The sequence below is a fragment of the Lampris incognitus genome, chromosome 6 (assembly GCF_029633865.1).
Source record: "Lampris incognitus isolate fLamInc1 chromosome 6, fLamInc1.hap2, whole genome shotgun sequence".
In the NCBI taxonomy this organism is placed as follows: Eukaryota; Metazoa; Chordata; class Actinopteri; order Lampriformes; family Lampridae; genus Lampris; species Lampris incognitus.
Genome location: NC_079216.1, coordinates 15,442,343 through 15,586,521, shown reverse-complemented (window position 1 = coordinate 15,586,521; position 144,179 = coordinate 15,442,343). Strand labels below are relative to the sequence as shown.

The following is a 144,179-nucleotide window of genomic DNA, read 5'->3' as shown; positions in this document are numbered from 1 at the left end:
AAGTGTGTTTTGCTCATCCAAAGCCACCCCCGATCCCGACCACACACAGGTCTCTGAATGGCCATAACGCACACACACCACTTGTTCCATGTGCATATGGCAAAAGAGCTCTCCTTTCCCACACTTTTTAATCCAAATATAGGCTAATTAATAATACTGGTGTGTGTGTGTGTGTGTGTGTGTGTGTGTGTGTGTGTGTGTGTGTGTGTGTGTGTGTGTGTGTGAGTGTGGCTTATGCGATGATATTAATAAGCCAGGCTTATGCGATGATATTAATGTTCGTCTTTGTGCCTGTAACATTAGGCTCTGATGATGTATAAGGCTTGTATGATTAAACTGTGGTGGGTTCAGGCAAGTATAGTTGTAATGGCCTATTTTGGCTAACGTTTGCGTTTCACAACCTATTAAGTATGGTTGGTCTTAGATGGGCTATGTAGGAAAAAACCCACTGTGGGAACCCCTGAGAAACAGGGAAAAGGTGAAAGAAGAACAGGTCTTGGACGGGCTAGGCCCACCTGATTTCCTCTGTGCCCACCCACTCTGTGATTTGTGCCTACACCACAGCTCTCCACAAACACTATTGTACGATTGTTAAATTAGCTTAGCCAGCTAGCTCTTTGCGATTGTTGCCTCGGTTTAAGCGGGTCATGGGCAGACGGTATCAGTTTTTTGTCGAGGTTTTGGGCAAGACTAAACAACGAGCACCTTGGTTGATCAAGGAGTACTAATTAGTTACCAGTTAAAAGCCCACTTCAATGATTTTGTTCGGTTGGCGAATTGGTTTTGTGTAGTCAGCCAGTAAATCTGTTGTGAATTTTTTTTTTTTGGTACAGATTTGCCACTTGGCAAACAGGCTTGTGCTCTCTCTCCTGAACTCACCCATTTTCTTAACCATGCGCTTCAGCCCAGCGGGCCAGCTTGACTTTCAGCCCTGATCTTATAAGTAATGTAATGATGGTCTGATTAAGCTATGTTTAATTGGTTTAAACGAAGAAAAGGTGTCCTTGAAATTAAAACCCATTTCAGTGAGCTTCTTCTGACGCATCCTATGCTGCCGGCTTCTCTTTGTTGCAGTCGACAGCTTTTGTTAAAGCAACATATGGAAATTAGCAAAATATCATCTTTTTTTCTTTTTTTAAAAATTATTTTTGTTTCTTGTTTTTCATCCATACACACAGCATTCCACATTTGAAACTGGAAAACTGCTGACTCCAGCAAATGGCTAAAGTGTGGCTTTAGGGCAGAGGTTTATTTAAATAAGTAGTGCCAAAGTGAACACAGTCGTAAATCTTTTCCAGGTTTGACTCAAGTCATTGAAAAGTTCATCTTTCTTGTGTGATTCCAAACCTGCATTAAGTAGAACACATCTTTGGGTTTGAGGAGCAAATGATTTTCTGATGGATGTAAATCAATCCTACAGTAGCTTGGATTAAAGACGAAAATAGTGTTTTGCAGCAAAATACATAAAATATCAGAATTGCCAGTCATTTGATGAATCTTACTTGTCTGATAAACAGCAGCTATGTAAAGTTCTGGATATCCTCTAAAGTGGGATAGATTTTCTCTACAATTTCTATAAACCATTTAACACTTTCTTCCGCAGCTAAATTCTGTCTTTAACGCCTATCCAATTACTGCCGTCTTTCTACAGGAATACAGATCTCATTCTTTATACTACTCTTGAATTGCAGAGAATTACCCTGCTACCTTTTATAGAGGGCAAATTTGGAAAGTCTTCACATGAAATGTGGACGCAAGCTAGAGTAAGTAGAAATATTAACGATAAATCCACAATGTTACTTAGAGCCATGCCAAATATCTCCCATTGTCTTTTTAGATGATTGAAGTAATATTTGTGAATGCATGTCATAAGCAACAAGATAATAGGGTGGCATGGTGGTCCAGTGGTTAGCACTGTTGCCTCAAAGCAAGAAGGTCCTGGGTTCGAACCCCAAGCCGCCCCCAGTTCCTTTCTGTGTGGAGTTTGCATGTTCTCCCCGTGTCGGCGTGGGTTTCCTCCCACCACCAAAAAAACATGCATGCTAAGGTTAATACTCCTGTTAGTGCCCCTAAGCAAGGCAGTGGAAAGAAGAACTGGAGTTGGTCCCCGGGTGCTGCAGCTGCCCACTGCTCCTATACAATAGGATGGGTTAAATGCAAAGAACACATTCATTGTAAGAATACGATGACAAAATAAAGTGGCTCTCATCTCATAAGCTGTTGGTTCATATTGCATCAATGCAGAACCAGTCTACATCTCTGTTGATCACATCAGTTTTATGAATAATCACATCAACGATGCATTGAAAAGGTCATATCCCCCAATCCATCCATCCATCCATTATCCAAGCCGCTTATCCCAATCGGGGTTGTAGGGATGCTGGAGCCTATTCCAGCAGTCATTGGGCAGCAGGCAGGGAAACACTGGACAGGCTGCCAGGCCATCACAGGGCCGACACACACACACACACACACACACACCTACGGACAATTTAGTACTGCCGATTCACCTGACCTACAAGTCTTTGGACTGAGGAAACTGGAACACCCGGAGGAAACCCACGCAGCTACGGGGAGAACATGCAAACTCCACACAGAGGATGACCTGGGATGACCCCAAGGTTGCACTACCCTGGGGATCGAACCCAGGACCTTCTTGTGAAGCGACCACGCTAACCACTGTGCCACCCCATCCCCCAATCCATATATATATAATCAACATGTATATTTTGTTGCTGTTATGTTGTACTTAAAACTAACCACAAACAACATACACAAATACCACATATACTTTTTAAAGCACATACTATACAGTCTTCTAAGACCCAGTTGAGTTTACTGTAGTTGTACCAAATGGCCCATGAAAAAGTACAGATAATAAAAATACAATGGACTCAATGGCAAGGAATAAGAAATGGAAATAATGCATGACTAGTCTCTCCACCACTTCAGTGGGAGGAATGACTCAACAAAACCCCACCACGCCACAACAGTGTCCATAAATCTTTATAACGCTTGCATACTGGCTGGACTAAAATGTGTGCAGTGCCGTCAGTGATGGGGCAGTGGATTTTAATGCTATCTGAATCACAAGCATATGGTTAGTCTATGAGCTTGTCTGTCTTTTGCTCTGTCCATTTAGAATATCCCCGGTCAAATATCTGCTGCTCTCAAAGAGAATCCAGTCTCTTTTCAGACCTGTACTGTCACAAGCCTTCACTGTAAACTCATGTCGAGATCGGACAGCATTACATTATTTCCCCTGCTGTACTAGAATATGGATTTGTTTGGCACATCTCGAGCCATCTGACTCCAGCTCTGAAGAGGCTGGGTTTTACTCTTCGGCTGATGGTTGGGGTTTTTCCCCAATCTAATTCATACCACTGTATAGGGTATATAATCAAAGCTGACTTGCTGCCTTCGTGTGAATGCTTGAAAATGTTTAGTGGGTAGAGGGCGTGTCTGGATGGCGTGGCGGTCTATTCCGTTGCCTACCAACACGTGGATCACCGGTTCGAATCCCCGTATTACCTCCGACTTGGTCGGGCGTCCCTACAGACACAATTGGCTGTGTCTGCAGGTGGAAAGCTGGATGTGGGTATGTGTCCTGGTTGCTACACTAGCGCCTCTTCTGGTCGATCAGGGGTGCCTGTTCGGGGGGAGGGGGAATAGCGTGAGCCTCCCGTGCACTACATCCCCCCCAGTGAAACTCCTCACTGTCAGGTGAAAAGAAGCGGTTGACATCTCCACATGTATTGGAGGAGGTATGTGGTAGTCTGCAGTCCTCCCCGGATCAGCAGAGGGAGTGGAGCAGCGACCGGGACGGCTCAGAAGAATGGGGTAATTGGTCAAGTACAATTGGTAGAAAAAGGGGGAAAAAATCCACAAAAAAAAGAAAATGTTTAGTGGGTAGAGACAAAGTTCTCTATCCCTTTTAAAGTGTCATTTTAATTAGCCCAAAATGTCTACGTAAAGGTTTGAGGAACTTATGATTGAGATGCAAGAGTATTGATTTATATTTACCTTCTACACAACATAAGCACGAAATTTGAAAATGAAAACACTTTCCACGTACAACATGTATATAAAGTAGTCTTGTCTGCTGTCCCTGTATTCTGTAAGCGATATCCTGTTTTCCTTGTGTCGTGGGTACCGAAGACCATGGTAAACTGTCCATGCACCAATGTCACCGTTTCCTGCACAGTTCAAAGTTACTTGTTTAATGAAATGATGCTTATAGCCGAGAACCCTAGCAGTGAGTTCTGGGTACAGTACATTCACATGCTCATCGTCGTATTCTAGCCCTCACCGGAGAGGAGAGGTATTTCAGACTGGATTTGTAGTCTTCTTGTTGTTGTATCATATTGTGGAAACCTGCAGTGTCCGTTCATGGTCACCCTGTAGTCAGGGGATGTGCGGTAGCTGATGCAGTCTGTTCTCCTTCATCTGAGAACGCACAACAGGGGGGGGGGGGCAAAGGGACATACTGCCTCTCTGGGACTAGATACTTCCTGTATCTGTGACATGATACTTCTCCAACAACTGAGTTGCAGATTCATATGATCATTAAACTGACTCCAAATGTTTATCCTTTCCTATCTATAACTCTATTAATTTTACTCCAAATGTTGTGAATAGTCATTCCTAGTATTGGAAGTATCAAAGCCAAGTGACAAATCACCCCTCAGCTGAGCATCTTGGTCATCCTTACCATGAAACCTCATATCTGTGGGCAGATTTGCTAAAGTGGGCGATCTCTTCCCATCTACTGTCCCAGCATGCTCTTTTGAACAGCCCTTTGTCTTGGCGGACAGCATGTAGCACAGTGGTTTGAAAACAAAACCTTTCAATTGTTTTGACACTACTACATGCACCATGCAGTAGCGGTGGAATAGTTCTTACTTTCTAATGTTTGATGGTCCTGATGGTAAGGCTGCAATACATCTGAAGAAAGAAAAACAACATAGGTCAGGTCAGGGTAATTTGAGAGACAGTCCACTACCATGGTAACCTCAATTGAGGGAGCAACATCCTCTGGCCTACATCAGTGAGGTTCTCTGAGTTTATTAAGTATTTCACATGTTCAGTTTAGATAGGTTTAGGCTCTATAGTGACTTTATTTATCTTCAAGACATCACTGTCATTCGAATATTGACAAGCACAAACACTCTCTTCTTGTTCTTTTTTTTTACTTCCTTTTATCTTTGGTTATTTGAGGCCTCTGGTTATTACGCTAAATAACAATAAACTCTTTTATTGAATATGTTAAGATTAGATTCAGCTTCTTCATCAGCATTGTAATGACATACCTTTTCAGCTCATCTAAAAGTAGATCAATACCAGAGTTGGCAAAGAAATTCACTCTTAATGTTTCTGCTTGCCAGTACAGCAGCTCTGATCTCGTCTCAGAGGTGATCCAGGCTGTTGATCGCCTCATTTCCATGAAGGCCGAATCATACTATTGACAACCTTGCTTTCATTTTTATTTTTTATTTTAGCTGTATCTACATTTAGAGCGGAGTTCACTTTGACCAGTCATTTGTATCTCACCGTCCATATTCCTTCATGTTAATCTGGGCGAGATTAAACTAGATTAATCCATAAACACTGAGGTTTCTTAGCTTGCAGGTGGTCAGCAGTTGAGGCCCAGAATCATGTTTCTTTAAGGTTTTAGAGAAAACAGTCGCTGCAAAAATGGTACATCACAAAGTCAAGGGACCAACGATTCCATTGGATGATGGAGCCACTGAGATCCACCCTGTTATTAGACCTCTCTAATATTAGAGGTTCCTCTGGCACTGAAACAAATGAGAATTAAAAGCTTAACACAACCTCTGAATGGACTGAAGTGCTGACAATTACAGTTGAATGTGCATGTGTCTCTGTTTTGGTCTGGTAATCTGGTGCATTGTCTTACATTTCATGTCTGCATAGTCATGGTATTAGCCTCTGCCTTAACGCTGTGCCTGCAATCTGGAAATCAAATCACCTTCCCAAAAATATAATGGTTTTACAAATAGCATATTGCCAGTTTTATGGCTTGGTGGCCCAATAACAGAAAGGCTAACCAGCCATCATTTTGATTGCTAACTGACAATGGCAAATACTGAGTTTAGCCTTGACTGTTCTGAGAATCTCCATGCAAAACTCATAGCTTTGATTTTAAGCTTTGGCAGAAAGCAGACATCAATGACCTATTTTCTATTCCAACTTTTTTTCTTTTATTGATGCACAAGTGGGTTGCATGTTTCTATATAATGATTGTCCCACATACAATACAGACTCCAGAGTAGTAAATCTCCTTGACTCAAAAAGGTTTCTACAAATCAACGCTGGATTCTGTCCAGCATATGTTTGGGCCAGACTGCTAAGGGCCTGGCAGCAGTCACTGTCCTTCAAATTGTTGGCCTCGGGCCAACCTTAATATCTTGATGGATTTGGATCTCACACTTTAAAGCAACATGGAAGAACTTGTCATAAAACTTGCAGCTCACTCCACTCATGCCGCCCCTTGGATGTTCTTTTACAGGTCAAAGGACTCTTTACCACAGAAGTGATGTCTTAGAGACTGTGGTCCTTGTCAACCCTTCTGAGGACACGGTTGCATCAGAGGTAGGTTTGCGCTAGGTGTTCACTGCTGGTTGATGAATTGCATAATTCCCTCTCTGTGAAAGTATTGTGAATTGATGCATGAAATTTTGCATATTTTCAATTTGAATATTCTGTATTTCTTTGGAATAGCAGTTGCTTTATCTTGACAGTCTTGTAAAAACTGAAGCATGGTTTCTTTTGCATGGGTTGTTCATTTTTTAATTCTATCTTGGCAATGTGTTCTTTCCTCTGGCTCCACTCACACACACACACACATGGCAGTTTACTCTGTTGCTCTCTTTCATATGATTTCTCTCTCCCATTCTCTTTTTTGCTCTCTCCCTCACTCTGTCTCTCTCTCTCTGTCTCTCGCTCTCTCTCTGCTGTATCACTTTCTTTCTATGTGTGTCTGTCCTAGATCCAGTCTCTAGTGACAGACTCAGCAGGACACAAGCTCCTGGTCTTGAGTGGCCAGAACTCAGATCACGGTGACCTTCTTCTTCAAACTGGGGTTTTCACCTACCAGAATTTTTCTCGTATCTTCGCTGATCCTGGGGTGAGGGAAATGTATAAAAAATGCTTTGTAATATTTCAATGTTGTTTAAGGTAAGAGAAGGTGAGGCACAACACAATTTTTATACATTGAGGATCTCTTTTTTTTAATGGTGCTGTAAACAAAAAGAGCCCAGTTAGGTAAGTCAAAAATGTTTAACATACTTTTGCTAGCTTGCACAAAACTGAATTGCCCTGATCAACAGAAAGATCTGAGAAGGGATCATGCAGGTTTCAACTTCTCCACTCCCAGTCAGTCTTGGCCTCTGTGAATTTGTTTAATATTTCAAGTGATTAACATGCTTGTTATTCAAAAATGCACCCTTTTTTGTGGTACTATCAATGAATATAACCCTGAAAACATATCCCAATATAGTCCCTTACTTTTAAAATGTTGCTGTTTGACTATTAAAATGTACTTTATATACAGAAATACACTGCTTACATTCTGCTGACCATGAACTGTCTGGTTTTCTGTCCTTCTACAGGTGAGTGCTTTACTGGGCACAGCAGCCCCCAAGCAGCAGGCAACACTTACTGTGTCCTGCCGCGGGGAGGTGGGCTGGAGCTCCTTCGGGCAACAGGAGCACTTGCGGGACTTCCTGGAATACAGACTAAACCCTGAACCTGTGTTCCCCAAGATGGAGGGTGTCACTGAGTTCACAGAGTACATATCTGAGACAGTTGATGTCCCATCACCATTTGACCTCCTGGAACCACCCACTTCTGGAGGTTTCCTGAAACTGTCCAAGCCTTGCTGCTACATCTTCCCTGGTGGGAGGGGAGACTCTGCTCTCTTTGCAGTGAATGGCTTCAATATCTTGGTGGATGGAGGTTCTGAGCGAAGATCCTGCTTCTGGAAGCTGGTCCGTCACTTGGATCGCATTGACTCAGTTCTGCTCACACACATTGGCGCTGACAATCTCCCAGGCATCAACGGTCTTCTTCAGAGGAAGATAGCAGAACAGGAGGAGGAGCATTCCCAAGGCTCCACCACCTACAGTGACTGGATGAAAAACCTTATATCGCCAGAGCTGGGAGTAGTGTTCTTCAATGTGCCAGAGAAGCTGCGCATGCCTGAATCTAATCTCAAAGTCAAGCGCAGTATTGAAGAGGCCTCACTCACCCTGCAGTACCTTAACAAACTTGGAATTAAGCCAGAGCCTCTCTTTCGAGTTGTTAGCAACACTATTGAGCCCATCACCCTGTTTCACAAGATGGGAGTGGGCAGGTTAGACATGTATGTTCTGAATCCCGTAAAGGACAGTAAAGAGATGCAGTTTTTAATGCAGAAGTGGGCTGGTAACAGCAAGGCCAAAACTGGTATCATTCTTCCTAATGGAAAAGAGGGTGAAATATCTGTGCCATACCTGACATCAGTTACAGCCTTGGTTGTTTGGCTCCCGGCCAATCCTACAGAAAAGATCGTTAGAGTGTTGTTCCCTGGGAATGCACCACAAAACAAGATCTTGGAGGGTCTGGAAAAATTAAAGCACCTTGACTTTTTGCGCTATCCTGTAGCCACACAAAAGGACATTGCTTCAGGACCTTCTCCTTCTGTCATAAAACAGACAAAGCTAAAGCAAAGAACAGATAGCAAAGAAAGCCTTAAAGCATCACCCAAGACCACTGCAAAGGCCCAAAAGAAAGAAATCGATGGACAAGATGATGTGTCAGCTGCCACAGAAGCAAAGAGTGACTCTGTAAAGGAAAATAAGGAGGAGATAAAAGAGGAGAAAAAAACTACCAAAACTCTGAAATCCAAGACTGAGTTGCCAGAGAAGAAGAAGCTCTTGAAAGAAAAATCCTTAAAAAAACATTCCAAGGAGAGGCCATCAAAAATGGATGAGAAAAAAGACAAGGAAAAGAAAGACATCAGAAAAGTAAAGAAAGATGAAGCAATCAAAAAAGATGAAAAGAAAGATGGCAAGTCCAAAGAGGACAAAAGAAAAGATGCCTCCAGACCTGAGCTACGGAAGATCACAAAACCTGACCTAAAACCCCTGACACCAGAGGTGAGGAAGACACTACATAAAGCTAAAGCGTCAAGTAAAGCCAAGACTGGCAAAGTTAAAGTAGCCAAAGTGGAGCCATCTGAACCAAAATCCAAAGGGCCCACAGCTGAAACCATTGAGCCTGAACCACTACAGAATGGAGCTGTTGAAAGTATGTCTGCTCCTTCAACTCCAGAAGACCTAACAAAAGAATTTGAGGAACTGAAACAATCAGAAGTTGTAGCAGTATCCTTTGAGCCACCTGAAACTGATGATGTTGCATTGGACCAAACAACACAAATAACTACCCAAGAGGAGGCGGAATCACAAGAAACTATGTCAGAAATGCCATCTCGTGCAAAGTCTCCTGAGAAGGAAATGCTGGCCTCAGATGTCAAAGCTCAAGCTAAAGCTGTAGAGAAAGACATAACACAAGAGCAAGAGAAAGAATTAGAAACAGAGGAGGCTGAAAAATTTGAGGACGAGGGAGCTGCCATTGAGGATGAAGAAGAGGAAGAGGGGGAAGAAGAAGCCCAGACAGGTGAAAGGAAAATGTCAGAAGAAGAGGAGGATATGGGGATTGGTGAGGAGGAAGATGAAGCTAAATGGAAGGAGACAAAAGATAGTGTCCCAGACAGGAAACATGAGGTTGAGGAAATGGAGAAATCAGACAAACTCACACCTAGTTTGGAAAAAAAAGAGGAGGTTAAAATGGCTCCACCTGAGGAAGAAGAGGAGGCTGGTGAAAAAGCAGAGCTGGAGGAGGTAGAGGATTTAGATGTAATAGCAGATGAAGAGATCAAATTCAAACCTCAAGATGCTGAAGTACCACTAATGACCCAGGTCACAGACAGCAAAGTACCCGAGCTGGCACATACAACAAAAGATGAGGAAGATGAGGAAGGATACCTGTCTCAAGTGGGAGGGGCCACTGCTCCCATAACCTCAGTGGCACAAGGTGCTGCTGCAGCGGAACCTGTGTCCTACATCCAAGATGAGACCATTCCTGGCTACTCAGAGACAGAGCAGACCATCTCTGATGAAGAGATTCATGAGGAGGCAGAGGATAGGATACCGCACCTTCAGTATGATGTTGGTGCCTATGACATCTCTGTTCCAGATCAGACAGGTTCATTTGTAAACATTCACGGCATGAAGGAGATGCAAGTGGCAGCCATGTCTGATAAAGGTTTAATGCCAGGGGTACAAGAGCAAGTATCTGTGTTCACCAACATAGTGGCTGCTCCTTTAGCAGAAGAAGAGCATGTGTCTTCTGCGACATCCATTACAGAGTATGACAAGTTGTCCTCCTTCCCTACCTCAATTGCTGAAGACCAGTCAGCGGCATCTGTTACAGCACCCCAGACCGATGAAGCAGGCAAAAGTTCCTTGGTTATGGATACAGTAAACAGTGTTCACCTCTCAACCCCAACTGATGCCATACAGGGCAAGGAGTTCCCATACTCTGCTGAGACCATCTCACCAACCTCCCCTTTGGAGGATGACAAGTACTTTAAGTCTCCATCTGACTCCCAGTTAGGTGATGCTGAACTTGAGCCAGAGGTTCAGATCCCAGTAGCTCATGTTGAGGAGGAGGAAGAAGAGGAAGATGAGGACCAAACTCCTAACATTGACATGTCAATTGAAAAACTTCAAGAGGGCTATGCTTCACTCCAAAAGGCCCATGACCAGGAGAAAGATATTGAAAAGCTCTCTGGCTCAGTGTCACCAGTTTCAAAAACAATTCTGGATACCAAACCAATCCATCCAACAGCTGAAGAGGAGTGTATTCATACAGTTGCTCCAAAAGATATATCATCTGCAGTGCTCACTAAACCTTTTGGATCAGATTCAATCACTTCAGAGAGTGAAGAGCGTTGCTTCAGTCCAGATGATAGTACTGTTAAAATGGCCTCACCTACACAGTCTGGACCCCCTAGTGCAGCTCATTCCCCACTTCGCCAGTCACCAGTGGAAGAAAAGTTGAAGGGCTTTCCTGAACCAAAGCCTCAAAAGCAAGCGCAGGTCCCTGCTCTAGTGACAAAAGCTGAAGATGAAAAGAAAGATGCACCAGAAATAGAAGAGCAAACAAAACAAGTGGGCATTGATATACAAAAGGCAGAAGTGATCAGTAAGGATGAGTCAGAAGCATTAACACATTTGGACAAATCAGTGGAGAAAGACTTTAAAGAAGTTCCAACCACAAAAGAGCCAGAAAAAGACACAAAATCCATGTCAACAGATAAAGGCAAACAAGAAGACACAGTACCTCTTACAGATGCTTCTGTAACTCTTGAAGTTGAAGCAGCAATGCTGGGGAAGTACATTGACAAGTACATTGCTGCTGAGAAGGTAGAATGTGATGATGTCCATCAAGAGAAAGGACCAAAAGTGCCTGCACCATGTAAATTCCCTGAGAGGGAGAGCCGATTCCTAGATGACGATGATGACAAAGTTGGTGATGATGATCGTGGTCATGAATCTACAGTAAAAGTTGTCAAGGAGGAAAAGGAGGAAGAAACCAAGAAGGATGAGACTTGTCATGTCAAACAAAATAAGGATGACCAGAAGGAGAAAGATTCCACACAAGATATCAAATCCCTCAAAGATGAAGTAAAGGAAATGAAAGAGGTTAGCATGGCCATTGCTGAGCCCATTAAAATGGAAGAGAAGAAGGAGCCAGAAGAAGACAGTACTTTAGATGTTAGACCTATAAGGGATGAGCAGATCAAAAAAGACCATACTACAGATATCAAGCCGATCAAAGATACGATAGAAGAAAAAGAAACAATAAAGGATGACATGGTCATTACTGAACCCCTAAAAGAGGAGGAAAAGAAAAATGAGATGGAAAAAGACAGTACTTTTGACATTATAAATAAGACAGACGAGCAAAAGGAGATTGAAAAGGACCACTTCACTGATATGAAGCCCAACAAAGATGAGATAAAGGAGAAAGAGATGAAGAAGGATGATATGGCTGTTGCTGAGCCCTTTAAAGAAGAGGAGAAAGAGAAAGTGACTGAAAAGGATGAAACCTCTGAAATTGAACCTAGAAAAGTTAAACAGGAAAAACAAATGGAGATGGACATTTCTGACACCAAACCTATCAAGGATGAGCAGAAGGAGAGGGAAAAAGGCACAACAATGGATGTCACTCCTGCTGTCAAAGCCACCAAAGAAGAGGAAAAGACACATAAAGATGTTAGCGCTGACATCAAACACACCATAGAAGAAGAAAAGGAACAAGAGACCAGTAAAGACACTACATCTAGTATCAAACCTGTCAAGGTGGAGGAAATGGCTATAGACACAACAATGGATGTCACTCCTGCTGCCAAAGCCACAAAAGAAGAGGAAAAGACACATAAAGATGTTAGCGCCGACATCAAACACACCATAGAAGACGAAAAAGAACAAGAGACCAGTAAAGACACTACTTCTAGTATCAAACCTGCCAAGATGGAGGAAATGGCTATTGACACAACAATGGATGTCACTCCTGCTGCCAAAGCCACCAAAGAAGAGGAAAAGACACATAAAGATGTTAGTGCCGACATCAAACACACCATAGAAGAAGAAAAGGAACAAGAGACCAGTAAAGACACTACTTCTAGTGTCAAACCTGCCAAGGTGGAGGAAATGGCTATAGACACAACAATGGATGTCACTTCTGCTGCCAAAGCCACTAAAGAAGAGGAAAAGACACATAAAGATGTTAGCGCCGACATCAAACACACTATAGAAGAAGAAAAGGAACAAGAGACCAGTAAAGACACTACTTCTAGTGTCAAACCTGCCAAGGTGGAGGAAATGGCTATAGACACAACAATGGATGTCACTACTGCTGCCAAAGCCACCAAAGAAGAGGAAAAGACACATAAAGATGTTAGCGCCGACATCAAACACACCATAGAAGAAGAAAAGGAACAAGAGACCAGTAAAGACACTACTTCTAGTGTCAAACCTGCCAAGGTGGAGGAAATGGCTATAGACACAACAATGGATGTCACTCCTGCTGCCAAAGCCACTAAAGAAGAGGAAAAGACACATAAAGATGTTAGCGCCGACATCAAACACACTATAGAAGAAGAAAAGGAACAAGAGACCAGTAAAGACACTACTTCTAGTGTCAAACCTGCCAAGGTGGAGGAAATGGCTATAGACACAACAATGGATGTCACTCCTGCTGCCAAAGCCACTAAAGAAGAGGAAAAGACACATAAAGATGTTAGCGCCGACATCAAACACACTATAGAAGAAGAAAAGGAACAAGAGACCAGTAAAGACACTACTTCTAGTGTCAAACCTGCCAAGGTGGAGGAAATGGCTATAGACACAACAATGGATGTCACTCCTGCTGCCAAAGCCACCAAAGAAGAGGAAAAGACACATAAAGATGTTAGCGCTGACATCAAACACACCATAGAAGAAGAAAAGGAACAAGAGACCAGTAAAGACACTACTTCTAGTGTCAAACCTGCCAAGGTGGAGGAAATGGCTATAGACACAACAATGGATGTCACTTCTGCTGCCAAAGCCACCAAAGAAGAGGAAAAGACACATAAAGATGTTAGCGCCGACATCAAACACACTATAGAAGAAGAAAAGGAACAAGAGACCAGTAAAGACACTACTTCTAGTGTCAAACCTGCCAAGGTGGAGGAAATGGCTATAGACACAACAATGGATGTCACTCCTGCTGCCAAAGCCACTAAAGAAGAGGAAAAGACACATAAAGATGTTAGCGCCGACATCAAACACACCATAGAAGAAGAAAAGGAACAAGAGACCAGTAAAGACACTACTTCTAGTGTCAAACCTGCCAAGGTGGAGGAAATGGCTATAGACACAACAATGGATGTCACTCCTGCTGCCAAAGCCACCAAAGAAGAGGAAAAGACACATAAAGATGTTAGCGCCGACATCAAACACACCATAGAAGAAGAAAAGGAACAAGAGACCAGTAAAGACACTACTTCTAGTGTCAAACCTGCCAAGGTGGAGGAAATGGCTATAGACACAACGATGGATGTCACTCCTGCTGCCAAAGCCACCAAAGAAGAGGAAAAGACACATAAAGACGTTAGCGCCGACATCAAACACACCATAGAAGAAGAAAAGGAACAAGAGACCAGTAAAGACACTACTTCTAGTGTCAAACCTGCCAAGGTGGAGGAAATGGCTATAGACACAACAATGGATGTCACTCCTGCTGCCAAAGCCACCAAAGAAGAGGAAAAGACACATAAAGATGTTAGCACCGACATCAAACACACCATAGAAGAAGAAAAGGAACAAGAGACCAGTAAAGACACTACTTCTAGTGTCAAACCTGCCAAGGTGGAGGAAATGGCTGTAGACACAACAATGGATGTCACTCCTGCTGCCAAAGCCACCAAAGAAGAGGAAAAGACACATAAAGATGTTAGCGCCGACATCAAACACACCATAGAAGAAGAAAAGGAACAAGAGACCAGTAAAGACACTACTTCTAGTGTCAAACCTGCCAAGGTGGAGGAAATGGCTATAGACACAACAATCGATGTCACTCCTGCTGCCAAAGCCACTAAAGAAGAGGAAAAGACACATAAAGATGTTAGCGCTGACATCAAACACACCATAGAAGAAGAAAAGGAACAAGAGACCAGTAAAGACACTACTTCTAGTGTCAAACCTGCCAAGGTGGAGGAAATGGCTATAGACATAACAATGGATGTCACTCCTGCTGCCAAAGCCACTAAAGAAGAGGAAAAGACACATAAAGATGTTAGCGCCGACATCAAACACACCATAGAAGGAGAAAAGGAACAAGAGACCAGTAAAGACACTACTTCTAGTGTCAAACCTGCCGAGGTGGAGGAAATGGCTGTAGTGATTTGTAAAGATGATATTCCTACTGCAAAACCAACCATAGCAGAAAAGGAGGAAGGGATGAGTAAGGATGATAGTTCTACTGCTGGATTTACTAGTGTGGAGGAACAGCTAAAAATGATGAACACTGTTGAGATTTCTGCTTTGAGGCCAACTGAGAAAGAACAAGAAAAAGAGAAATTTATGGATGATACTTGTGCCATTAAACCAATAATAGAAGAATCGAAAGAGCAAGAAACAAGTAGGGATACTACCTCTGTTATCACAGAGGAAGAGATTACAATGACTTATAAACAGGATATTTCGGCTGTCACTCCATCTATGAAAGAAGAAATGATCAGTAAAGATGATAGTGTTGAAGCCAAGCCCACCACTCTTGAACAAAAGGATAAAGGAATTGGTATAGCTGATATTTATGCTGTCAAATCTTCCCTAGAAGAGGGAATGGAGAAAGGGAGCTATGAGGACACTTTGACTGTCAAATCAACCCAAGAAGGGGAAGTGACATGTCAAGAAGACGTTGCTGAGGACAAACCTATTATGGCAGACATTAAAGATACGACAATTAAGGATGCAATTTGTCATGAGAAACCCATCAAAGACGAGCCAGCACTTTCTGATCTAAAACCAATCATAAATGAGGAAAAGACAGATACCGGTGAATACATCACCTCTGATAAGGAACCCCTCAAGAAGGAGGAGGATGAGGTAGAGACAGGAAAAGATGCTACCTCTGTTGTTAAACCCACAAAGGAGGAAGAGGAAAGGGGAAAAGATATGTATATTGACATTTCTGGTATCAAATCTGTCAAGGAAAAGAACGAGATAGAGACAGTGAAAGATGACACTCATGTAATCAAAACTATGGAGGATGAACTGGAAAAGGGCAATATTTCTGATGTGAAACCTGTTCAAGTGCAAGACGAACTGGAAAAGGGTGACACTGCTGACTACAAACCAGCCATCGATGATGACAAAGATATGCTGGCAGAAAAGGATGAGCAGAAGAAGGAGAAAGAGAGAGAAGAGAAACCTGCTGATGTTGATAAAACCCAGGAAGTGAAAGAGAAAGAACATAAAGTTGAAATTTTCAAGGATGAAATGATAGATAAAGTCAAAGAGGGTAGTTATGAACCAGAACCCTTGAAAAAGGACGATAAGGGCATGTCAAGGGTCATCTTAACAGAGGGGGCAGAGAAGGACATGCACATTCCAGCAGACAGCACCAAAGATCAGCAAAAAATGACCGATGAAGATTACGTTCTCAAGTTTGAACCCATTGAAGATGAGAAAAAAGAAAAAGATATTCTCATTCCTGAAGCCTTAAAAGAAGACAAGACTGAAAAGGATACTATTTGTAAGGTTGATACCACTAAGACAGGTGAAGAGATTTCTGAATATAAGCTTATGGAAGTAGCAAGAGAGAAAAAAGCTTTTGATTCTGCACTGACAAAGGAGGAGCAAAGCTTTAAAGAAAAATTTGAAACTAAATTAAGGGAAGACCAGGAAAAACATGAAGGTGACATCTCTGCGGCTACCCACCACATCCAGGAAGGCAAAAATGAACAGGATAAAAATTCAGTGGACATTGGTAGTCAAGAAGAGAAGATGGAGAAAGAAAAAGATGACACCCATGTGGCTGAACTGACCAAGGAACAAAAGATGGAAAAGGAACAAGAAAAAGACACTTATGAGACTGAGGATATCAAAGGTGAAACAGCAACAGAAAAAATGTTGAGAGACAAGGGTGATATTGCTGATACAAGAGATGAGGCAACTAAGAAAGAACAGTATGACCTATATGATGTTGACCACACAAGAGAGGAAAAATGGGAGAAAGAGGAGTTGCAAGAGAAAGACCTGGACAAGGCCATCAAACAGACTGCACAAATAGTAGTAGGAGAACCAATGATGCAATCTAAATCAGAATCCAAGACCACATTTCTGGTACAGTCCTCAGATGAGGACAGGGAAGAGGAGGAGGAGGAAGACATTTGCATGGGAGGTGCAGGCTCAAGACCTTTATCAGTGGAACTGAGAAAATCTGACCATGACATTACATCTGCAGGTCTTCTTTCATCTCAAACTTCACAGAAAGAGCCTGGTGACCAAACAAAAGAAGATACACCTGAAAAGATTGCAATAATGATTCCTACACTCACAATGCAGGAGCCTTCTATCGATGAAGACGTCAAAGATTTGGGAGAAGAACACAGACTATCGCCTGAAACAGAAGACGACTTTATAAAAACTAAGACCACACCCACATCACTTGCCATGACAGACCCATCCGTTTCTACTACCACAATAAAAGAAGGACAAACCATGAGCCCTATAATTTCTAAAGAACAACCTGTTACTGATTTCCCTATCTCTAAAGATGCACCAGTCTCAGACTCCAGCCCTGTAGAAAAAAGGCATATGTTATCAACATTATCAAGCACTGACAGCCAACCCAGGAGTTCAACACTATCAAGCACTGAAAGCCAATCGAGTATGGAGGAAACTCCTCTGTCAGAGAAACAGAAACCAGCTCTGATGAGTTCAGCACTTGTTCCTGATGAAAAGACTCAAAAGGACTCTGAAAAAGAGCATGGGAAACCAGGCAAGGAGGCAGAGAGAGAAATGGAGGGAGAGCGAGAGGTGGCTTCACCAGGACTATCACAGCACTGCCCATATTTTACATTGGATAAAGATTCAGAAGACATCCGAGGGGTAACTGAAGAGGCTGATGCTGCAAAAACAGCTACTGCCACAGTAAAAGCAGCAGATGTTGATGAAATTAATCCAGAGAAGGTGGTGGCTTGTGGAAGCCTACAAGAAGAGAAGCAAACCCTTGGTCCATCCAAATATGATCCATATGAAAAGCCTGTCCTGAAAGAGCAAGATTCAGGCTCCAGAGGAGAAAGTGAAGTTTCCCTAGGTTTTGATCATGTACCTGACATTGGTATTGATGACAATAGGAGGGCAAGTCAGACTGAGTCAAGTGGAGCCATGTTTCTCTTGGAGGATCAATACAAAGAAGAGCCCCTCTCCTTCAGCAGGGTGGACTACAGTCCAGTGTCTCTCACAGAGAGTGAAAGAAGCAGCCACCATAGCCAAAGTACCTCCCCCGAATATGAAGACAGAGAGAAAGGCCAAGAGGAAGAGAGTGAAAGAGAGGAAAGACTAGATACACCTTTTTTGGAAAAGGGCTTTTCATCCACAGACATCAAAGACAACAAAATGACCCAAGCTGCTGACTCCTGTTCTTTTTCTTTTAGTCTCAAAGAGGACAAACCTGAGAAATCAGAGAAAGAGATGACCTTGTCAGCCCCCCAAACAGTTGCAGAACGGGAAGATACAAATAAGATATCTGCCAGTGTAGATATCGGTGTATCAGATCAATCACTGAGACAAGAAACATCCTCCCCCTCATGGAGGCCATCAAACCTTAGCACCCAAACCTCAGATACCGCCATGCCTTTTGAAGAGTTTCACGAGAAAAAGACCACAGAGAAAGAGAAGGAAAAAACTTCTACTGAGTCATCAAAAGACAAGATTGAAACATCTGATGCTGAAAGAGAAAGTTCACCTTCTGGTCGGTACTCACCAGCAGAGAAAGACATTTTACCTCAACAAGTTTCAGTCTGTGAGAGGGAGGAAACAGTAACTGAATCAGTTGCTGCTCCTTTGGCCACATTTTCAGGCCATCAAATAGATGACAATGTTCTTACATCTGACAACAGTCAAATTGGCGCCTGTAAGTCAATGCTAGACTTGCCAGAGGGAAGGGCCACCTCAGATAACATGATAGATAAAAGGTTACTTGTGGAAGGGGAGGACTTCAATGATGAAGATGATGAAGATGAAGAGGAGGAGGAAGAAGAGGAGGTCAGTGATGTTGACATGGAGAAAGGTGCCAGAGAGCCATCTGAGAAGGAAATATGCAGGCATAGCACAGACGATGCCCCCACCTCCGAATTAGAAGAGGACTCAAACAAAAGATCTCAGTCATCTGAAAAGAGTTCACGTAAAGATGAAAAACTCTTTGGTGCTACAGCTGATTTTGTGTCCACTTCTAAAGTTACAGATAAGCATGAAAGGGATGAAAAATCCCCATCCCCTGAGGCAAGGCCTCTTACAAGGGAAAAAGAATCCCTTGAAACAAAATCTACTGATACATTCACCTCCACGCTGCCTGAGACCAAGAGTGAATATGTTGAAAAAATGACCACAACACCAGAACCAAGTTCTAAAAAAGTGGATGAAATCTGTAAAAGCAAATCAGATGATGCCACTGCCTCCAAATCCTTTGAAATAATGAAAGAGGAAATTGACAAAATACCTGCGCCTGAAGCAAGTCCTCCCAAAATGGAAGAAATCTGTTTAACTTCTTCTACTGGTGCCACTACCCCCAAGGAAGAGGAAGGTATGGATGAGAAGCACAAGCCTGAACCAGCTCTCCTAAAGAAGGTCTCTGTGTCTGAGGATGTCGCCTTCTCTCAAGTGGTAGACTCACAGAGAGAATACATGGTTTCTTCCTTACCAGAGTCAAGCTTTACAGCAAAAGAAGAACCATCTAGACCAGTCCCTGCAAGCGGCTCAATAAGCAGCCCTGTGCCTCTAGATGAAACAGAAACATTTTCCAAGCCTACAGTCAGTGCCTCCCCTCCCCAAACAGGCAGCTATGCTGATATCGGAAGTAGCCTCTCAGGAGGATATCTGTCAGGATCATATGCCCATTCCTTCAGTGAGGACAGTAAAATTGGAAAGGTGGTGGAAAGGGCAGATACCCTTCTGTTCTCAGAGGTTCCCCCTATCTCTAAGTCAAGCGATGATAAGCAATCCAGTCAAGGAGAAGAGGTGGAGGTTAGAGTGCAGGCACGGAGTTCAGTTGAGCAGCAGACCGCTGATGTAAAAACACAAGAGGAAGGGGCCTTGTTCACCTGTACATCCACCACCATGTCATTTTCTCCGTCATCATATTCCTCTTTATCACAAGACTACTCTTCATCTGCCTCAACCTCTGTTCCTGCTAACCAAGATTTGGGAGAGAGGGTAGAGACCTTAACAATACCAGGTTCTGCTCTTGGGCAGGAATGTGCCGGAGCTATGGTCAAAGAGGAACAGTCCCCTGTCACAGATTCTACAAGTTCAAGTTTTGGAGGACTTCAGAGGGATGAGTACATGGAAGTGACAGAGCAACGTTTGACACCTACCTCTGTTCATTCAAAAGTATCTTTACCAAGTCAGTTTGATGAAGCCAAATCACCATCTCCAGTCTTGTCCACTGCTCCCAAAGAGATAGTGGAACAAAAGGGTTCTACAAGCCCAGAAATGGACAAAAAACAGAGCTCTCATACATTTTACACACTAGAAACAAACATAACATCGGTCACAACTCCAACTCTAAAGAGTGCCCAACCAGAAATGGTGGCAGAGAGTTTAACCACATCAGGGGCTTTGTTTGACGTCTCACCACTTCAGAGGGCTGACTCCCAAGGGTCAGCCACACACAAGGAGGAGTCTGTCACATTAGAAATGGAGGACAGTACCCTGCCTTGTCGTATTGAATGTCAAAAAACTACTTCAAATGGGCAAAAAGAGGCAACCTTATCCAAAACTGAGTCATATGTTGTAGAAAACATCATTCACACAACTGAGACAACGAAAGTCACCGTAGTATCCACTAGTACAATATCCCAACCTGTTGTGATGACTCGCACAACACAAAGCACTGCCTCTGATAGCCCTCTTTGTGTTAGCCTTCAAGCAGCTCAAAGTGGAGCTACTGAAACTTCATGTGCCATAACTGATCACTCCAAAGCTGAGCAGGATCAAGACACAAAGGAGGAAAAGGTAGCGTTTAAAGAGGAGAAGAAAGCTGCAGAGATCGAACCCCGAGAGAAGGACACCAAGGTCTGTGAATCTAAAGAAAAAGAAGCTAGAGAGAGAGAGGAAAAGAGAGAGGTTGTTGAAGAGGCCATTGATTTCAAGGGGAAAATAGAGGAAAAGTCATTAGAGAAGACGAGCAAAGACACCACAGTAGCGGAGAAGAAAGATACAACTGACCCCACAGAGTGTGATGAAGAGGTTGATAAATTGGAATGGGCAGAAACTGCTCAGGAGAAAATATTGGAGATACCACAAGAGCGAATGGAGGTAAGAAGGAAAAGTAGCATATCTGACTGGGAACTGCTTCAGAGGCCTGAGGACTGCCCCAGTGCCCCTCCTCCGGGTTATGGTGATGATGATGATGAGGAAGAGGAGGAAGCCATGGAAGCAATGGAATGGATGTCCACTGTCCACAGCAGTGCTTTGTCCTCAGCAGAAGCATCCCGTCATACAGAGGCATCCGGGAAAGCAGATATACAGTCTGATCGTCCCTCTGACTTGTACACAGGAGCTACCTCCTCCTCCTTCTCTCCACCAGGCTACTCCTCCTGTGAATATAAACACCGCAAAGGAGAACTGTCTCCATCTTTCATCAACCCTAGTCCCCATCAGCTCTCCAGCGATGAGGGTGAAGAGGATGGGCAAAGTGACAAATCCAGGGAGGGGGATGAGGATGAACGTGAACAACACTCTCTAAAGCGGAGGTCTCACAAGCAGCGGCACCACCATGTGCAGAGTCACCATGAAGACAGTGGACAGAGTCCACATCAGATGCCAGGCGCCATGTGTGCAACACTAGCTGGAGAAGAGACACCTCCAACATCAGTGAGTGAGTCGCTGCCTTCGCAATCTGATTCCGATGTACCTCCAGAAACTGAGGAGTGTCCATCCATTACAGCTGAAGGAAACTTGGACTCGGATGAAGATGCTGAACATCTACCAGTAGACAAACTATCAGCTTCTGGGGCTGGCGGGGGCCACCGACCCCTGTCACCTAGGTCAAATCAGAAGGCTTCTGACCCTCTTCCAGCCCCAATGAAGGACCCTCTCCCCCACCCACCACACCCAGATGTGTGCATGGTAGACCCAGAGTCTCTTCTCAATGACTACAGCAGCACAGAAAAGCTTCTCACGAAGGAGCTTAAGTCCACTAAAGTCCTCAGAAAGGGTAAGCCAAAATCAGCCTCTCCCGCTCAGAAGGGGGAGGTCAGGAAGAGGTCCTCCACCCCAGTGAAGACTACTTCCAAAGGCTCTGCCTCACCCCGCTCGGCCTCACTGAGAAGGAAGGAAACAGACAAAAGCTCCAGGCTGTCCAAGATGTCTGAGAGCCAAGGGTCTAGGAGTGAGATCCAAACTCCTGGGAAAGGCCTGGTCAATGGTGTCAAAAGTAGTTCAGGTGCGTTTACAACTTCACAACCTCTCAAAGATTACAGTGAATTTGCACTACAGCAAGTTGTGAAACTATAAAACAATGCTCACTTTAAAAACAATATAATAAATTAGTGTCCAATTAATGCTAGGCCTTTGTCAAAGTCCACTTACACCAGATTAAAAGTGAATATATCTTTATAATTTCAGTAATCTAAGTAAACACTAAAACAGACATGTCCTCATTCTGCTTCAGGTAACAATTCCCAGAAGACTAGTTCAGCCGTCCCTCCTGGGCCACCCATCTATGTGGATCTAGCCTATGTGCCCAACCACTGCAGTGCCAAGAATGTGGACCAGGAATTCTTCAAGAGAGTGCGAGCTGCGTACTACGTAGTGAGTGGGAATGACCCAGCCAGTGGAGAGCCCAGCCGTGGGGTTCTGGATGCCTTGTTGGAGGGCAAAGCCCAATGGGGTACCAATCTACAGGTAATAACCTCTTTTCATCTGTCTTTCTTTGACCTTATTTCTAATTTTTCACAAATGTGTCCAACACTCACAGTCTCCTAATTTAAGTGAACTCAGTACAAGTTTATAAAACACAGAGAAGAGGAGACATGTGATACACATTCATATATCCATCATCTTAACAAGACATTGGCCATATCATTTTGTTTTGCTTGGAATTTCAAATGTCACCTATTTGTTTGGACGTTTGGAATTTCAAATTTCACCTATTCAAGTGTCAAATTGGTTAATCATGTTATGAATTAATGACTTTGTTGGTAATCGACATTTAAAGAAACTGGTGGCATTGCTGGTTATTTAGCTTTATGTATCTGTGATGCATTTGAATTTTGGTGCAGTGCCACTTACAAGTTCTTTGCTCATGTCTGTTTCAAAGCAGTTGCCATGACCAGTCGTTCAACATCGACTTTTATGAGATCTGCCAATGTTTTCAACAAGGAACACCACTGAAATGTTTTAGGAGTCAGCCATTATGAATGATTCCACTGACTTAATTTAAATCATTTTTTCTTTTTCTTACTCTCGCTCTCGCTCACCCTCCGCCAGGTGACACTGATTCCCACCCATGACACAGAGGTGACCAGGGATTGGTACCAGCAGACCCACGAGAAGCAGCAGGATCTCAACATCATGGTTTTAGCCTCCAGCAGCACTGTGGTCATGCAGGACGAGTCCTTCCCTGCCTGCAAGATTGAGTTCTGAGCTTCACGATTACTTGCTTGCCCTCCCTAATCCTTCCCCCTTCTCCCTGTCCCTGTCATATGTCCCACACTGGAGGTAGAGTAAGGGCATACACCACTCTCTGCTGCTTCAAAGCCTTTATACTCTCTCATGACACTGGTCCATTGCATTTGCTGCAGTCTTGGGTACACTAGATTCTGTTCACTGAAATCAAAGTCCTGTCCACCTGTGCTCTCTGTGACAACAGTATTATCAAGAAAATTAGACCAAGATATTTTGTTTGTTTACTTGCCGATGAATGCAGTTGCTCAAGCTGTTATGACAGCTTAAGATATTATAGCTCGGACACAATCATAGAAATCAAATATTATCCTAAATTCTAACCGATGTCTATCTTATACTGGTACTGGAAACTGGCAAAAAATGTAATCAGTTTAATATTTTTACATATGCTGCTTGGTAGCAGACATTTTCAGTATTGATTTCACACTTAATAGCATACTTTGTCTCAAATGAAAGACAAGCAAACAATTTTCCTAATTAAACGGAGTGTAAAGTTGCAATTCGTAGTGCTAGTTGGGATTATTGTATGACAATTCACCCTATTGGCTGACTGGTTGCATTCAAACCACCTTTTATCTTAACTTGGACATTAAAAGACTTCTAATGAGGAAAGTAGCAAATTCCTAATGTCAGTAGCCAAATAAGTGCCAAAATACAGTTAGCATAAACCCTTTCTTGTGATGAGCAACTTGTTGATCTCTAGGTTGTATGCGCAGTATTTTATGATTAGTATTTTTGTATGTTTCAAGGCTTTGTTTTACTTAAAACATGATCTCATTGTGCAAAATGCTACCAGTCCGCATACTAATTACTACAGTATGACGTGGATTAACTCGATTACTGCAGATACCAATGTTACATTGAAAACAGTTTATTCCTTGTTGTTTGTTGTGAAGTAATCGGAGGTGCCTGAAGTTGCCAGTCTTCAAGACCTAGCATTTCTGAAAACTTTTTTTTTCCGACTCTCTCGGCTTTGCTGGTGCATGATGCTTGCATTTTAGCTTGGACTCTTTCCCACCGTGGTTAAAGAGTTGCATAGGGTAACTAGCTTGTTCATCCAGCCAGCCAGTCTCCAAGTGGTTAATGCACTGTAGGGTAGATAGGTTACAACACTGTTTGGCTGTGTTTATGCTAAAATAAACGTTTATGTGGTAGGTGCCAGGCAAAGGGATGATGTTTCTATACCAACCATAACTCTGTTGGATGTAATGGTCCTTCAGTTATCATTGTGATGATCTTTATTGGTTACATGTACTGAAGTTTAAAAAATCATTTCTAAAGTAGAGGTCATCCCATATAATTGCTATTTTGTGATGACACAGAAAATACTAAGGTGAATACTGTCTGTTTAGTAATGATTTTTAGAGGAATGTTTATATAGGGGGAATAATTTTTCTGACATTATATTGTGTTCACAATGGAAACAACCTGCTGACAAATGTAGCAATGGAAGCTTGTGTGCCACTTGTTATCCAGATTGTATTTATAGTTAGGATTACATTATCTACTAGAGCGATGTTGTAGAAGGCTGCTGTCATGGCCCTCAAGGTTGAAACCAGAAAAAAAAAAAACAGAGTAAACCATAGAAACTGAAAACACCGCTTAAAAACAGAGAAACAATTACTTCATATGTTATCATGTGTCATTTTGTACCCCTTTCCAATGAACTCGTGAAATACGAAATGACGGTTTTATTAACATTGCGAAGAAGTGTGTCGTTATCAACCAATATGCGTTACGTACTGTATTCAAAAATGTCTTTTAGAAAAAGTCTCAAACCAATATGAATGTTAAAGAGCAAGATGTTTGCACCAAACATGAATGCACTTTTCTGAGGTGAGAAAGGAGACGTTTAGGAGTCGGACCTTTGTCTCAAGTGAGAGGAGCACCAAGAACTAGTACTACCATTTAATCTAGAGTCCTGCCAGGAAGCTAGGAAGCTCAAAAGCACGCTACATGTAATAACAATTTTTCCTCTAAAACGAACTCGCCTTTTGAGGGCTTCATAACAGCTGTAGGAATTGGACCATACATAATCCTACACTTGAACCCAAAAATATGAAGTGAATGGACATGAATGTGATGATGACAAATGCACAGGAAACACTTATTTAATTGTTGTTAGGGTAGTTTGTGTGTGGGAGTATTCTATACACTAAAGAAATGGTTTTATATGATTTGTTTCCTAATGCTGCGCTGGTCAGTGAGGAGCTCTCTGTGGGTTCAGTACAGCAGGTTTGTACCACGATTTAATGAGGTCCATTCTCAGAGTAGTTGCCATGTTTACGTTAAACTTACAGTAGGCAGGCATGCTGATTTTTTTTGGAATAACTTTTTTTTAAAATTTATTTCTTAGTTTGATGAATTATACCTTTACAATTTCTGTTGAGTAAAATATCATAATTTTTCTATTAAGCTTCATTTTTATCTTCTCAAAGCTTTTTGCACTAGAGCTAACACAGTTTTGGTTTTTTGTTTATATTTTTCTGTAAGTAATGTCCTTTGCATTTCTGTTAACACAGTTCCGTCAGGGTATGTTTATGGAGGAGTTTGATTTGAGGCCCGACCTGGCCATCTAGCTGTCATTTACCAACATCTCAATAGTTACCTAGACAGTTACGGCCAGAGCGGATGCAGCTCTTTCTTGTTCCAGATGTTTTTCATTGATCTCATTTGGAAATTCATGCAGACTCGACACGGAAATGAAAACGTACAGAATGGCTACAACCTATAGCTAGCTATGCTAGCTATGCTAGCCTAGGACCAGTGGCATTTTATTTGTGTAGAATTTATGCAGAGACCAAACTGATCCTTCAGGGCCTTTAGTGTCTTTTCTCTGCCTGGCCCACCTTACTTTTCAAATCAAAGATAGACTATTTTCATGGTTCCTTTTTTTTTTTTATTTTAAGTACTATTATGTTTGTCCATTATCCACGGCTACAGCATTATGCACCGTGTAAGTCTCAATGCTCATTTGTGGCATTTTAGAGTAAACCTTTTTTTTTGGGGGGGGGGGGGTAATCTGGAAGCCAGAAGCAGATTATACAGTATACTGAACAGCTGGATACACACAAATAACACAGCACAAAGTACACACTTTGTATGAGGGCGCTGAGAAGACAAAGAAAATTCAAAATGTCAGCCTTGGAAATAACTAGATCACACATAGGTTTGCAAATTGTTCAACTCCCCTCTTCTTCCTTTTTCCCCATGCTGGATGGGTTGTGTATTGTACAGATCTAAACAAGCAGCATTAAGCTTTTTAAATGTATGAAATGGGTTTTCTGGACAGCCTGATACGTTGTGTTGTTTTGAATGACGTTTTAAGTAGGCGGATTCCAAATATTTGGCCTTGGGATCCAAGGACTCCCAAGGCCATGGCTGATAGCTGTGAAACTTTCACACCGAACTGTATGACTGTACAGGAGCAAAATGCACTATGCTGGAGATCTATTTTTCTGAATGTAGAGTTGGTACCACGAATGCTGCTTTATCAAAACAATAAATAAATGAATACATTCACACCTCAACACAGCCAGAAATAAATTGGAAGAAGCGAAAAGGGTGGGCAGATGTGCTGTTGTCAGACTGGACACTGCTGCATATGTTGGTAATCATATTTGCAGTGTCGGTCATTTTCAACTGCAGCTGTTCAGAAAAAGAGAAAAGTTAAGATTTGTGACGTGCTGTAAAAGCAAGCAAGATCCTATAACAAACACACTGACAGTAACACAGAAGAAGTACTAACTGCAGCTGCAACTTTTTCTTTTCCTGAATATGACTTGAAACACATGCAGACTCAAACAAATTGAAAAAAAAATCAAACAAATGCTACACGTACATTTATGTACTGTACACAATTTGTAAATATATCTTAAAAGAATAAATCTGAAAGATGATCCTACTTGTGATATGTTTTCATTTTAGACAGTTTTATTGACAGAATGATCAAAACTCCTGAGCCTTGAACCAAGAAAACTACAAAAAATGCTGACTAGATACAGAATGAAAAAAGTGCATCTTTTGTTCAGTTTCATTATCATAAGTGCATTAAAAAATCAACTACAGTGTCATCTGTCCATTTAATCTTTCTGCATGTGATTTATTTAGTTATAATAATGAATGTAATCGTTTAATATGGTAACAATGATTAAAAACAAGCTATTTTAAAGAGTTATATTTGAAGAAAAAAAGCTAATTGTCTTAACTGGTACTGAAATTACCTAATGTAATACTGGGCTGTGCTTTTATTGTTTGCCCTGTTAACTAACTGTTGAAAAGATGCTGTACTACTTGTAGTTCTGTTCGATAATTATTTTGGCATTGTATTAATCTTAGTTATGTTATTCTTCCTCGGTGCAATACTCTGTATCTGTCTCTCTCTCTCTGTCTCTCGCTCTCTCTCTCCCTCTCTCTCTCTCTCTCTTTAAACCTAACTAAAATAGATCTACTGCAAATCCATTGTAAAAGGGAAACAGCCTGGTGATCATCAATTAAAGTACATTGAAATCTAAGTGTGTTTTGTGGCTGTTGTTTCTTCTTACCTTCCTTCACAAATGAGTATTTTTAAAAAGAAAGGTTTCTGGCATTTGAAATGCATCACAGTTATCTGCTTTATCAGTGTTACTGAGTTCTGTCATGACAAACAAAATTGTAGTCGTTAGCACTCATATCCTTCTGAAGGACGCACAGGGCAGCTAGAAATCTCAGAAAGGTTTGAAATGTAAATTGAAGTAAAAGTTGAAAACAAATGTGTCATTTTACTTGTAATCTTTGTATCTTATACTACTCAAAATTGAGTCTAAATGAAAAACAGGGGGTCTCATTTGCCAGTCGTTCAAAAGGTACAAATGTCTTTTTCACCCATATAATTTTTTAGCCCTGAAGTTTGTCTTACAGACTGATGTAGAAACTGGGTAACCCTTGAATTTAGACACCAGTTGGCTAACACTGATGTCTTTGCAAGTCTGGTGACTGCTGGTTGCAAGAGGTAAGAATTAGATGTTAGGGGGAAGGAATTAGAAATGACCATCAGGCTTTGCTGCTGACTGCCAGACAAATTTGAGAGAAAATAAATTCCATGGGTGTGTAAGAACAAATATGTACGCGTAATGTATTTCAGTAGCAAAGTCGAGAAATATTGTGAGGTGTTGTAATTTAATGGACCACTTTATTGGGTAAGTAAGTAGTAAGTAAAGTTTATTTTATAGCACTTTTCACAGACAGCCACAAAGTGCTTCACAATGACAGAAAAGGGAATAAATAAATAAACAAACAAATAAATAAATAACGAAAGAAGGAAATAAAGAAAGACGGTGCAGTGGTTAGTGTGGTTGCCTCACAGCAAGAAGGTCCTGGGTTCGAGCGCCGGAGTAATCCAACCTCGGGGGGTCGTCCCAGTACCATTTTCATAAAGATTTATTTGTTGGTTTTGAAAGTAAACCTCTTAATATCAACCAATACACTGGACCTGATATAACTATCACAACCCACTCTCAGGAGACTCAACCTGGCTGAGCAACTGCTTCTTCCTAAAACCAAACCCTGTATATTGCTTTAGGTAACGTGATATGGTTGTATATTATAGATATGTAAACCAGAGCAGACATTTTCCTGAAGACAGAAACAAAATAGATAAAAAAATTACCACTTGACACATCATGGTAGCAGATCCATAAACTCAAACGCAGGAGCTGCCCAGTGCCACTATTTAGTTGTTGAGGATCTACTACTACTACTACTACTACTACTACTACTACTACTTTCAGCTGCTCCTGTTAGGGGTCGCCACAGCGGATCATCCATTTCCATCTCTTCCTGTCCTCGGCATCTTCCTCTGTCACACCAGCCACCTGAATGTCCTCCCTCACCACATCCATGAACCTCCTCTTTGGCCTTCCTCTTTTCCTCTTCCCTGGCAGCTCCATATTCCGCATCCATCTCCCAATATATCCAGCATCTCTCCTCCATACATGTCCAAGCCATCTAAATCTTGCCTCTCTTGTTATGTCTCCAAACCGTCCAACCCGAGCTGTCCCTTTAATATACTCGTTCCTAATCCTGTCCTTCTTCATCACTCCCAATGAAAATCTGCCACCTCCAGCTCCGCCTCCTGTCTTTTCAGCAGTGCCACTGTCTCCAAACCATATAGTTGTTGAGGATATTATGGCAAATTTTACCAGACAGTCTGTGAATTTTGACTGGTGTTCATCCCATCACAAATCCCCTTCTCCAAACCTCAGGGTACTGCCGTGTCCCTGACTTAGCAGCGCCGACAACTTTGGCTCAAACCACAGATGTATGGACAGACATGTTTTTACAATGACGTGTCATTTACAGTGTTCATCTAAATGAGATGTTAGCTGTTTTCCTGAAACAAATTTTCCTTGTCATTTATTAAACAGAAGCTTTCCTGTGTTGCTGTCATCATCACAGCGATTAAAGGGAGATCACACCTTGTTAGCATATTACCCTAGTTTCAGCTAGTATGAGGCTAGTAGACAAATAATCACTTGCTCAGTATCAATCTATCCAAATAATTAATAATTGATTCAGTTCAGGGTCATGGGGGGCTGGAGTTGATCCCATCATCAGTCCATCACAGGGCCCACACACAGTCACTCACACACACCATACAAAGCTATAGCCAGATATTGTGTCTCCTATTCACTTCACTGGTTTCCTTCCAGTCTTTGGACTGTGGGAGGAAACCAGTGCAGACACATAGAACATGCAAATGCCACACAGATGGACTGGAACTAAACCCAGGACCTTCTTGTTGTGAGGTGACAATGCTGAACACTAAGCCACCGTGCCGGCTATTGCTCAGGATATTAACTGTTATAAACATTCAATCTTGAGATCTGAAATATCCAGGTTAGGAAATTAATTTGTTATGATACATGTCAGACCAGGCCTAGTTTGAGCATTGGTGGTGAATCTTTGCACTTAATTGAACCTGCAGCCAATGCCAGATGGGTGAATTTTAATGCATCATGAAGAGTTATACTCATGGATTATTCATGTAGATATTTACCCAGCCAACCTGTATGTGTAGGACACATCCATAGATGTTACAGTTAAAGTGTAGGAAAAATATTCTTACAATAAATTCAGCCATCATACACTGTATGTTACCATTTTTTTCCCAATTTAGTGCGCTAGATAAAATCAGCCTTTTTGCTGAAAAAAAATTAGGTCAAAATAATTTAATTTAATGGCAATAAAATTAAAATGGACTTATTTTTCTTGTTAGCTAATTTCCCCAGTGATATTACACACCTATAACTTACACCAAAATAAATTTTTAAAAAAACTAAAAAAAAAGCTTTTTAAAGTAGCATATTGTGGGGTTTCTGTAAGGTCCTTCGGTAATGAACTGCAACCCCCTACCTCCAACACACTCACGCACACACACACACACACACACACACGTGCCGATACAGCCAACACAGCCATATACAAAATGCACTATCACACACTATATGCACTACTGGATTAACACCAACAAGCCAGCTGATCTTCAACAACCACAACACACACCACTGTGCACTATAGCAGCTATTGCAGCACCACCATGAGCTCTTCCTTTATTTCACTCAGCAACCAGATTGCGTGCGCGCGCACACACACACACACACACACGCACAAACACACACACCACATGGCACAAAAACAACGAACAACTAGAAGATTGCACACGGCACAGTGCAGAGCTCCACCAGGTGTATTTCCCCTTCTCCAGTGCTCGGACTTGGCGACAAATCACCCTTTCTTTGCCTAATGGGAGAAGGGGCCCTTATTAAAAGACTTCAGATGTGTTTAACAGCTGTGGATTTCATCATCTAAAATAAACGTAGGCGAATGACTTTCGTTCATTCCAAAGCAATAAAACAATGGTAAGAAAACATAGCCATGTCGGCCATGGAAAACGTTTTATTGCAGCTACCGAGACGACTTCCAGCTGTGACTGTGATTAATCCTACTCTCGAAATTGTATTTTGATAGCAGTCTTAACACCGCAGTCTATGGCACTTCCAGTTCCAGTTCCCCTCATGATGTCTGTTAAACAAACATGGCGGTGAGGTGAGCCAGGTGAATTATTTTTGGTTCACCCGGTGTCCCTCCGGTTGTCCCGTGCTCAGGTCAGCAGCGAATTATTTGCGACATACGATCGACGTCTCGTTTACTTTCAACGCCCGTTCTCAAATACACAACGGACACTGTCGCTGCCCGTGCTCGTGGGTGCAGCGACCGAGAGCAGCGTTAGTCGAGCGAGCTGGAGAGCGACAGAAGAGAGGGCGCGGCGAAACCGACAACAAACGTTTCCCGAAGGCTTTTAGTCACTGCAACCACGAGAGGTATTCGGAAAGTAGTGGACAAATGTAAGAAGGTGCTAAATGTAACGAGGTGTTTAGTTGGAAGTGAATGGGGGGGGGGCAGATAGAACTGCTTTGAAGGCCATATAAAGTGGTTTAATTCGGCCAGTATTAGATTATGGTTGTGTGGTATATGAGTCAGCAGCAAACACTTCTCTAAAAAATGAGATAAGATACAGTATCAGGCTTTGAGATGATGCACAGGTGCATTTAAAACAACCCCAACAGCAGCATTACAGGTGGAAATGGGAGACATGCCGTTAGAAATGAGACGGATACAGCTATCCTTGAACTACTGGGTTAAATAACAGGGCCATAGTCAAGATCGTCCAATGCTAGACACTTTAATCCCTTGTTGGGGAATGGAGAGGAGGGAAACAAAAACCTTTGGATGGACAATGACACAGAAAGCAACAGAACTTGAAGTAGATCAGTTAAACATTAGTCCAACAGTGCCTTTGCCAGCAATACCACCTTGGATACTTCCAGATGCCACAGTGGATTTCGCATTATTAGAAAAGGGGAATAAAGATAAGGAGTTTAATTATGATTCACATACCATACAGGCTTATATTGATAACTACCACAGTTATATGGAGGCATCAAAGAACTCAGTAAATAAAGTAGGGGTAGCATTTATTGTTCCAGAATTTCATATTAAAGTAAGGAAAAAGATCAATGAGGAAATATCAGTAAATGCTTGCAATATTGTTAGCAGTGCAGTGGATAGAGGAAACAAGACCACTGAGAGCAATTATTTGTTCAGACTCAAGTTCATCGCTAGCCAGCTTACAATAGTCATTCAGACCAGACATTTTAATAGAGATACAACATTATATATAATTCAAATGATGTTCTCACAGTATCATTTTTATGGGTAACGGCACACATTGGCATTAACGGTCTGTGAATGTTCTCATTCATCCAGGTCATGGTTATCCAAAGGAATTGAATCAAGTGCAACTGGACTTGGTATATATCCGTGAAGACGTTTCGCCTCTCACCCAAGAGGCTTCCTCAGTTCGTGCCTTTCTGACTAGACCAGTCTAGTCTGACTGGCTGGGGATGAAACTCAGATATTTATCCTCTTTGGAGTCGTTATCAGAGCTATTGATGTCCATGGCTCTTTGTGTTCCGATGTTTAGCAACGCCCGTCGCAGAGGTATTGATGTGCATGGCTCTTTGTGATCCGATGTTAATCAGCGACGGTCGTTGGGGGTGTTAGTTTCGACTTCGTTAGTGCTCCATTCAGTGGTCATGAGTCGTTGGAGCCATAAGTGACCGACTGTTGTTCTTGGAGGCTAAGCTTCTTGAGTCTCTTGGGTAGAGATGAAAGGACGGCATTGTAAGTGGGAGATAGGTGGTGTCGCAGACCTCCTCCTCTGTTGAGGGATGGTTTTTCCAGTTTCACATAGATGGCTTCCTTCACCCCTCTTTCAAACCATCTATCTTCCCTGTCCAAAATGTGTGCATTGCTGTCCTCGAAGGAGTGTGTCTTCTCCTTTAGGTGTAGATAGACTGCTGAGTCTTGTCCTGAGGAGTTTGGCCTTCTGTGTTGGGCCATCCGTTTGTGTAGTGGTTGTTTGGTTTCAACTATGTATAGGTCAGTGCAATCCTCATTGCATTGTACAGCATACACCAGATTGCTTTTTTGGGTGTGTGGTACACAGTCTTTGGGAGGAACCAGTCTTTGTCGGAGTGTGTTGCTGGGTGTGAAGTATACTGGGATGCAGTGTTGGTTAAGAATTCTCCTGAGTTTCTTGGAGACCCCAGAAATATACGGGATGACTATGTTATTCCTTCTGTTCCTTTTCTCCTCATCGCTCACCCGGTTGGTCTTTTTGGAACGTGTTGCAGTTTTCACAAAGGTCCAACTGGGGTAGCCGCAGGTTTTTAAAGCCCCCTTCATGTGTTTGTGTTCTTCACAAAACACATCATATTTCCTTGTTTTGCAGCCGAGCTGGGTCTAGATCCAGCCCTGCCCCCTGGATCTCGTGTTCTGCAGTGAGGACCATTTCGATTAACTGGACAGATACACACACGCGGCCAACCGCATACTACCAGCGGAGCTAGCAAACAAGTTTCCACAGTTAATGCAGTGTTCACCAGTCACTCGCGCAATTTCAACAAATTCAATAAAGTATAGCACAATAAGTCTGACCAATGTAGGTCAGACTTCCGGCTCCGGTTGCCACTGGCGGTTTGTTTTGAGGCTCTGCGTATTCTTAAAATTTTAACCATTTTTAACGACTCCATGAGATCTTGGATCATTTTAACTGATTTTATGGTTTGTGTATTTTATGATTTTTTTTTTACCCGACCATCGGTTACATCAATTGACAACCATGTAGATGGCGGACGCTGTACGCCATTGCTGGTCTCAGATTCGGTTTCGCACAGAACCTGAGATTTATGAGACTAAAGATGACAGAATTATTGTGGATGATGAGCTACTCAGTTTCCTGGCTGTAAAGATGAGGACATGACCCAGGATGAGATCGTGTTGTTGGCTGAGAACAATTTTGACTCCGAGTGGATAGAGACCTCAAGGAAGGTGCTGTTTAACCTTTGCCGTCCTACGCAGCGGCTCATTTCCCACAAAGGGCCTAAGAAAGATGCCAGTAACATAAAATCTTGCCTTAATGTACTGAATGAGTGTGGAGAGAAGAGTTCCAGATTTGTCTCTCATTACTTGGATACTCTGCCGCCGGTGACATTCTCCAGCATGGATGTCTCGAGCCTGCTTGGGAGAATGGAGCAGCTGTACGTGGAGGTCAGCTCTATGAAGCATGCAATGCAGATACATGCTACTGTGAGCAAAGATCTTCGGTTTATCACTGAGAAGATCGATCGCCGAGTGTGTGCACTGGAGCGCTCCGTTTACCTGACTGGGGGGCAATGGTCCAGATACGTCGGTGGCAGTGGTTGGGGCCACAGTCATGAGCACGATAGATGGAGCTGCCGGCCTGGTCGGCACGGCACCTGGGGCTGCACCGGTGGAAGCCCCGGGCCTGGGAGCAGAGGAGGGAGCTTCAGCAGTGGTCTCCACTCTGGAAGCGGAGAAGGCTGAGGTAGCAGAGGGTCCTGGTGGATCAACGTCTCTGCCAGGCACCTCAATGTGGAGTCAAGTCGTGAAACGTCGCCCTGTGAAAGTTGCTATTCACTAAAGCTCTACTGTTAACCCAGGGCAGAAAAAGAAATCCGTTAATGTTATTGGTACTGGAGCTGGGAGTATTATCAAGGTGATAAAGACGAAGCTGGTGAGTGTTTTTGCCACCAAGTTCACACCAGACCTAGACGCTGACACTCTGTCTGGGTATATTAAAGATAAACTTGGCCGTGATGTTATCTGTCAAAAGACTGGCTCTGTACACAGTCGATTCGGCTCATTTAAAATATCTGCTGAATGCAATGAGGTTGGAGAAATGTACAATCCAGAGCCTCTGGCCTGAAGGGGCACTTGTCCAGCGCTATTATGAGCCGCGCAAGGGTGGAGTTATCGGGTCAAACGCTGCTTTTGTTGCGGGGGGTGAAAAGCAGTGCTGCCGAAATGAGGTTTTGCCACCGTTTGATGAGAATAGGTTGGATAGAAAAACGAACAAAGGAAAGTGTGCTACAGCAACTTGGAACAAATATAATCCTTCTTGTCGACCATTCAGAGACGAAAACTGAAATATTTCAGCCATGCTATGTGTTATAAGATCTGCAGTATTATGAAAAATGGATAGATAGATAGATAGATAGATAGATAGATAGATAGATAGATAGATAGATAGATAGATAGATAGATAGATAGATAGATAGATAGATAGATAGATAGATAGATAGATAGATGGATGGATGGAGGGATGGACAGACAAACAGACAGACATAGAAAAAAAATTACTTTAAAGAAAGAAAGACAGGCAGACTGACAATCGTAGTCATAATCATATAACTATGATTAGCTAGTCTTAACGCTACCTTTCGAAATGACTTCAGGTTGAGCATTCCTGCATTTTCACAAGTCGTCTCTACATCCATGAGTCGTCTACGGTGCAAACGGAAGTGAACCTGCTTCGCGGAAAGGCGGAAGTTAATTGACTTCATTGTGAAAAGGGCCTATCATGCTTTGTTTGCTCACAACCCGCCAAAGTTCAAAGTTGGCGAGACACCGGGGGGGGGGGGCTAGCACCGACATATAAAGAGTAGACGCCGCATCGACCGCTACTGCCTATTCACTCAGTGTAATGTGTTTGGCAGGTGTAATATATTCTCTATATTATCTGGATGTATCTTATACTGCTAATATATCCATAACAGTGATTTGAGCCGGAGACCAATTCCCAACGTCTGGTCCTCTTTATTGTAACTCTCCGACTGGCGCAACATCCAGGGTATATGAGAGCCTAGCTTAACCACCACTAGGTAGCTCTGTTAGTCTACTAATGATTATCATTCAGCTAAGCATTTAGTATCAGTATACTACACTCCTCCCACTTAAACTACGAAGTTCCCCTAATAACATTTTATCACTCTAAAACATGCTGATATGGCAAATTACTTTCAACATCTTTTACTTGGTCATTACTGGTTACACAACCCACTTCGACCCACATTTGCCCATTTACATATCAGTCTCAGGAACTATTTTTCACATTTTTTTCTGAACAGGAGTTGAACAATTTAGTCTCTCAGGAACTCTTTTATTCAGGAACTCGGCTGATCTTACAGAGACAGTCGTTTTGGAGGTGCCCTCTCTCTCTGAGGATACCGGCACTCAACCACCTCAGGGGAAGTGGATGCTCAGTGAGGAGGCGACACGGCCTTGCCCACCGAACCTCGTAAGGGTGTTGCAAGCTTCTCCGGAGCCTGCATCCTTGGAAAGGGTGTATCTTCAGGTGAGTACGGGCTAGCACCTACGGCTCCAGGTGTGCCTTTCCCCCCCAAATCCGCAACTGCAGGGTAGGTGTTGCTGATGCCCATCTGGTCATCCTGAAACTGAAATGCCTCAGGAGGACTGGAGGGTCGGTCGAACAGCAGATGGTCAATGTGGACTGAAAGTCGGTTCCCTCCATTCCACACCAGGTAGGTGACTGGGCCGAGTCTCTTTTCCACTGTCCCTTTCGTCCACCTCTCCTTCCCTCCACGGAAGTTTCGGATCAGTACTGAGTCCCCCTCTGACAGATGTCTCAGCTTCGAGGCGGGTTGGTCATGATAGTCCTTCTGCTTTTGTTGTTTGGCCCCCACCACTCGAGCGAGGTCTGGCTTCAGCAGGCTGAACCTGGTCCTAGGCTGACGTTTGAGGAACAGTTCTGCTGGTGTGCAACCTGTAACGCTGTACGGTGTGGTCCTGTATGACAACAGGAAGTTGGCGAGCCTGTGTTTCACTGTAATAGTGACGTTTTGTTTCTTCTCATCGAGCAGCTGTTTCAGAAGTGAAGCTTTCACCGTCTGGACTGCTCTCTCTGCGGCACCATTAGAAGCAGGATGGTAAGCTGGCACCAAGGTCTGCTTAATGCCGTTGCTTTTCAGGAATGTTTTGTACTCCAGCAAGGTGAATTGTGGACCGTTGTCCGAGACGATTTCCTCAGGAAGACCGTAGGACGAAAAGATGCTCCACAGCACTTCGATCGTTTTGGCGGCGGTAGTTGTTGCCATGAGGATCACCTCAAGCCATTTTGAATGACTGTCTACTAACACTAGGAAGTGTTGCTGATCCTTCTCTGCAAAGTCAATATGTAGCCTCTTCCACACTCACGTAGGCCACTGCCAGCAGTGTAGTGGTGCTACTGCTGGTAGTTTCCTCACACTCTGACAAGAATCACATTGCTGCACTGCACGTTTGATATCACTGTCCAACTGTGGCCACCGGATAGATAGCGCTACAAATAGCCCCTCGCCAAACTTTTCATCCTGCACCCTCCGGGGTGCCCTTGGTGTAGGTCGTACAGTAGTCGTTCTCTGTGTGCTGGTGGGATGATAATTCGAATTCCCCACAGAATGCATCCTTGTTCCACAGACAGTTCATTCCTTCGGTTGAAGTACGGTGTTATGTCTGCACACATCGACAGTGCTGCATTTGATTTGGTGCTGTTCTATTGTGCTGGGATCGATTGGTGATGCCTGCGGGCTCTGGGTTGTTTGATCGGGTCTGCCTGTGATGCTGTGTCAGTCTAAATAAAGAATGCAACGTAGCGGTTGTGTCGAGTGACAGCGCTGTGTCCTGACGTGATTTCTAAATACAATATTGGCGACGAGGATGGCTGATATCTCTCTCCCACCACCTGCCCCCTTCCTGGCATTACCTGGCGAGCCTCCGGTACTATGGACTCGCTGGCTACATAGTTTTGAAAATTACATCATCGCCTCAGGGCTCGACGACGTGAGCCAGGCTAGGAAGACGGCTTTGTTGCTACACTGCTTGGGAGCAGAGGGTCATCGTGTGCTCGGGACTCTGGGGAACGTCACAAACTTTGACGAAGCTGTGGGACTTATGAGCACCCATTTCGCTGCTCCACAGAGTGCCCTCCTTCGGCGATTTATATTCCGTCAGCGACACCAACTGCCTGGTGAGTCTGTGCAGCAGTATGTAGCTAATTTGCGAGGGCTAGCTAGCTCATGCAAGTTTGGCGCGCTTCAGGACGAGATGGTTCGCGACCAGCTAATCGAACACACCAACAACGCAAAGGTGCGTGAGACTCTCCTGCTGGAAAAAGATGATCTGCTGCTGTCCAGAGCAATTACCATCGCACTACAGGTTGAGGGAGCAGCTGAGTGTGCTGCTATGCTAAATACACAGCAAGTGGCCACCTCCAGTCACGCTGCCAACGACTCCTCCCTCTACTCACGGCTGCCCCTCGGGACGCAACCCAGGCAGAGCGAGGCGGGCGCCGACTCCACTGGGGACGTCTTGCAACTGCAACGACGGCGTTCTCGGCCCCGCCCTCAACAGTCCTATGGTAACTGTGGATCTCAGTCTCATGTTTCAAGGGCTCAGAACTGCCCTGCCCGTGGCCAGACATGCCGTAGCTGCGGTAAGCAAAATCACTTTGCCAACGTCTGTCGATCTTCCCCGGCTGGGTCAGAGGGCCACACCCCCCAGTCTTCAACCGCCGTCATTCACAAGGTGAGCTCTGGGCCAGTGTCATTCAAATCATGCACAGTCAACATTAATGATGTGTGCATCCCCCTGCTGTTGGACACCGGTGCAGGTGTGTCTCTCCTGAATGTTGATACCTACAGTCAATTTTTCGGTTCACTGCCACTGTCCGCACCCTCAGCTGTCCTCTGTGGGTATGGTGACTCCAAAATCGATCTGGTTGGCTCTCTCCAAGTGACTGTCCGCTATGGAACCAAGCTGGTGCCCAATGCAGTTTTTCATGTGGCACGCCGTGGGGCCAACCTGATGGGCCTGGACCTGTTCTCCGCTCTGGGGTTCTCCCTCTTAGACACAAGGGGGGCAGCAATCCTGACTGTTGCCACACCTTGGCAGCAGAAGTGGCCATCGCTGTTTATGGGGCTGGGCTGCCTCTCCGCCTTCGCCCATCAACCTCTCCTCAACCCTGCTGTGAAATCTGTCATCCAACCACTGTGCCGCATCCCGTTGGCTCTCCGTGATGGGGTCTCCGCCGAGCTGCAACAACTGCTGGAAGCTGGCATCATTGAACTGGTGGACGCGTCACCTTGGGTCTCAAACCTCGTGGTGGCTAAGAAGAAGTCGGGGGGCCTGCGTGTCTGCGTCGATCTACGTGCAGTAAATAAGGCAGTGGTCCCTGATAAGTATCCACTGCCCACCTCAGAAGAACTCACTGCTCAGTTCTATGGCTCTGAGGTGTTCTCCAAGCTCGACCTCAGACAGGGGTACTTACAGGTGCCCCTCCACCCCAGCAGCCGAAACCTCACAGCCTTTGTGACACATGCAGGAGTGTTTCGCTACACCAGGATGCCTTTCGGTCTCAGCTCTGCCCTAGCTGCTTCCAGAAAATCATGGTCTCCGTGCTGGCTGGCATACTGGGTGTGGCCATTTATCTGGACGATATAGTGGTACACGGGCCCACCAGTGAAATCCATGACAAGCGCCTCAACATGGTCTTCGCAGCCCTGTCCAAGCACAAGCTAACTCTCAATGCTGAGAAATGTGTCCTCTCTGTGCCAGCCATCGAGTTCGTGGGGTTCCGGCTGTCAGCGAGCGGTGTAACTCCACTACAATCCAACGTGGACGCCATTCAGGCCATCCCTGAGCCCAGCTCGGCCGCCCAGGTCACCTCCTTCCTGGGTATGACAAGTTACTACCTGAGGTTTCTTCCCCAGTACTCTGCGACCACAGCCCCCCTGCGCCAGCTGCTGCGTAAGGACGAGCCATGGGTGTGGTCAAAGGCATGCAGTGACGCTGTGCGTGATCTCAAGACTCAACTGACTTCACCACCAGTGTTGGCTCACTTCGACATCTCCAGCTCCACCTTTGTGACCTGTGACGCATCAGCCACAGCAATAGGGGCTGTGCTGTCTCAAACCCAGACCGGTGTGGAGAAGCCCATCGCCTTCGCCTCCCATGCCCTCAACCTGACCGAGCAGCGGTACTCCGTGGGTGAGCGTGAGGCGTTAGCCTGTATCTGGGCTTGTGAAAGGTGGCACCTCTACCTCTATGGCCGCTCCTTCACCCTCAGGACAGATCACCAGGCCCTGACAGTGCTGCTGTCCACATCTGGGACAGGCCACAAACCCCTGAGGTTGCACCGCTGGTCTGACCGCTTCCGCCAGTACAACTTCAGCCTGCAGTTCACCCCAGGCAGAGACAATGTTGTCGCCGACCTGCTCTCTCGCTCTGTCTCCACCCCAGCTCCACAGGCGGACACTGACTGTGTGGAAAAGGACATTGTCCAAATGCTACACACACCCCTTCAGGCCACTGTCTCTCTGCAGAAGCTGAGGGCAGCCTCCGAACAGGACCCTGTCCTCTCCCAACTCCGCATCTACATCCAGAATGGCTGGCCTCACAAGGTCCCAGAGGAGCTGGCTGCGTTCGCCCGAGTCAGACAGGAGCTCTCCTGCTGGAACGACACCTGCGTGGCACGTGGGTTTTGCACAGTGGTCCCAGCTGCTCTCCGTGCACGTGTTTTGAATATGGCGCATGAAGGCCACCTGGGCATTGTGAAACTGAAACAGCGCTGCCGAGACCTGGTGTGGTGGCCGGGGATAGACAGAGATATTGAGGCTCTGGTGAAGGACTGTTCTGCCTGCCTTGTGAGTGGCAAGACTGGCCACCAGGCTCCCCCACCCCTGCAACCTCTCGCCTGGCCCTCTCAGCCCTGGGAACACCTGCAGTTGGACATTTGTGGTGAGATCCATGGAGTTCCCCACCACCAACGCTTCATGGTGGTCGCCTATGATCTACACTCAAAACGGCCTGAACTCACCACTTCCGGCACTGTGACCTCACAGATCATCATCGACTTCCTGGACTCTCTTTTCTCTCGCTGGGGCCTCCCAAAGACCACCACCACTGACAACGGCCCTCAGCTGGTCTCTGCTGAGTTCACTGCTTATCTCGAAAGCAAGGGCATCCGTCATATACGCACTGCGTACTACCACCCACAGGCCAATGGCGGCGTTGAACATTTTCACCAGTCACTGAAGAACGGCCTCAGAGCACACATGGCCCAAGGGTGCTCTTTCACGCAGGCCATCCGTCACACTCTGCTGCACTATCGGGCCACACAGCACTTGACCACAGGCGTCTCCCCAGCCTCTCTCATGCTAGGCCGGGAACTGTGCATGCCCCTTGACAGGCTCCGCCCCTCCACACCCCAGGCACCTCCCTCTGGGGTCAGAGCCTCAGTCACTCGTCAGCAGACGCAGATGAAGCAACGGTTTGACCAGTCAAAACGAACCAGGGTGCCAGACATCAATGTGTCAGACTGGGTCAGGGTCCGCAGGCCCCACAGGGACAATAAAATGGCTTCATACTGGTCCTCTCCTCTCCAAGTCACCCGTCAGCTGGGCCCAGCCACTTACCTCCTCAGCGATGGCACTCGGTGGCACTCCAGTCTTCTACGGAAGGTGTCAGCTCCGCCACACACAGCTGGTGACACAACCTTAGCCATTCCCTCAGCATGGCGAGACGCCCCGGGGCTTCATGCAGCTCCTACACGGGCCCTAGACATTCCTGGGCCTCAGCTTCCCCTGCCTTCTCCCTCCCCACCTCGGCCTGCCCAGCCTCAGGCCGCCCCGCGACCTGTTCGCGCACGTTTACGCCCTGGCCACTTAGAGGACTTTGTGTCAACCTTTCATGTTTGAAATCCTGCCGGGGGGGGGGGAGAAATGTTATGTCTGCACACATCGACAGTGCTGCATTTGATTTGGTGCTGTTCTATTGTGCTGGGATCGATTGGTGATGCCTGCGGGCTCTGGGTTGTTTGATCGGGTCTGCCTGTGATGCTGTGTCAGTCTAAATAAAGAATGCAACGTAGCGGTTGTGTCGAGTGACAGCGTTGTGTCCTGACGTGATTTCTAAATACAATATACGGTTTCAGTGTGTCATCATTGATGTAACTCGGCCATCCAGACCGGGTCAGTTCCAGTACCTTGCATAGGACTGGGTCCTTGAGAGTGCTCTGTGCAATCTCTGTAGCCTGCACGGGTAGCTCATCTACTAATGAGAAATAAAAGATGTTGTTCTCCTCCGCTGTGATGTCCTTTTCTTTCCCCGGCAGTCTAGATAACGCATCCGCATTTGCATTGTCCGCTGACGTTCTGTACTCTATACTGTAGTCATAAGCCATAAGCTTCAGTGCCCATCTCTGCATATGCAAAGCGGCTAGTGTAGGGATTTCTGACTTGGGTACTAAGATGGCAAGGAGGGGTTTGTGGTCAGTTATTAAACTGAATTTGTGGCCATAGAGATATTTATGAAATTTGGTCACGCCAAATATTATGGCCAACGCCTCCTTCTCTATCTGACTTTTTTTACTCTCTGCCTCTGTCAACGTACATGACGCAAAGGCGATTGGTTTCTCATCCCCATTTTCCATTATGTGCGACATTACCGCACCTATCCCATAAGGGGATGCATCACAAGCTAATCTCAGTGGTTTCTGCGTGTCGTAGTGTACTACTACTGAGCTTTTCACTAACTGTTCTTTGGCAGCCTTGAATGCTGCTGCACACTCTGGTGTCCATTTCCATTCGACTTCCTTCTTCAGGAGTTGGTGTAGTGGCTGCAATACGGTCGACAGATCTTTCATGAAACGGCCATAATAGTTTAACAGTCCTAGGAATGACCGTAGCTCTGTGACGTTTGTGGGCTGGGGTGCATTTACGATGGCGGCAACCTTTGTCTCAGTGGGGTGAAGTCCCTCTTTATCTATCAGATGCCCCAGGTACTCTACTTTCTCCTGCATGAAGTCACATTTTGCTCTTTTCACTCTTACCCCGTAACTCTCCTATCAGCTCAAAACCTCATCTAGGTTCCTCAGGTGCTCCTCTCTTGCTCTGCCTGTGACTAGTATGTCATCGAGGAAGCAGGTCACATGCTCTAAGTCTTGTAGTATCTGGTCCATCACATTCTGGAACATAGAAGGTGCACTCGACACTCCATATGAAAGTCTGTGATTAACATACAGTCCTTTGTGGGTATTTATTGTTAAATACTTCTCTGAGTCCTTCTCTCACTCAAGCTGTTGGTAGGCATGTGAGAGATCTAATTTGCTAAAGAGAGTGCCTCCGGCCAGTGTGGCAAAGAGATCCTCGGCGTTCGGTAGTGGATAGGTCTCCTCTTCCACACTCTGATTAACCGTGACTTTATAGTCTCCACAGATACGAATTGACTTGTCTGATTTGGGTACAACTACTATCGGGGCAGCCCACTGACTATGGTCTATCTTTGAGATAATACCAGCTTTTTCCAGCCTATCTAGCTCTTTTTCAACTGCGTCTTTTAGTGCGTATGGCACTGGTCTTGCCTTTCTGAAGACAGGTTTTGTATCTGGCTTCACTTTGATATTTGCCTTAAATTCACGAATAGTGCCAGGCTCCTCAGCAAATACTGCTTTGTGTCTCTGTAACACTGCCTCTACATGTTATCACTGCCCCCTGCTGGTGTAACTGAGAATATGCTTGCCCAGTCTAGTTTAAAATTGGCCAGCCAGTTACGGCCAAGGAGGGCTGGTCTGTCACCTTTCACAATCACAAGAGGTAAATCTCCACTCTGGTTGTCATATTTCGCATTGACAGTCACTTGGCCCATCAAGGGAATGTTCTCACCGGAAAAGGTTGACAGACGCACTTTACTTTCTTTCAGTGGCAAGTGTGAGAGAACTTCTTTGTACACTATCTCAGATACCAGGGTTACGGCAGCTCCTGTGTCAAGCTGCATGTCTACAGGGTTCCCTTCTAACTTAATATTGACCTTAATGTCCTTTTTTCCATTACCAACTGTATTCGTGGGGTACACTGTATTCATCGCATACGCACCAAACAGTTCATCCTCACTTCCATCTACTCTCTCACTTGGACTGTGGTCTTCAGCCACATACTGTGTATGTCCCTGTCTATTTTTAGTTTTATACATTCTTGCTATGTGCCCTACCTTGGAACACTTGTGGCATGTCTCGGCTTTATACCTACATACTTGAGCTGCATGGTTGTTACCTCCACATCGGTAACAGGGTTGGTGCGTTTCTGTTCTCTGTGGTCTAGAGTTATCACTGGTAGGTTGCTTGCTTTTCCACTCGCTGGTGGACGACTTGCTTCTCCACGCACCCTTGCTTGTTCTCCTCTTGTCTATCTTATTCACAGTTGCAGCTCCGCTTGGTTTGCTGGCAAACTCCAGCGTATTCTTTGACGCCATTTCCATAGATAAGGCCAGCTCACATGCTTTTGCAAAAGTCAAATTGTGTTCTGCGAGCAACTTTCTCTGAATAGCCTCCACCTTTAAACCACTAACAAATCGGTCTCTCAGTGCTTCATTTAAATGCTGACCGAATTCACAATGTGTGGACAGGTGCTTTAAAGCAACCACATAATCCGACACTGACTCATTTTCTAGTTGGTTTCTTTTCTGAAATCTAAAACGTTCAGCTATGATTAGTGGCTTGGGTTTATAATGGGATGCTAGTTTCCCGCTCAGAACTGCATACGTGAGGCTACTCGGTTTTTCTGGTATGCAGAGGTTCTTTAGTAGGCCATAGGCTTCTGCGCCTATCACAGACAGGAAAACATTTGCCTTTTTACCGTCCTCCACTTCATTAACGATCATCCATTGTTCCAATCTTTCAAGGTACGACTCAAAGTCCTCTTTACCTTTCTTGTATTCAGCAATACTGCAGATGAAATGCGCCATGCTTGTGCTTGGCTTGGCTAGCTAGTCTTTTCTTGCTAGCTGGTTGTAAGCTAGCTTGTAGCGTCACGTTGCTTCGTCCGCTTTCATTAACTACTGGGATTACCTTCTCACATTAAAGGTATCCCATCCTCATCGCCACTGTAATATATTCTCTATATTATCTGGATGTATCTTATACTGCTAATATATCCATAACAGTGATTTGAGCCAGAGACCAATTCCCAACGTCTGGTCCTCTTTATTGTAACTCTCCGACTGGCGCAGCCGTCAACATCCGGGGTATATGAGAGCCTATCTTAACCACCACTAGGTAGCTCTGTTGGTCTACTAATGATTATCATTCGGCTAAGCATTTAGTGTCAGTATACTACAGCAGGCGCAATGAACTGTCAGTACAGTTAGTCAATCATAACTCGCTGAATACCAAACTGATTTCCACGCCTTTTTTGTTGCTGAAAACGTCATACATGTAGCTATGATACAGGACACATGGTTTGACGTATTTTAATATTCATAGTTGGTTTAACAGTAATAGAATATTCTGATATATGATATGTGTGATGTATGATAGGTAGCTACCGTATTGTTCTGAATATAAGACGGGGTTTTTACCCTGGAAATACGTATGAAAAAGTGGGGGTCGTCTTACATTCGAGGTCTAGACTTTTGAATGTCAATATACATTCTCACTCAGTCAGATTTGTTTCAAGACCGTTCTAAAATTAGACCACTTCGATGGTTAATGCAGTTATTGAAATGTTGAAATGGTTATTTTTTCGCTATGAGATGGATAGTCTCAATAGACTACAGTTTATTTTCATTTGTATGCTATTTAAATACCATAAGTCATTCATTTACAAATGTATTTACATGTTTTCATTTAAATGTGACAATCTCATCTAAAGTATATTGAAAACATAATTTTATTTAAAAGCTGTTAAACAGACTACCTTGTTTTATTCAAAGTGTTTTTATTATCATTATTTTCAAATATAATGTTTTTCTTTATAAAACCAATATTTGCTCTTCCATAAGTATTTTTCCAAAAATGAGTCTTGAAAAAGGGGGGGTCGTCTTATAATCTGGGTCGTCTTATATTCGGAACAATACGGTATTTAGCAAAACGCTCACTATATATATATATATATATATACACTACCGTTCAAAAGTTTGGGATCACATTGAAATGTCCATATTTTTGAAGGAAAAGCACTGTACTGTTCAATGAAGATAACTTTAAACTAGTCTTAACTTTAAAGAAATACACTCTATACATTGCTAATGTGGTAAATGACTATTCTAGCTGCAAATGTCTGGTTTTTGGTGCAATATCTACATAGGTGTATAGAGGCCCATTTCAAGCAACTATCACTCCAGTGTTCTAATGGTACAATGTGTTTGCTCATTGGCTCAGAAGGCTAATTGATGATTAGAAAACCCTTGTGCAATCATGTTCACACATCTGAAAACAGTTTAGCTTGTTACAGAAGCTACAAAACTGACCTTCCTTTGAGCAGATTGAGTTTCTGGAGCATCACATTTGTGGGGTCAATTAAACGCTCAAAATGGCCAGAAAAAGAGAACTTTCATCTGAAACTCGACAGTCTATTCTTGTTCTTAGAAATGAAGGCTATTCCATGCGAGAAATTGCTAAGAAATTGAAGATTTCCTACACCGGTGTGTACTACTCCCTTCAGAGGACAGCACAAACAGGCTCTAACCAGAGTAGAAAAAGAAGTGGGAGGCCGCGTTGCACAACTGAGCAAGGAGATAAGTACATTAGAGTCTCTAGTTTGAGAAACAGACGCCTCACAGGTCCCCAACTGGCATCTTCATTAAATAGTACCCGCAAAACACCAGTGTCAACATCTACAGTGAAGAGGCGGCTGCGGGATTCTGGGCTTCAGGGCAGAGTGGCAAAGAAAAAGCCATATCTGAGACTGACCAATAAAAGAAAAAGATTAAGATGGGCAAAAGAACACAGACATTGGACAGAGGAAGACTGGAAAAAAGTGTTGTGGACGGATGAATCCAAGTTTGAGGTGTTCGGATCACAAAGAAGAACGTTTGTGAGACGCAGAACAAATGAAAAGATGCTGGAAGAATGCCTGACGCCATCTGTTAAGCATGGTGGAGGTAATGTGATGGTCTGGGGTTGCTTTGGTGCTGGTAAGGTGGGAGATTTGTACAGGGTAAAAGGGATTCTGAATAAGGAAGGCTATCACTCCAATTTGCAACGCCATGCCATACCCAGTGGACAGCACTTGATTGGAGCCAAGTTCATCCTACAACAGGACAATGACCCTAAACACACCTCCAAATTGTGCAAGAACTATTTAGAGCAGAAGCAGGCAGCTGGTATTCTATCGGTAATGGAGTGGCCAGCGCAGTCACCAGATCTGAACCCCATTGAGCTGTTGTGGGAGCAGCTTGACCGTATGGTACGCAAGAAGTGCCCATCCAACCAATCCAACTTGTGGGAGCTGCTTCTGGAAGCGTGGGGTGCAATTTCTCCAGATTACCTCAACAAATTAACAGCTAGAATGCCAAAGGTCTGCAATGCTGTAATTGCTGCAAATGGAGGATTCTTTGACGAAAGCAAAGTTTGATGTAAAAAAAATCTTATTTCAAATACAAATCATTATTTCTAACCTTGTCAATGTCTTGACTCTATTTTCTATTCATTTCACAACATATGGTGGTGAATAAGTGTGACTTTTCATGGAAAACACAAAATTGTTTGGGTGATCCCAAACTTTTGAACGGTAGTGTATATATATATATACACACACACACACACACACACACACACACACACACACACACACACACACACACACGCTAAAATATGATAGAGAGGCAGAAGCAGATAGTGGCAGTCAAGTCAGCTATTTTAATAAGTTGAAAAAACAATATATGATTAGGCTATATAAATATATGAACAATATATGAACACATTATATATCTACAGTATATATAATAACAACATATGTTATATATCAGAGAAAATGAAAATATATATAAATCCCCGCCCCAAACCATATTTACACATGTACAAAGTTGCTTACATAGGTGACCAGTACATTACACACAATGGACAAACGTAAACACTGACAACAACACAAAATATTTATATGTGAGGGTAGGAAGTATACAGTGTGTGTGTGTGTATAATAAAGTGGTATAATACTGTAATAATATCGTAATTATATCCAATAGTATGATGTAATAATAAAAAATAAATACAGATATACATATATATTTTAAAGAGAGATAAATATATAAACAATGTAGCATAACAATGTAGGGGAAAAAATAAAAGTTGCTAATTAAAGTTTGACATGAAACCCCTAAAACCCTTGAAAGAGAACTGTTTTGCAGAGTTTCTTTCTCGTGCTCCCTTTCTGCAGGTCAAGAGAGGTGAGTTTTGCAATGTGGTGCAAACTTATCTTGAGAAACACAGACACAACCAAAGACAACAAGTTGTAGTGGTGGTTGTCGATGCCAAACTGTGTCTCCTCAATGTGTTCCCCAAGCAGAAAAACATCCTCTGTGCCAGCCTCCTCTCGGACGATGTGGGTGACTGTAGACAGCTTTGGAGTTTGCTTTGTTGCAGCTTGGCGAATCACCTTCTCTGCAGCTCTCAGCACCTTATAATAATAATAATACATTATATTTATATAGCGCTTTACACAGTGCTCAAAGACACTTTACAGAACAGAGAAAATAAGAACAAAGAACAAAGCAACTTTAATATACAAAGATGAAAATATTTTTTTAAAACAAGATAATGAAATCAAACCTTCACTGTGCCTTGTGATGGAATCACTAGGCCGCCCCCGCCGTTGTGTTTCAGGGCTAGAAGGTGGTAGGCAGCTCTCGTCACGTGATGATGGGACAGCGTCTCTGACAAGGCTCGCACGGCACACATCACAGGACAGCTTTCGCTCTATAACTTTTTTAAATAACTGCGTATCGCGCCAATTTTTTGGGAGAAGGGAGAGGTCTTACAAACACACACACTGACTTAATTGCATCACGTCCTGTTTTGTTTCCTTCGAAAAAAGCTCTGTGCTAATTTCGCGGCGTGTTACTTTGGGCCCGGTTCTCCCCTATCTTACTGTTGTTAGGATGGATTACATGTGAATGATACAGTCTGTGCTGGGCCACCTGTGTAACATTCGCTGGTCAATATAATGCCAGTGTAACCGGTTGTTTTCTTGCCCGGTGCGGGATTCGATACGAGGTGTACTGCACCACAAGGCGACGTCACTAACCGCTCGGCTAAACGGTCAGACCCGTTAGCTAGGGACTAACGTGTCTTATTAGTAGTTTACACCAGTAACGTTAATATTGTTTTATTTGTACAATAGCATTCTTTTGTCAGTTGTAAAGTCAGTTTTATGGAATATGATTTATAACGTCTCAGTTCATAGCCGGGTGAACACCGGCACTGAGCATAGCCTAGCTAGCTGGCTACGATTTCGCAGTTGGACATAAATACAGTACAGTAATATTATATTCACAAAATACAACCAATAATGATGTTCAATCTTACTTGTGAAAAGTAATCCCCCGAGCCCTGTTTTCGACGGTCCGTCGATTGGAGCAGGAATATGCTGAACAGTGTTCTGGCATCTTTCTCAGTCGTGTATTCTGCTGCTAGGCAACTCGTTGGATGACCGGTCCAAGATGGCGGCCGTATTTCTCGCGCCCCAACAGCCAATGCGGCGTCTACTCTTTGGGGCGTTCTGTCAGCACGAACCCGATATCACGAGATCGGGTTAGTCACCACACGTCAACATTTGATTGGCTGATGATACGGTCACTCAAAGTTGTAATCAGTTTGCAGCTTTGGGCTTCAACGAAAGGCTAGCAATACCGCTATAGTACTGGTCCAAGTAGCTGTGATGTGTTTAGATGATAAAGGAAATTCCTGCTCAGCCCCACGAGAAAACAAGTTATTGAGTTCAGACACATTTCAGGAACACTTCAATTTAACTTTGAAAAACAAATTATGATTCTGAATTTGACAGGGCCAGCAGAGAAAGCACTGATGGCTCTGACAGCCCACCACTGGCTTTCTGCTTATTTTATTGCAAAATCTAATCACCTTAACTTCCACTAAAATGGACAAGTTTTTGTGATTGCGTCACTAGTCTGAGTGGGAGGGCGAGCAAAAAATAATGTTATAAAATGTTTTGCACCATCCAGTTAAACCTTGGAGGGTGAGGTCAAATCTCTCTATGTTTTGTTCCGCCCTAATATATCCTGTTTTACCCTGTGGATTTTACCTGGAAATACATCACATCACTGAAACAAGATACGCTTTGAGTGCAGTTTCAGGTTGATTTCAACCCTTTTAAGCTGAAAACATAAAGGATGATAAAAAAAAAATTTCTATATCTATCAGTAACCAATAAGCTGTGACATACTTTCCAGTAAACTAACAAACCTTCCAGCAATGCTGGTATTGCCAAATGTAATTAAAAAAAAATCAAATTTATGTTTAATCTGTTTACCCAAATAGTAAATAGAAAAAAAATCAGGTCTTCATGGGCTTGTGTGAAACCCTCCTCAGTTTTCTTTTACACTCCACTGTAGCTGGAGATTACAGAACCGGTAGACAACTGAGGTAAGAGGCATTGGAGATTCAATAATGGAGAGGGGAGAAGAAAACCTCTGGGCTCGGTCAGCTTTGATTAATCAGGTGGAAACACGACAGAAGACGTATGCCAAGCCACAAGATATCCGCCTATCAAAACACCTCAGCCACTTTTCTCTGGTACTTACAAAAACACTGACCAAGCAGCTAGTTTGGGGGAGGAAAAGAGCAAATCAATATCTTTGAATCAATGACATCATGGGGGGGGTATCAGCTTTGACTTTTCCAGGCCCACCAGAGGATCTCAGAGAGCAGTCAGCGCCGCTGGTTTCGACCGATGATGAATGACTCACAATTTGTCTTTGTCTCTTATTCATAGCTGCTCCGCATCAACTGCATCAGGTTTACAGCACTTAAAAAAACCCACTCAGTCCCCGAGAGGGAGATTTTATCCCGGCTCCACTCAACTTGGCAGACTTTAAAACCTGGCAAGCTAGAAAATACTATCACAGAGAGAGAGAGAGAGAGAGAGAGAGAGAGAGAGAGAGAGAGAGAGAGAGAGAGAGAGAGAGAGAGAAAGAGAGAGAGATGTACCTACACATTAGAACAGGGGTTCCCAAATGTTTCTTCCATGCCAAGGCCCCCGAAATAGCATTAGCTTCTGGCCAGGGCCCTCACTTAGCAATATGTCTTTAAAAACCCATCGTCAATACTACAGCAAATGTAAAATAAATAACATATAAAAGTTATATATTATTAGAAATTATATTTTATAATAATTGGAAAATGAATGAATTTGATTTTATTTATTTATTTATTTATTAATTAGCATTTTCCCTCATCTTCCCTCCAATTTGCTGAGGCCCCCCTGGCACCCCCTGCGGCCTCCACTTTGAAGACCACTACCCTATAACACACACACGCATGCAGGGAGTGGAGGCTGAAGGAAAAGTCCTTCTGCACTTTCCCCATCCTGCTGTCCTTCCTGCAAGGGCAGCCAGGAGCACTGCGTAGCTCTCTCTCTCTTTCTCGTCGGGCGAGCGGGGTGACCATGCCCACACATTGCCGAGGAAAACAGTCTCTCCCCTTGTTACCGACCCCTCTGTTACCATGGCAACCTATTTAGGCCTTCCACAAGCCTAGATGGACACTATACGCTGCCCCCCCCCCCCATCGGCCCCGCTAATAGTTTACAGTAATTCGGCCAAGCTCTCACTGGCAGCTCTCTAATACCACAAGCAACCGGTGGTGAGAGCAAGGTGAGAGAGGTGTGAGGAAAAGGAGGGGAAAGCGCTCTTCTACAAGCAATGAATGGAGGAGACGATGGGCTCGTCGTTCTGTTTTCTTCCCTCTCTCCAGCAGCTGTGACTGAAACACATTTAAAATAGTTCAGTGATTAGAAAGGTGGGATACTTTAACAGAGTAAGGCCACATCCTGTGCACCCCATAATCTTAATACAGTGTTTACCCAGGCCCTATCGCAAGCAGGGGATTTCAACCCGGCACAAAAAAAAAAAGCTTTAGCGAAGCCGGCGCATGAGTCATCCATTTCATAGGCTGCTTTTCTACGGGGTTTTTTTTTTCCCAGAGTAAAAGGGTCCATAGAAACAGGAGAGTCAATAGAGCGGCACTTCTATTGATTTGTAGAGCAGTTGCGGAGGCAAAAGGCTGTGTCATCCTCTTTGGACTGGTGGGGGGGGGGGGGCTTCCAGTTCATTATGGCACAAGTTAAGGTTTTCCACGAGCTGTTGTCCTCCCTGAGAATAAATTAAAGTAATGTGTCTGGTGTGTGTGTGAGAGGGGAGAGAGAGAGAGGAGAGGGTGGTGTGTGTGTGTGTGTGTGTGTGTGTGTGTGTGTGTGTGTGTGTGTGTGTGTGTGTGCGTGTGTGTGTGTGTGTGAGCTGTTTACAATGAAACGAGTGGCTGTGTGTATTACAGCGCATGTGTGAATGTGGTAAAGTAAGACAGACAGACAGAGAGACAGACAGACACAAAGAGATGGACAGAGACAGACAGACAGACAGATCGACTGTGCTTGCCATGCGGCAGGATTAATGACATCAGTTGTTGGCCTCTAATGAGTTGGCAGTTCTCTCTCTCTCTCTCTCTCTCTCTCTCTCTCTCGCTCGCTCTGGTACAACTCAGCACTCCATTCGCCCACCGTCGCCCCAGCCGACTCCGTTACATCTGGGGGCGTCACCATAGCGACGCACCGGCGCAGGAGAGGAGACTTGAATCATCGCTCTTCCACAAGCCACTTGGGAATGTAGGAGAGGAGAAAGAGGAAAGGGGAGGAAAAGAAAGAGATAAGAAGAGGAGAGGAGGAGAGAACAGTAGGGGCAAGAAGGGAGAGGAGAAAAGGATGGGAGGGAAGAGAGAGGGCAAGTGTGAGAAAAAAGGTGGGCAGAGAGTGATGGGTTAGAAGGGATAGTAAGATGGAGGGAGAGAGGAATGAAAGAGAGATAAAAGAAATGAGCGAGAGAGAGAGAGAGAGAGAGAGAGAGAGAGAGAGAGAGAGAGAGAGAGAGAGAGAGAGAGAAAGGAGGTGGGTGGTGACAAGTGGCTTTGTTTATGGAGCAGTAGCATGTCTGTGTCTGGGCCATGGGAGACACACACACACACACACACACACACACACACACACACACACACACACACACACACACACACACACACACACAGGAAAAGAAGTCAGGCCTCCTTAGTCTTACTGAATGTGTGTGTGCGTGTTTTCATTTATCTGCACTCGTGAGGACCTAACGTCCCCATTAGAATAGTAAAAGTCAGGAAAGGGTTAATTTCAGGGTTTGGAGGTTAGGTTTAAGAACAGGGTTAGGGTTAGGTCTAGTATTAAAGTAATGCATTAGAATTAGGCTCAGGGTTAAGGTTAGGGATTAAGATTAGGTGAAAATCTGGGCGGTTTTTGGGTCATTTTAGGGTCAAGGTGAGGGTAATGGTTGGGGTTAGTGTTAGGGAAAGGGTTCATTTAGGGTTCAATTTAATGGTTCTGGGGTTAGGGAAACAGGATTTTGAAAATTCTCGTCTGCACAAGGAGATACACCAATCAGTCAAAAGATTAAAACCACCTGCCTAATATTGTGTAGGTCCCCCTCGTGCCGCCAAAACAGCTCTGACCCATCGAGGCATGGACTCCTCAAGACCTCTGAAGGTGTCCTCTGGTATCTGGCACCAAGACGTTAGCAGCAGATCCTTTAAATCCTGTAAATTGGGAAGTGAGGCCTCCATGGATCGGACTTGTTCTTCCAGCACATCCTACAGATGCTTGACCGGATTGAGATCTGGGGAATTTGGAGGCCAGGGCAAAAGCTTGAACTCTTTGTCATGTTCCTCAAACTATTCTGAACATTTTTTGCAGTGTGGCAGGGCGCATTATGCTGCTGAAAGAGGCCTCTGGCCTCTCTGCTATCAGGGAATCGTCATCACCACAGGTCACTCGAAGCAAGTATGACTATCCTCTCCTATGGAGGAAACCTGTGCGTGACTTTAATGTGGGGAGACTGGTGCAGACAGCAACCACACGGTCACTGACAGATCTGGGTCAGGATCCAGTGGCATGGAGTCCAAGACGACTTGGGGGCCCATTTCTGCTGCAGCCTTCATCCGCTCTCTGAGCCATTGTGGTGCTTCCCTAAAGTCAGCCATCATCCTCTGCCTCTTCTACAGTTGAGGCCTTGGTTGGATTGCTCTTTGTCAGGGACCTCCCCCTTGATCTTACCACATTGGGTGACCCTAACAGGGGCATAGCTGCAGATGGTATTGCTCTTGGGATCTCAGGACCGTGCAAGCTTCTCCACCATGACAAGGTGACAATCCATGGAGAAGCATCAGGGAATACCATTGCCTTGAAGACGTGTACCTGGTCTGCAACGTTTGGGTAGGTGGTACATCACAGTAACATCCACATGAATTCCAGGACCCAAGGTTTGCCGACAGAACATGGCTCAGAACATCACGCTGCCTCCGCTGGCTTTCCTTCTTCCCATAGTGCATCCTGCTGCCCTCTCTCCCCAGGTAAACAATGCATACACACCTGGTCATCGACATGATGTAAAAGTAAACGTGATTCATCAGACCAGACCACCTTCTTCTACTGCTCCATGGTCCAGTTCTGACGCTCACATGGGCATTGTGGGCACTTACGGCAGTGGACAGGCGTCATCATGGGCACTCTGACCAGTCTGTGGCTACGCAGCCCCATACACAGCAAGCTGTGATGCACTGTGTTGTGACACCTGTCTATCATAGCTAGAATGAACCTTTTCAGCAATTTGAGCTACAGTAGGTCTTCTGTGGGATCGAACCAGATGGGCTAGCCTTCGCTCCCCGCACACATCAGTGAGCCTTGGGCACCCATGACCCTGTCATTGATTCACCGGTTGTCCTTTCTTGGACCACTTTTGGTAGCCACCGATGACTGCATACTAGGAATACCCCACAAGACCTGCCGTTTTGGAGATGCTCTGACCCAGTCGTCTCGCCATCACAATCAGGCCCTCGTCAAAGTCACTCAGATCCTTATGTTTGCCCATTTTTCCTGCTTCCCACACATCAACTTCAAGAACTGACTGTTCACTTCCTGCCTAATATATCCCACCCCTTGACAGGTGCCATTGTAACGAGATAATCAATGTTATTGACTTACCTGTCAGTGGTTCGGTTGAGTCATCGTGTTGTATTCGGCACCGTACAGAAGAGCTGCTATTATGACGGTGCGGAGCAGTTGCATTTTTGACTTCATTTTTTACGTCTGACTTCATATTTGATTTCATTCCAAGGTTTTTATCTTTCCAGAAGCTCAACATGATCTGGAAAGATAAAAACCTTAGAATGAAGTCATAATAGCAACTCTTCTATACGCTGCAGAATCCTGGACCCTAACAAAAGCTATGGAGAAAAAAAAATACAAGCCTCTGAACTTAGAGCATAGAGAAGAATGCTGCAAATCCCATACACAGCGCAGGTCACCAACACTGAAGCGCTGAACAGAGTTAAGGAAGCTATTGGTCACCACGATAGTTTACTGACAGTGGTAAAAAAAAAGAAGAAAAGGAAATTAAACTGGTTTGGGCACATTAGCTGAACGGAAAGGACATCCTGCAAGGCCTGGTAGAAGGGACCAGGAAGAGAGGGAGACCGAGAAAAACCTGGGTAAACAACATCGGAGAATGGCTACAGAGGAGCGTAGTGGAGGAGGGGAGAGCTGCGATGGATAGGGAACGGTGGAGGAGACTGGTTGAGGCATCCTCTGTGCTCCTACGACCTCCATAGGTTACAGAACTGATGATGATGATGATGTCAGTGGTTCTAATGTTTTGGGTGATCGGTGTATAAACAATCCTGTGTGTGTGTGTGTGTGTGTGTGTGTGTGTGTGTGTGTGTGTGTGTGTGTGTGTGTGTGGTGCTTCACAACATTGTTTAAGTTCTTTAATTTCTTTAAACCATGGAGAAAGACAGACACGCAGAAACAGAAATACACACACAGACACCATCAACACAACACTGTCCAAATTTAACTTCAAGAGCTGAAGCCCAAAATAACTTTTAATAAGCCACACGGGTGCCGGTCTCTGGCAGCTTATCACCAAACCTCTGAGCCCAGCTCTGCACAGCAAGAAGATCTCTCTGGCTGATATTAAATAGTACATTAAATAATTACATAAATACAGAGCTAAAATGAACTACATAAGCATGTCTCCGCACATTAAATCAATATGTCCTACTTGATATCTGAAACCGGATGCTTGCTGTGGAGAATCAGAACAAACAGACTTGTTTGACAGCAAAATAGACACCATACAGCCATCCAACAGCACAAAGACATTCGGGACTTGTTTTACAATGTGTTTTAACCAGGGTCGGGGAGCAGTTTACAAATCACTCAATTCCAAATGGAAATAAAGCAACAGGTCATTTCAGCGTCACTATGGTAAAACCTGTGGTAGCTGAATTACAGTAGTTTAAAAAAAGATAACCTTTAAAGAAAACTTTTCCTGGCCATAATACCTAAAAGGCAATCTTTTCTATGATTGTGGGTGATCTGGCGTTGCTGTCGGTAAGAAAAACAATCATACAATCGTCACCAGTGGGGAAAAAAAAGTCTTTATGAATTGTTATAACAAAAATTATACTCACTGAAACCTCATAGAACATTCAAGTTTAATATTTTCGCTCAAAGTGGACAATTTTTTTGAAAGTACCACTTTCTGGGTTTGAAAGAAAATCCACTTCCTGAGCCGAATGAACTGGAAGTGAACTGATCCCCAGCTGGCTTTCACAATCACAAGTAGTACAGAAAACAAAAAAACAAAAAAAACCATTATCAAATCTTTCTGAATTTCGTTAATAATAAAGGAAAACATGTTTCACTTTCTGAGAAACGCTATTTTTCAGCCCAAAATCTATCATATGTGTATCCTACAACATAAATCACTGCATTAATGGAAACGGTATTTTGAATTAATTGCACATTAAAAGCACTTTTTTTCACTTTGGAATTGGCAGCAGACTATAGACACAAGAAGTTCGATGACTCAGCATCAACTGTGATAGCCCAAAATATGCATATATTCACGTCTCATCACATCTACACCAGCATCTATGGAGTGGTTTTTACTTTCAGACTTGATACAAATCAAGTTTACCACAGACTTCTTTACAATCAGGTCATTTCGGTTCAATAAGTCAAGTTAAGATAGTAATGGGATGTGTTCTACTCTGGTATATTCAAAGTAATAGTGTCCAACAATGTGCCTATGAAAATCCATTAGTATACAGGTTTTTACAGTAACCAAGTAATTGGTTACTGTAAAGTAATTGGAAGTAATGGTAATTTTGGCAACTGACTAGTTGTGAAGACTGTTTGATCAAGCTGGCTCAGGTCTTCGCCCCACTATATTTTCACAACAGTCACACTCAAACATGGAGACTTGATATTTTACAAAAAGATGGGTATTTCATGGTAAGGTGATTATCAAAGTTCAGTCCTGCAAATGTGTGTTGGTAGAAATCCACAACCAAAGCAGCACTGTACACACAGAGTGGTCTCTTTCCCACAATACTTTGCTGCACTGGGCTTTGCCGTTTGCGTGTCAACCCTAAGAAATATTGGACCAACATCTTGCACAAGAAGCCGTACACCCTTGTTTTATCTTGATAGCGCACAGATTTCTTCTAACAAAACTGCGAGGAAGCTTCCAGTTTTACTGCCAACCGACTGCTCGTACAAACTTATTCCACAAAGACAAACCAACATGTTCCCTGGCTGGAGCGTAGTGGAGGCTTTGCAGCTATAACCATGCATCCATTACTGTTATCTGAGTCATCTACACGTATGGTTAAAAATGAAGATACACTGTGTTGAAGCGTATTAACTGTGAAAAGATGGAGTTTGTAGATACAGGAACGTATCACTTACCAGCAAATGTGATCTGCTGCTACAGCTACCAGCACATGTGATCTGCTGATACACTTACCAGCACATGTGATCTGCTGCCACACCTACCAGCACATGTAATCTGCTGATACACCTTCCTACCAGAACATGTGATATGCTGCTACATCTACCAGCAACTGTGATCTGCTGCTACATCTACCAGCACCTGATCTGCTGCTACAGCTACCAGCACATGTGATCTGCCGCCACACCTACCAGCACGTGATCTGCTGCCACACCTACCAGCACATGTGATCTGCTGATACACCTTCCTACCAGAACATGTGATCTGCTGCTACATCTACCAGCACATGTGATATGCTGCTACATCTACCAGCACATGTGATCTGCTGATACACCTACCAGCACATGTGATCTGCTGATACATCTACCAACACATGATCTGCTGATACATCTACCAGCACGTGATCTGCTGCTACATCTACCAGCACATTTGATCTGCTGATACACCTACCAGCACATGTGATCTGCTGATACACCTACCAGCACATGTGATCTGCTTCTACACCTACTCATGCTATCTGGCTAAGTAGCTTTGCAGCGTGAAAACAATCTTAAACTAGAAATATCTTCGAGTAGAAGTATCTGACTCTAGAATAGCTGTCTTGATCCATCTACTATCAAACTAGCAGGAAAATTGAGGAGAATATTTGCATTCCATCAATCCTCAGTCTTGAGACGCAGCTTTTAAGTTAAAATATAAAAAATAAATGTTTAATGTTTCGTGATGTCTTTGTATTGAGGTAATCACATCTGGTAAAAAAATACATTTTTAGTATCATTCTTCATTTTCTTGGATGTATGCTTTTGAAATGAAAGCCTTTATTTATACAGCACAAGTTCTTTTGGAATATAGATACAGGGTAAGGGTTGGCGGTACAATGGTTTAAGCATAACGGCTCGTAAAAATAATGATGACCGTAATCTAATCCAGTTACTGTAAAAAACAGTAATCAGATTACATATACGTCAGAGAGAAATAAAGATTACTTTCTCAAAAACTGGCCCGCAGGAAAAACCTGCTTAAACGGAGTTTAGATTGTAGACTTTTACAACTCTTGACATAACATCTGGTTTGCTTATTGAAAACAGCACTTGATTCCTAGCGGGTACTGTGGAATAAACAGTTTAACGCCGAAGTCAACGCGGTAAATTTCCAGGACTTTGCGGTCAATGTGACCCAAAAGTGTCAAAGAATAATCCGATTATTTTTCTGAGTTTCAGCATTCCACTAAATTACTCAACGTAAACTGTCATCTTTGGTAAATTACAGTATAATATCAAAGTAAAACCCACAATCCAGCACAAACACTGTTTATACTTAATAAGACAATTTCAAGGATTTTTTTCCCAATGCAACCATTCTGAGAAGTCGATTACCTCTCTTCACTTTTTCGAGTGGCTCAAGTCACTGAATAGACCCTGGGATGCATATTTTATGCATGCAAAGCCCAGCACTGCAAATTATGGAAACTTTGACCAATCTCTATCATCTTATCTCAAGGAAGTGAAAACAGTGCTCATCAGCTAAAATGATTCCTCGAGTTCTCGTGTGGACCTTCAGGCTGAGTCAATTCTATAAAACAGGCCTGCGCTCGAACAGCAAAAACGATCTAACAACAGAGTTTAGCAGAGAGACAGAGACAGACCCATCTCACGGGTGTGGACAGACATGTGGAGGAATGAATGGATGGGCAGATGGATGAACAAAGGTCCCTGGGGTCTCCTGGTACAGATTCTATCCTTGGCCTCACCGCTGGAGTCAGATGTTGCGGGGAGACAGAAGGTCTACTCACTGAAGCTGAAGTGGAGGGCGGCGCTTTCTGCCAGTGGGGAGGAGGGGCCTGCACTGGACACAGTGCTGGAGGGGACGCTGCTGTCTGTCTCAAACACACACACACACACACACACACACACACACACACACACACACGTAGAAGAGAGACAAACACGCACAGAGGTATACACATATGCATAAAGAAAGGCAGATACACACACAAGCACACAAATAAACACACTTGTGCAGACGTATACAAAGATACTTAGTTTTACATCCTTAGAAACTAAAGCTGCACTCCATTCAAATTCTGAGGTCAGAATTTCCTTGTTGGAATTTCCAATTTCCGACCTCCAAGCCTTCCAGGTACACGATGCCAAACGTAATCAAAGAACATGGCTGACCGTGATAAACTTGTGTTTTTATTGGCAAGTGTGTAAACAATTGAATTGTCAGCAGTGTAGCCTCCTTGCATATATAAACTTTCATTTATATATGCAAGGAGGAACATATATATGCAGAGGAATAACTTTTGTGCAGAGATACTGTGCAGTGATTGTTTACCATAACCAGCTACTTAATACCATTGTCAACATATTGTGACACAAGTTTTACCGGGGCATCTGGGTAGCGTAACAGTCTATTCCATTGCCTACCAACACGGGGCTCACCGGTTCGAATCCCCGTGTTACCTCCAGCTTGGTCGGGCGTCCCTACAGACACAATTGGTCGTGTCTGCGGGTGGGAAGCCCGATGTGAGTATGTGACCTGGTCGCTGCACTAGCACCTCCTCTGGTCAGTCAGGGCGTCTGTTCAGGGGGTAGGGGGAACTGGGGGGGAATAGTGTGATCCTCCCATGTGCTATGTCCTCCTGGCGTAACTCCTCACTGTCAGGTGAAAAGAAGCGGCTGGTGACTCCATATTTATCGGAGGAAGCATTGTGGTAGTCTGCAGCCCTCCCCGGATCAATGGAGGGGGTGGAGCAGACTGGGAGGGCTCAGAAAAATAGGGTAATTGGCCAAGTACAATTGGGAGAAAATGAGAGGAAAGCCCCCCCCCCCCCAAAAAAAGAACAGGTTTTAATATATGATAGTATGTATTATTGTAATTAAATACAGGCAAATATACTTTACGTTGCCTTAGTTGATGGTTTACCATTAACACTGTGTGCCTCGACAGGTGCTGCCATTGTTGTGTGACGTCAGACAACTACTTCTCCATGAAGTTGGAGTAGGTGGATTTGCCCCGAGTTTACAAGTAGGAACTCCGACTTTGAGTGGTGTTCCATTGTACTTTTTCTAGCAGGAGGTCAGAAAATCTCGACTTCCAAGTTGTCTGGAACGCAGCATAAAAGATCACCCACAGTGCCCCTGCACATCGACTAAATCAATGCACCCAAACCTCTTGAGTTTGACCCTATGCCCATTCCTGACCTCAACTTTTACAGCTGACCAGAACATAAGGCTGGAGAACAAGGCTTTCAGAAGTGCAGATTTTAAAGTTTTAGTATTTTATAAAGAATTTTAAAATCAAATCTTGAAGTTCTGCCTTCCTCCCCCCACAGACTAAAAGGGCAAATGAACAACTTGCAGCTCATTTTAATTGCACAGCTTTGTTTTTTCTTGTTAAGTTGGGACCTTTGCGCTGAATTCAGCTGGAGCCTATAGGGGAAGGGACAGACCACCAGCAGAACAAGTATCCTATTCATCTGGCTTTAACCTCCAACGCTGGCAGATAAACAGGCTAAATGGGTAAATGGCTAAATGGGTCCTGAGGAGACAGATAAGGCAGTGGCTACAACAACCGAGAGTGACAGAGAGAAATGGTGTCAGTGGAAAAAAGACAGAGGGGAAAAAAAGTGCAACTGAGAAATGAAGAGAGCGAGACAGCGAGTGAGAGAGCGAGAACGAGAGAGAGCTAAAAGGGAGGGGAAGATTTGGAGAGGAGGGGGTGGGCCTTAAGGGGAATGGTTTGTTCCACTTTACCAAGTCTAAAATAATATTGGCACCACAGGGTGCCTCGCCACATATAAACATCCTCTTATTGAGCCCATCTGACAGTTTGGGAGCTTGAAAAAGGTGGATTGTTTTTTTTTAGACCACTGTTTAGCAACACGTTGAAAATGCAGGCTGAAACTTCCCTTGAAAGACCTTTTCAGCATGGATGAGACTAATTTAAAGCACCTCAAGAGTTATTCTCGAGGATGCCCTGATAGGGCATGCTAGGATTGGACTTGTGACCTTTTGATCTCTGACTACCAGGTCAGCCCTAGATAAATGAATACCTTTTGAATCAAGCTCAAGGTCATGCTTAAACTGGGTGGTAGTGATAAGGTTCTTTTTCTTTTTAACCCTTACTTTGGGGAAGGTTCTGATGAGCATGCATCAGCTTTTTCAGAAGCAGCCTTCCTCTGCGAGCTACCTAGTCAATCCACAGTCTTCTACTGTTGGGATTTAAAAGTTCGACTCCTCTGATTACAAGAAGCCCATCCTTCTACTGCTGATGTTTACAGTAATGTAATGGATGTTGGTAGCTAACAGTATTAGTGTTAATGTTATCAGTAGCATGCAGACTTCAACATTCAAGCATAGTTTAGGCTGCAGCTATCTACCAAACAACCAATTAGATCAAATCATATTTGTATTACAAATGAAAAAAGTAGAGCCCAACTGATATAGGATTTTTAAGACCGATACCGATTCGAATATTTGAAGATTTAAAAATACAATAACGATACATCAAGCAATATTCATTTTTTTCAGAAAGGCATCATAGGGTGTCCGGGTGGCATGGCGGTCTATTTCATTGCCTACCAACATAGGGATCGCCAGTTCGGATCCCCGTGTTACCTCCGGCTTGGTCAGGCATCCCTACAGACACAAATGGCCGTGTCTGCAGGTGGGAAGCCAGATGTGGGTATGTGTCCTGGTCGGTGCACCAGCGCCTCCTCTGGTCGGTCGGGGTGCCTGTTCGGGAGGGAGGGGGAACTTGGGGGAATAGCATGATCCTCCCACGTTCTACGTCTCCCTGGCGAAACTCTTCACTGTCAGGTGAAAAGAAGCGGCTGGCGACTCCACATGTATCGGAGGAGACATGTGGTAGTCTGCAGCCCTCCCCAGATCGGCAAAGGGGGTGAAGCAGAGATCAGAATGGCTCGGAAGAGTGGGGTAATTGGCCAGATACAATTGGGGAGAAAAGGGGCGGGGGGGAAGCATTATAAACAAAGATTTTCCCTAACATTTGTAACAATTTATAATTTCATTTAGCAGACGCTTTTACCCAAAACAAGTTACATCTGATGGCTGATAGAACACAAGTGAGGATCTAGGCAGGAGAAAACAACACGAGTAAGTGCGATAAAGCGAAGTTTGACTGCGATAGGACGCAGGTGCAAAGAGGCAGTGCACAGAGGCAATGCATAGAGTGCATAGAAGCAGTTTTTTTTTTCAGTCCATCAAGAGCAGAGGTGTTCACGAAAGAGCTGGGTCTTCAGTCTTTTCTTAAAGATGGAGAGGGACTCTGCCGATCGAACAGAGTTTGGTAACTCGTTCCACCACCACGGGAACTACATTAGAGAAGAGTCTAGCTAGCGACTTAGGGCCCGGTTGCGGTGGTAGTACCAGCCAGTTTTCATTGGCAAAGCGTAGTAAGTGGGAGGGAGTGTAGACCGGAATGAGAGAGTTCAGCAAGGCGGAAGCTGTTTTAGGTGTCGTTTTGTAAGCGAGTGTCAGGGTTATGAATTTCATGCAGGCAGCAATTGGGAGCCAGTCTAGGTATATGAACAGCGGGGTGACATGTGCTCTTTTGGGCTGGTTGGAGACCAGACGTGTTGCTGCGTTATGGATCATCTGTAGAGGTTTGAACGCACATGCAAGGAGGCCTGCCAGTCAGGAGTTGTAGTATTCAATGCATGATATTATGAGAGCCTTTACCAGGAGTTGTGCTGCATGCTCAGACAGGTACAGTCTGATATTCCTAATGTTGTATTGGGAAAATCGACACAACCAAGCAATTGAAGCCATATGAACTTTAAAGGTTAGTTGGTCATCAATCACGACAGCGAAGTTTTGGTCAGATTTTGCGAGCATGAGTTGGGTTGATTCGAGCTGGATACTGATCTCTTGTTTTAAAGAGGTTGTCGCTGGGATGACAAGGAGCTCAGGCTTAGAGAGGTAAAGTTGAAGTGGCATTCTTTCATCCATGCAAGGCATGATGAGATCCGAGCTGAGACTGTGTGGTCTTCTGGCAGGAATGACAGGAAGAGCTGGGTATTGTCAGCATAGCAATGGTATGAGAAACCATGGGAGCAGATGATTGCATCAAGTGAGGTGGTGTATATTGAGAAGAGAGGGGAACCAAGCACTGACCCTTGAGGAACTCCTGTGGATAAGCCGTCCTGTTTGGACCCTTCTTCCCTCCAAGATACTCTAAAATATCTCCCTGAGAGGTAGGAAATTAACCAACGGAGGGCAGTTCCTGAGATACCAGGCTCAGTGAGTGTGGAGAGGAGGATTCGGTGCTTATAATATCTGCACGCCGATTTATTGGTCAGGCTCTAAAAAAAAAGTCAACTGGGCAACAGTTGCTCAGGAGGTACAGCAGGTCATCCAATAACTGATGGGTTGCTGGTTTGCTTCTCGGCTCCCCCTGGCAAAAATGTCGAGGTGTCCCTGAGCAAGACACCCAACCCCTAACTGTTCCCGATGAGCTGGTTGTTACCTTTCACAAGTGTCAAACATGGAGTGTGAGTGCATGGGTAAATGTGAGGTATTAATTATGAAGCACTTTGATCAGCCATTGCAAATGTAGAAGCGCTATATAAATGCACTCCATTTGGCATAATTGTGCCATCCCATGTTCATACCAGCCAAATCATCACCTGGTGCTATTTGTATCTCCTCTGACAGTAAAAAACACATATGAGCAAAAGGTAATGTAACAGAAACCTGTGAAATGATTTGTGAATCTATGAAGAGCACTGTATGAAAGTAAATCAATTTTAATAAATGTATGACAGTGAGAGGATTAGTATACTCACGCCATAGAGGGCGGCCGGGTGGTCGGAGAGATGTCTCTGAGCCTGAGGAGGAGAGGGGTTGCTGCGAGTTGTAAATTGATGACTGGCTCTGGGAGTCAAATAGTGCAGATAAGGCTGGAGGAATAACCACAGATACACATTACTCGCTACACAACCCATGAACCTTAGCTAACAAGCTGTTACTAAAGACCCATTTCCTACACCAGGAAATGGTTGATCAAATTAGATTAGAATTTTTTTCCGTCTTTTAAGCTCAGAAAAACAGATTGGGTAAAATAACTTGGAAAAAAACTGAGCAGAATACAGCAGTCAGAATACGTATAGTGCAGGCCTCACATGCTTATTCATGGAGTCGTGTGCTCCAACCTAGACCTACCCTTCATGGTCTTAGCATGTGCCTCACTCCTGCTCTCACACACTGTGTTGAGGAACTCATCCACCTGCTTTAGAGAGAGCGAATTGTGCAGTGTCTCGAGTGGGTAGATGGAGGGCACCATGGAGCAGCCTTCGAAGCCTGCAGCGGGAAACAGGAGAGACAAACACAACCAGTTGCAACACCCCTCCATCAGAGCTGGAAGGTCTGTTTCCTTTTAATACCTTTTAGCATCTTTTATTTCTGAAAAGGAAATTGACTTTTTTTCCCTCCACCAGCCATGGTTCCAAGTATTTGACAAAATCTCACTAGCCACTAACACTATTTTACCAACCAAACTTTTTTTTTCTGATTGCATAAGATCTCCAAATGACAGCTGGTAACCTGACAAAGCATTTAATGGAGGTGATAAACTTTACAACCAAAGTCTAGACATATCCACAACAAGCTGGCAGCTGGGGTTTATGTTCTACCACAGTTAGTAGACCAAAATGATACCAATTTGGTGTTATTTGTTGATTACAATGTTGACAAAATAGAAAAATGTCACATAATGGCTTGGATCACGTTACAGTATTCAAATTTTTAATGAAGCTAGGTAATGTCTTCCTCGGGAAACAATACTTTCTTATACTATTGGAAACTTTTCACAATGCAATATTTTCCTTTTTCAAATTTTGAAAAAAAAAAATCAACTCCAAAATTGAGTGAAAGGAAAGTGAATTGACCTCCTGCCCCAATGGGTATACAGTAATAATGCAGGAATCCCACAGGGTGCTAAAGTGGGACCCTATTTAATTCATTCTTTACTATAAGCAAATAGGTTTTTGTCAGTGCATGTAAGTATTCATAACATCTATGTTACATTTGGAATTCAATGTATTTCTTTCACTTAATATTGAAGAATGAAATTCAAGTCAAATTCTTTGAATGTATAAACTTACTGGGGCAAAACAAATTGAGCTTCTGAAAGTTATGGGCTTTCACTTTTAAAGACCCCATGAAATGGCTAGCAGAGTGCTATTTGATCCTGCATATTTACATGTTTCCTGTAAAAACAGGAAGCTAGGGAGGGACTTGTCACAGATGTTGATTGGCATTTAGAATAGTTAATAGCGCTGATGGAAGGGGGCCCCACGAGATGGTGTCTGACACCACACTGGAAGGTTTGGAGGCGGAGAGGACTGGGTACAACAGTGTGTGGCGGCAACGACACTGGATGCGCGCTGGGCCCTTCTCATGTATTTCCCCGGCCGAGGTGACCCACTGGGGTTGTGAGAGTTGGCACAACCAAAAAACACAGCTACGACCCATAACTGCTAGCTGGCTTGTAGGTCCTGTTCACTGGTCAGTAACTGGCAGAGAATTTATAATCATGAAGGAGGGACATAAAAACTCGAGAAAGCATTTCATTTGACGCAAAATTAGTACACGTTCCCAAGTGCAGGATGAGTCACTAATGTTTTATTATAATTTTCCAGGAAATGACAGACTCTAAAATACCATTAAGAAACAACCTTTTTGCCCTTGCTGGGCCAGATACTGCCATATAGGTGATGATAAGTGCAAGACGTATGTGATAAAAAAAACTTAAATATCTATTTCGATTTCATGGGGACTTAAAATATGCGCATTCAACTTGAACTTATTCAAGCACTTTCAAAGAACACCAAGCAATGGTAATAAAAAAAACAGAGCTTACATTTTCAAATAAACTGTCACAGCACGATTGACTCACACAAACCTAATGCAAATCCACTCCACTCTGGTGACACTCAGTGGAGCCCATCAAAGCAAAACACTATGATAAACTAATAAATGATGGAAATTACGTGTCATTGCAGACCCATTCATCTTGCCATTCAGATCATTCCAGCCAGCCCTGCATTCAGCACCGGTCATAATGACAAGGCAATTGACCAAAGCTGCTACTTATGACACCTGTGTTTAATGGAAAGGACTCATTCACAGCCTTAGAGAAAAGATTTCTCTTTGGTTTTGTTTTGATTTTTTGTTGTTGTTGTTTTTACTTTTAACAATTTTTAAACTTCTAAACTATGTTATTAGTGGGTTTCCTCTTGTACTCGTCCATGTAGTGTGTTGACACGAAATATGGTAATACCCATTACTGATGATAAGCTGTAAATGCAACGTGTACAATATGCTAACACTGACTGTGAGTTGTTCAAGGCTGTTCTATTTATTAAGGCTAAGCAGAGATTCATGTTTAATGAGAGGTTGATCTTCCCTAAGGCCTCTGTTGACAGAATGAAAAGAATATCTGCGTATCAGTCAGCTGATATCAAAATCTATTTTTGGGTGCTCAACACGCTAAGCTCCATACCACTGTATGTATATAGGCCTCCAGAGGGACCTGACGTTGACTGTCTGCACATGATCAACTTTCCTGTCCGTCTTGGCTTTACGGTTTGTGTGTGACTCATCTCTCAATTAATTTTCATAAACACTGTTCAAAGTCAGGATAGCAATTGCAACAGAGCTAGCAGATAAGTACAGTATGTATACTTTTAAATGAAACAGCTCTACAGAAAAAAAAAAGCCTTGGAAAAAGAAGGCGCAGCCGTCATCTTTCCCTCCTCCCTCTCCATAAGGATATCAAATTCAGCTCACACACCAGCTGCAGTGGGAGCGGAAAACACCGAGATGCTACACTGCACCACTCACTCAACCGTTTACCTGACGCACATGGAGAATGGAGGACTGCCAGGAGAAAGGAGATATGGAGGATTGAAGGAATAAAATGATTAAGTACAAACACATATTAGGATCTTGCACAACTTCAAATAACATGTCAAAGTGACTATTAGTGGTCTGGGTGAATCGCCTCTTAATTTGCCACATTCCTAGGCTATGTCTTCTTCTTTTGGCTTATTCCCTGTTTCTCAGGGGTCACCACATCGGATTTTATAGTTTCCATCAGTACCCTGTGAGGGCACAGCACCAATGGCAGCCATTGTTAACCTGGGCCTGGAGAAATCTGGAATGGAGCCATGACCGATCCGGTATGGTTTTGTCTATCCGCATACACTGGCAAAATTCTACGTCGGATGCCATTCCTGACACAACCACTAACCCTATGGACGGTTTTCCTAGGCTATATACACAGTCTAAATTAAGATGACACGAAGTGTATCGAAACCTTTCACAGAAACCTTCCACAAATTCAGCAGTTTATGAAACAGGCTCCAGCTAAATTAGCCAATTAGCATGAGGGATGAGATGATGACCCGGTTATTTTCTCCATCTCAGACTCAAACATCCACAATCTGGCCAGGATGGGTGCTAAGGATGGCGGTACTGCATGTGGTCATGGCCTCCCACAGAGCAATCGCCAAATCAGTCCCACCAATGCTTCCAGTCTCACAAGAAATATTTCACAACAGCGAGAGCCAGACAAAATGTGTGCTCTAGAGCTCTGTAATCTGCTCAGGTTCACTGAGGAGTGATTTCTGTGCCGTAGCGAAGGAGCATGCACACGTTGTAGTCCACTCCTATTTGAAACTCCTCCATGGAAGAACTTGTTTCTGCGGGCACATTATTCATCAAGCATAAATGTTCAGCGAATAGTCTCCATTGGGCAGTTCCCAATGTAAAGGCTTCACAAAATACTATCACTATCATCACTACTCAAAAGGCGTAGCGGGTAGGGAAAAGAAAAGTTTGCCCCAACATCACCAACCCCCCTCCCCCCCAAAAAAAATAAAAATAAAAAGAAGCATGGGCTTAAGTTAGTGGCTGTTAAGTCCTTTTACATGGAAAGTCTGAATAAATGATAAATGAGCAAAGGTGGGATTATGGTGAGCAGAAGAAGAGGATTGACCATTCTTTAATACTAGCATCATATTGTCTAGAAGGCATGCAAAGAGACGGAGACAAAAAAATAGAGGGGAAACTATTGGAGGCGCATGCAAAAAGAGCAACGGGGAACACTCAAGCAGAGTGACAGACATGGAGATTGACAGAGAGAGAGAGAGAGAGAGAGAGAGAGAGAGAGAGAGAGAGAGAGAGAGAGAGACTCGACAGAGACTGTGACAGAGACAGAGACATAGGATGGTAAAAGATAGACAGAGGGAAGAGAAAGAAAGAAAAGAAAGAAAAAGAACATGCAAGAGACAAGCATTGAATGCTGTGCAAGGCTCAGACTCATCTGCCTTTCAATCCAGAGCCCCAATACTTCATGAATACAGATAAGAGAGACATGGAGAAGTGGGGGGGGGGACAATAGGGGGGGATTTGGGTTGAGCGGGGTTCTACTAGAGCTAACCGTAGAGGCACTCGGGGTCCTGGCCAGACACTTGCCAGTTCTTGAGGTGATGCAGGTGGTAGGGGCAGTGGTGCAGGTGGGCTGCCATGGCCCTGTCCACAGCCAGAGGGGGACTCCCCGAGAGGGTCAGCTGCCCGGGCAGCCACCCCAGCAGCTGGGCTACATGGTGCTCTTCAAGGGGCTCTGGGGAACGAGAGGCAGAGCGAGGGGAGAGGAAAAGAGACCACAGTGGAACAGCAGAACGACAGGAGGAGCCACAGAATGGACCTGTGCTTGAGACGTGCATGATGTTTGGCAGATTTTTTGTGAACATTTATGCGTTAAAGAGAATCTATCCCAAAAGAGTACTCAAGGAGTCGATTAATTGCGTGAAATTTGTTTCACCCAACAACAATGATCAATGCTCATCAAAAAGGTCTCAAATACAACCAGTAAAGGGTTAAATAATGTAGGCGGGACCAACCTGGGGGTAGATGAAATAGCCAAGTCCTCAGTTGGTTCCAAAAGGCTGTTTACAAATCAGCTGCAATCTGATTGGACTAAACCCCCAGCAAGGCTGTCTGAGTTGGAGATATTGTTTGACTGCAGTAATGCGACTGCTTTCTTGTAGGTGTTTCGGTCGAACTAGTAATCATGTTCTGTTGACTTTCAGCCAAGTGCATCCGTGGTTGTCATGGTGACGGCAGCTGTTGAAAAGCCTCAAAGCCTATATATTCATCTGGTCCTTTTCGTCCTCTACTACTACTTTCGGCTGCTCCCGTTAGGGGTCGCCACAGCGGATCATCCGTTTCCATTTCTTCCTGTCTTCTGCGTCTTCCTCTGTCACACCAGCCACCTGCATGTCTTCCCTCACCACATCCATAAACCTCCTCTTTGGCCTTCCTCTTCTCCTCTTCCCTGGCAGCTCCATATTCAGCATCCTTCTCCCAATATACTCAGCATCTCTCCTCCACACATGTCCAAGCCATCTCAATCTTGCCTCTCTTGCTTTGTCTCCAAACCGTCCAACCTGAGCGGTCCGTCTAATATAATCGTTCCTAATCCTGTCCTTCTTCGTTACTCCCAGTGAAAATCTTAGCATCTTCAACTCTGCCACCTCCAGCTCCGCCTCCTGTCTTTTCGTCAGTGCCACTGTCTCCAAACCATATAACATAGCTGGTCTCACAACCATCTTGTAAACTTTCCCTTTAACTCTTGCTGGTACCCTTCTGTCGCAAATCACTCCTGACACACTTCTCCACCCACTCCAACCTGCCTGCACTCTCTTTTTCACCTCTCTACTGCACTCCCCGTTACTTTGGACAGTTGACCCCAAGTATTTAAACTCAGATGTCTTTGTCACCTCCACTCCTTGAATCCTGACCATTCCACTGTCCTCTCTCTCATTCACGCATAGGTATTCCGTCTTGCTCCTACTGACTTTCATTCCTCTTCTCTCTAGTGCATACCTCCACCTCTCCAGGCTCTCCTCAACCTGCACCCTACTCTCACTACAGATCACAATGTCATCCGCGAACATCATCGTCCATGGAGACTCCTGCCTGATCTTGTCCGTCAACCTGTCCATCACCATTGCAAACAAGAAAGGGCTAAGAGCCGATCCTTGATGTAATCCCACCTCTACCTTGAACCCATCTGTCATTCCAACCGCACACCTCACCATTGTCACACTTCCCTCATACGTATCCTGCACCACTCCTACATACTTCTCTGCAACTCCTGACTTCCTCATACAATACCACACCTCCTCTCTCGGTACTCTGTCATAAGCTTTCTCTAAATCTACAAAGACACAATGCAACTCTTTCTGGCCTTCTCTATACTTCTCAATCAACATTCTCAAAGCAAACATCGCATCTGTGGTGCTCTTTCGTGGCATGAAACCATACTGCTGCTCGCTGATCGTCACCTCTCCTCTTAACCTAGCTTCTATTACTCTTTCCCAAATCTTCATGCTGTGGCTGATCAACTTTATACCTCTGTAGTTGTTACAGTTCTGCACATCGCCCTTGTTCTTGAAAATCGGTACCAGTATGCTTCTTCTCCACTCCTCAGGCATCCTCTCACTTTCCAGGATTGTGTTAAACAATCTAGTTAGAAACTCCACTGCCATCTCTCCTAAACATCTCCATGCCTCCACAGGTATGTCATCAGGACCAACTGCCTTTCCATTCTTCATCCTCTTCATAGCTGCCCTCACTTCCTCCTTGCTAATCCGCTGAACTTCCTGATTCACTATCCCTACATCATCCAACCTTCTCTCTCTCTCATTTTCTTCATTCATCAGCCCCTCAAAGTATTCCTTCCACCTTCTTAGCACACTCTCCTCGCTTGTCAGCACATTTCCATCTCTATCCTTGATCGCCCTAACTTGCTGCACATCCTTTGCAGCTTGGTCCCTCTGTCTAGCCAATCGGTACAAGTCCTTTTCTCCTTCCTTAGTGTCTAATCTGTCATACAACTCACCATACGCCTTTTCCTTTGCCTTTGCCACCTCTCTCTTTGCTTTACGCTGCATCTCCTTGTACGCCTGTCTACTTTCTTCATCTCTCTGACTATCCCACTTCTTCTTTGTCAACCTTTTCCTCTGTGTAATTTGCTGTACTTCCTCATTCCACCACCAAGTCTCCTTGTCTTCCTTCCTCTGTCCTGATGACACACCAAGTACCTTCCTAGCTGTCTCCCTCACTATTTCTGCAGTGGTTTTCCAGCCATCTGGCAACTCTTCACTACCACCCAGTGCCTGTCTTAACTCCTGCCTGAACTCCACACAACAGTCTTCCTTCTTCAACTTCCACCATTTGATCTTCGGCTGTGTCTTCACTCGCTTCCTCTTCTTGGTCTCCAAAGTCATCCTACAGACCACCATCCGATGCTGCCTGGCTACGCTCTCCCCTGTCACCACCTTGCAGTCTCCAATCCCTTTTAGATGGTGCCTTCTACATAAGATATAGTCCACCTGTGTGCACTTTCCTCCACTCTTGTACGTCACCCTGTGTTCCTCCCTCTTCTTGAAATATGTATTCACCACAGCCATTTCCATCCTTTTCGAAAAATCGACCACCATCTGTCCTTCCACATTTCTCTTCTTGACTCCATACTTTCCCATCACCTCCTCATCACCTCTGTTCCCTTCACCAACATGTCCATTGAAGTCCGCTCCAATCACCACTCTCTCCTCCTTGGGTACCCTCTCCACCATGTCGTCCAACTCATTCCAGAATTCTTCTTTTTCATCCATCTCACACCCAACTTGCGGGGCATATGCGCTGATAACATTCAGCAATAAACCTTCAATTTCCAGCTTCATACTCATCACTCTGTCTGACACTCTCTTCACCTCCAGCACGCTCTTGACATACTCTTCCTTCAGAATTACCCCTACCCCATTTCTCCTCCCATTCACACCATGGTAGAAGAGTTTGAACCCACCTCCGATACTCCTGGCCTTACTCCCCTTCCACCTGGTCTCTTGCACACACAGTATGCCTACCTTTCTTCTTTCCATCATGTCAGCCAGCTCTCTCCCTTTACCAGTCATAGTGCCAACATTCAAAGTTCCAACTCTCACCTCCACATGCCTACCCTTCCTCCTCTCTAGCTGCCTCTGGACATGCTTTCCTCCTCTCCTTCTCCTTCGCCCAACAGGTCCTTTTCGTCCTATATTATGTAAATTAAATGGTACCGCCAACAAGAAGCTTTCACATTTCTTGAAGTTACTTTTAATGTAGGGAAAGTGTAATGAGGAATTTGACATCATAACCTTACAGGTTAAATAATTGAATATGGGCCACTTTCCGATTGAGGCTAACGGTATAAAATACAACTGCCCAGCTAGCTGCAGTTGATGGCTAGCGTAGATATTAAACACAAACGATTGTGTATTTAAACTTGATTAAAGTAAAATCAAAGGCTTTTAGGAGGACAGTACCTGTTCTGTTCGTCAGCCATCAGACCTCTGGAGCTTGTTCAGAAAGCTGCAGCTCGTCTGGTGTTCAACCGCCCTAAGTTCTCCCACACAACTCCCCTTCTCATGTCCCTACACTGGCTCCCAGTAGCTGCTCGCATCCAGTTTAAGACTCTGGTGCTAGCCTACAGGGCAGTGAAAGGAACAGCTCCTTCCTATCTCCAGGCCATGGTCAAGCCCTACACCCCCGCCTGACCATTCGCTCTGCTGCCTCAGGACGCCTGGTTGCCCCGTCGCTCAGAGGTCCCTGCTGCCAATCTGTCCTGGCCCCACAGTGGTGGAATGAACTCCCCACTGATGTCAGGACAGCGGAGTCGCTGCCCATCTTTCAGCGCAGGTTGAAAACTCACCTCTTTAAGAACTACTACCCTGCTACTTGTTCTTAGCACCTATTTTATTCACTCATTTAAAAAAAAAATCTCTTTCTTGCGCTTTTACTTTAGCACTGGTTTTGCTCTTAGATGCTTGTTTAGATGCACTTATGACCTCTGATGACTAGTAGTTCTCCTGATTTCCTATGTTAAATGCACTTATTGTAAGTCACTTTGGATAAAAGCGTCGGCTAAATGACTGCAATGTAAAGTAATGTGTTTTCCACAGCTGCCGTCACTAAAGACACCGGTTAACATGGTCACACATTAAACTGAAACACAGCAAGAGACATAGCGGGAGTCTTTCCTTCTCTAAACACCTTAAGTTCTGTTTATTTAACATGGCGTAACATAGAAAATGATTGTTCAAACAAATCTATATTCAACAACAACCAAAGTTATGTCCACCCATCAACAGCGCCCCCAGCTGGATATCTGCTGTAGATGCACTGCCACTGCTTTATTACAGCACAGTGCGTAAACCACAGATGAACGATTAGTCTACAACTATGCAGTGTCGACAAGTGGTTTTGATAGTCCGACTATTCTGCGAAACCCATATTATATATGTTTTTGTAAACACCTGATTGAATGTATGTTTTTCAAAATCTTGAAGTCGTCTATTTCTGAATCTTTCCAAAACAATTTTAAACTTAAAAAATATATACATTTTGAAATGCCCCCTACCCAACAAGTTGTTTCATTTAGTACTTAAGTGAAATGTAATAAACATAAAGGAAAACTTTAATTATGGATAGGTGTGTCCAAACTTTTGACTGGTACTGTCTATATATAAACAACACACATTCTGCTTTTTTTGTTGTTGTGGATCTTTGTTTCTGTTCAGTGTTCAATTGGCTGTCTGGGCATCAATGTGGGTCTTCAAAAGTCTGCCTTGTTTGTGTGAGACTAACCCCCCAAGATGCGCCTCTGGAACATAGGAAACTGGGCTTTCTCATCAGCTTCGAGGTTCCTTCAGCTTTTATCAGCACCTGCTCTTTTAAGTCATATTTTAGTGTCTGTTTGTATTTTGTATTTTTTTTTGCTTTCTGTTGTCTCTAACTATCTTATGAAGCACACAGTGGTTTCCTGTTTATGAAAACTGTATTAGAGGTGACATATACAGTATTACTGTTGCTTCGACTTTTCAACTATTACTGCAAAAGAGGGATTTACTGGGTACAACACAACACCACAACCATACACACAACCAACACTGTATAAGCCCACCTTCCCCATTTCAAAGACAACACAGTTCAACCAAAGGCTAAAGTCAAGTCAAATAAACTGACTAATCCCTCATTAACACAGAAAGAGAGAAATCAATGACAGCACATCAGAAGAGTTGGTACTGCAGGAAAGCAGAGAAGCAGATTGAATTCAGATTACTTGGGAACCGATAGGACTTTAAAAGGAATTGATAACGCCGTTCCGGTTCAAACAATTTCACCTTCGGTCTACACCTTCAGGTCCAAGTGTCAAGAGAGGTCATTCAAGGACCCCACCATTGAGATGGGAAAGCATAATTTTCAGTGGGTAAAATGTTTGAGAGGCAGAAAAAAAAAAAAAAAAAAGAAACTAAATGCCATTTACTGATTTATTCCATATGTGAAAATGACATCCAGGTAGATCCTACAGATGTCTTGGGTCCATCAAATTCTGAGTAGAGTGAAACTGGTGCTTCAATAATAATAATAATAAAATCACTGGTCATTGACCATTCTTTATACGTATACGAATATTTCATTACAGAATAACAGGCTCATGTAAAACTGAATCTTAAACCAAAATAGATAGATAAATAGACAGACAGACAGACAGACAGACAGACAGACAGACAGACAGACAGACAGACAGACAGACAGACAGACAGACAGACAGATAGACAGATAGATAGATAGATAGATAAAGCTTTTGTTATACCGAGTTGAGGAGCAGACCCTCCCTCCTTTAAAAATGTTTTCTACTTTTGAGAAAACGCTTTGACCAGAGGGACCTTTATTGGTTACATCTACATTAGAATGTTTTTAATAGTTAGCATGTTCTGCCAATTCATTTCCATTAAATTCAAGTCCATTGAGGGCAGCGCCTTTATTCCCACTGTTTGCTTGACCGCAAGTCTTTTTATTTCAATTAAAGCTGGGGTAGGCAGTTTTTTGTTTTTTTGTTTTTGTTTTTTGAGTCATTGGGCAAAAATTCCATAATGACCTTTCAGCTTATTGTAATTCAAGTGGTCTGAGAGAAAACTAGACTTCTGCACCTCTTCTTGGCTCTGTATTCAGGCTTTAGAAAACCTAGCCCATGAGAGGAGACTTTAGCCAATCAGTCATTTCAAAGAGATTTGTATAGCACATTTCAGCATCAATGCAAGTCAAAGTGCCTTACATAAAATATAAAAGGCATTAAGAAAAGCAACATAAGGCAATAACAAGACATTTAAAAGCAAGTAAGAGTAAAAGTTACAGTGCAGTGTAAGATGATAATCAAAAGTTTATTTATTTAATCGTAGGCAGCGGCAAATAAGGTCTTCAGCCTTGATTTAAAAGAACAGAGTTACAAGAGACCTGCAGTTTTCTGGGAGTTTGTTCCAAATATGTGGTGCATAAAAACTGAAAGCTGCCTTTCCATGTTTAGTTTTGACTTTGGGGACAGAAAGCTGGCATGTCCAAAGTGATCTGAGAAGTCTGGATGGTTTATAGTGAAGCAGAAGATCAGAAATGTATTTTGGCCCTAATTCACTCAGTGCTTAATAAACCAAGAGCAGAGTTTTCAAATCAATTCTTTGACGGACAGGAAGCCAGGGTAATGACCTCAGAACTGGAGTGACGTGATCCACTTTTTTGGTCTTAGTAGGACCGAGCAGCAGCATTCTGAATCAGCTGCAGCTGTTTGATCGATTTTTTCTTTTTCTTTCTTTTTTTTTTTTAAGCGAGACCTGTAAAGACACCATTACAGTAGTCGAGTAGACTGCATGGACAAGTTTTTCCAAATCCCACTGAGACATAAATCCTTTAATTCTTGATATATTCTTTAGGTAATAGTAGGCTGACTTTGTAATTATTTTAATGTGGCTATATAAATTCAGGTCTGAGTCCATGAGGATTTCTGGCTTGGTTTGTGCTTTTAACATTACTGATTGTAGCTGAACGCTGATTTTTTATTGTTCTTCCTTGGCTCCAAAGACAATTACTTCAGTTTTATCTTTGTTAAATTGAAGAAAATTCTGAGACATACAATCACTGATTTGTTCAATGCACTTACTCAGTGCTTGTATTGGATAATAGTCCTTTGATGATATGGTTATGTAAATCTGTGTGTCGTCTGCATAATTAAGGCAGCATTTTGTTGTTTTCCATAATCTGGACTAGTGGGAGTATATCGATGTTAAACAAAAACTGCCCTAGAATAGAGACTTGGGGAACTCCACAGGTCATTTATGTATGCTCAGATTTGTAATTACCTATACACACAACGTAGTCCTTGTCCTTTAAGTAGGATTCAAACCAGTTTAGTGCTGTGCCAGAAAGTCCCACCCAGTTTTCCAATCAGTCTAGTAATATGTTGTAGTCAACTACTAGGACTGAGATTCTGCCACTGTCTGTGTTTAAGCAGATGCCATTAAAGACCTTAGCAAGAGCAGTCTCAGTGCTGTGGTGTGGTCGAAATCCTGACTGGAGGACATCAAAACTATTTAGTGCCAAAAAGTTGTTCAGCTGCTGGAAAACAGCTTTTGCAATTACTTTATTTGGGAACGTGATATGGGCCTATAATTAGGGCTGGGCGATATATCGAATATATTCGATGTATCGCGGCTTGTTCTCTGTGGGATGTAGAAAATGATTATATCGTGAATATTCGAGTATACGTTCAATTGTCACACAGTTGCTTTTAGCCGCGGGCATTGAACTACAGGTTTTTCTCACTCTTTCTCATCTCTCCGCACAGAGTTAAAACAAGCGCACCTAGTTACGTACGTCACATTCTGCCGTGCGTGCAACTTCATACGCCCGGCAGCATGTAGCGGCAGAGATCTCAGGTAGCGGCAGCAGCAGGTGCTATGACAAATGGAGGAGGGAGAATTAATTTCCAAGAAAAACAACGCAGGATCCATCGTCTGGCGGTGGTTTGGGTACAAGAGGGAGGACGTTGAACAAGTAAACGTAATATGTAAAGTATGCCGCAAAAGCGTCGCCACAAAAGGTGGTAGTACAACGAATTTATCTCACCATTTGAGAACCCACCCGCTAGAAAACCAAGAGTGCTTGAAACCCCGCACGAGCGCATCTCCGGCCGGTGCCATATCGAAGAAAGTGCCGAAGCAACCAGCACTGACGCAATTGAGTCTGGCGTCTTCTTTTTCCAGAACAACACCATACGACAAAAATAGTCAAAAACAGAAGGAGATAACGTCCGCAATAACGTTGTAAGTAATGAATGTTTAAAATCAGCATATATTAATGCAGTATGAACAAGAATGTTTTAATGTAGACACGTAGAATCATCATACTGGCATGATTGTGTGCATCAAAGTTAATTCAAGGCTAAGGCAAAATATCGAGATATATATCGTGTATCATGACATGGCCTAAAAATATCGGGATATTAGTAAAAGGCCATATCGCCCAGCCCTACCTATAATTATTCATTAGTGAAGTGTCTAGATTATTCTTTTTTACAAATGGCTTGATGACTGCAGTTTTCAGGGCCTGTGACAAGAGACCTAAGAAAAGAGATGTGTTGACAATTTGTAGAAGATCTGAGGTTATGCAATTAGAAAAGCCTGTTGACAGAATATCAAGTAAGAAGGAGGAGGATTTCAGATGTTGTATAATGTCCTCCAAGTGTTCATGGTTAATGGGATCAAATTGTGTCATGCTATTTGAATTGATTTTAGCTGGACACAGGGACAGCACATACCCTGTACCTAGTTATGGAGGCACTGACTGCCTGTCTAATTTTCTGAATTTTGCCACTGAAGAGGGGGGCAAATTCACTGCAGACCCTGGTAGATAGAAATTCAGAGGGTCCTAAAACAGGAGGGTTTGTAAGCTTGTCAACAGTAGCAAACAACACAATACATTATTATTATTTTCGACAATGATGTCAGAGAAGTAGGACTGCCTTGCATTTCTCAATTCCAAATTATAAATGCGCAGTCTCTCTTTATAGATGTCACAATCAACAGTAAGATTTGCTTTTTGCCACCTGAGTTCATCTTAACAACACACTCTTTTTTTTCTGCTCTGACCAGCGTGGCACATCTCCATGGAGATCTTTTCTTGCCAGAGACCACCTTCACCTTAGTGGGTGCAATGGCATCAATAACATCTGTAATTTTAGAATTACAATTATCTACACGCTCACTGACCGAGACCCGAGAGACGGCAGGTGTGGAAGAGAAAGCCTGAATAAATATTTCACTGGTGCTTTTCAGTGATTGTGTGGCGGACACTAGGGGCTATGCCTCTCACCCAGCAGGACTGTGAGCTGGGGGCGTGGTTTACGTTCCCGGGCTCGCCGGTGCAGGGTTGTTCCTGCTGCAGTTGGTTTTTGGAGTTGAGGAATAAACATCAAACTCGACTTGGTCTCCTGTGTTTTTCCTCATTCCTGCCACATTGGTGACCCCGAATTGAACATGTTTGGAGCGGAAGAGGAGTGTGAATCCACTTCGGCCACGCCGCCCCAACTCTCACAGCCGGCCGTTCTCGCCGCGGCTGTGAAACTCCCAGAGTTCTGGCAGAGCGACCCGGCCTCGTGGTTCCAGCATGTCGAGGCGCTGTTCCACCTGCGTGGAATCTCCGCGGACGACTCCAGATACTATCTGGTCGTCGCTGCGCTGGACCAGCAGTCCACACGCCGGGCCATGCAGCTGTTGCGCGCCCCTCCGCAACACGGTAAATACGTCGCCCTCAAACATCTTCTGCTCTGGAGGTACAGCCTATCTGCCGCAGAGAGGGCAGATAGAATCCTTTCTCTTTCCCGACGGGACGGCTGTGGATCTCATGGACAATATGCTGTCGCTGCTTGGCTCAGACGAAGGTGGATTCCTTTTCCCGCACGTTTTCCTGCGCCAGCTCCCGTCTCCTGTGCGCGCGGCTTTGGCTAACTCCCCATGTCTGGCCGCTGGTGACGGTTTGGCTGAGGAGGCCGATCGGGTCCTGCTGGCTACCAGACGGTTCTCTGTGCAGAGTGTGGCATCGGAGCCTCTGCAGCTGACGTCGGAGGACGCGGACCCGGCCATGGTGGCTGAAGTGACTGCCCGGAGACGGCGCGGGAGAGGCCTCTGTTTCTTCCACCAGCGGTTCGGCGGCAAGGCGAGGCGCTGCGTCCCTCCGTGCACGTTTGAGACGGCGGGAAACTCCAGGGCAGCGCTCAGTAGCAGCTGTGGGCGCTGGTGGACGTAGTGAGCTGCTCTTCATTAAGGACACGATGTCAGGAAGACGGTTTCTGGTGGACTCAGGCTCGCAAAAGAGCCTACTCCCTCCTGCTAAGACAGACAGGTCGGCCGAAGGCGGCGGCCAACAGTATAGTGCAGCTAACGGTTCGTCCATTGCGACGTTTGGCACAAGGTTGGTGACTGTTTGCTTCCACGGGCGCCATTTTGAGTGGGACTTTGTAGTGGCCGCCATTACGGTTCCTATTATCGGCGCGGATTTTCTGTGTGCTAATGGTCTGCTGGTTGATGTTGCAAACCGCCGTTTAATTGATGCTGTGTCTTTCGCCACTGGCCTCCGCAAGGACGTCAAGGGGTGGGCAGCTGCATGTGTAGCGTGCCAGCGCGCTAAGGTCCACCAGCACACTAAATCGCCCCTCGAACCGTTTCCGATCCCGGCCAGACGTTTCGACCACGTGCATGTGGACCTGGTGGGCCCTCTACCTTCTTCACAGGGTTTTACGCACCTGCTCACAATGGTAGATCAGACCACCAGGTGGCCAGAGGCTGTCCCTCTATCCTCCACAACATCCTCGGATGTTGCACGCGCTTTTCTTTCCTCCTGGGTCGCCCGTTTCGGCGCTCCGTCAGATATCACCTCAGACAGGGGCCCCCAGTTCGTGTCAGAGCTCTGGTCGGCACTTGCGCGATCCTTGGGTGTGCAGGTACACCGCACTACCGCGTATCACCCTCAGGCTAACGGCTTGTGTGAACGTTTTCACCGGTCGCTCAAGGCAGCGCTGCGCGCTGCGCTCTCGGATGGTAACTGGGTGGATCGTTTACCTTGGGTTATGCTCGGGTTGCGTTCGGCTCCTAAGGAGGACCTCGACGCGTCACCCGCTGAGCTGGTGCTCGGTCAGCCGCTCCGCGTCCCTGGGGAATTTTTGCCTGGGAGTTCCGCTCCTCGACCCCGTCCGGCCGTTTATCCTTTTTTGTCCGACAGCACTCGGGTTCCAGGCCCCGTTCACCACTGTTTTCCGCGGTCGTTCGTGCCTGCGGAGCTCATGTCGGCTCGTTTTGTTTTTGTACGGCATGATGCTCGCCGCTCGCCCCTCCAACCCCCATACGATGGCCCATTTCGGGTTCTTGAGATGGGTCCTAAGGGTTTTGTGTTAGATATGGGTGGGCGTAGGGAGCGTGTCACGCTTGACAGGCTTAAACCGGCGCACAGGGTGGCAGGCGAAGTTGTGTTTCCGGCCCAGGTTCCCCGTCGGGGTCGTCCTCCTTCCAGGACCCCAGCAGTGTCTTCACGGGTTCAGCGTTGTGCTTCTCAGCCGGCATTGGACTGTGTTTCACCTACTGTTTCGGCTGAGGGACGGCACAGCCGTTATGGCAGGCTGCTTAAGCCTCCAGTGAGACACTAATTTTCTTTCCAGGAGTCCCTTCTGGGTGTGTAACAATAGGAACTATTGTTAGGAACCATTGTTTAGTTCCTTGTTTACACAGGGGTCGTTTATGTTGTTGCACCTGGAATAACGGACCGAGCATGAGGCACAACCTTACGTACCGAAGTTATTATTAAAGTTTATAGCCCAGTGGGGTTGAAACGAGTTGTAACGTCTCATTAGTAGAAGGAAACAACACACTTTAACAGGGTGTTCGGGGGGGGGGGGCTGTGTGGCGGACACTAGGGGCTATGCCTCTCACCCAGCAGGACTGTGAGCTGGGGGCGTGGTTTACGTTCCCGGGCTCGCCGGTGCAGGGTTGTTCCTGCTGCAGTTGGTTTTTGGAGTTGAGGAATAAACATCTAACTCGCCTTGGTCTCCTGTGTTTTTCCTCATTCCTGCCACAATATGCCATTTTGTGATTACCTCTGTTTGACCATTTGTGCACACGGTGTGCGGTGTAACAAAGAGATTTGCTGAATTAAATTTTTTCATCGATATATTATCAACTATGATACCACAAGTCTTGCTTCGGCACTTCCTGGTTGTACACATTTGAATTATATGCCCGTGCTCATCTATAGTGGGAGGGGCTTAGTGGAGTGACACGAGGCAACAGAGAGAGAGGCAGGTTTTTTATTGTAATGTTCATGTTGCACACTACAGCTTTAATCTGCAGCCAAACCAAAACATAATTAAAACTTGTGGTGCTCCTGCTGTAAGAGTTTACAAGTTTATAACTCTGAAATATCATTTAGTTCAACTTTTGATTTGTTGCACAATTGAATGATTGACTCAATGCCAACATCATAAACTAACAAAGCAGACCATTATGGTTGCTCTACGCCACCATTATTCATACTGTTGAATGATGGAGGGGGGAGAAATGAGCCTCTTAGCACTGACAAAGTACTAAACATTTTTTTTATTTATGAAAATTGGACTATTTTGTTCAACTGGCTTCAAAAATGGTATTTTCAGTTTTTATAAAAATATCACAATGAAAGCGTTCCCTCAAGAAATCTATCTTCACTGATTAACTACCAGATTGAACCACAAAATGTTGCATTTAAAAAAAAATTGATAACTTAAAATAATTTCTCACTTCAACAATAATCAGTAGAGAGTTTCACTTCATATACATACTGTATTTTCTGGACTATATAAATCGCTGTTTTTTTTTTGTCTGGCTGGTCCTGCGATTTATATTCCAATGCAATTTTGTCAAGACGAATACACCGCATTTCAACTAAGGCCACTAGATGGCGCTGTTCAATCTTGTGACTCGTTCACTCAAATATGGCCCACATTTGTGTGTGAAGAAAAACACCCCTGAGATTCCCAGCCCTTTATCTAAATCTTAGCCAAAACTATATGAGGTAGATCTGTAAATATCACTGCGAGTAACAGCTCCTGGTCAGATGATACTGGTACTTGGACTGCATGTTTTGCTGTTTCACTAAGTGAATTAATCTCAGGCTACCAACAGCTGGCCTAAGTGAGTGCCAACCCTCAGTAACGTAATAAACTGCTTCTTTGCATTTGGCCGTTTCAGAGCTGTTGACGTGAATTCTCATGAAGAAGGGCATAGGATTCCAGTCATATCCACGTTTCCTAGGGCTAAAAGGACGTGTCGTTGCTAATTGTGCTCTGCAATCGCATGCCTGCACCAATATAAAATTCTTACGTCTCAGCCTCTAAGAGCCAACGGGCCCCCGCCATCAGTGAGCTCGGCCATGCATCAGCGAGCTCATCCAAAACTGTGTGAAAGGCGTTTCAAACAGAAACCTTCACAGAGAACACAATGAGAAAGAGCTTCAGAAAACAGGAATTAAAGAGAGAATCTAATCTGCATCAAACCAGTCACACACACACACACACACACACTAGCAGCATGTTCAGCAGCATCACAGCCTGTACAAAAGCAGATGCTAAGACAGTACAATGGTGTTTTCACCTACACAACAGACGTGGTGCACATAAACACCTCACATCATCAAAGATAAACTCAGGATATGGATACTGACACCCACAATGACTTAACATGAAATCACAGGGTTTCACTGAAAATAAAAGAAAATTACTAAAATACAGTTGAGCGGCTTCTATTACGCAAACTATTTCTTGCTTTTCCAAGGCTAGTGACCATTGGCTGGGGTTACCGTTGACTTCCTACGAGTTACCCAACATTAACAGCCAACATTTCTAAACCAGAAAGATCTCAACAGGTGGAAAAATGAAAAAACAAGTCTCATCAATCACCTCAGATATGAGAAATACTTGACTGTGACTTTTCCTGGAATAAAGCAAATATACTTGCAATAGCCATCTAAATTTCTGCAGTCCACGTTAAGATGAATCTCTTCAGAGTGGACTGGACTGCCAAAAAGGGCGCATATGAGGAAATGTTATGATGAGTACACAGATGTTGAAGATGGAAACATATGGAGTGAGATATACTCCATCTTGTGGAGAAACGGCGGGTTAAGAGGGGTTCAGAGGTGCAAACAGTGCAGACGGTGTTAGAGGTGAGGATCAAAAAAAAAAAATCACACACAAAAAAATGTGTTGTGAAACAGACACTCTTGGAGATAAAAAATTAAACTGAAATATTTAGTGTAATCACTGTACACAGCCAAATACCCCCCCCCCAAAAAAGGATTTAAAAAAATACAGGAAGTGTTTTTTTCCAATCAAAAAAAAAGGTCATGCAAAGTGACAGGAAAACTGGAGGATTGTCGAGAGAGACTTGAATAAAAGCAGACATACCATTAGTCGGATGCCTGGCAAACGACACAGAAAATCTCTTTACTGCCGGCATAGAGAACAGCTCTGAGGAGATAAGAAAGGTTAACTGGTGTTATTGGGACTGAAGACTCTGTGTGTGTGTGTGTGTGTGTGTGTGTGTGTGTGTGTGTGTGTGTGTGTGTGTGTGTGTGTGTGTGTGTGTGTGTGTGTGTGTGTGTTGCCATTTTTGCAAATGAGAGCGAGTGAAATGGTGTGAGAGACATATACTGAGAAAGAGAGAAAGACAGAGAGACAGACTGACACAGAGAGATATCAGGGATAGACAGTGAGTTGGCATTACTGCTCTTTTATGTCGGTCAGTTTGTTTGCCTGCCAACCAAAACACATGAAAATGAGAGCTTCTGTGAATAAACAGAGGAGAGCCGCAAAATCAGAGTGTGAATGAGGAGGCTGTGAAGTGCAGTGTGGAGACCGAAGCTGTTTTTTTTTGGGGGGGGGTATGCAGACAGACGAATATTGGTGGTGGGGGTTCTAATCAAGTAGCCATTACAGGATGATAAGATACCATCTGTGAACCTGTCCCTCTCACGGAATAGAGATGCTACGATCTATATTCTGTGGTCTCTGTCTGTCTGTCTGTCTGTCTGTCTGTCTGTCTGTGTCTCTCTCTCTCTCTCTCTCTCTCTCTCTCTCTCTCTCTCTCTCTCTCTCTCTCTCTCTCTCTCTCTCTCTCTCTCTCTCTCTCTCTGGAGTTTCTATCAACTGTCTTTTCAGGCTTCATCATAACCTCTCTTTCCACTGAAGGGAGACTGGTGACCATTAATTGCGCTGAGGGGGTGGTGTCACATGGGGGAGCTGGGGGTACTGGTGTGTGTGTGTGTGTGTGCAGAGGAGGGGGGGTGTACAGAACTAATCGAGAAATGTGAATTAGGGCTGGGCGATATGGACAAAAATCAAATATCATGATATTTTGGACTGAAAGTCTCCATAGCGATACTTTGACGATACTGTAGAGATGACTATTGGTGCTCTCACAAAATATTTACACAATGACATTTTTGATAAACATTCATCATTATTGTGGATATGACGTCCAAACAAGCAGAGACAAATAATATAACAGCTAGAACAGTGTAGGAAGTTCAGAAAATTGCATCTCTTTATTGTAACGCAGCCTTTTAAACTAGGAAACACAATACTTATGTCATATCATGATGTTACCATATCCAACATCGCAGATGATATCTAGTCATATCACAATATCAATATACTGCCCAGCCCTAATGTGAACGTAACTGAAATGAAAAAGGAGAAAAAACAAAACAGTGACATCATAGTACCACAGATGTTGATCAGGGATGGGCAACATGATGCGGATAGGGCCGGTGTGGGTGCAGGTCTCTGTTCCAACCCAGCAGCGACACACCTGATCATACACATCAAGGTGCTTAGCAGAGACTATTGGTTGACTAATAGACTCAGGTGTGTCACTGCTTGGTTGGGACAAAGACCTGTACCCACACCGACCCTTTCCGCATCATGTTGCCCCCCATCCCTGCGTAGAATACTATATATCAAGATCATTTGCCCTTTACTACTGTGCTGCTGAGTCGAAAGGTTTTCTGGTTTAACTACCCACTTGTTAAAAAAGAACAGGACACTGCCTGGCAGAACACTAACAGGGACGTGAAGTGCACCAACCTCCCCCCCCCCACACACACACACACACACACACACTTCCAGTGCACAGCCTTGACATCAGTCTCAGCCCACACCTGTCTCCCAGAGAGCAGGGGGGACATATGAAATGATGTACAAGCTTTGTGGAGGGTCAAAACAAAGCATGAGCTTCAGCCCTCTACCCACAGCGACACCCAGTGACAAAACACAGGAAACTCAGTTAATTTCAAACCCGCAGTGGAAATAAATAAATAACTAAAATCTCTGCTGTTTCGTCAGTGGCAGTCATTATGTCCCCCAAGATAATTTACTGTTCTAGGGCTGCAAATGTGACCTAATCTAATCTGGATTAGCATTTCATAAAGCATCCTTGTGTGATGTAAATTGTCATGACCTCATCAGTTCAGCCACAACTGCGTACTTGAGATGATTCAACTTCCTATAGGGCCCCCTAGTGGTTGTGGAGACAGCCTACTTAGTTGCACTCATTGTCAAACCAGAATCTGGGAAACACGGGGCTGAAATAGGAGACTAGGGATTATTCAAAACGGGATTACCGCTTCTCGAAAACCTTACTTGTTCCAAATAACAGGCTGGGTTTCTTAATCTAAGGATTAATTTGTTATTAATTAGGGAAGAAACAGACCTGTGGCTTCCGCACACATGCAGACTCTTTTGCTATGGATTATGAAATTTAGCTCCTTAATACATGACATAAACTCTACAAAATAACATGCAAAAAAGACCCCACTCCAAAAAACAAAAAAACAACCACCACCCATTGAGAGCCTCACCAAGCAATGATCAGACCAAGGGAGCGTCATCCTGGTCAGGAGGACAGGATAGATTATTGAACTGGGATGCCTGAGCATTGATCACACAGTACAAGAGAAGCATGCATACTCAGCGAATATCAAACAGGCCCATCATTCAGTCGTTCAAATTTATGCAAATTCTGTCAACACCGCCCTGTGTGAATCACTTATCATATGCAAAGGTTTCAAACAGCTGGATTTGTGCCTGTGCTTTTTGAGGCAGCGGGCTGGAGAACAGCTCGTGTGGTCGCCCAAATACAGCAACAGTGATATGGCAACTCATTCACCGCCATTTGACTAGCAGACAGTCAGCCGAGAGCTGAGAGAGAAAGAAGGGTGAAATGAAATCCGTTTTGAACCCCAAGTCAGAGCTGACTTTTCAGCGTCTGGTTGAAAGAAGAAGAAAAAAAAAGGAGGAAAATAAAAAAGAAAGAAAGGGAAAAGGGCGGAAATTGAAATAGCCATCCTTAAGAGGGAGTGGAGAGAGAACGAGACAGAGACGGCCTTGAGGAGCGGAAGGAGGAACATACCGAAGACACCAACGTGGCACGGCAGGCTGCCGGGGGACAGGGGCGGATGGCGGTGGTGGTGGTGTGTGCGGATGTAATCCCGCAGGTTGGGGGCACTAGAGGACACCCCGAAGACGGATGCGCTGAAGAGGCCCGAGCTGAGGGACCCTGTGTGGGGAAGAGCCGCGGGGGTAGTTTTGGTGGTGGTGGTGGTGGTAGAGTGGTGCAGGGAGGGGCGGGGACAAAGGGATGGATGGAGTGGAGGGGGGTGGGGTGGGGGTGGAGGTGTGAAGGGCGGATATTAGCAGTTAGTACACACCAGGCAGTTATTTATGACAAACTTTCTATGGGGACATCTTGTAGTGTGTGTGTGTGTGTGTGTGTGTGTGTGTGTGTGTGTGTGTGTGTGTGTGTGTGTGTGTGTGTGTGTGGGTGGAGGTGGGTTTTTTTGTTGGAAGGCTTCATGTGTGTCTGCACATGTACGCTGGCTTGCTTGAGTATCATTGCCCAATCACAGCCATGTGTCTGTGTGCGTTTTGCATGTGTGGAGAGAGACGTGCTGCAAGAGACTGCGCCCTGAAATGTGACTGTTTCACAATGCCCGCCTGGGTTCGATCACCATGACAACCTCTTTTTTCCTTTTTTTTTTTTAATGTTATTGTCGTTGCTTTTGTTCCCAAGAACGGCCATAGGTCGCACACTCCTCAGGAAGAAAAAAAAATATTTTGGTGTTTTCTGAGGGTGGCAACCTGTTTTCATGACCTTCCGCAGCAGTGACAGGGGTCAGTCCTGACCCCGCGTGTGCAGTGGGGGGTGGGGGTAGGGTGGGCGAGTGCTCGGAAAGCTTCACACCTGCTGTATGAAACCAGCTGCTCGGCCTCCTAGACCACGCTCCCAGGACGCCAGGGGTTTAGGGCGTGAGCGCATCTGATGATTTGTGGACAGGCGCCCGCTTCCCCTTGCGGAGCCGAGGTTTAAGCGCTGAGTGAAACGACTGACATTTCTGCACGAGGAAAAGTAACTCAGCATCCAACCAGAACTTTGAGAGCAGAAAGAAAAAGTATTATACTGAGAGTGCATTATCACAGTGGAGCGCTGACATTTTGCAGGGTAAAAAAAAGTACACCTTCGCCCATCTACATGCTGCGCAGGGCAAATGATAACTTTGGAAGAGGCAGCGTTTCATATTTACAAGCAAGAGCTTAAACGTGACTTCTGCGGTGATAGCCCGGCGACCGGTAGTGAAGCGGCAGGTAGTGAAGTGCAGCTATCTACATACGGCACATGGTTTTGACACACACACTTGAGCGAAGGTCTCGCAAATTCTTTCCACACAAGTTTTTTCCCCAGTCAGACAGGGAGCTCTGCCATTCTCACACTCACGGCTTTATGGTTTCCTCCACTGCGCACTCGTCTCAGTTTGGACGGGCTTCCCTTGTGTGCTTTTGTGAGTGTCACCGTTTTAGCTATTTGAGGATTTAAAGCCCCTCTGAAAAATATGTGGCGGGACATGAATGGAACAGCAGCATTTGTTTTTTCATTCTGCGGGAGGTTCCTGGCTTGTTTTGACAGATACGTGTGAAAAAGATGTGAATAACATCTGCAGGGGGCTCATCGTGAAACTTCGCACAGTTTACAGAAGTACTGTCAAAGATATATTGATAAGTATACATACATAAGGAGTATCTCTTAAAAGGAACGGGGATTTTGCTTTAAAAAAAACAATGGATGTTGACTTGGGAGCAAGGCTGCCTCAGTGAATATTACACAGCAACATGAAGACAGTTGATCATAAAATGGTTTTGTTTTGGAAGATGTCATCATCTGCATGTGAATTATGAGCTACCAGTTGTGATATGTTATCCACAACAAATATGAAGGTTTTTGGAAGTGGCACACAAAGGGCTCTGGGTAAACAGATGCAACTGAAATAACACAGATAAAAAGTGGCAAAAGAGCAAATGCTAATAGACTAATAATAATAACAATAACAATAATAATATTTATTATTATTGTTATTATCATTATAGGGTTTGGATATTTCAAATTGCAAATGTTATGTTTATACCCTACGAAGAGCTTTCTCACTAGCCCTCAAAGATCTTGGAAATGAGGAGAAAGGAAATAGCCGTGTTCAACATGTTACTATCATCTAACACGTAAATATTTTGTGGTAAAATAATTTGTGGTGAAGGTCTTAACCACAAATCCTGCAGCTGGGCCTAAATACGTCTCTCTCCACTGACCTCTCCCCTACACAGTATGGGCCCTTTGGCTGCTGCTGTGCTGTCACGAAAGCTATGCAGCTACTAAAGAAGAGGGGTTAGAGAGTGAGAGGGGGGGGCAGATGAGAAGAGCAAGAAGGAGAGAATATTAAAGAAGACGAAGAAAGGTAATGGGAGAGAGACCTGGAGAAATTAAAAGAAAGAGAAAAAAGAAGAATGGAAAGGAAATTTGACTGAGTATATTGAGCAGAAAGGGAGAGAGAGAGAGAGAGAGAGAGAGAGAGAGAGAGAGAGAGAGAGAGAGAGAGAGAGAGAGAGAGAGCAATAGCAAGAGAGCGAGCGAGAGAGAGAGGGAGAGCAATAGCAATAGAGAGAGAGAGAGAGAGAGACAGAGAGAAGAGAGAGAGAGAGAGAGAGAGAGAGAAGCAAAAGAGAGAAGGAAAGAGGGCAGTTATAGACCATAGCCTGGGTATGAAGGAGGCAGAACCTCAGTGACGACACAGCTGGAGATAAATGTGTGTTGATGACAGTGTGTGTGGTTGGCAATAACACAATTTGGAACACATAAAACGTACACACAGGGAAGCAGACACCCACCTAGGCCACCGGGGGCTTTGATCTCAGGGGACTGGCGTGAGCCTGATGGGAAAAGTCGGTAGGCGGAGGAGCCCTTGGAGGAATGGGTCGGGGAGGTCTCTGAGAGGACCTGAGTGAAGCCACAGAGACAAGAGGTTAGAGATGTGACAGGTACACCTCAGTGAGTCACAACAGACAATGCTGGACAATGTGACTTGCCCTTAATAACCCTTTAAGGCAATAAATAGAACTGAGCAGAAGACCCTTGCATTCTCACAAACATAAATACACCAGGCCTTCACCCATAACCACTCTACTCACAAGTTCTCGCTTATTTTTTACACCTTCATTTTTTTTCTTTCTATATTTTGTAAATTATGCTACAAATTTTCCTTATTCTACCTTTAGTTTTACTTATTCTCCTATCATGTGCATTTCATTTTTAAAGTAAGCACAGGTGGAAATCTGCAGAATAAGTCCCAGTTTCATAAGTTTTGACCCCTCTCAATGCAAAATCTTTTTAAAAAAATTTTTTTTTTACCCCTTTTCTACCCAATTGTATCGGGCCAATTACCCCACTCTTTTGAGCCATCCCTCTGCCGATCCGGGGAGGGCTGCAGACCACCACATGCCTCTTCCGATACATGTGGAGTCGCCAGTCGCTTCTTTTCACCTGACGGTGAGGAATTTCGCCAGGGGGACGTAGCGCGTGGGAGGATCACGCTATTTCCCCCAGTTCCCCCTCCCCCCTGAACAGGCGCCCCGACCGACCAGAGAGGGCGCTAAGTGCAGCGACTAGGACACATACTCACTTCCGGCTTCCCACCCGCAGACACGGCCAATTGTGCCGATTGTGTCTGTAGGGACGCTTGACCAAGCCGGAAGTAACACAGGGATTCAAACCGGCAATCCCCGTGTTGATAGGCAATGCAATAGACCGCTACGCGACCCGAATACTCAACACAAAATCTTAAAAATGTAATAAGAACATAATTGCGACATCATTTCACTCATATTTCGGGTGTTGGGCATTAAGCTGACACTTGATAATAGGGCATCTTATTGCAGTAGTGAGTTCAGTGCTTTGTTCAAGGGAATATCAACAGCATATGTGGCAGCTCATAACTTGTTCATGAGCTGTTGACAGGCTCATTGATTTTTATCTGCTCCAAGTCTCATTCAGTTGGCCTGCCTTCTTGGATGTTAACCAAAGGCTACATGGAATACAGTCTTCCAAAGAATAGTTTATTGTACATTGCTACTACTACTTCTACTACTTTTGGCTCTTCCCATTAGGGGTCGCCACAGCGGATCATCCATTCCCATCTCTTCCTGTCCTCTGCATCTTCCTCTGTCACACCAGCGACCTGCATGTCCTCCCTCACCACATACATAAACCTCCTCTTTGGCCTTCCTCTTTTCCTCTTCCCTGGCAGCTCCATATTCTACATCCTTCTCCCAACATACCAAGCATCTCTCCTCCACACATGTCCAAACTATCTCAATCTTGCCTCTCTTGCTTTGTCTCCAAACTGTCTAAGCTGAGCTGTCCCTCTAATATAATCATTCCTAATCCTGTCCTTCTTCACCACTCCCAATGAAAATCTTAGCATCTTCAACTCTGCCACCTCCTGCTCCACCTCCTGTCTTTTCGTCAGTGCCACTGTCTCCAAACCATATAACATAGCTGGTCTCACAACCATCTTGTAAACCTTCCCTTTAACTTGCTGGTATACCTCTGTCGCAAATCACTCCTGATAGTCTTCTCCACCCACTCCACCCTGCCTGCACTCTCTTCTTCACCTCTCTCCTGCACTCCCTGTTACTTTGGACAGTTGACCCCAAGTATTTAAACTCATACGTCTTCGTCACCTCTACTGCTTGCATCCTCACCATTCCACTGTCCTCCCTCTCATTCACACATATGTATTCCGTCTTGCTCCCACTGACTTTCATTCCTCTTCTCTCCAGTGCATACCTCCACCTCTCCAGGCTCTGCTCAACCTGCACCCTACTCTCGCTATAGATCACAATGTCATCCACAAACATCATAGTCCACGGAGACTCCTGCCTGATCTCGTCCATCAACCTGTCCATCACCATTGCAAACCAGTTTATTGTACCTTGCAGTTATGACAGTTGTCTCAGCATCAAAACAACTGATTATGTAACACACACTCTGCAACTAATTAAAAGTGACTCCCCCCCGAGAAAAACACAGACTAGGGTTGCCCAAAGATGCCTTATCGCCGAGTTCGCCTTTGGTTTAACATAACCTGCCCAGCTCTGCTCAAGGTCCAGTATATGAGAGCTACATCGTTGCTAATAAAGCGAGCAGCCCTGATCTGATACCTCCATGGAGCCCGTCTTGCGGTTGCGGATCATAGGGGACCTCCTCTGGATGCTGATTGGCTCAGAGAGAGGAAGTGCCTCGTCAGGCTGGTCCTGCGACAGGTCCTCCAGACTGCCCTGATTGGGCTGCTTCTCCTTATTCTGATTGGCCAGAGAAGACAAGTGGGAGATGAATGACTGGGGTGACGACGCAGCTTTAACCTTAAGTCCAATAAGTAAAGACAAGTAACCCAGATAAACAAAGCAGAGGCTGAAATAACTGCTGACAGCATGTCCTACATACTTTCTTTTTTTGGCACTTGTTATTAATATAATGGAGTCAGTCGAAATTATGGCAGAAAGGAATGCTCAGCTTAAATGAAGAAAGATTTTCACTGAAGTTCAACTTGGTTTTCAGGGATTCTTTAGAGCAACAAAATACATTGTTTAGGAGGTCATTACAAATGTCTGAACATCCAGTTGACCTGTCACAATGTTTTTGCCTTGACGGCTCAATAGGGTGACATGTTGCTAGACTGATTGAAAAATACAGACAGACACACAGACAGACACACAGAAAGACAGACGGATAAACCGACAGGTGAATTAATTCGATTGCCGCTGTTGTGACTGGGTTGCACATGTAGGTACCCACCTCAGAGGATGCTGGGCGGAAACCAAAACCCAGAGGAACATTCTCCTCATCCTCACATCCTTTGACTCCTGGGCTGAAGTGAAGCTCCACATGGAAACGTTCCTCTGAGCTAGGGTCCTGGTTAGTGCACACACACACACACACGCACACACGCACACACGCACGCACACACACACACACACAGGTGTTAAATTTAGCATACCACAATATGAAAGAATGAGTACACGTAAGACAGCAAGAGAGAGAATGATTAAGTGACTAACGGACAATTGTGACGCACAAAAAAAATTAAAGTCCCCCTCCTGTCATGTTTTAATAAATATAAAATTCTCTGCTTGATATAATAAATTGTCTACTGTGTTTTTTTTTCCTGCAAAATAAGTTATCTTGCTAAACTCTGCAAATCACATTTACTCCTCGTCCCTCATTAATAAATCCAAAATATACAAATTATCCCTGCCCTCAATTCAAATCTCCCACCCCCCCACTGCCCACCAGCAGCTCTCCAACCCACCACTGCTCGCTTGCCGTGCATATACCTGCTCACCATCGACTCTGCTCATCAAACACAGTAACCTCTGCTTGTTTCCTGTTTTGCTTAATACTGTATGCTACAGTGGTTAGTGCGGTCGCCCCACAGCAAGAAGGTCCTGGGTTCGAGCCCAAATCTAGCTTGCCCTGGGGTACTTTTGATCTCAGATTTAAGGGAAGATAGCGGCGCAAATTCGCGTTTGCAGCGGCCTCACCCAGAACAGTCCCATGCAGTGTCTTTGTCCACATCTGCATTTATATGTGTCTTCGTTTGATGGCTGGGAGAGCTGGCGCTGGATTGGCTTGGAGAGCTTGGTCTGCTGCATCCTGTGGGCCCAGGGACCAGAGCCCCTGCCTGGAGCTCTGCCCGACGAGGTAACAGCAAGGGCGGTCTGACGGGACGCGGAAGCAAGGCAGGCTAAGCTAACCGCTAGCCCATGCAGACCGGCAGTTCCAATAACACCGAGGGCGGTCTGGTGGCGGCCTTGCCTAGCCTTGACTGTGATTTCAGTGTCGCCATGTGGAGTGCGGGAGGTGTGTCGAAGGTGTCTGGCTGGGAGAGCTAGCGTTGGATTGGCTGGGGAGAGCTTGCTCTGCTGCATCCTGTGGGCCCAGGGACCACAGCCCTGAACGGAGCTGCGCCCGAAGAGGAAACACTGAGGATGGTCTGACAGGACACGGAAGCGGGGCAGGCTAAGCTAACTGCTAGCCCATGTAAATCGGCAGTTCTGAGAGTCATTCTGGCTGGCGTTCATTCTCCTGGACAGTGAGTTTCTTTGTTTAGTTTAGATATATGTGTTAGTTTGGATATGTGTGTTCTTGTAGTTTTTGGATGTGTTTTTGTCTTTGTGTTGCACTGCTGTGGGCTGGGGGAAATGATGCTTTGTTTCATTTCATGTGCACAAGTGCATGAAATAAAATGACAAAGTGTTTCTGATTCTGAAGTGCACAGACATCTCCCCTTATAGTAGAGGAAATGTGAAAACTAATGACAAACTTTGCACAGATACAAGTCAGTGTAGTCCAGGTCAGACATCTTAGGGGACACATACATAAGATAAACAACTTTTTGATAGGAGGGTAAACTTAAGTATCTTTAAATACTTAAGTTTACCACACACTACTGTGTACTAGGGCAGCGGTCGGCAGGCAGACCTTGTTGTTGTCTTCATAAAGCATGATCACGATCTGGGTCATGTAGTTGAGTTCAGACACGGCGCTCAGGTAGTCCATGGCCTGCTTCCACTGCTGGTCCTTCTCGTCCTGAGATGCATGCAGACACACACACAAACACATGCAAGCACACGCACACACAGCAAACATACAGAAAATATGACAGAGGAAGTAGGGACACCCCCCCCCCTTTATCTCCCCAATTGTACTTGGCCAATTACCCCACTCTTCTGAGCCATCCCGGTCGCTGCTCCTTTTACTGTTTAAAATAACTTTCAATCCCTGAATCATTGCTGTTAAAACAACCAAAATGATAATAAATATTCTCAGAAAGCCCCTGAGACTACAAATCTCTCATCAGCTGACGGGGGGAAATGAACTGGCGAAAACTGTGTGACTACGACTTACATCCAGCAGCCCTCCGTAGCGGAAGATGCTGAGCAGGGAGTGCACGTGGCTCTCGCTGGTGAAGTAGAGGCGTGTCCGGACATGCCGGCCAGGAGACATGACCCCCCGAGAATACCTGAACCACCAGAGGCAGGAGATCACAAAGACACACAGAGGGATGTCACTCACCACTGCTCCGCGGCATTCAATACACATGCTGTATGTGTATCACACACACACACACAAGTACACAGGCACAGCTATGCACAAAAATAAAATGTATGGAAAGCAAAGGGGTGAACTAGCACAATCTCAAAGGGGATGGATTCAGTGGAGTGTCTGTACATGTGCACATAGCATGCTTGTGTGTGTGTGTGTGTGTGTGTGTGTGTGTGTGTGTGTGTGTGTGAGTGAGTGAGTGTATTTATATCTGTATGTTTGTTAAATTGGATGTGTATATGCATTTGTGTGTTTTTCAGTTTATATTTCAGTGTTGGTCTGTGTGTTTTTGCATATATATATATATGTGTGTTTGTGTGTGTGTGTGTATGTGTGTGTGTGGGTGTGTATAAATGTGCTTCCTTGCACATAGGTGTGTGTTTTTCTGTGTCAGCATGTATGATTATGTGTATGTTTTTGTTTTTTGGGATTTTTTTTCCTCCCTTTTTCTCCCCTATTGTATCCAGCCAATTACCCTATTTGCTGAGATGCCCCGGTTGCTGCTCCACCCCCTCCACCAATCCAGGGAGGGCTGCAGACTACCATGTCTCCTCCAATACTAATGGAGTCACCAGCTGCTTCTTTTCACCTGACAGTGAGGAGTTTCACCAGGGGGACGTAGTGCGTGGAAGGATCATGCTATTCCTCCCAGCCCCCTCCCCCCGAACAGGCGCCCCGACTGACCAGAGGAGGCGCTAGTGCAGCGACAAGGACACATACCCACATCCAGCTTCCAACCCGCAGACACGGCCAATTGTGTCTGTAGGGACGCCCGCCTGACCAAGCCGGAGGGAGGTAAGATGGGGATTTAAACCGGCGACCCCTGTGTTGGTAAGCAATGGAATAGACCGCTATGCTACCTGAATGCCCCATGTGTGTGTTTTTCTCTGTGTGTGCACTTTTCTGTGTGTGTGTATGTGTGTGTGAGAGAGAGGGAGAGCTTCAGCATGTACGATTGTGTGTGTGTGTTGGAGGACATGGCCTCACAGTGGGTGCAGTTTGTTGACAGCCTCATCTTCATGTGTCCTCTGTAGGTCCAGCTGGATCTTCTTCATCAGGGGCACACAGTAGGCCTGGGCAATATCCAGCTTCTCTGCCTTATTGATGCCATATTCCTGGTGTGAACACACACAGTAAGACGCTCTGATAATACTGTATTCACTAATTATTCATAACAAGCCAAATCCCTTATGCCATCCTAACTGCAGTACATATTTTTCCCATTACATTTTCATGCATTTTCTTAATTCCAATTCCTAAATCAATTAGTGCCAGCTAGTGCAGCATCCCTGGAGCAGGTAGGGTAAACCTGGTTTAGACCTGGGCTACGGCTAGTATACGTGTTGGGGGTTAACCCTTGCTTGGAGACAGAATACTGGACCCCCCTCCCCTCCAAAAAAAAATAAAATCATAGGATTGTCAAAAGGTCAGGGCCAGTTTAAAGGCAAAGCCAATGAGATTCATAGGCATGTTTGAGGTAAAAAAAAAAGTTCCACGCACATTTGAACATTTCCTTACTAGGTGCATTGCACTGTGGTTAGACATACCATCTAACTTTACTTTCTTTTTTTTTGTTGCTACTTTATTGATCCCCGTGGGGAAATTCTTCCTCTGCATTTAACCCATCCGAGCTGTGTAGCTAGGAGCAGTGGGCAGCCGCCGTGCAACGCCCGGGGACCTACTCGAGTTTGTCTTGCCATGCCTCGGTCAGGGGCACAGACAGGAGTACTAACCCTAACATGCATGTCTTGCTTAGGAAACAAAACTATGCAAGCCCTGGAAATGTCATGAGACATAAGGCAACCACAGTTGGACGAAATTGCTAAAGTTGCTCACCATTGCACAATTCCAATAATGATGATAATCTTTGTGTTACTCAGCAATTACTGGCTCATTAAAAGCTTTATCTCAACACCCATGATGAAATGAGAAGACTTGAGGTTTTTAATCTATACCAAGGTCCAGCTCCATTAACTGCCAATAAGCAACCAAATGGTTTAATCATTAAATATAGATAGAGAATGCCTTAATGCATTTTCTATTAATTCCACTTCTCTGAAATTTTGAGCACTATTTGGGAGCTCTTCCAAATGCTTTCAACCACAATCTTGTAATTCTGAGGAGACCAAAAAGTAATCTCAAACAAGCCAAGTGTCTCACGCTAGGACTATTACCAACATGGGGACTTGAACCTGGTTCCTTCTGTTTCCCTACTCACTACAATCAGAACACACTATCCCGATGTATGAATACAAGTATGGAACTTTCCTATGGAGATGAAAGTTTATTTAATCTAGTTCAACTAATTCCATTTTGCTGGCAGGACGACAGGGCCTAAACGACTTTAATAACCCCAGTGTAAGTTTGCATGTGTGTTAACCTGTGGTATGATTATGTCAGCCAGGGCACGAGACAGTCTGAACAGCTCCAATGTGTCCTCCAGGCCAAGCGAGGCGTTGTGCTGCGTGTCATACTTGATGCAGTCGTAGATGTCTGGGATCTTGCTAATATTGTAGCGGCCATTCTTCATGCGGAAGTCCCTCTCCAGCTTGGACCAGCGCTGCAGCATCAGCTCCAGAGTCTCACTGTGGTACAGCTGCAGGTCTAGTGGGGGTGGGAGAAGGGGGTTTACATGTGACTAGATTTGATCATCTTTTCAATTTCTTTACTGTGACACTATCAGGGTTCTTATCCTTTGTCTTTGTCTGTTATGGCCCCTGAGCCTGCAATAAAGTTTTGAGTTGAGTATCAACAATGGTACTCGTAGTCTTTAGGGGACACTCTCTAAGGCACTTTACCTGCATTCTATTAAATGTCGCCATATTGCACAGTCCACAACCCAGCCACTGAGGATGCACAAGCTAGTGCATCCTTAGTGCGGATGAGTGAAGTGAGAGGGGTACTTAGTATGTGTAATTGTGTATAAATATGAATACGAAGCAAGAAGTTTGGCAAACCTTCCCAGGATATGTAACTTTTCAAGGTCAGACTACCTGCAGACTTGGGATCCTCAAGTCTCCTTCGGATCTGCGATGTGAGACTCTGGATGAGGGTGTACACCTTGTCACAGGTCTTGACTGGGTTCTCGATGAGTTTCATGGAGTTGACCAGTGACGGGCTGCCTGTTGGAGCCAACTGAAACCCAATGGGACACAGGAATTAATAAAGGGTACATTACCAAAGGGGTGAGATATATTTTAAACTGCCAATCTGCATAGGCTTTTCTTTTAAGCATTTGATGAATGCTCTTATCTAAAGCATCTTACAATTAATGCAACAGTAAAACTAACTTTATATCTAAGCTCACCAACGTAAGTAACTGACTATGAAGAGTGCAATGACATAAACAAATTTAAGTTCCTAAATTAGAAGTTCAAGAAAAGGAATAAGAGAACTGGCAGTAAGACAGTGAAGAAGAGGCAGAAGGAATGTAAAGTTCAATGATATCTAATGATGTATGCCCTACACTGTCCCTTTTTACTATATATGAAGACATATGGTCCTTGTGGTATAGGGACTAGACAACACATACAACATGTGTCAGTATGTTCTGTGTATCTCTAGGGGGTTGGGTTGCTTTGCCACCACCGTCAACAAAGACCCAGTTCACCACTATGACAAATCAGCTCATGTCTTCAGGGTGAACTGGAATAGAATTTAGCTGTTCCAGAGGGACGCAACACTTGCATAACAACAGAGTATGTTCACATTTCTTTAAATTAGTTGAAAGATATGACGTAAAGGAAATTTGAGTTGAAACCAGGTAAAACATATACTGTAGGAGTCTTGTAGCATGAGGCACCATGTATCTCACAGACTCAATGATGTTATAATTTTAAATCTTCCAAATTTATTCATTTAGAAAGAAAACTACAACAAATCACAAAGTTGAGGCTGTAGCTCAGTGGCCCTGCTCTTATTTCAGTCTGAAATGTACCTTCTGGTAGTCTTCCTGTGTGAACTCCTGGTCCTTCTGCATAATTTCATGTAGGCTGGCCTTAACCCTCTGCTGGAAGTCAGTCAGTGAGTCGCTGTCCAGGAGCCCATTCATGTTGGCACTCTTTACCATTTGAACCAGGATTGGGGTCAGCTCCCCTTCTAGAGCCAGCAAACCCTGCAGAGGCACCACATAATGACTTTTACTGTGTATTCCATTCAGGTACTGGGACAAGAATGCCTTGAGTTATTTAAAAGCAATGCAATCACATGCAAACATTTATTTACTAATACATTTATACTAGTAAAACTCAAAGTAACAGAGGGATAGAGGCAGAAACTTTAAGGGCATATGTAAGATATTAACTAAAGCAATTTTTTTATGCTTAACATTCAAAGGAACAACCACAAAACAACATTAGTAAAGCTAAAAAACTACAGGATTGTTTGCAAACCCTATTTTTCTCATATATTTGTGTTGCTATACATTTTGAATGGGGAATCTTCTTTGTGGGCATTCATTAAGCGCAATACCTCTGGAGCCAACAGTATTGCCTACTATGCTCAGGGACACCTAGACACAACCTGGGACCTACAGTAGACATGAAAAGTCTACACATCCCTGTTAAAATGGCAGGTTTCTCTGATGTAAAAAAATTAAATCAAGACAAATCATATCAGAACTATTTCTACATTTAATGTGAAATTGGAACCCATAAAATTCAAGTGAAAAACAAACAAACCTTTCAGGGAAAAAAAGAAATAAACTTACAATGATCTGTTTGCATAAGTGGGCACACTCATATGCTAATACGTTGTTGAATTAACTTTTGATTTTATTACAGAACTCAGTCTTTTTGGGTAAGAGTCTATCAGCTTGGGGCGTCCGGGTGGTGTGGCGGTCTATTCCGTTGTCTATCAACACGGGGATCACTGGTTCGAATCAACAACAGGCTGGGCCGAGCATCCCTATTGACACAACTGGCCGTGTCTGCAGGTGGGAAGCCGGATGTGGGTATGTGTTCTGGTTGCTGCACTAGCACCCCCTCTTGTTAGTTGGGGCACCTGTTCAGGGGGGAGGGAGAACTGGGATAGCGTGAATAGAACTAGCGTGGGATAAAACTGAATAACGTGATCCTCCCACGCACTACATCCCCCTGGTGAAACTCCTCACTGTCAGGTGAAAAAAAGCAGCTGGTGACTCCACATGTATCAAAGGAGGCATGTGATAGTCTACAACCCTCCCTGGATCGACAGAGGGGGTGGAGCAGCGAACGGGACAGCTCAGAAAATAGGGTAATTGGCCAAGTACAATTGGGGAGAAAAAAAAAGGGGTGGGGGCTATCAGCTTGGCACATCTTGACTTGGCAATACTTTCCCATTCTTCCTTGCAAATAAGTTCTTGATCCGTCAGACTGAAAGGGCCTGTGCACAAGCCTCTTTATGTCACCCCACAAATATTCAATCGGGCTCTGACTGGACCATTCCAAAACACTGATCTTCTTTTGGTAAAGCCATTCCTTCGTTGATTTGGATGAATGCTTTGGGTCATTGTTGTACTGAAATTCCTCTTCATCTTCAGCTTTTTAGCAGATGCCTGAAGGTTTTGCACCAAAATCAACTGGTCTTTGGAGCTATTCATGATTCCCTACACCTTTAATAAAGCTCCAGTTCCGGCTGACGAAAAGCAGTCCCAAAGCATGATGCTGTCACCAACATGCTTCACCGTGGGTAAGGTGTTCTTTTGGTTATGTGCTTTGTAGCTTTCGCACCAAATTTTGGAATTATGGCCAAAAAGTTCAACCTTGGTCTCATCAGACCATAACACATTTTATACTTATACGTCATCAGGATGGCGCCGTGGACGGTCGGTTCTGTGCTCTCTTGTATTTTTTCTGTTTTTGTTTAGATTCCAGCGCCTACTCACTGATCACACAGCAGGGAAAACCTTTTAAGTCTCCAGCTGTCCACTACAAAAACTGAACTGACTTTTTTTTACCGATTTTAACTGAACATAAAGTCTTGCCAAGGTCTTGATTGGTACAGCCCTGTGCAGACTACGAAGATGCCAGCGGGGTAAGTGAGCCGGAGCACTCATTAAACTGCGATAGCAGGGATTTAGAACTGCTCTCCCATCAATTCACCTGGCAAATGTCCACGCTCTGGCCAACAAGATGGACGAACTGCTACTCCTAAACGGAAAAAACTCAGACTTTTGCAGATCTGCCGCGTTGTGCCTCATTGAAACCTGGCTTAGTGAGCATATTACGGACAGTACATCTCATCTGCTGCAGTTCCAACCCCTCCGAGTGGACTGCGATACGAAGCTTTCGGAAAAAAAACGGGGTGATGGCATATGCTTCTACATAAACTAAGGTTGGTGTATGGATGTGACAGTGTTGAAGAAATCATGCAGCCCTCAACTAGAGACCTTTTTCAGTGACTGTAAACCATTCTATCCGCGGGAATTTTCATCATTTCTTCTGGTCTATATCCCACCCCAGGCCTGTGTTAAAGAGGCATTAAAACACCTGGCTGATCATATTCCAAAAATGGAGTGCAAATATCCAGTCAACCTACTCATTATCCTTGAGGATTTTAACAGAGCAAACCTCACCCATGGACTGCCAAAATACAGACAGCATGTTAAATGTCCCACCAGAGACAAAAACACTCTGGATCACTGCTACATAATATTAAAGGACGCCTAACGCTCTGTGCCCCCTGCAGCCCTTGGCCTCTCTGATAACTGTCTGATTAATCGTATCCCAACCTACAAGCAGAAACTAAAATCTGCAAAGCCTGTGGTTAAATCTGTGAGGAAATGGACCAATTAGTCAAAACTGGAGCTCCAGGCCTGCCTTGACGGCACTGACTGCCGTGTTTTTGAGGCTGCATCTACAGACCTGGACGAACTTACTGACACTGACATCTTACATCAGCTTTTGTGAGGACATGTGTGTGCCTACCTAAACCTTCTGTAGCTTTAACAACAATAAGCCCTGGTTCACAGCAAAACTCAGGCAGCTTCGTCAGGCCAAACAGGAAGCCTACAGGAGTGGAGATAGGATCCGGTATAACAAAGCCAGAAATACATTCACAAAGGAGATCACAGTGGCAAAAAGGTGCTACTCTGAAATGTTGAAAAACAGGTTTTCTGCCAACGACCCCTCATCAGCCTGGAGAGGTTTGAAAGACATTACCAACTACAGGAGACCATCCCCCCACACTGCAGGGAACCAACAACTTGCTGACAATCTATAATTGGGCTTTACTGCAGGTTTGAAAAACAAACTTTCGTACCCCTCCCCCTCTTCGGCCACAATACACAACCAACTGCACTCCCTGTCAGCCACTCCCCCCTCCCCACCAAACCCTCACCCGCACTCAGGATCTGTGTTGAGGATGTGCACCAGCTCTTCCAGAGACAGAAGACCAGAAAGGCACCGGTCCAAAATGGCATGTCACCCTCCGGTCTTAAAAGTCTGTGCTGACCAGCTGGCCCCCACTTTCACACTTATCTTGAACAGATCACTGGAGCTATGTGATGTCCCCTCTTGCTTCAAGAGCTCCACCTATCACCCGGGTCCCCAATAAACCCTGTATCACAGGATTTAATTACTACAGGCCCATTGCCATAACGCCTGTGGTCATGATATCCTTCGAGAGACTGATGTTGGCCCACCTGAAGGAAATCACAGGACCCCTGCATGACCCCCTGCAGTTTGCCTGCTGAGCAAGGGTCAGTGGATGGTGCAGTCAACATGGGATTGCACTACATCTTCCAACACATCGATTCCCCGGGAACATACGCAAGGGTTCTGTTTGTGGACTTCAGCTCAGTGTTCAACACCATCGTCCCAGATATCCTCCACTCCAAACTCTCCAAACTCACCCAGTTTACTGTACCAGCCCCCCATCTGCCAATGGATTAAAAACTTCCTGACAGTCCAGAGGCAACTGGTAAGGCTGGGGAAAATCATATCCAGTACTTAGACAATCAGCACTGGTGCCCCCCAGGGATGTGTGCTCTCCCCTCTAACCTTTCTCCCTCTACACAAATGACTGCACTTCAGGTGACCAGTCTGTAAAATTCCTGAAGTTTGCAGATGACACAACCATCATTGGCCTTATCCGGGTTGGCGATGAGTCTGCATAGAGATGAGAGGTTGATCAGCTGGCCCTCTGGTGCAGCCATAACAACCTGGAGCTGAACACGCTCAAAGCAGTGGAGATGACAGTGGACTTCTGGTGGAGTCCCCTAACAATGCCCCCTCCTCACCATCCTCAACAGCATGCGGTGTCTATGGTGAAAACTTACAGATTTCTGGGTTCCACAATCTCCCAGGGCCTAAGTTGGGCATCCAACATAGACGCAATCATCACAAAGGCCCAGCAGAGGATGTACCTTCTCCACCAACTCCAGAAATTCAACCTGCCTCAGGAACTGTTGATTCAGTTCTATGCTGCAATAATCCAGTCTGTCCTCTGCACATCAATCACTGTCTGGTTTGGTTCGGCCACCAAACAGGACAGGGACAGACTACAATGGACAGTTAAGTCCATAGAGAGAAAATCTTTGGTGCCAACCTGCCCTCCATTCAGGACTTATACACCTCCATACTCAGGAAACAGGCAGGCAACATCACTGCAGATCCATCACACCCTGGTCACAACCTGTTCCAACTCCTCCCCTCTGGCAGGCGTTACAGTGCACTGTACCCCAAAACAACCAGATGTAAAAAATTTCTTTCCGCAGGCTGCCATTCAAATTAACACTTAACACTGTCAATAAATCCAAACATTCTGTATATGCTGTACTGTACATTGTACATATACTGGTACGCACTGTCATGTCTGTCTACCTCAGCCATGTATGTAAGTAACCTGCTAACATCTATTTCAGCATCGCTGATATATTCTCTGCACCATTGCACCTTATTGCCTCTTATTTTTCCTATATAAGCCAATCCTTGTGTATCTGAAGATTGTTGTGTTGTAGTGTTGTTATTCTATGTTAAGTACACAGACAGCCACGAAACTGGAGTTAAATTCCATGTTCGCACAAACCTACATGGCCAATAAACATGATTAAGATTCTGATTTTTCCACATGATTTTGAGAAACTGGATGGATCATTTTGCAAAATCTAGCCAGGCTTGCATGTTTTTGTTTTTCGTGTGAAAAGGCTTCTGTCTTGCCACCCTACCCCATAGCCCAGACATGTGAAGAATATGAGAGATCGTCACGTAGAGAACAACCAGGACTTGCCAGAAATTCCTGCAGCTCCTTTGATGTTGCCGTAGGCCTCTTGGCAGCCCCCCTGACCAGAGCTCTCATCTTCTCATCAATTTTGGAGGGACATCCTGCTCTTGGTAATGTCACTGTTGTGCCATATTTCTGTACTTGTTGGTAATTGTCAATTGTAATCTATGGTATATCTCATGCCTTGGAAACTCTTTTGTACCCCTCTCCTGATCGATTTCTTTCAACAATGAGACTCTGTTCATGCTTTGTGAATGTGATGCTCTTTGTTTTTGTCTTTGTTTTTGTGTTGTCTTTGTTTTTTTGATGCTCTTTGTGGACCATGGCTTTTTTCCCCTTAAAATGTTTGCTTTTAACTTTATTTTTACACGTTGAAATTTCACATAAAGGCGAGGAAAGTTGATATGATTTATCTGGGTTTCATCCTTTTAAATCACAAAAGCCTGCCAGTTTAACAGGGTTGTGTAGACTTTTTATATCCACTGTGCAAGTTGGAGGACAGCCTCACCATCCACTGGACCTTTCTGCCAGCCCATTATGTAATTATCATCATCATCGTCACCATCCCGTGTGAATAGAGACACAGCTACCTTAGCAAAAGCAGCAGCTGTCATTTGAACTCTTCCCTCGTCGGAGGCATAGATCTTCAGGTCGTGGCGGTAGGTGCTGTGAAGGCGCAACAGACCACAACCTGGGAAACCGGCGTAGTCTCCTGGAATGGACATGGAGTTAACTGTCAAAATGAACTTTATCGGGTACATCTGTTGGATAACAGTGATCATGTCACAGGGGGAAAAGAAAAGGATATCACAGAAAGAAGAAAATTATATGTGTGTTGATTGTACCCAAATGTACCGAGGGTTATAAGTTTCCTTTATTAATCCCCTTGGGGAAACTCAGTTACTGCAAATTAACCCATGCTAGCTGTGACCTGTGTAGCTAGGAGCAGTGGGCTGTCGACTTCATGCTGCGCCCGGGGACCAACTCCAGTTCTTTTCTCATTGCTTTGCTCAGGGACACAGACAGGAGTATAAATCCTATCATGCATGATTCTTTGGATGGTGGGGGAAACCGGAGCACCCGGAGAAAACCCACGCAGTCACAGGGAGAACATGCAAACTCCACACAGAGGAGGACCTGGGATGACTCCCCCAAGGTTAGACAACCCCGGGGTTCAAACCCAGGACCTTCTTGCTGTGAGGCGACAGTACTAACCACTGGGCCACCGTGCTGCACGGGCTTACCAGGAATCTAGTCTTAAAGGCGATATAATCCAGCACCTGAGCTGATCAAACATCACTTTCAGTTCAAATGGGTTTTCCTCCCAATGGTTCAAACAGCTCTTAAATGAATGACTCTTCACTGTATTCACACAATGGTTAAGTTATTGTGCTGACTGAATGTTGTATAGAGGATGAAATGAAAGTGAGGTAACAGATGTTTTTGAGTAAAAAAACCCACCAAAATCACTAATGACCACTCCCTTGCTATTTAGATCAAGCTCTTCAGATCATCAAATCACTGCAAAAAGAGTTTCTAAAAACGTGCTGCATCTATGAATTCACATCAACACTTCATGTCAAATCACACCTCTACTTCATGCATTCTTCTTTGACTAATAGCCAAAGAGCTTGATGTGGAACCATGACGATATTATGATATCATGCGTTGTTTAATCGAGAAGCGGCCTTTCTGGATGCTTCCCAGTTAAGGTAAAAGCCCGGCCGAAGGAGACTAACTCTCGTCAAACAACTAAATTTCAGAAACCCATAAGAATATGCCAGTCAGATTAATGTGAGATGATTCAAGTTAGATTAGCAGCTCCACAATAGCTGCTCGAGTACATACAAGCAAGGTGACAGAGCACCAGACCTCCAGAGAAAATACATCGACAAAGCCACATAACAATTCACAGCAGCTTTAAGGAAAAAAAATAAACTCATGACCAGACAAAAATGAAACAAAATCAAGATGAACCGAGAAGAGCCATAAATGGGGGGGGGTTAGTGAATGGGAGGACAGGTGAGGAGAACGAGGCAGGATGAGAATTAGGAATGGACATGGAAGAGTGGCGAGCTCTAGGAAACTCTTCTCTTACCACAGTCAATAGGGGACTCACAGCCAAGGGACTGGCGGTTACCGGCTAGTAGTTTACATTGTGCAACGAGAGGTGAGAAGAGAAGAGCACAGTTAATAGGAAAAAAAAAACCTACAGGAAAAGGTAGTCTGAAAAAACCAAGGCTGATATAAGAAATTGGCCTTAAAAAAAAAAAGAAGCAAGAGGGAATGTATTATATCTAATAACTGCTTGCGTCACATGCACTACATAAGGCATTAAGGATCAATCCAAGAAGGGGAAGTGTACATATTTAATATGAATAATACATACAGGTACAAGCCAACTGATGACTTTACCCTCTTTACAGAATGCCATGAAATGTCATTCCTCCAAGAATATTACTGGCATTTGACAATGCCAAACAGGAAGGCAAAGTGGTTAGAGAAACCATATTGCAACCTCAGAGTCATGAGTTCAATGCCTGACTGCTGTCAGTTTCGGTCATCAGCTATGTTTTCTGCCCTTAAGAAAAACTCACAACAGTGTAAGTGTGCCACCCTTGGACAAGAGCCCCTTCAAATAAATGTTAAAATGGAAATGTGAAATGTGCAAAATTGTGCAACAGGCATCAAGATGATCATTCATCCGTGTGGTGAAGCCTTACTGTTGGCTGTGAACGACTGCACTTTATATTAGCAGTGAAATACTGTGCATCCTTGCACCATCTGTTAAAATCTTACACAAAAAGCTGTGTGAACGATGGAAAAAAAATGTTGGCTACAGAGAGCTTGAAAATCTGGCTTGTCCACATCGCCTTCAACAAGGCGCTGCTACGATGCACACACACTAAACTGACCTCAACCAAACAATCCCTTTCTCCATGTGTTTACACTGAATGAACTGACAAGCTGGAAATATGACTAGCAAAAGTGTGTGTGTGTGTGTGTGTGTGTGTGTGTGTGTGTGTGTGTGTGTGTGTGTGTGTGTGTGTATGTGTGTGTGTGTATTTATGTTTGGATGTGCCCACAGGCATGTGATTTCCTGTGTATGTTCACTTGTGTGTCTGCTTTTTTTGTGTTTCGCATACTTGCAGGCTTGAGTGGCCCTAAATATGTGTGTGTGTGTGTGTGTGTGTGTGTGTGTGTGTGTGTGTGTGTGTGTTGTGTCATTTTCCAGGGAATACCTTGTCCCCCGGGGTACATGCAGCGGAAGGCCCTGCCCAGCTCCTCTGCCTGGACCCTGCCTGCTGGCGTCAGCTCCCCTCCCCACTTCAGCACCAGCAGCAGAGAGGGACCCTCCCTCTGGGAGTCTGGGGGGGGTGAAAAGGTTACTTTCACCAAGTAATCTCTTACAAATTGCTATCTATCAGAAGGGAACCAGGGGAACCAGTAACATTATCCATAGGAATATTCAATATTCAGAATGCAGTAATTTTAACTAGTTTACTTTTAAGTTGAATTGAGTATGGATGTCAGGCAAAAATCTTTACAATATTACAGAGCTCTACACATTGAAAAACACACACATACACTATATATATATATATATATATACATCGATGTAGGAAAAAAAACTTTTAATACATAGCAGTACAAGCTATATTTTATGCTGCTAATGAGTAATCATAAGTATGCCATAAGTAATCATTAATGCCATATGTAATCATCAGCTGTCAATCAGCTGATGATTACTTATGGCATGAAACAGGTTTGTACTGTCTCATAAAGAATTTACTTGACTCACTGGATTTTATATATATATATTATAATATATATATATGAAGATGTAGGGAAAAAAAAGTAATACATAGCAGAACAAGCTTGCTTCATGTGTCACGCACAAACAAGATTGTTCTGCTATGTATTAAAGTTTGTTTTCCTACATCAATCTTAATATTTTGCTCCTCATTTGTTGAGCACTTTTATCAAAACCATTGATGGTTTCCAGAATTTATTTATTTATATATATATGGTGAATGTACAAATTTTAACTCCAATAATGCTACTGTCATGAATTAACAATAAATATAAATAACTATTCCAAGAAACTCCAACTCTTGAAACTTTTTTTATCCTAACTTGAACTTAAAAAAACTGTTCTTTATAATCAGTTTTGTTAATAATCTCCAGACCAACAAGAGAAGCACTCACCAGAGAATGGTACATGATAGTACAAAACAATGGCTAGGAATAACTAAAAGGAAAAATCTATGTAATGGAAATTCTCACTTATATCATACGACTACAGAGGACACAACTCGAGAAGAAATGGAAAAATGTGATATCTAATGAAGTCAGTTGAAGGACACCAACAAAGCCAATGTTACTGTGTGACCTTGTAAAACGATGTGAAGTGTACGTGTTTTGGAAACTAGTTGACCTTCTCTGTTACAAACTTGCTCATGTTCTGTGCAAACGCTGAAAAAAGCTATACAAATTTGGAGTAAAACAAAAAAAAAAGTACCTTCCTCTTCGCTGGAGGCTTTGAGTTGGCCATTGGGCAGGTAAGTAAGCTGAACTTTCCTGTTGATACCTGAGAAGTGGCCATACCTGGTGGGAAAGAAAACACACACACACAAAACCAAACACACACAAGACACAAACACACAATTGGAAATATAAATAGATACACATACTCACGCAGACACACACATATAAACATACATACACACAAATGAAAACAGTTCATGTATCCACTCTAATTTCAAGTCATACATTTCAGTACACACGCAGTTGACAGGATATCAGAATTCCATCCCAATGAAAACTGTAAAACGGAATGGAACTTGGCACAACCTCTACAGATACCACACACTAATTATACACACTCAAGAGGAAGTTTCCAGTTTCACACAGCCAAATACTTATTGGTGGGTGGTTTGAAAATAATTCAGTCAGTCAGTGCTTTGAAGTTAAAGTGGCTGTAGACAACTTTTTTGCTTTAACATTATGAAGTAAATGTTGACTGCACAGTGTAATGGCTATAGATTAATGACACCATCGGTGTTTAGATTGGTTGCCTATGAGCCTTGCTTTCAGGCTTACAGGGAACCAAATTATGTCTGCCACCGGGTACGATCTCACAGGAAAATGAAGGCTCAATTTACAGCACAAAGAAAGTGTGTCAACCATTGCGCAACCAAAATAGGAAGAGGATAGCACTCGCTACTGCTACTGTACTCCAGTAACGGAAATGGCAGATGGTGGAACAACCGATGTGACAGTCAGAGCATGAAGAATGTTGCAGTCTACCCAGCAAGAGAAAAAGAACCCAGTTGGCGGAAAAGGCAAAGAAGGTGAAGACGGAGAGTGATAGAAAAAGAGGAACAACAAGAGTGAACCTCGGACAGGCATTCACCTGATGGAGCTACCTCTGGTGTTGTATCAAACTGTGTTTCCCTGTCAAGATCTGTTTCCCTCCTAGCCAGACAAAAGCATTTGCATGGAGACAGGTTAGCTATCAGTTACAATTAGGTTAAAGTAAGCATTAGGTTAGGTTTAGGATTAGGCTGAATTTAGGTTAAGCTTAGGGTTAGGCTGAACTTAAATTAAGCTTTGGGTTAGGCTGAATTTAGGTTAAGCTTATGGTTAGGCTGAATTTAGGCTAAGGTTAGGGTTAGGCTGGATTTATGTTAAGCTTAGGGTTAGGCTGAATTTAGGATACGCTTTGGGTTAGCCTGAATTTAGATTACGTTTAGGGTTAGGCTGACCTTAGGTTAAATTTAGGGGTAGGTTGAAATTAGGTTAAGGTTAGGGTTAGGTTGAACTTGGGTTAAGGTTAGGTTGAACTTAGGTTAAGGTTAAGGTTAGGTTGAACTTGGTTTAAGGTTAGGTTAGGTTAAGGTTAATCAAGCCTCCTGGTGTTGTACTCTGGCTAGGAGGAAACAGATCTCGACGGGAAAACAGAGTTCGACACAACACCAAGACTTGACAGGGTTCCAAACTGACATTCAGTTGGCATTCTTTCTACTGGATCATTAAGTAACACAAGCCACCTACCTATTAATACTACCAGATGTTTTACTCTGCCTTTATCATAGCACTGAGATTAGAGTTTCTAGTTCAGATTTTTTGGTTGTTTCTTGCTTTGGACAGTAGCCAGGCAGCTAATCAACAGAAAGTGATCCAGTTGTGTTTGTGACAGTGGCGCAAACAATAAAACACATGGAAACGCAAGGGGGGAAGTTGAAAAGTTGTCTACAGCTGCTTTAAGCCAAGTTAACAATATTTCAATATTTCTCTGTGTATGTTTTCAGTATTAGCGTGTGTGTGTATATGTGTGTATGTATGTATGTATGTATGTATGTATGTATGTATGTATGTATGTGTGTGTGTGTGCTTTTAATACCCTGTGTTCTCTTCATGCCAGTGACAGACATTTGACTGTTATCAGGTTGGTGAGCAGTGAAAGTCATCACCAATGATAACCCACTCGAGATTGTTAGGGTCGCACTCCCAACACACAGACACACAGCAATATACAGACAAACACACAATAACACCCTCCAGTTGTCCGGTGTGGTGTGCTATAGTCGGCAGAATTTGGCACATCCAGCAGACTAATGGCTGCATAGTGTTCTGTAATTGGGCACACGGCTGATCGGACACCACAAGGGGCATATGATGAAGGTCCCCAAGTTATGATTACGAGCTTTGAAAGGGTGCCATTACTATCCTTTTCAGCGGTCCTATTTGCCCTCTGCTGATGTTCTGGCCTTGATTTAAAAAATAAAAAGGCAAAACAAAACCCATTAACAAAGGCTTAAACCAAATTGGAATGTGAGGTTATTCTTGCCATTTTATTTTAATGTATTTGATGGATCACTGAAAATCAAAGAAAAAAACTTTTAGTTACTTTCTTGTAAATGTTTAAACTTAGTACTTTACTGAATGAACATAAAACAAGCCATTGAAGCAGACTCTTACTCTTTTTAGATGTGATGGGGGGCGCAACCTCTCTAAATTGTTTGAATGCAACAAAAAATATATGCTGCTGTACGAAATTAAGGATTTTGCGCTTTTTTATTATAATCCTTGTTGGTAATAAAATTTACAAAACATTTTTCCCGCTCCTCCGCCGCTATTCTCGCTTATCCTCTCCCTCACATTCTATCTATTCTACTTGGTATTGCCCATTCAGTTTTATTTTTAAGGTAGGACTTCACAGAACAGCATCAACAGAGAAGCAAGTAAGACGTGCTCTATCACCTTTAACATGCTCAAACAACTTTCGTTTATCAGATGTAACCATTTGGACCAAACCTGACATTTCTATGCAGTTTCCCTAGGGTTGCCATAACATGTCCTCTACCATGGGGATAAATAGTGAGGAGGTGAAGGTGGCGAGTATTGGGCTAGATGTCCTACTTTCTAAAAGGAATGCGAAGCGGTGCGGAGGCCTCTCGCTTCCTGTTGTAGTGATCGCTGCGGGTCCATCAGGACCTTAGCATATGGCCGCTCCTATATGCAACTGTGTCCACAGCAGCACCCTCTCGTGGTACCTCCCGTTTTCACGAAGTCTGCTGTGGGGGAGACCGGGTTCCCGGCGGTATAACCAGGTGGGTCGATTGGACTCATTAGCCTTGGTTGGCAGCCAATCTAGGAGAAGGACACAACTCTGATTTCAAGCCCGGGTAGATGAAGCTCGCTAGCCTTGTCAGGCAGTCCATCTAGGAGAAGGATAACTCTGACTTAAAACCTCCGCTGCCTTGTGGGTATACTCGTCTACAGGAAAAGCTTCGGGAAGAAACCCTGAGGAAAAATCTGCATCCGTCTCCATTGCCAGTCGTCTCGCTTAGTCTGGCCACTGGTAGTAGGTGGTCTCGGACAAGAGAGTGGGGTTGATGATGCGCAACTCTTCCTCACTTTAATCATCGCGCAAGTCATCTGTCATCCATCACATGATGACTAGATTGTCCTCGTCGCTGCGATGCATGCATAGAGTAGAGAGAGAAATAGTGAGGTTACTACACCCCGCATTAAAACTCAAACTGAACACTAACATAAAGTGAATAGATTTTTTTCCCCCAATTTTATCTGGTCAATTACCCCACCCTTCCGAGCCATCCTGGTCGCTGCTCCACCCCCTCTGCCAATCCAGGGAGGGCTGCAGACTACCACACTCCTCCTCTAATACATGAGTCACCAGCCGCTTCTTTTCACCCGACAGTGAGGTGTTTCGCCAGGGAGGACGCAGCGCGTGGGAGGATCTGACCAGAGGAGGCGCTAGTGCAGCGACCAGGACATATACCCACATCCGGCTTCCCACCCGCAGACACGGCCAACTGTGTCTGTAGGGATGCCCGAACAAGCCGGAGGCAACATGGGGATTCGAACCAGAGATCCCCTTGTTGGTAGGCAACGGAATAGACTGCCACGCAACCCGGATGCAGTGACTAGATAGATTGAAATCTCTCCTGGATATTTTACTACCTGGACAACTGAAATGAATCAACATGTACTATGGAATTTTTCTTCTTTTCTTTTTAAAACGTAATTTTCGGCATTTTTAGCCATGCAACAAAGGTCCCAAGCCGGACACGATCCCGGAACGTCACGATAAGGCCTGAGTCTTCGACCAGCACTCTACCAGATGAGCCGGGGCACCCAAACCAATCACCTGTTTGATAAAAGTTTTCAAGTGTTTCTGATGTGTCGCTTTGCTTTCTCAGGTTGTTGGTTAGTTAGCAAGCCAATGAGTCATACCAGCTAACTCTACCTCTGCTGAACTGGTGCAAAAGAATCAGTTTTATAATGGCAGCGTTAACTGTCTACCAAGTCCAGGAGGTGACATGGCAAAATTGTTTTATAAAGCGCGTGTACATTTTATAACACACACGCACGTTAAAATGAATTTTCCCTTTAATTTTCTCAAAAACTGTACAGTAAAATAAATCCAACTCTAAATTGTCAAGCTGACTTTCCCTGTATAGTAATGTAAAGTGAAACTAATTACAATTTTATATGGTCATAGTTAGGAACATTTTAAGCACTTACATTGTGCTTCTCAGCAAACCTATTATGAAAATGGTTTTATGAAATTAGGACTTATGTCACATATTCAGAAAAACCTATTTAATATATGTGTATTATGATGTCAGTTTAATTTAGTATATAAAATGTGAAAAAGGATTGCTGAATTGCGATTCTCTCGTCTTTTTTGGCTGCTCCAAGCACCTGTGCACTTGACTGCACTGGTGGCGTGCATTTTAGTCAAGCATGGGTGCGACTTACTAAAGTGTGTGTGCGCTTTAGTAAGTCGCACATGCGAGTTATAAAATGCACAGACGCTTTATAAAAAAAATAACATCCATGTCACCTCCCGGGTTCTGTAAGTGTTCAATCAGGATATTATGGAATAATATGTAATGTTAACTACTAAATTGAAAATGTACAGAATTTACTAGGCCTACCTCCAGTTATGAACTTCAGACAAGTATCCCCAATGGGTCTGTTCACAATAAAGTCACACAACAGTTGTGCTTCACATATATGAGTCTGTGGATTTTTCCCTGTTGACCCAGCATCAACTCAAACATGATATCAGTCCAGCTCCAAAATGTGGACCTTTAAAAAGTCTGCCTTTTCACTGGTGCCACTGGTTTTTTAATAGCTTATGACAGGCTAGATGGAAACTGCAATATTTGATCAATAACGGCAGCTGTGTTTTGTAATGAACTAGTCTGGACTGGCGAGTCACCCCCCTTCCCTTAAGCATAACCTGTTAGATGACTTCATAAATGCCCCAGTGATGCAGTGGACAAATTCGCTAGAATCCCAACGCAAAGGTTCATAGTTCAAGACTCAGTGTTGCCTCTTTTGACTATGCATCACAGGGGACATAACTGGCAATGCTCCTGGGTGGGGAGCCGGTGGGTAATGTTTTCCACTATTCTAATCAGGGACTCCTACCGGTTGGTGCAGTGCCCATACATCTATGGGGGGGGGGGGTGTAGCAAAAGCCCTTGCAAGTGTACTGTTAACCTGGTGAAGCCTGCAGGTACACAGAAGCACTTGGTGATTCAGTGTGTATCAGAGGACACACATGGACATCGACACACTCCCCAACCACAGTAGGAGTTGTGCAATGGCAGGACATAGTAGGACAGGGAACTGGACATACCAAATTGGAAGGAAAAGGGGGGGGGGATACATATGTAACACCCACCTGCTAACAGCTACTAGTTATATTGTGATTCAGTAAAGGTGAAATATTACATACAGAACCTTTAACTTGCTCTCAAGTAAAGTGAATTGTATTTCAATGTGCCAAATATGCTGTATCGATGAAGTTTAACTTCTTGATTGACTGATTGATTGATTGATTGCATGTGGAAAAGGAGGACAGAGACTTAGAGGGCAAGAGTCAGTTGATATGCAGTCGGGATGACATGCAGAAAAAAAAGTTACACAGCACACTACTAACCACACAGAAATCTAGACTGGGCACCAAGGCCCTTTTTGCTGTGTGTATGACCAGTTATTGTTAATGGGGAAAAGTGGATGACTGTTAATGGTGAAGAAATACTCAGTGTACAAAACATTAGGAATCCCATCCAATTCACGAGTATGACCCGAGCTATGGCTCACCCTTTTGAGGCCCAATAAATAAATACATAAATGAATAAAATGAGTGACATCATCATCAATTTATCTCCGCCCCTTCACTGACATCTCCCTTTAATGAGTGAAGCAATTTTGACAGGCTAATTAATTACTCTTGACGGGACCAATCCACAAAAAGGGCAGGTGTAATGATTTGTACACTCAGCTGCAGGTGGAAGAAGGGAGAGAAGGGGGGGGGAGAAACCTCGTCCGTTAAAAAGGAAAAGGGAGTGGGTGCGTACTGAGTATCACTCAAACTGGATTCCCTTTTGGAGAAAAAAAGAGAGGATGGGAAGAATGGGAGACAGAGAGAGGGGCAGAGGGGAAGGAAAGAGAGGGCAAAAGAAGGAAAATTAAAAAAGGGTTAGAGACACAGGAGAGATGGAGCGGTTCCCATGAACGTGTGTCTGGGTGTGAGAGTGAAAACATAATGACTGAACCGCTGTAGAGAGTAGTGAGATAGGGCTAGTCTTACCCCAGGCCTTGCAGACTGAGGGCAGGACTACAAATGAATGACGGCACCAAGCAGAATGATGTGATGATGATGATGACAATAAAGATGTCTGACTGAAACTCTCTCTGCATGCATGCAAGAGTGTGTCAATTTTAACTTCCTTAACAAAACTATGACAGAAATGGGATCACAAATACACTACCGTTCAAAAGTTTGGGATCACCCAAACAATTTCGTGTTTTCCATGAAAAGTCACACTTATTCACCACCATATGTTGTGAAATGAATAGAAAATAGAGTCAAGACATTGACAAGGTTAGAAATAATGATTTTTATTTGAAATAAGATTTTTTTTACATCAAACTTTGCTTTCGTTAAAGAATCCTCCATTTGCAGCAATTACAGCATTGCAGACCTTTGGCATTCTAGCTGTTAATTTGTTGAGGTAATCTGGAGAAATTGCACCCCACGCTTCCAGAAGCAGCTCCCACAAGTTGGATTGGTTGGATGGGCACTTCTTTGAGCAGATTGAGTTTCTGGAGCATCACATTTGTGGGGTCAATTAAACGCTCAAAATGGCCAGAAAAAGAGAACTTTCATCTGAAACTCGACAGTCTATTCTTGTTCTTAGAAATGAAGGCTATTCCATGCGAGAAATTGCTAAGAAATTGAAGATTTCCTACACCGGTGTGTACTACTCCCTTCAGAGGACAGCACAAACAGGCTCTAACAGGTACTATTTAATGAAGATGCCAGTTGGGGACCTGTGAGGCGTCTGTTTCTCAAACTAGAGACTCTAATGTACTTATCTTCTTGCTCAGTTGTGCAACGCGGCCTCCCACTTCTTTTTCTACTCTGGTTAGAGCCTGTTTGTGCTGTCCTCTGAAGGGAGTAGTACACACCGGTGTAGGAAATCTTCAATTTCTTAGCAATTTCTCGCATGGAATAGCCTTCATTTCTAAGAACAAGAATAGACTGTCGAGTTTCAGATGAAAGTTCTCTTTTTCTGGCCATTTTGAGCGTTTAATTGACCCCACAAATGTGATGCTCCAGAAACTCAATCTGCTCAAAGAAGTGCCCATCCAACCAATCCAACTTGTGGGAGCTGCTTCTGGAAGCGTGGGGTGCAATTTCTCCAGATTACCTCAACAAATTAACAGCTAGAATGCCAAAGGTCTGCAATGCTGTAATTGCTGCAAATGGAGGATTCTTTGAGGAAAGCAAAGTTTGATGTAAAAAAAATCTTATTTCAAATACAAATCATTATTTCTAACCTTGTCAATGTCTTGACTCTATTTTCTATTCATTTCACAACATATGGTGGTGAATAAGTGTGACTTTTCATGGAAAACACAAAATTGTTTGGGTGATCCCAAACTTTTGAACGGTAGTGTAAACCCAAACTCACCTCTGCAATGAGATTAACATCTCCTCAGGGTTTTTGTTTACAAAAGGTAAATTCTGACTTATTTTCTTATTTTGTTGTGGAAAAAAAAACGGTTGATGACATTTACCATCATGTTTTGTTGACTAGATTAACACCGGTGTGTGTGTGTGTGTGTGAGAGAGTGAGTGTGTGTAATTGTGCTCACATCTCCAGCACAGTCTTCAGTTGCTCCAGTTTTGATTTCTTTTCCTCTATCTCACAGTCATTATGCTGACCCACGTCAACCAGCAGCAGACGGGCTATATCCAGAACTTCCTGGACACAAAGAGTCAAAAGTTAACCTCCATCGCAGTAATCTTGTTAATTTTCTCGTCCATGCTCGATGGACTCCATCTGAGATTTTCTGTTACTGACTGGTACACACAGACAGTTACAGAGTAGTTGCATTTAAACTTTTTCTTGCATGTGTGATGCCTCTGTGGACGAAAGAACTTGGACACGTAAGCACTCTGGACTGCACACCTGTGTCAAGCGTTTAATCAGTATTGGCACAAATTTCCCTGACCTATCACAGAAAATGTGAATATTATCAAATTTGCAAAGAATTGTGGAGATTTCACACAGGATTGATGTCTTTCGTTGAAATTAAGCCATATATTTCAATTGTTCACTAAACATACGTATTTAAAGTGTAAATTCTCCCCCAGGTCTGAGCCTAACTCCACCCACTGCATAACTTTGAAAAAATGATAAAAAGTGGGCAAGGGCCTGAGCGGGGGGGCTGAGGCAGGAGTAGCTGGGCAGATCCATGAGAAAGGCCCGGCGTGTCCAGAGTTGCCCCCACACACTGCCATGGTCCCCTCCACCAGCCCACCTTCAGGAACAGCATCAAGACACCTCCCTGCAAAGACACCCCGACCGCCGCGATGCGATTGCACCCCAGACGGAAGGGGGAGGTGGGTCATCCACCTCTGATAAGAGGGCGTTAGCATTATTTTATTTATTTATTTATTTCATGAAGTAGATAAGTCCCAACCAGTTGACTCTAGGTTAGCACTGGACTTGCAGAGTTCAGGGCTGATTTAAAACAGCAGATGGCATGTTGAGCATTTTCAACCCAATGTCGATTTTTATAAATTTGCTAAGAAATGTCAATATTAACACCAACACTGATGTCTTTCATCACCGTGCAGTCATATCATTTAGCTTACAGCTAAAAAAAACACATTTATGTGTTGAGTACCTCTTTAAGTATGCAGTTACTTTTTACAGGTAGCACTGAGGACGTTTGTTTTCGCTTTTTGCATTCTATATAGGCAAAAACATTGTCTAAATTCTTTTTACTTCACTTACCTACCAAACGTATTCCATTTTATAATTTTAAGTTATGTCCTATAGGGGTTTCACAGAATAGTCAGCTAGTCGACTATCAAAACCCTTAGTCGACACTGCATAGTTGTAGACTAATTGTTCATCTGTGGTTTACACACTGTGCAGTAATAAAGCAATGGCAATGCATCTATATCAGATATCCAGCTGGGGGCGCTGTGGGTGGACGTAACTTTTGTTGTTTGTTTGAACAATCATTTTCTATGCTATGCCATGTTAAATAAACAGAACTTAAGGTTTTTAGAGAAGGAAAGACTCCCGCTGTCTCCCGCTGTCTTTCAGTTTAACGTGTGACCGTGTTAACCGGTGACTTTAGTGATGGCAGCTGTGGAAAACACGAACAGAACACGTAGTGTCCCCTTAAAAGCCTTTAATTTTACTTTAATCAACTTTAAATACACATGCGTCTGTGTTTAATCTCTACGCTAACCATTTACCTAAGTTAAATTGTGCTCAGCAAGACCCACTCAATGTAATGTTTCTTATACTGTGGGAAACAAATCACAGCTAGCTGTGCAGTTGTATTTTATACTGTTAGCCTCAATCTGAAAGTGGCCCATATTCAGTTATTTAACCTGTAAGGCTATGATGTCAAATTCCTCATTAGACTTTCCCTACATTAAAAGTAACTTGGCAACGCCATTCAATTTACACTATATAGGACAAAAAGGACCAGAAGAATATATACTGTATTGAACATTCATAAGATAATTTAAGGCTTTTAAAAACAGCTGCCGTCACCATGACAACCACTGACACAGTCAGCAGAACATGATCACTAGTTCAACTGAAACACCTGCAAGAAGGCAGTCGCGTTGTTACTGCAGTCAAACAATATCTCCAGCTCAAACAGCCGGTCTAGTCCGATCAGATTGTAGCTCATTAATAAACAGCATCACAGAGCCAATCGAGGACTCGGCTATTTCATCGACCCCCAGATTGGTCCCGCCTACATTAGTTAACCCTTTAATGGTTGTACTGGAGACCGTTTGACAAGAATTGATTGTTGTTATTGGTGAAAGAAATATGATATATCTCCCGTGATTTATCGACCACTCGACAACTTTTTGGGAGTACTTGATGACTACTACAATGCAGCATTCATTAATGCCCATATGTCCTATGCAAAAAACAAAAGAAAAGTACGATATCTCACCAAGTCAAATTCCTCACATGAGCAATCTTACCTGGATTCCAATTCTGCAAGAATGTTATCAAATCAGTGATATAGTCTGTTTTGTGTAGTGTGTGTACCAATACCTAATTATTTCATTATTAGTAGACTAAAGATGTTCAATGAATTCAGTAAAATGCTGTGGATATTTGATAACATAATCCAAATAACTTACAGGACTCAATAAACACAACGGTTACCTAGTAAGAGTGAAATTGTTGATTTTTGTTAAGGGTCTATCACTATCTGCCAAATTATCATTAAGTAGATTAAGTCAAAGAGCAGTATTAAAGAGAGAAGGAGCAGGATGTGATAGACAGAGAAACAAGTTTTAACTGAACTGACCTGTAGCTGTTTTGGCTTCTTCAGCTTAAGTTTCCCTGACTTGTAGCCACCATATTTCTCAAACAACTCAAAGAACCTGGACACAACACAGATATAGGGTCAGTTTAGTAACATGGGGGTTAAGTGGGACCCATCAATGAAGGTAAATATTTACATCAACACATTTCAAAAATATCATTCTGGTACACTGAACCATCTTCACAAATCTAAATCAGTTTCTAAATAGGCATTTCTTGAGCTCCAAGATAGTTGAAATACAGATGGAGAAAAAGGGGGAGCATCTCATTTCTAGCTAGACAGTCCTTGTATTTTGCATATGCATTTAAATATCTAAACTACTTCAGATGCCATTGCCAGATGTTTTATCATCTAGTAAATAGAAAACGTCCCCCTTCCGATTTAAAAAAACAAAAGGAAAAACATTATTATCAAACAAAATTAATATTTGAATATTTTTCCCAGGATCAGGAGAAACTACACTTGAAAAATGAGACTTACAGAGGGTGCCTGACTTCCATTTTCATCTTTTGTTTTGGGGTGCGGTCGCCATGGCGGATGATGGCAATGACGCAACGCAGTTCCATCCTGGGGGAGGGGGGGTAACACAATCTAAATTTAATCTGATCAAGATATCCACATCAAGCCACAGCTAAACTCAAATAACCTCAAAACCATTACTGATCACCCATCAGCAACAACTGTCCCATGATATCACCTTGAGGGAAAAACCTGAGGATGGACAAAAAGGTCAAAAGGTCTTGTTTGAACTCTATAGTAAGTATAACTCTTCAGATTTCTTTCTTTAAAAAAAAAAACATTAAGACAGGAGAGAGAGAGAGAGTGAGAGAGACAAAGCGAGAGTGAAAGAGAAGATGACATCAAAGTTATGTCTTGTGCCTAGGTCTAAGTCACTGTAGGCCTCATGCAAGATGTAGGAGCATTCTCTTAAGTTTCTCTTATATAGTTCTCATTTGCTCATGCAAAAAGTGGGTGGGAGAAATCAATGTAGGCTTGACGAAACATTTGTTGTTGCTCACACTTGTAAAACACACATCTTGAATGTTGGATGCCATTTGTTAAGAAATTGAATAGAAGTGATAGGAATGTTCCAAAAACTCAACAGTAAGAGAAAATTAGAAGACTTTTGAAATAGTTCTTGCGTGAAAGCCAGTGTCTGAAGTATGTTTCGGGCGCATTGGCCAGTTAAGCCATTCTTAACATTTTAAATATTAGCAAAGGCTAATGGTTTGTTCACATTTTCCTTTCCAATTCCATTTCTTCTGGGCTGTATGTATTGCATTAAGACTGAATTACAGCTCTTTTCCCTTTTTTACGAACTCAAAACAATTAACACTGAAGTCCACATTGCTATTAATTTTTCAGATCAGCTTTGTCACCCCTGAGGGCCAGTGAGTTGTTAAACTGGTGTCCCAGTATGTACATTGTTCCTGATGTGGTGGGGACAATGGGGATGTCCTCAGCCTCCATAGGGATGGACCAGGGGATGTGTAACTGGGGGGCAAGTTCTCTCATCACCATGTTCCTGGAAGGGCAGAGAACTTTGGTCATAATCTTCACAATGAACAAGAGTCCATCCTTTACTGAAAAAAGGTGCAAAAATCTGTGTTTCACGTTGTTTTAAGAGGTAATTTAAAAGTTGACTCTCTTTGGAAATTCCAAAGCCTTGAGCCTGGGATGAAAGAAATAACCAAGGTTGGGATTCTCACAACAACCATGCACTAGGATCATCACTAGAAAAATGAATAACACGAAGAAATACAATAATAGGGCAAATAGGTTTAAATGCTGCCAAAGCCAGATTATAGGAAAAAAAACACTTCTATATAAAAGGCACAGTCTACTGCCTTGCTCTCTCCCTCATTGCTGCATGTGAGATCCAGTTGTCATTGTATCATATTTGTCAGTATGCAGTGTCACTAGCTGTTGATACCTTTCTGCAATGTCACCAAATCATGTACAATTATTCATCTTTGCAAGTCATCTTACTTTGATTCAGCATTTTGAAACACTTTTTAAAAGGCAATTCAGAAAAGAAGATGCTGGGGAAAGCATAACCAAACGATGCCACTGCAAGACTGCTAATGTCAACAGGGAAGCTATGTCAGGGGGATTTTTGGAGCCTTGCACATTCTCGTTCTCGTTCTCGTTCTCTCTCTCTCTCTCTCTCTCTCTCTCTCTCTCTCTCTCTCGCTCTCTCTCTCGCTCTCTCGCTCTCTCTCTCTCTCTCTCTCTCTCTCTCTCTCTCTCTCTCTCTCTCTCTCTCTCTCTCTCTCTCTCTCTCTCTCTCTCTCTCTCTCTCTCTCTCTCTCTCTCTCTCTCTCTGAGGCTTGAATTACTTTGTGTGGACATAAATCAAGAGCTACTTGGGATGTAAAGATGCCAGCTGTATCCTCTGAGCTCTCTGGTGCTGTGGATACACTACAACACAACTTTTGCAAACAAACTGAAGAAATGCAGGCAGAAAAATATCTGAAAAGCCAGCGACATTCAATCAGTTATTGATTGTTTCCTTGTTACAGTGAGTAACCTCTACAAGCAAAACTCATCAATACAGTAAAATATGGAAAACAGGTCAAATCAATATCAATAATAGCCTATATATAACTTTTTTGTGTCAAAATTAGATTATTGTGGACTAATAAAGCAGTATGGACAAGTTTCAATTCAGTATTTCAGATAAGTCAACAACCTTGACAACATCTGCTGTCCATTATCATCAAGCTGTTATTGTTATTGTGTATCGCAGGTATCACAATACTTCGTTCATTTTCATTGCCCATACAATATGGGCCCAAGCTAAATTTCCATTACATTTTTCATTATGTCATGGGGTCAGAAAGAGAGAAAGAAAGCTAAAATTAGATTAAATATATACCCAGAAATAATGACACCTACCCCAGAACTTTGGCACAGTCATCATAGTACTTCATTGAGTTTTTGACAAAGCTAAAGCCATTGACATCGCAGACAAAGGAATGGCCATTGGCTCTCAGCAGGTCAAACCCACACACCGTTTGCTGGAGGGAAACAGAGAGCTGGATCACTGCTATTATACAGTGTAAAGAGAGATACCAGAGCCAATGAACATTAGAACAACCTGCCTGTGGGGAATTGCTACACAAACTCTCAAGACACCAATGAATACCCACTTTTATATGAGTGAATCTATCAATAAATAAATGAATGAATGTTTTATTTTTGTGTTGTTCCGTTTAAATGGCATATCCTACATGGGATTATATTACAAACTGTAACAGACATACATTAAAGTAGAAAATAAAAATGAATGCATAAATTTAAAATTTAAAACATGTACTATTGGGCAAAATGTTTGCCGATTCATTCAGCGCTCCCGCTCTCTCTCTGTCGTTATGTGAGGCCTCAATCTCTATATTGCTAAAGAGGGGTAAGAACCCCCTTGATTGTGCATCTTATTGACCTATCTTGCTACTTAATACTGATGTGAAGGTACTGGCTGAAACCTTAGCTCACTGTTTAGAGACTGCTTCCAGTTATAATTTCTCCAGACCAGACTGGATTTGCCAGTTTTCAACACAGGTCTTTTTAACATTCTTAATTCTAAGCCTTTTTAGACCACAGAGGTGGTGGTATCATTTGACACAGAAAAGGCTTTCAACCGGGTGAAAAGGGACTTCTTTTTTTTCTCTTTTTTTTTTTTTACTTTAAGAAAATTTTGTTTCGGTGATAATTTTATATTCTGAGTCAGATGATTGTACTTATGCCCAAAGGCCTCAATACATACAAATGATATAATCTCTTCCTCTCTCCAGTTACACAGAGGAACTAGATACAGGTGCCCTTTAAGCCCCCTGTTCTTTGCGATAGCAATAGAACCTCTGGCCACAGCCCTGCATAGTGACCACAATGTCCATGGTATTCATAGAGACCAGGAACATAAGGGATCACTTTTTGCTGATAACCTGTTGGTTTTTGAACCTGACCCCTTGGTCTGCATCCCTAAGATCTTGACATTATTGAAGGATTTTGGGATTTTTTCCAGATATAAACTCAACTTACATAAAGTGAACTAATCCCAATTAACTCCGCGGCAGGTGAATGTCCGCTTAGTTCCCTTCTGTTCTACATTTCACCTAGCAAATTTATTTATCTTGGCATTGTTGTAACACGGAGATATAATGATCTTCTTAAATGTAACTTTCTAACTCTGCTAGGCCATATTAAAATTGATCTGAAGCGCTGGTCTGGGCTCCCTCTATCTCTATCAGGTCGTATTAATGCAGTTAAAATGAATATCTTACCCAAATTGTTATACCTCTTCCAATCTATACCAGTTTATATTGAAGAGATTCTTCTCTTCGCAAGATAAACTTATTTCATCATTTATTTTGAATAGAAAAATGCCTCAGATATCAAGCGGTCATTCAAAAACCCCAAAAAACTGGTGGAATGGCCATACCAAGTTTTCCACAATATTACTGGTCCTGTAATGTAAGGGCACTGTCCTTTTGGCAGTCTAAGTTCACAGGCACCGAAATTCCATGTTGGTTAGCCTTTGAGATGTCATCTGTCTCTCATGTGTCTTTGCACTTGCTTCTCTGCTCAGCACTCCCTCGGGCTCACCCTTTATACAAATTAACTGATAACTCAGGTATATTTGAGTCTATTAATATTTGGAAACAATTCAGACATGCTTTCAAATTTAAAGATCTCCCTATTGGTACCCCCATTACAAAAAAAAAAATCAGTATTTTGTCCCCTCTATTTCTGATGGAGCCTTTGAGCTTTGGAGACTCAATGGAATATTCACTTTGGAGGACCTATTTATTGACGATGATTTTGTGTCTTTTGATCAGCTGTCTGAGAAGTCTAATTTACCTTGAAGTCAATTTTTCAGATATTTGCAGATTCGTGATTTTACTTGATATAGTAAATTTAATCGTTTCCCAGTTCCGCCTCCAAAGACCCAACTGGACCACATTCTTGAAATCAATCCTGCTGAAAAAGGGTATATCAGTAGTAAAATTTATTATGCAATTAATACTTTCGGCCAAATACCACTTGAAGCCCTAAAAAAGTCCATGGGAGAATGATAAGTAAATGCCCATTCCAGAGGAAACTTGAGATCTAGATCTTTGGGGGATGGTGGCGCAAATTCATATTCGCAGCGGCCTCACCCAGTACCAGTGTGGGAAGATGGCGGCACGAATTACCATTTGCGGCGGCCTCACCTAGTACTGTCGATGCAGTGTCTTTGTCCATGTCTGCATCTAAGTTTTGTCTTCGTTTGTTGGCTGGGAGAGCGGCTGCTTAATAAGCTGCGAGCGCTTGGTTGGCTGCGCTGTGGGTCCAGGGGCCGCGGCCTTGCCCAGAGTTGCACCCAAGGAGGTAACACCAAGGGCAGTCTGACAGGACGTGGAAGCTGGGCAGACTAAGCTAACTGCTAGCCCATGCAGACTGGCAGTTCCGATAACACTGAGGGCGGTCTGGCGGCGGCCTCACCTGGCGCTGACTGTGGTGTTTTTGATGTCATCATGTGAAGTGCGGGGAGGTGTGTCAAGGATGTCTGGCTGGGACAGCTGGCACTGGATCGGCTGGGAGGGCTTGGTCTGCTTCATCCGATTGCCACAGGGACCATGGCCCCTGCCTGAAGCTGCGCCCGAGGAGGAAACACGGAGGGTGGTCTGACAGGACGTGTAATCAGGGCAGGCTAGGCTAACTGCTAGCCCATGCAGAGCGGTGGTTCCGACAGTCATCCTGGCTGGCGTTTGTTCTCTTGGACAGTGGTTTATTTATTTATTCATTCATTTATTTATTTTAATTTGGATATATGTGTTAGTTTGAATATGTGTGTTCTTGTAATGCTTGAATTTGTTTTTGTCTGTATGTTGCACTGCCGTGGGCTGGGGGAAATGGCATTTCATGTGTGCGAGTACATGACATGAAATAACAAATAAAGTGTTCCTGATCTAATAATTAGGTGGATACACTCCTCTATATGCACAACACATGGCAAAATCCAGTTCAAAGTAGTGCACCGCCTTCATTGGTGCAAAGAGAAATTGGTTAAAATTAACCCAGATTTAGACTGCAACATGTGACAGGTGCAAACAAGCAACTGCCAGTCTCATATATGTTCTGGTCCTGGCCGAAATTAACTCAGATCTGGCGCTCCATCTTTGAGGCCTTGGCCGCTGTTTTACGTTTCCCATTTGAATCTTCTCCTCTGAGTGCCATGTTTGGGGTCATTCCAGCTGGTGCATCTTTAAATGCTACTTGGGACAAACTGTTGACCTACACCAATGTATTAGCTAGGAGATTGATACAGTTCAAATGGAAGGAGGCCCCCCCCTACTCTCACATGTTGGATTACAGTGGTTATGCAGTTGCTAAAATTAGAAAGATTATCTATACCATGAGAGGGAGGATCTACATCCAAATTCCACTTAACATGGAAGCCCTTTTTAGATTTTGTGGAGGAGTTAGATGCTCGGTTGGTGGCTGGGGTTGATGAATGTGCAATCTAGTTCTCAACTCTTTCTCTTCTATCCTCCTTTTCCATTTTGCTTACTTATTTACTTATTTTTTTAGTTAATTTCCCCCTTTTCATTTGTTAGTTTAATTTATGCTTGTAAATTGTTTACTTTGTTCGTTTTCATTTTAGTTATTTTAATTCATGTTATTTCAGGTGGCATGCCAGGCGGGGTGGTAGTGTGGTGGAGGATGTTGTATGGGTCTGTGGGGTGGGTGGGTGGGTGGACAGTGGGTAGGGGTTGTTGTTGTGGGTGTGTTTTGAGAATTGAAAATAAACCTTGTTTAAAAACAAAACTGTGAGTAAAAAAAAAAGCATGAAACTTAAACTGTGATAATTCAAAAACTGTAAAGGACATCAGAAATCTGTATAAAAGTTTAATAGTTCAAAGTCTCGTGACCCGTTTAAAGTTTAAATGCAGTTTGTAGCTGAAAGTATGCAGAAGTAGTTGGAATTCAAAGTGGAGTATGTTTGAAGAGGATTTGAACATTGAAAGTTGAATGTAAGCACACATGTCCTTAAAGAGCTGAACATTTTGATATTTGAATTGTTTCTTAGCTGAAAGTACGCAGAAGTAGTTAAAGTCCAGAAAACTGGGAGAATAAAGAAGAAGAAGAAGATAATAAATCCTGGGAAGAACTTAAGTGTGCTAGCTTCCAGCTATCCCACTAAGTAGAATGACTACTCATCAGGTCGTAACATGTGATGTGAAAAGGTCAAGTTCCAGGGATGAAGCCTAATATCAGCAAGCTGAGATGCTATAAAACTAAATTTCTGCACATCATACAAGCAAGCAAACACTCTTTCAAGTTGGAACATCAACAACAATTTTCTTTGTTTAGAGAATCACTGATCTCAACAAAATGACATCCACTGCCATCCATAGCCTGCAACCGACTTTACAGGAAGTCATGAGACTTTGAACTATTCTACCTGTAACTATGCAGTTATCTGCAAAGAATGTCTACTTCCTGTCTGTCAGAGATGTGTTGCTGAATATGAACATTTAGGAGAGGCGAGATGGATTTAAGCCATTAGGGTGGACTTTTTTTTAATTACCCAAGACAAAAATTACTTTGAATTAAACAGACCAAATGGAATATAAAGAGTTTATTAGACTAAATAAATTGTTTGGCTCTTGTAATATTATAGTAGTAATTATTATGCAAGTATGGAAGGAAAAAAAGTTCACAGTTATTTTCAACTGTAGTCATCATCACCATCATCAACACGTTCATCATATTATCACTCCTCCTTCCAGCTCCTTTTACTTGTACCCAGTGATTACCTTGAAGGCCAGGCAGACCTTGCGGGCCACCAGTTTCTCCATGGCGGTGAGCATGACAGGGTATCGAACTTCCTTTCCCTCGCTGTCCCGCTCCACTTTACCATCTAACGCTGGGGACTTCCGCGCCTCAGCGTGGGCGTAGTCTGGACCCACTGTGTATACCTAGGGTCACCAGAGCAACAGATAGACACGCATACACAAAAAAGAAAAATACCTTAAAACCAATTGTGAAAGCCTGGAATTTTGTAAATGTCAGAAGAGAGCTGACAATTAGCATGGGCTTCAGTAAAGAAAATGCTGGAATTAATAACCATAATACATTTCATCTCAAAAGAATATAAGCATAACAGATACAAAAATAACAGGTGAAGTTACCTTACATGGAGAAACTGTAATATCTTGGGTGAGCAAGGGTTAATCAAGGTAGTCAAGTGCTAATGTATATTGGGTGATGAAGTAGTCATTTGCTGAGGCAATATACAGTTCTACCAGCCACTAACTGAGCAATCAGAGCACCTTGACATCAGTTCCATCGGTGGGCATGAACTCTTCGTAGATGTAGGATCCAGTCTTACGAACGCTGCTCTCTGGGGAGTACACACTGCTGCGGCTCCCTATCTGCAACACAGAGAGACACACCAGGCAGAGGGAATGCATGCATGAACACACACACACACACACACACACACACACACACACACACACACACACACACACACACACACACACACACACACACACACACACAATGTCAGAGAAAGACCACAATAGACAACAGAGAGATTGAGAGAGGGAAGTGGACAGATAAATTCAGACAGAGTAAGACAGAAACAGAAAGAGCAAATTAGAGAATATCAGAAAAAGAGTAAGAAACAGGGAGAGCGAGAGAATAGCAAGAGAGTAAGACAAGTCACATGACATCTTTTCCACTGTCCTCACGCAACACAAAATGCCTTCCCGTCACTCTAAACAAGAGTGTTAGCTAAATGACTAAATCTCATCTCTCATCATCAGCCGCTTCTCCGGGGTAGGGTCCCAGTGGCGGCAAGCTAAGTAAGGCACTCCAAACATCCCTCTCCCCATGGGGGATCCCAAGGTGTTCCCAGGCCAGATTGGACATGTAGTTCCTCCAGCGAGTTCTGGGTCTACCGCGGGGTCTCCCCCCAGGTGGATGTGCCCAGAAAACCTCCAAAGGAAGGCGCCCAGGAGGCATCCTTATCAGTTGCCCGCACCACCTCAACTGGCTCCTTTAGACACAAAGGAGCAGCAGCTCTACTCTGAGCTCCCTCTGGATGTCCAGGCTCCTCACCCGATCCCAGACACCCTACGGAGGAAACTCATTTCAGCCACTTGTATCAGCAATCTCACCCATTTGGTCACTACCCAAAGCTCATGACCATAGGTGAGAGTTGGAATGAAGACTGACTGGTAAATTAAGACCTTTGCCTTCCGGCTCAGCTCCCTCTTCACCACAACGGTCCGGTACAACGTTCACATTACTGCTGATGCTGCACCAATCCACTTGTCAATCTCCTGCTCCATCCTACACTCACTCATGAATAAGACCCCGAGAATTCCTTCATTTGAGGCAACAACTCATCCTCAACCTGGAGGGAGCAATCCACTATTTTCCGGTAGAGAACCACGGCCTCAGACTTGGAGGTGCTGACTCTCATCCCAGCCATTTCACTCTCAGTTGCAAACTGCCCCAGTACACACTGGAGGTCACATTCTGATGAAGCCAACAAAACCACATCATCTGCAAAGATTAGAGATGCATTTCTGAGGTTCCCAAAAAGGACACACTCCCCACCTTGGCTGCGCCTTGAGATCCTGTCCATGAATATCACAAACAGAATTGGAGACAAGGGACAACCTTGGCAGAGTTCGACACCCACCGAAAATATGTTTGACTTTGTGCCGAGAATGCGGACACAGCTCTCACTTTGGTTATACAAGGACTGGATGGGTTGTGGCAACTGCCCTGGTACCCCATACTCCCGCAATACCCTCCACAGAGTGCCCTGGGGTACACAGTCATAAGCCTTCTCCAAGTCCACCAAACACATGTAGACTGGCTGGTCAAACTCCCATGCCTCCCTCAGCACTTCCGCAAGGGTAAAGAGTTGGTCCATTGTTCCATAGCCAGGATAGAATCCGCATTGTTCCTCCTGGTTCTGAGGTTTGACAATCGCTCAGAGCCTCCTTTCCAGCACCTTAGAGTAGACTTTCTCAGGAAGGCTGAGAAATACGATGCCCCGATAATTGGAGCAGACCCTCCGATCCCCTTTTTTGAATATAAGAACCACCACCCCAGTCTGTCACTCCACAGGTACTGTCCCCGACCTCCACGCAACACTGAAGAGCCTTCAGCATCTTAGGGCAAATCTCATCCACACCCGGCACCTTGCCACCAAGGAGCTTCTTAACTACCTCAGAGACCTCTGCCAGGGATACGAGCGGGGCTTCCCCCAAGTCTTCAGACTCTACCTTCTCCAATGAGGACGTGTTAGCTGGGTTCAGGAGCTCCTCAAAGTGTTCGTTCCACCGCCCGACAACATCCCCAGTCCGGGTCAGCAGTTCCCCTCCCCAGCTGAACACAGCCTGAGTCAGGCCTTGCTTCCCTTCCTGAGTCACTGGATGGTTTGCCAGAACTTCCTTGATGCCAACCGAAAGTCCACCTCCATAGCCTCACCAAACTCTCCCCACACCCGAGTTTTTGCTTCCACGACTGCGGAAGCCGCTGCCCTTCTGGCCTCCCAGTACCCGTCTGCTGCTTCAGGAGACCCCTGGGCCAACCAAGCCCAAAAGGCCTCCTTCTTCAGCCTGATGGCTTCCCTCACCGCCAGTGTCCATCAGTGGGTTCTTAGGTTGCCACCTCAACAGGAACCGATTACCTTATGACCACAGTTCCTGCCTGCTGCATCTGCAATAAAGGCTTTGAACATGGCCCACTCAGACTCCATGTCCCTAGCCTCCCTCGGAATACATGAGAACCTCTTCCAGAGGTGGGAGTTGAAGACCTCACGGACAGGGGCCTCCGCCAGATGTTCCCAGTTCACCCTCACTACACGTTTGGGTTTGCTAGGTCTGTCCGGCAGCCTACCCCATGATCTGATCCAACTCACCACCAGGTGGTGATCAGCTGACAGCTCTGCTCCTCGCTTCACCTGAGTGTCCAAAACATATGGCCACAGATCTGATGATACGACCACTGTCTATCATCACTCCTCCGCCTAATGACTAAATTACAAGTTGAAAACGTTTTTTTTTTTTTAATGGTGAGGCCAGTCTGGGGAAACCTACCTTTCTGAAGAGCCTCTGGCTACCCCCTCCTGCTGAAGTGGGGTAGTAAATGTAGACATTGTGGTCCTCGGCGCAGACAGGTTTCTCCACAAATGGCTTAGGGAACACCTCACCGTTCACCTCCACATGGTCCTCGCCCTCCACAAGGTTACACTCTGGATTGACATAGGCCTTTTATTCAGCTGGCTGGGCAATCTTTATAGCAGTCTAAAAAACATTTTGAATGTTTGACTTTTGGCTCACTAGCCTTCCTCTCTAACCTTTGACACTTAACTGTAGATTTACCCCTCATGAGGTGTAACCCTGTAATTCATTGTCTAAGAAACCACTAGTAGATCTAAGGACATTGTTTGCATTTGCTAATGTGATACAAAAGGAAGACTTTACTGACCCTCTGGTTTGTCAGGATCTCGGTTTAACACGGCATAACGTGGCAGGTCGATACCTTCTTCCTGTAGTATACGGTACACGTCCCTCCTGACGAGAGACAAGACAAAAGTACACATGACATCCAAGAAAGAATGAGATGATGTAGGGGTGTAGGTGTGTCCGTGTGTGCATTCCACTATGGTGTTGTGATGTGTGAAGTTGTGGTTTGAACATGCCTGCATTTTGATGTAGTTGTGCCTTGTGTGTGCGCATGTGAGTGAGTGAGGTATGTTGATGTGTTGTGTGTGCAGAATGTTGAAAAGTTTATTTTGTGTTTATGGTCAACTGGAATGTATGCATGTGTGTATAGCTGATGTGTGTCTGTGTGTACGCTGTACAATCTGTCATGTGTATTTTTGATGTGTGTGTACACATCTGTGAATGTGTATGAGGTGATATGTGAAGTGTGAATGTGTCGGCCCTGTGCTGGACTGGTGGCCTGTCCATGGTGTCTCCCCGCCTGCTACCCAATGACTGCTGGGATAGGCTCCAGCATCCCGCAACCCCAATTGGGAAAAGCAGCTTGGATAATGGATGGATGAATGGATGTACATATCTGCTCAATTTGTACCTGTCCTGTATGAAGTACTGCATGTTGAGGTCATTGATGAGCAGCGGGTTTCGCAGCTGGGCATATTCTACAGCTTTGTCCAGAGGGAAACCTGAATGCATGACAACATATCATTGCAACACATCAACATGCACACACACACAAACCATCTAGTTTTCTAGTGATCCCCTGGGTTTTTGCTGACAGACAGGTGGGTATTTAAGTAAGACAGTTTAAGTAATACAGGTATTTAAATAAGACAGTTGTAACAGTATACAGCATACTGTGTTGAGATATGTTCCTGTGACTATGCAATCTTTCTAACATTTGGTATTTCATCTTATGTGACAAACTCCATTCCTCTGGTATTCCAATAAGACGAAAAACAAAGACTAAGGCTGATGGTAGATATTCAAAGAAGGTTGAATAAGTTCACCTGGATACAGCGTTTAATGGTCGCACCCATATCTGCACATGCACCTGGTCGTTGGTTTCAGTCATTACGCATCTGTTGCCATCTTACAATACTGTGATTGCAACATTCCCAAATCCTCTGTGAATAGTACACATGGCCTTTGAAACTCTAGTTAATGGTCACAACCACATTTGCATATGAAACTGGTCGCTGGTTTCAGTTGTTGTGATACTGTATTGTTTATAAGGGGTGGGGATACCTGCAGTCAGTTTAGACTGAAGAGGTCACTTAGATGAGTGATGAAACGTATCTGTCAAAAAACGTTGTATCCATATGAACCGATTCAACCTTCTTTGATTTTCTTACTTGGATTATTGAGCATGCAGCAAGACAGTCATTGCAGATACAATTCAACTCTGCTCTGGTGTTTAATACTTAACACATACACTGATACAGAGACATGCGCAAATATCTATTTCATAATATGAAGCGGTATGAAAAATCATTTTTAATTATTGTTATTATAAGCATTATTATTAATGGTATTTTTCTTATTATTGAAACAAATGCCCTGCTACTTGTGTCAATTATGCAGGTAAGGACAACAGCTTTAGATTGTGGGTAGTTGCTTTCTGGTTTTTAATCTACAAGTGTTATGCCTGCCATTAGGACACACAGCCACATTTACAGTAATTACTGTGAAAATTATTTCTTCATTGACAACTTTTTACTACGAAGCTCATTTCTCTTGACATTTGACAGCATCGTTACCTCTGGTTGCTTCATGTCTAATTATATCCCAGTATGTACCCATTTACAGCCACAACAACCCTTATACAGACTAAACATTTACTCTCAGGGACATGATTTCTATCAGAAGGCTTCTTCAACCTTGTTATATATTAACAACTGCTGTGTACCATGTATGGAAATATTAGCCAGCTGTACCACCAACTGACGGTCTAAGGAGTACAAGACTGATGAGACTAAGCCTATGGTCTGAGCTACACTGTACAAGTCCCGTCTCACTTGAAATAGAAGAAGTGGAAAACTGTACAGAGTCACACTGTGGCAAACAAACTGTGACTCAAATAGATCACTCAGACATTGTGGGGGAAGGAAAGAGGAGTTTTACTGAATGTGTGCCTGCATTTCTTGTTAGTCATTTTACTGGTGGCACTGTGTTTTTTTTTTTTTTTTTACGCTATCCTTTCTTGGTGCCATTTGGAATATGGTGGCGCGAACTCACGTTTTCAGCGGCTTCACCCAGTACTGACTATGCAGTATCTTTGTCCATGTCTAAGTTTGTGTCATCGTGTGAAATTTTTTTATTTTGATCTTCGATTTTTTTTAAAAAAAATTTTAAAGGCTGGGAGAGCTGCCATTGGATCAGCTGAGAGAGCTTGGTCTGCTGCATCCTGTGGGCCCAGGGACCACGGCCCTGCTCGGAGCTGCGCCCGAGAGGAAACACCGAGGCGGTCTGGCAGCGGCCTGACTAGCATCAACTGCACAGTGTTTTTGTCTGCGTCTGCATTTGTGTCGTCGTGTGGAGTGCGGGGAGGTGTGTTGAAGGTGTCTGGCTGGGAGAGCAAGCATTGGATTGGCTGAGGGAGCCTGGTCTGCTGCGTCCGGTGGGCCCAAGGACCACGTCCCTGCCTGGAGCTGCGCCGATGAGGAAGCTCCAAGGGCAGTGTGACAGGACACGGAAGCGGGCCAGGCTAAGCTAACTGTTGGCCCATGCAGACCGGCAGTTCCGACAGTGATCCTGGCTGGCTTTCATTCTCTGGACAGTGGAATTTTTGGACTGTGTTGCACTGAATGGACTGTGTTGTTAACTGTTTGTGTTTTTTTTTCCTTTGTTCTCTCCGTTTTTGTATGTTTTTGGTGGTGTCGTTTTTGGAAATTTTGGATATGTGTTTTTATCTTTTGTGTTGCACTGCTGTGGGCTGGGTGAAACGAAATTTCGTTTCTTTTGTGTATGCAAATACATGATAGAAATGACAATAAATTGTTCCTGATTCCTGATTTCATCCTTTGCGGCAACTGATAATGCTGACTACAAAGGATTCCAAACCAATTCTACTGCATTCATCCATAAATGTCCTTGCATTAAGAGTGTTCATTAAATGCCTGAAAATAAAAATGTGCAGCTGTGCACATGGATGACTTGATGTTATTTGAAAGAAGAGGTGCATTTTGTGTGTTATAACATGTTAAGATTACACGCCAAGCTAGTAGACAGTCACTGGTCAATGCCAGACAGGCTGGTGTGGCTTAAGGGGGACTGGCATCACGCAAAAGGTGATGAGCGGCTCTGGCATGAGGAAGCAGTGTCCTCTACAAATCCAATACGTATTTTTGCCCTCCTGAATGAAGCCACAGCACCTCTCTGAAACCCTTGTTCTTTGATGAATCAACAGGTAAGTCAGGCTTCCTGGGGTGTCGACAGCCGTCTTGGATCTGGATTTCCCACAACGCAAACGGACGTGAGTTGTGCTATGCCATATGAAGCAATGTTCATAAATGCAAAAAATGTTTACCTTTGGAATGGAACGAAATAAGGCAATCGCAGAGGGGCCAATTTTCCACAGGCTGCTCCAAGATCACCTCCTCGGGGAAGATTACCACGTCAATGTAGTCGAACTTGCACAGCCGTTCCAGGATCTGGGTCATGGGCTTGGACTTGGACTTCTTCATCATTGCACAGATGCCCACCACAATCTGACGCTCAGGTGGCTAGAGGTGGGTCAGGGAGAAGGAAGAGGGTGAAAGAAAGAGAGAGCAAGAAAGAGGTTGGTGACAGGGATTTGACGATTTAAGTGTTAAGGGAAAGAAGAGCTGAAGAAAGACGGGGAGAGTTGTGCATCAAAACAGTCTAGTCAAGTGACACTTGATCATGTACCAAGTAGGGCCATGTGCCAAGTTTTCATTCCAACCGAACACTACACCAGCTGATTTCAATGTTTATTCCTCCCCAGTCTGGCTGGAGGTGTGTTAAGCTGTGAAATCAGCTGGGGTAGTGCTGGTTTGGAATGAAAACCTGCATACGCATGGCTCTCCATGGCACCTGAGTGAGTATCACTGATCTAGCGGCAAGACACCCTTCAAAAAGGACACAGTTTCAATTTCCTATCAAACGCCACCTCGCATCAGAACAGAAAAATACACCCTTACTTGCTCCGTTTGCATCGGATAACAGCGTCCACTTAATGACAACTGTAATTAAAAAAAACCATTAATAATAAGAGAGTCACACAGATAGATAATAAGTTGGAGAGGCAACACAGCTGTATCAGAGGTCCTTTTATAGTAGCACTCGGTAGCAAGACACTGCAGACTGGATTCCTTAAAGTTCTTCATTCACTGCGTTGTCCTCATTCACATCCCTGTCTTCATCTAGTTTTGCTATATTCTGTTCTCTCTCTTTCTCAAACCCTCTCTCTCCCCTTTTAAATAATTCATACTCACTGTGGTTCCACATTCCAAAGGCTCTAAACTGCCCTTTCCCTCTGTACATTCGACTGCACACTACACAAAATGAATGCAAGGCCAGAATCTACGGAATATCTGAGAGATGACTTAATAAATGATAATTATAACTACATAATACTAAAGTGATATATTTGATCAAGCTACTTTCTAATCCATTACAAATGCAGATCAGATGGTCTCCATGTCTTTTATCAATTCTCAAACTGTTAATAAAATGTTGAAATGGGGAAATTTGTCTATAATCAGATTGCCACGCACAGATCGCACCTTTCTTTGATAAGGCTTCTAGTGTCCGAGCTGAGTCATTTGTACAATGCTGTCCCTGGCCTATAATGACTAAAATTACCATTAAAATTTGCATCTGTTCAAATATGGATAATTCAAATAGGTCTGGCTTTGAATGTGATTTCATGAGACAATTGAAGAAAATAGGCACTCCTTACCGAATCATCCTCCTCATCTTCCATGTCTCTTTCCCTTAGGAACACGTCATTCTTCGGGCTTCCCCTCCATTCCCATCCATCTGCTCCTCCTCCAATGCAGGCCTCTGACATCATAAAACCTTCAGTAACATGGCTGCTCTGTGTGGCTCCACCCGGCAGGTTATTTACAGGTAAAAGGGAGAGAGGGATTATGGGGGACCAGACCAGACCAAAGCGGAGCTGACCCAATTATCCGTGGGACACTGTGAATGAATGGCTGATATTTGAGTCTGGTGGTGTCACTGAGTTGGTTGTGTGTGGCACAGAGGGCTGAGCTCTACGTGTGCATGCCCAGGATGAGGTAGTTTGAAAAAAAATGAGATTATACCTTGAGTTATAACAGGGAGCCAACACTTCATGTGTTGCAAGAGTGTATCTTAGTGTGTATTTGAGGTAGACAGTCAGAAAGCTAACTTTGTGTGACTTGAGTGATGCTCCCTGTGTCAGGAGAGAGATGTTCTGGTTCTAAACATTGCCCAGATCTGGCACTGCTTCTTCGCAGCGGGAGCTTCACATACGAGCTTCGGACACCATTATTCCTGCGATGGGAGAAGAAGAAACAGTTATTATCAACTTTGAATTGATTAATCATCTAAATCATGACCGTGATGCCCAATACAGGAAAACAAGAATAAAAAAAAGTCGTGTTTTACTGTTTGCCAAGTAAGTTTGCACATCAACTGGAACTTGATTTGGTGGAATGCTTGCAAACCTGTCCTATCAGTGTTCACACAGTATTGCACCAGAGTATTTCAACAGTTAACAGTTGCAGTACTGAACAATAGTGAAGCAATCTTACTTCAACACAATGAATAGCCGGCTTACTGATCACTTCAATGTTGTCACATCTACTGATTCTTAAAAGAGCCGCAGAGTTGTAATAGTATATATATATATATTTATATATAGATATATATATATATAGATATAGACACACACACACACACACACACACACACATCCTTGTGGGGCCCCCCTCACTGACTACATTCATTCCCTAGCCCTTAACCCTAACCATCATAAATACTACATGCCTAAACTTAACCCTTACCCTAACCTTAACCTAATCCTAACCTTAACCCCAAAACCAAGTCCTAACCCTAAAACACACCCTTTTCCTCATGGGGCCCCATAAAATACCCCCACAAGGTATGTGGTTTCAGGTTTTTAGAAAAACAAGCGCGCGCCCACACGCTCACACACACACACACACACACACACATGCTCAAATCTGTTGGTGCCTTTACAGCTCATTGAAATAAAGTTTCATTCCTCCTGAATAGTGATGACATTAAAAGCTACTTTGTCATGTGTACTTGTATGCATTTGGTATGTCATACAACAAAGCAAAGAAGCTGTGAAATCAGATGAATTACTCTTATTCTACAAAGATATTCTAAAGTGGCCTGGACACATTTGTTGGTAGCCCTTAGAAAAGATAATAAATCACTGGATTATAATGATATTTCAAACTAATTACTTTCTTTAATCAGTATCACATGTCTCCAACCTTGTTATCAGTCATTCAGTGTAATTAAATGGAGAAGAGTAGTCACTGTGCTGTTGGGTATCATTGTGTTCACCACAACAAACATGGATCAGAGAAAGCAAAGGAGAGTGTTGTGTGAGGAGACCAGAAAGAAAATAATAGACAAGCTTGGTAAAGGTAAAGGCTACAAGACCATCTCCAAGCAGCTTGATGTTCCTGTGACAACAGCTGCAAATATTATTAACCCACTTGAGGTCAATGGAACTGTAGCCAACCCCCCTGGATGTGGCCGCAAGCGGAAAATCGACCCCAGATTGAACAGATAGTGCGAATAGTAGGAAAAGAACTAAGGATAACTACACAACATATACAAGCTGAACTTCAAGGCGAAGGTACGTCAGTTTCTGATTGCACCATCTGTCGCTTTTTGAGTGAAAGTGGGCTCCATGGAAGAAGACCCAGGAGATCTCCACTTTTGAAAGATAAACAAAAATCAGACTGGAATATGCTGAAATGCGTATTGACAAGCCGCAATCCTTCTGGGAGAATGTCCTTTGGACAGATGAGTCAAAACTGGAGCTTTTTGGCAAGTTACATCAACTCTATGTTCACAGACAAAAAAATGACGCTTCCAAAGAAAGGAACACCATACCGACAGTGAAACATGGAGGAGGCTCAGTTATATTTTGGGGCTGCTTTGCTGCACCTGGCACAGGGTGCCTTGAATCTGTGCAGGGCACGATGAAATCTCAAGACTGTCAAGGCATTCTGGAGTGAAACGTACTGCCCAGTGGTTCTCAGGGGTCACCACAGCTGATTTTAACGTTTCCATCGGTACCCTGTGAGGACACAGCACCAATGGCGGCCGTTGTTAACCCGGGCCTCAACCGATCCAGTATGGTCTTGTCAATCCGTATAATGAATTGGCAATATTTTATGTCGAATGCCCTTCCTGACACAACCACTAACCCTATGGACAGGGGCACAGGTAAAGCGCTGGATGCCATCCCAGTATTCATGTACTTGCACCCATGCCTGTCGCCTGAAATTTGAGCACCTCTCTCTCTCTCTCTCTCTCTCTCTCTCTCTCTCTCTCTCTCTCTCTCTCTCTCTCTCTCTCTCTCTCTCTCTATACATATATATATATATATATATATATATATATATATATATATATATATATATATATATATACATACATTATCCAAACTGCTTATCCTGCTCTCAGGGTTGCAGGGATGCTGGAGCCTATCCCAGCAGTCATTAGCCGGCAGGCGGGGAGACACCCTGGACAGGCCGCTAGGCCACCACAGGGCATATCTATATATATATATACATATATATGGCTTTTGACTCATATTATGACCAACACACAGCTGCTACTTCTCTGCAGCTTGTTTAAGAGTTGGTAGATGTGGCAACCATGAAATGATAAGTAAACTGGCTATTCACTCAGTTTGTTGAAGTTAAATTACCTCACAGTTGTTATGTACTGCAACTGTTAACTGTTAAAATACTCAACTGGTGCAATAAATGAAGTACAGATTACCATATATTCTTCTATTATTTATATTATTGCTGCAACCATTCTTTTCTTTTTTTTCTTTTTGAATTTTCCCCCTTTTTCTCCCCAATTGCATCCGGCCAATTACCCCACTCTTCCGAGCCATCCCGGTCGCAGCTCCACCCCTTCTGCCGATCCAGGAAGGGCTGCAGACTACCACATGCTTCCTCCGATACATGTGCAATCACCAGCCACTAACTTTCACCTGACAGTGAGGCGTTTCGCCAGGGGGACGTAGCACGTGGGAGGATCATGCTATTCCCCCCAGTTCCCCCTGAACGACCAGAGGAGGCGCTAGTGCAGCGACCAGGACACATACCCACATCCAGCTTCCTACAAGTAAACACGGCCAATTGTGTCTGTAGGGACGCCCAACCAAGCCGGAGGTAACACAGGGATTTGAACCGGCAATCCCCATGTTGGTAGGCAATGGAACAGACCACCACGCCACCCGGACACCCTGCTGCAACCATTCTTTAATATGAATATGTAGCGGTAATACCATATAGAAAATAATTAGTATCTTGTTACTTATAGTTTTGATTTTTTCAAATTTATCATGCTACTTTATATACTAACATTATCAAGTATTTGCACATACATTTATTAGCATAAAATGCCCAATTCTTAATATACGGAGAATTCCAAAGATATATTTATATATGAATATGTTTGTTTTATAATTTCTGTTAGATTCTTGTGGATGTGAACAACCCAGAAAGTCTATTTCATGGTAGCTGAAAACTTGCTTGGTTAAAAAAAAGATCAGTTTTGTTTATTTTATCGGCCCAAGCCAATGCCAAACTGTAGCTTGTCTGCAAAGCAGATAATCTCAAGCAGCACTTCAACACTATGCATGCTGCCAGTTTTAATGCCAACTACCCTAGAAAATTAAATCACCACAAACAAAAAAGAGCAGATATGATAACATCATACAAGCACTCCTTTTCTACTATCTGTAAATCAACATCGGCACAAGAGAGTGCAACAGCTGCATCACTGCATGTTTCATGGAACCTTGCTAAAGCTAAGAAGCCATTCACTGATGCTGAGTTGATTAAAATGTGTGCAATTCACGGCGCCCGGGTAGCATAGCGGTCTATTCCGTTACCTACCAACACGGGGGTCGGCGGTTCGAATCCCCATGTTACCGCCGGCTTGGTCGGGTGTCCCTACAGGCATAATTGGCCGTGTCTGCGGGTGGGAAGTCAGATGTGGGCATTGGTCCTGGTCGCTGCACTAGCGCCTCCTCTGGTCGGTTGGGGCACCCCCTTGATCAGCAGAGCGGGTGGAGCAGCAACTGAGATGGCTCAAAAGAGCAGGGCAATTGGCCAGATACAAGTGGGGAGAAAAAGGGGGAAATTGAAAAAAAAAATATGTGCAACTGATATGGTTGGCGAAGTTTTAAGTCATGATGAGAAAAACAAGAAAATGGTTGTGGAGCTATTAAAGCAGGTGCTATTGTCGGCTAACACAGCAACAAGAAGAGTAGAACTTATAGCGGAGGAGTGTTTTTCTAATCGACTCATCGATTTGAAGAAAGCAGAAGCCATATCACTAAGCCATAGTCTCATCTTATGACTGAACCGATATCGAACAGATATCTGTGTTTGAAAGATGTTTTGATGGGAAGACCTTTCGGGAAGAGCTACTTTGGTTGCTTCCTCTGCCTGGGCACACAACTGGGGAACTCATCTTTAATGAATTAACACAGTTCTTTGAGAAGAATGGCTTGGATGTGAACAAAATTGTGTCCGTTGTCAGCGATGGGGCTCCGTCAACGGTGGGACAACACAAGGGCTTGGTAAGCAGGCTTGCCGCTGTTAACCCAGCACTCATAGCATTTCATTGCATTATTCACAAATCAGTGTTGTGCACTAAACTGTGTGGGGAAATGAAAGAGCCGATGGATACTGTGACGAGACTGGTAAATTTTGTTTGCAGAGTTTGAGTCTGCAACATCGCCTTTTCAGAGCATTGCTGGAGGAAATGTCAGCAGAACATTGTTCACTGTCTGAACAAAGGTGTGTTGGAGAGGGCGTGCAACCTGCACGATGAGCTTGAGCCATTTTTATCCAGACTGAAGAGCCATAAACCCCAAGAATATCAGCAGTTTTTAAGCGACAATAAAGTGATGGCATTTTTTTTCTTGTGTGACATCATGTCCAATATAAATCAACTTATTCTGCAATTACAAGGCAAGAACCACACTGTTGCAGACATGTTTGTACAATGTGGGTGAGGCTTTCCGGCAAAAGCCGAGCCTTTTGGAGAGAGACATTCATGGGAGAAAGTTGTACTTTCCACATTAGCAGGAGCATTGTGAGAAGAATGAAATGTGGGAGGATCCAGCAATGAAGGATTTCATGACGAGCCTGGCAGAAAACTTCAAGGAACGATTTGAAAGCTCCCCTAAACTCTCAGGTGACAACCTCCTCTTCCTGAGACAGCTGTTCTCTGTTTCGGCTGATGGCCAGTGGACTGCAGAGGCCAAAAGGCTGGTACCTTCCATAGATGAGGCAACTCTTCAGATGGAGGTTTTGGAGATGGGAACATCTGATTTGCTCAAAGCACAACACAAGGACGTTGGGGTGAGTGACTTTTGGATCAACGTGGTTCCCCAAACTCGATTCAAAATCATGAGAGCTGTTGCAGTGCTCCTACTCACATACATATGCGAGTCATCGTTTTCTTCCATGAACTCGATCAAGAACCAGGAAAGAAGCAGACTCTCCAATGCACATCTTGGCCACTGCCTTAGGCTTGCCACAACAGAAAACAGGCCTGACATCAGAAGGATTGCCCCATCCCGTCGCTCTCACTTCTCTCACTGACTGGTGAATGAACATCCATTTATCTTGGTCCATTTGTCCATAATTAAATGTTGGTTTTGGACGCATTTTGTTTCAAGAGTGCATGTTTTTTTCTAGTGTGACCCTCAACACAGGCTTTAAGAATCTCAGACTTAAATTATTATTATTACTACTACTACTAACAATAATATCCATCCATTATCCAAACCACTTATCCTACTCAGGGTCGCAGGGATGCTGGAGCCTATCCCAGCAGTCATTGGGCAGCAGGTGGTGAGACACCCTGGACAGGCCACCAGTCCATCACAGGGCCACTACTACTACTACCACTAATCATAATAATAGAAATACTAATGATAATAATCGTAATAGCAACAACAATATCAGTGCATAAAACAACTTTTGCTGGTGCAATGGGGGGAAAAAAACCTGGACATTTTGGCCCTTGGCTTGGCATGCAATGACAGATTTGGCCCTAATTGGGGAGCCCTGATCTACAGCATGACTCAGCACAGCTCAGCCCTGTGTGCGTCACCACTGCAACGTGACAGTCAATTTTCTAACAGTCTCACAGTCATTTTTTTTTTATTTCTGTAAATGCATTTTCTATGGACGCACATCCTCCGAACAAATGCTGGCATCTTAACAACTATAAATTGCACAGCTTAGATTTTTAAATTGTGTCATAACAAGTCGGCGAACATTTTGTTCTATCATGTGTCCAAATAGCGTGAGAGTCGAGGATGTTACAGCGAGTTATTTTTCTCTGCAAATCCGGTTCTTAATTTGTATTGCAATCTATGTGGTAGTTGTATGGTACTCCTATTAATTTGTGGCTCACAGATCAACTTCTGTATGTCATTATGCTTTGGTAGTCATATTGTCTGAAAGAGCACAAATTTCTCTAAATTTTTAAATTATAGACTGTGCATGGAAATTAAATTTGTGAGACTTATAATGGCTTTAGTGTGAAATTTCTGTATAAAGCAGAACATTTCACCCAATACACATCCATTATAAACTCAGAAACTGTGAGGAAGGGCGTCCGGGTAGTGTAGCGGTCTATTCCATTGTCTACCAACACTGGGATCTCCAGTTCGAATCCTCGTGTTACCTCCGGCTTGGTCGGCCGTCCCAACAGACACAATTGGCCGTGTCTGCAGGTGGGAAGCCAGATGTGGGTATGTGTCCTGGTTGCTGCACTAGCGCCTCCTCCGGTCAGTTGGGGCGCCTGTTTGGGAGGAGGAGGGGGAACTGGGGGTATAGCGTGATCCTCCCACGTGCTGTGTCCCCCTGGTGAAACGCCTCACTGTCAGGTGAAAAGAAGCGGCTGGCGACTCCACATGTATGGGAGGAGGCATGTGGTAGTCTGCAGCCCTCCCTGGATCAGCAGAGGGGGTGGAGCAGCAACCAGGATGGCTCA

General features: G+C 43.8%; 2 protein-coding genes across 2 annotated transcripts in view; one reads left to right on the top strand and one right to left on the bottom strand.

The window, feature by feature from the left end:
• Positions 1–23,486, top strand: part of LOC130114460 (microtubule-associated protein futsch-like) — an 83,531-nt gene extending 60,045 nt beyond the window's left edge. Inside the window, exons 2-10 of the mRNA XM_056282342.1 lie at positions 6,530–6,612; positions 7,010–7,147; positions 7,632–9,962; positions 10,038–18,056; positions 18,156–19,862; positions 20,091–20,199; positions 20,821–22,284; positions 22,513–22,745; positions 23,331–23,486. Coding sequence (XP_056138317.1) covers positions 7,785–9,962; positions 10,038–18,056; positions 18,156–19,862; positions 20,091–20,199; positions 20,821–22,284; positions 22,513–22,745; positions 23,331–23,486 — 13,866 coding nt within the window. The 5' untranslated portion in view covers positions 6,530–6,612; positions 7,010–7,147; positions 7,632–7,784. The remainder of the gene's footprint in view (positions 1–6,529; positions 6,613–7,009; positions 7,148–7,631; positions 9,963–10,037; positions 18,057–18,155; positions 19,863–20,090; positions 20,200–20,820; positions 22,285–22,512; positions 22,746–23,330) is intronic.
• A 35,429-nt stretch (positions 23,487–58,915) lies between these two features.
• On the bottom strand, positions 58,916–136,970 carry ppip5k1b (diphosphoinositol pentakisphosphate kinase 1b). Its single transcript, XM_056282589.1, has 32 exons — positions 136,852–136,970; positions 135,457–135,652; positions 132,523–132,613; positions 131,914–131,999; positions 131,523–131,677; positions 128,733–128,834; positions 128,217–128,378; positions 123,313–123,434; positions 121,838–121,939; positions 120,895–120,981; positions 120,397–120,472; positions 117,694–117,803; positions 109,508–109,593; positions 108,228–108,353; positions 105,576–105,697; positions 99,722–99,898; positions 98,778–98,919; positions 98,165–98,388; positions 96,772–96,899; positions 95,587–95,701; positions 95,161–95,268; positions 93,475–93,591; positions 92,841–92,981; positions 90,510–90,618; positions 87,709–87,855; positions 84,705–84,767; positions 80,287–80,295; positions 72,572–72,585; positions 69,780–69,909; positions 65,498–65,635; positions 65,122–65,235; positions 58,916–60,186 (listed from the first exon to the last, which is right to left on the bottom strand). Exons 1-32 carry the CDS (start codon positions 136,963–136,965, stop codon positions 60,095–60,097), a joined length of 3,705 nt encoding a protein of 1,234 aa, XP_056138564.1. The 5' UTR covers positions 136,966–136,970; the 3' UTR covers positions 58,916–60,094.
• Between the last annotated feature and the right edge of the window lie 7,209 nt (positions 136,971–144,179).

Coding starts and splice junctions, on each gene's coding strand:
- ppip5k1b (XM_056282589.1), bottom strand. CDS start 136,965: ATGATGTCAGAGGCCTGCATTGGAGGAGGAGCAGATGGATGGGAATGG. Junction 128,835..131,522: donor GCCAGAGGCTCTTCAGAAAG/GTAGGTTTCCCC, acceptor TCTGTGTTGCAG/ATAGGGAGCCGCAGCAGTGT. Junction 65,636..69,779: donor GGACCCCGAGTGCCTCTACG/GTTAGCTCTAGT, acceptor TTCCCGCTGCAG/GCTTCGAAGGCTGCTCCATG.